Raw genomic sequence first — 124,864 nt, 5'->3', positions numbered from 1 at the left:
TCCTGAAAGTCACGCCGGCTGCCCGCTGTGATCTCCACAGCCGGCGGCATGCGTCACCTGTCCTGGCTGTCACCGGTAACCCTGGGACGTCTCCACGGTGACAGCCTCATTATAGTGATAACTCTGCGGGCTCCAAACATTCCCTTTATGTTCCTCGTGATGTTACGCCGTGCGCTGTTCTCAGTGATGACTGGGGGCTGCAGAGAGAAAGAGGGGAGGGAGAGGGGGAGGGGGGGGGGATACTTCTGCAAACTTTTAACTCCTGGAGGCTGGGAGATATTTCCTCCACGTGGAGCGATACGACCTGCGGGCCAAAAGACAGGGAGAGGAAACCACAGCAGCTTCAGCTCATAAGCTCCTGTGGTTTATCACTATGTGGCTGATGTTTATCTAATACAGCGTGCTCTCCAGCGTCTCACACCTGCAGCACACAGGTCATACAGTGGGATGTATGCATGCTAGTAATAAAGTTTAAAAACAGTTATTTAACTTAAAGATAACTTTGTTGTCGATTCACACAACAGTAGCAGGATGCAGAGGTCATAAGACTAAGGGCGATCTGTACCGTTCACAAGCACGCTTCACGCTCAAAGTCCAGTGCTCCAATGGTTGTGTCATTTCTGTATCTGACTAACATGATTCAAAATAAGCCACAAAGTCAGTAAAGCTGCAATCATGTTGTAGTTCAACTGCTCACTCATGGCTATTGACTGGAAGCCCAGGAGGTCTTGTCCCGGCAGCAGAAGCCGGGCTCTCGAGTAGACGGAGCTCCCCCAACCTACAGCAAAGTGATCGGGCACTACTACCACCCAACATCCCTGACGCCCTGACACCACTATCAGACTGTGTCGTCATCTTTCATGCACAGCCTGCTCCGACCTCCACCTCAGTGGCAAGGAAGTGTGGACAACAGGAACGTGAGGAATACAAAGGAGAAATCCTTCCTGCAGATTATCCCATCTCCCCCTCTCCCATTTTGCTTTTGTATCATAACAATGAGTGTGGTCTTCTACCTGCTCTTTTTTAAACATCTTGAGATAACATTTGTTTTGTTTTGGCGCCATACATATAATGATTGATTGAAGCATAATGCACATGTGCAAAACCTCTCCCGTTTTCAGAGGAGCTGCATAACGCCAGTTCACATGATGATGCAGACATTTTTCTAAAGTTTGCACTCTGGAACCTGTTGTCAAAACATTGCATTTTTAAGGCACCCAAAACATTGTTGTCATGTAAACAAAGAGCCAAAACACAAAGCAAACACAGACTAAATCAGTAAATATTTCAAAGATGACTGTGTGGCCTTAATCGCTAGCTTTTTGTCTTCAATACTAAATATTTTAATTTTGTATTCTATGGTGCTAAAGGTCATTGTTACATGTTAGTTACAGGTCACTACCACCGTCTGCTAAATGGTTATATTTGTGTTTTATTAGATTGAATGTGTCCACCTGTTATTGCAGATACAACCAGGATCTAATCACGAGTCTGACAGTGAGAATTCTCATTTAACTGAATATGAAAAAAGTAGGCAGAAATTCATTTGACTGTGTCATTAAATCTGTTCCATATTTCAGCTTTTTAATTATATTTCCGAGTCGTCTCAGCCCTGGTGACAATATTAGCCCTCTGGAAACACCATGACCCGAATGACTGAGAATCTGATGAGCTGAAGGTCTTTGAAAGGGACCGACTGAATATTACATTTTATTTAATATAGATAAACTCTGAAAAGACACAGATCTTGTTTTATTATTAACTTTTAAAAATTGTTCTTCAAAGAGGAATGAATTCTGCATTTGTTAGAGACTATATTCAGTTGTGGATGAATACATTTAGTGCAGTAGTTTGTGAGTGTGTTTGCAACAGGATGGCCTTCATAAGATTGAGTCAAAACTAAGTAAACTGCAATGTCATGGTCATACATAGACGTGACCTTTGCCTTTCCCTACGTTAAAACTTTGAGGTTCTAACTAAAGTCCCCAAACGTGGCTCTGCTTTTTCTTTTAAAGCCACCAAAGAAAGGAATAGTCTCCCAACTAATCGGAAACTTTGCTAACACTTTCTCCCATGAAGTGAAAAAAAAAAGATTTTGAGGAACCATTCTTGTCAGCATTAATTTGTCATCTTGACAACTATTCTACAACTCAGGGAAACATGTACATAATGTAATGTGAAGTCACATATTATCCAGAATACACTTCATCATGTTCCTCTAACTCTAACATGTGTCTCTAGTCTGTCTACAAACCCCCCAATGATGAGAAAAGTCCATCCTCTCCGTCTTTTACCTGCTCCACTTTTCAGAAAATGTGTGCTCAAACAGGCCGTTTGGAGATTTTCCCTTCATGACATCACAAAGGGCAGTAGCCCCTCCCCCACGTGGGTGACACTCCCACAGCTAGGTGTTTGTTCTGCCCTCTGAGTCTGCCTTCTCACTGTAAACAATAAGAAATGGAGCGAGAAAGCCAGAGTACACCCAAGCTCTTCCCAAGAGCGGCGTGGTCAGACACAGCTCATTTACATATTTAAAGGTACAGACACAGAAACAGCCTGTTCTGAGCAGGGCTGAAATAGAGGGGTTTATAGGCATGCTAAAAATCTAATGTTTGTGTGCGCATGGGTATATCAGAAATATAGAAACAGAGCGTCAGGGTATAAACAGCATGCTGCGTCACTCACAGGCAGTTAGGACACTCCAATAGGAAACAATAGAATCAGGCTGATTTTGTCATTGACCCTCGCTCGTGTTGCATGCTGTTAGGACAAGCTGTTACGATCAACCTAGGCAACATTTGAGTTGATGCAACCGTGTGCTGAAGTGTAATAGATTATATCATTGAGTGTTTTTATAGTTCTCGTGCAACAATGAAGCTCTAAGGCACAAAGAAGTAAGTGCTGTTTTAGTTTGTGAAGCACTTAAATGTGCTCTTTGAATAAACGTTATACACACAAAACAGATCATAAATGTTTGTCGGATTTGGCTTTTTATCCTCTGACACTTCTTCACTTGAAATGATCTCATTGTAAATGTAAGATCCATTTATTCTGCCTATCTGCCTTACGCAACACGTACCATTTAAAGCACATTTCATCCAAAGCGGCACAAGTATGATAAATGAACATAGATTGTCAGCGTCCGTGGCCTCAGAGGGAATAAAAGCTGAACTCTTCAGAGCAGCTCTCCACCATCTGAACTGACTAAAATAAGCTCAATAAGCCTGAGCAGAAGATAAAATCACCCTCTAAGCTCATCTTTTTTTCCCTCTACCTCTGCAGAGCTCCAGGAAGGTTATATTAAGAGATTGGGATCTTCCAGCCGCCATCACCTTGCATAGCAGCAGTGCATCTTTCATCCAGTCTATCCAGGTACTTTCCATCCATATGGCTCAAATTAAATGCACTAATATCATCTTCTGGACTGCTTATTTGGTTACTTGAGGTGAAATGGAGCAGTGTGAGTTTTTTTACGCCCTCATACCGGCTGATATACGAGTCAGTCATTGTCAGAGAAGCTCTCCTTTTACTGGCTCCCTGTCCTTGAAATTTATAGCTCCTCTCAAATCTGTTCACACTCCAGTGCTCATGGCCGGACGCTGGGACACACTCGCTGTGTGTTTATGGCACCGCGTTGTTCGTCAGGGTCAAAGTGTCCGTCTCACTTGACTGACATCTGTTTGAGCCAATAATTAATGGCTCGGTAATTGATGTGCTCGTCATATTGGCGAGGAGATTTCAGAGAGGTCAGGTCAGTCTGTAATGCATGCTAATGCTAACAGGAGGTCACCAAACAACCTCTGCAGTATAGAGAAATACTATATTAAAGGTCACATATTATCCTCCTTATCAGCCAGTTTAAATAAGTCTCAGAGCTCCTAAAACATGTCTGAGGCTTCTTGTTCTAAATCCACTCTGATCCTGTATTTGATCATGTCTATAAACCCCTCTATTTCAGCCCTGCTCAGAACAGGCTGTTTCTGTGTCTGTACCTTTAAATGTAAATGAGCTGTGTCTGACCACGCCCCCTCTCTGGAAGGGTTTGGGTGTCCCGGTCTTTCTTGTTCCATGTCCTATTGTTTACGGTGAGAAGGCAGACTCAGAGGGCAGAACAAACACCTAGCTGTGGGAGTGTCACCCACCTGGGGGAGGGGTTACTGCCCTTTGTGATGTCATGAAGGGAAAATCTCCAAACGGCCTGTTTGAGCACACATTTTCTGAAAAGTGGAGCAGACAAAAGACAGAGAGGATGGACTTTTGTAGACAGACTAGGGACACATATTAGTGTTAGAAAAACATGGTGAAGAGTATTTATCACAATATGTGACCTTTACGTTTTTTGTGTCTTTTGAAACAGTAAAAACAATTTTTGTGAAGTAATTCAGGTTTCCGTTTCTGTTCCTTTTTATTTGGCTTTTTTCATGAATGTACTTTTCAAGGACTCAAAGCTGTGAAAAACATTTGCTTCAATTATTATTTATCTGTTCCTGTTTGAGTGTTCACTCAGCAAATCCAACAACACAGCTGGTGTTTGATTGCATAGTGTCTGATGAAAAAATGACAAATGGTCTTGAGCTTGTATCGTTCTTTTCTAGTCTTCTGACTACTCAAAGCACTTTTACACCACAGGTCACACCGACACATTCACACACTGATGGCAGAGGCTGCTATGTAAAGTGACCATCAGAAGTAAATAACCTGGGGATCGAACCCCCAACCTTCTTGTTGAGAGATGAACAACCCTACAAACTGAGCCACAGCCGCGCTGAAATAATCATTCATAAATATAGGCTGTGCATAAATGATTAATTTCTTAAAGACGAGTAAGGTCTTCCATCTGCTTTTTGTAAAGCGTCTCGAGATAGCATTTGTTATGAATTGGCGCTATGTAAATAATGATTAATTTAAAGTCCAAGTCGAGTTGTAAGTCCTCAAATTTCATCAATTTGTGTCTGCCTTGAGTCCAACTAACGTGACTCGAATCCACACCTCTGAAATAAAACACACACAAACCCTCTAAGCAGCGTCCGTCAGAACCAATCACGTCATCACATCGTGCTGGCTGGAGGGAAAAGTGCTAATATTCCAAATAACTGGGCAATAAATCGTACATTAGGCTTTAAACTTGACTTAAGGCTTACAGGAATACTTCACTGACTTCTTCAGAAATACATTTATTTGCTTTCTAGATTAAGTGTGTTTCATTTAGGCCTCAGGCTAAAGCTAGCAACCCCTTTTTTGCAAGTTAAACTGACAAGATGAATTTAAAATCTTGGGAGGTTGTAGTACAGGCAGATTTAGAGGCTTCCGGACAGGAAAGCTAACTGTTTCCTTATGTTTCCAGTCTTTGTGCTAAACTAAGTTAAGCTAACCAACTGCAGACTGTAGTCTTACTTTTAATAGACGGACCTGACTGCTGTGATTATTCTTATTTAACTGAGAAATATTTTATGGACTGAAAAGAAAATCTGTATCTAAGTGAGATCAGCAATTTAATTGAGAGATTATTTTCCGTGTCGGCTGCTAACTGTGAGTCACAACAACAGGAGAAGGCTGTCTATATTCATGAGCGCTGCGGTAACACAGCTGTCAGACAAGTCCTCGAAATCTTTGTGGGTTGACTCCTACTGTTCGTGTATGCGTGTTCTTAGCAGAATCCTGAGATTTTCAAGAGCTAAACGCAGACGTGTGTCTGACAGTGAGACACTTCACTGTGGTGCGTTATTAAACTCCATCATGCTGAAGCAGAGATCAGTCCCTGCTGTGTTTCAGCCTTGTTTCTTTCAAAAACCGTTTGGGTAAATGGAGACACAGCGCTATTTAAATCCGCTGACTTTACTGTTAAGAGGCCAGCATGCTTGACGCAGAATACAAAGTAAATAATGACCATATTATTTTACTTTTTACCAGAGAAGATTGAGTTATTCTGACCATTTTCTGTCCAGGCTTCTGGGAAAATAAAACTCACTGTCCACCTCAGCTGCATTTCTGGAAGTTGGGGGAATGCTAAGCTAGCAGTGAAGTGGAGTTGAACTAGAGTACGCATGAGCCTGTCACAGTTCTAAAAAACCTCACAAAGGGCAGTAGCCCCTCCCCCAGGTGGGTGACACTCCCACAGCTAGGTGTTTGTTCTGCCCTCTGAGTCTGCCTTCTCACCGTAAACACTAGGACATGGAACGAGAAAGACCGAGTACACCCGAGCCCTTCCAGAGAGGGGGCGTGGTCAGACACAGCTCATTTACATTTAAAGGTACAGACACAGAAACAGCCTGTTCTGAGCAGGGCTGAAATAGAGGGGTTTATAGGCTTGATCAAATACAGGATCAGAGTGGATTTAGAAGAAGAAACTTCAGACATATGTTTTAGGGAGCTCTGAGACTTATTTAGACTGGTTGAAGAGGAGGAAAATATGTGACCTTTAAGTGAACCCTTGTCCTACAAAGTTTTCACTCTTAAACTTTTTGAACAACCGCCCGGTGTTGTTCTAAATCATTCTGTTTATCTAAAGTGTTCACAACATTAAGAGTATTCCTGTTAACTGCACAAATAAGGACCTCTTTCTTCTTGATACATCTTTTTTTAAATGGTTCGATGTGTGGGTGAGTGTGGATAAGTAGATTTGTAGGTGTGCATGTTTTATGCATTCCTCTCTGAGTACACTGTAGGTGCTTTAAGTGTCTCCTATAAGGCTTCAACCTTTTGCTCCAAAACTATTTTAAGGCTTTCTGTGAGTCACTTTAAAAAATTGCCAAGTTTAAAGCAACCGGTGAGGAAACCTTTCAGTGACTCTCCATCTGCATGCCTCCCCTCTCGTTAAACCTTTATCTTCCATTACAGCAGTCTAAAAGCCTTCTGTAAAAACACACAGGACACTAAATCCAGGGAACTTTTAATGCAGGTGTTCAGCCAAGTTCACAAACGACACCATGTTTCAAAAAGATGGCTGCCCGCAAGCGAGGCTTTTTGTAAACCGTGAACGTCCGGATGGAGTAAAAACGTCGGAGCCTTAATGGACTGGAATGTTAATTGAGGCATTTATCATGATGTCGAATCAAAGCTTTTACACGGACATGGCAACAGGGGCTGCCCGGACCGGCCTGGACCTGTCCCGGCCCCTGCCAAGAGTCCTGAGGGCATCGTCAGTGCAGCTCATGTCGAGTATCTGTTTCAACATCCTGCCTGAGTGCTGCGGCCTTCAGGGGGTTTCTCCTCTCCACCCGTTGCAAATGAAAAAAAAAGAAAAACAACTCGATATGACTAATGAAAAGGGAAGAGCTTCTCTCTTGTTACAGTGACAGAGAGGCACGGGATGATGAATCTGACAGGAACTTGGCTCTCTCACACACACACACACACACACACACACACACACACACACACACACACACACACACACACACACACACACACACACACACACACACACACACACGCACACACACACACAGAATCAAACATTGCCTAGCAGGTAGCCTGCACATAAATCACCACCCTGTAGAGAAGAGATCAAGGGTGGGGTGCAGAAATGAAGACCACATGGAGGTGAATTTACAGCATCTGGAAACTTCAGTCCACCAGCCTTTTAAATGTGTAGAGTAGACTCCTGTAAACACAATAGCAAACATTAGAAAAAAGTTTGAATTGGCCCCAAAAATCCCATATCAGTCAGGCCTTGCTCGCAAGCATGGTTAAATGTGCTCGGAGAGCGTAGGGGCCTCGCTCATCATATGCAGCGAGGCCCCTATGAGGTAATAACATCACTCCCCCTCCCACAAGCTCGAGCTGAATTCTCCAGAGAATATCCTGCTGCGGTCTCACATCAGCTCACTCAGACTTGCTGTGGAAAAAACATTAGGGGTCTTTAAGGAGTAATTCCCGGTGAAGTCCGAGTGAAAAATCTGTCTTTTTGTGTTCACATGTGCAGCTCCTCCGGCAAATAGTTTTTCAGGAATTTTCTGTAAGTGTGAAAGCCCTATGAAATGACTCACACCTTATGTTTAGGACGACACTACGCTGATCGTCAGCTCGGTAGCTGTCAATCAAAACGTGAGTCATTAGAAAGGATCTTAAATTATTTTTATTTTTTTGGGGGCATTTTTGTGCCTTTAATAGAGAGATAGGACAGTGGATAGAGTTGGAAATTAGGGAGAAAGAGAGAAGGGAATGACATGCGGGAAAGGAGCCACAGGTTGGATTCGAACCTGGGCCGCCCGCTTGGAGAACCATAGCCTCCATACATGGGGCGCGCGCTCTAACCACTATTCCCAAATAAGCTGTTTTTAATCCAGGTTTTGTGATTGTGACAAATGTTTGTTTTCACTCAGATCTTAGTGGATACTGAGACTCTAAACTTTGATATCATAAAAGCCTTTTTACCCTTCAGAGCCAGATACTCACGAGGCTTTGAAGCTCAGTGCCATTAAAAGATCCTGCTGTAAATCTGTTGAACAATTAACTCACTTTTTACACAGTGTTGGGAATGTCGTCTATCCCTTTGTTGAAGTAAAAAAAAGTTATCTCTGGCCAAGTATTTCCAAAACAGATGTCTACACGCTGTCTCTATGTTACCGCCTGTTTGTGAGTTCACTTCAGGGCTCGTAAGGCCGCTGACAGTCATAAATAACCGTGTCAGACTGTGGTGTTTTTTTTAATTTCTAAAGGTTAACATTGTTCTTTTTGTGCGTCAGCGTATGTTAATGTATCTAAGACAAGGCTTTCTTTATCACGGGCGCTGAACGTGCCACATAATTATGACTCCAGATCCGTGACAACAAGGCCGGCTGGAAAAGAATCCTTTCGACGTCTCGGGCTCGTAATGAGCTGTGTGTTTTGCTTACGGCTTCATCAGGCCTGCATGTAATGACACACAGGTTTTGCCCATTAAAAACTAATGAAATGAAAAAGATTGTTTTGCACCAGTGCAGTGTGTTCCTGGCTTCTTAAACTATAAATGTGATAATAATGAGGCCTTTTTTTTTTCTTCTTCTTCTAAAGTTCAGCGGCACGTCTGGACCCGCACGATCCTTCAGTTGATACCTAGGTCACATCTGCCAATTAAAACGTGAGAATTGTATTCATGTCAGCTCTCTGCCCGTCATGTTGGATGAAAACACTTTGTAAGTTTTAGCACATTAGTCCGACTGAACTGCTGATTCATTTCAGGTCTTCATTTAGACTGACTTCGTGTTCATCATGTTGTCTTTGGGAGGGTTAATGTTGTTTTGTTCTGACCAATCAGATATCATTTCCCCTTCAACGGAGCAGCTGCAGCGGCGGTTGCTTGGAACAGTTAATGTTTTTTCGAGTTGATTAAACAAGACGATTTAAAAGTCGTTATCTCTGTTACTTGAACCAAGGCAGCCTCTCTGCACTCTTTTTTATTGCTAACTTTTAGAAATGTTGAACATGTCCAATCCATCCAATCATATCAATCAGGAGAGACTTAATTAAGAGTTTAATTAACAGTTAAAGAAAAGATAAACATGCAATGTCTTTGGGGATTAGACTCCTTCAGGATGACTTCATGCATCAGGATAGGATACCCCCCCCCCCCCCCCCCCCCCCCATCTGGTCTAGACCCTGGTGGTGGTGTAGAAGAATGCAGGATGTGATGAGGAGTGGCTGACTCAGCACAGGCTGTTTCTGTGTCTGTACCTTTAAATGTAAATGAGCTGTGTCTGACCACACCCCCTCTCTGGAAGGGCTTGGATGTAATCGGGCTTTCTCGCTCCATGTCCTATTGTTTACGGTCAGAAGGCAGACTCAGAGGGCAGAACAAACACCTAGCTGTGGGAGTGTCACCCACCTGGGGGAGGGGCTACTGCCCTTTGTGATGTCATGAAGGGAACATCTCCAAACAGCCTGTTTGAGCACACATTTTCAGAAAAGTGGAGCAGGTAAAAGACGGCGAGGATGGACTTTTCTCATCATTGGGGGGGTTTGTAGACAGACTAGAGACACATAGAGTTAGAGAAACACGGTGAAGTGGATTTTGCATCATATGAGAACTTTAACTTTTATTGACCAAACTACATAAAATAAGAAAGATTCAGTTTGAGAGCTGAGACCGGGCAATTTTTCATTAAATGCAGTAAATGCACTTTGATCATAACATGAAAAAAAGAAAAGAAGGAGTTTTAGTCCATTGCGTTTTTATCTCTCAGCTGGACTTAAGTCCTTCTGTCAGACTTCATCTGTTTTTAAATGAAGAGCTCAGACAGAAACATCAAAGATTTATATTCCTCTGTAAAACCAAAGAGACAGAGGGCTAAAGGGTTATATATCTCTCAACTATTCCCATTAAAGCCACAAACTTTCTCCTCTTTAATCATCATGCTATTTGTTTTCTTCGTTGCTCTTTGAAACGTTTAATTTACAACACTGAGGATATTTTATAAACAGATGCTTAAAAACCTGCTGACTGGCTCGATATGTGATATTAATATATTAGTGAAATAATGTCAGCCGACTGATTATAATGAACATTAATAAAAGTTTTGTAAAGAAGAAAGTATTCTCGTGGAGTTGGCGGGGTCGGGGTTGGGCTATTGATATTAGATTCAGTTTTATGAGCCCTGCTCAGAACAGGCTGTTTCTGTGTCTGTAGCTTTAAAAGTAAATGAGCTGTGTCTGACCACGCCCCCTCTCTGGAAGGTCTTGGGTGGCTTGGGCTTTCTCGCTCCATGTCCTATTATTTACGGTGAGAAGGCTGTCTCAGAGGGCCAATAGTGTATGTCTGCAGCCCTGGATGCTCTTGCCCGATGGCCCTTTGAGCTTCTAATTTTCAAAATAAAGCTCCGTAAATCCTGCAATTGAATTGTCACATGCTTATGCATATACATTCAAGACTAAATAAAAAATAAGCAATTTCGGCATTCTTGTTTGCTGTATATTTTTGTCTTCTGACTGAATGTTGATTGATGAATCTCTTAAAGTGCATGATATAAAACCTTGAAGTCAGTTTTTTCATTGTGATTGACTTCAAACATGTTTTAGCTGAGGTTCACGCTCTCAGTGTTCGTCTGGTCATCAATCTGAGCCGAATAATGAGATTTTCTCCTCACTGTCTCACGCTCTCAGGCTGCTCTACATTCCAGTTCTCGCTTGGTTGGACGTCCAGCTGTTCCTTCAGCGTCTCCTCTCTTTCACAGTGAAGGAGTCAGGCCGTGTGTTCCTGCTGATATCTCTCCTCAGCAGCAGATAGATCGACTCCGCATCCCACTTACATATGTTTGTGATCACTGCTCCGGTGAGATTGAAGGGAAGAGAGATGATGACCAGAGATTCACCTCACCGAGCGGCTGTGTTGTCTTTGGATGTCCATCGGGGTCTCTCGCTGGAAAGAAGCTCCCTCATCTGGTTGGACGTCCATCTTTCATGCGTCGGGGAGTTTCGGGGGGTAGATGTGCTAGAAAAAGAGGGCTGGCTGAATAAGCTTCAGGGTTCATGGAAAAGTTCACAGGCTGAACAACTGAGTTTAATATGTACCGTATGAGTTACGGCGTTGTGGTGGATTGGGGTCCCTCCAGAATGTCAGCGTTAAGGCGCTCAGGGCAGCTTTCTGTCAGTGATGTTATTTCCTGGATGGAGGGAAGCCATCGAGGCTTTAAGATGTCAGACATCATGGATGTATTTATGGTGTGTGCGTGTGCATGCATGCATCAGGGTCTGTGATTTATTCTTGTTCTTTTCTGAAAGTTGATGTTCGGGCTGATGTTTGTCTGCCACGTGTACGACTTTTATCAAACCTCTGCTTGTATTTACAGAGATATACTGGATCCACTGTCCGATTTATTACAACAGAAACAGATTAATGGCTGCACAGAAACGAATATCTCATGAATGTATCAATCAGCTTTACATGGGATGTGTCTCTAGTTCCAGAGACTGATCCCAAAGTGGTAAAAAAAAAAAGACATGATTTAAATATTTGCATGGAACAAAATGTTCCATGGTTTGACATAAACAGAGCGAGAGATATAATATTAACCTTATGAAGTGCAAGGCTGTTTTCGCACCTTGACTGTCTGGCTCGGTCGAAACAAACTGTTCGTGCGGTTTGTTTGCGTTGGTGTGAAAGTTGTCACTCAGACTCTGGTGAGGACCAAACAAACCGTACCAAAACCGCTTGAGAAGGTCGGTCTTTGTCCCTTTTTTCTAGTTCATAACTGGTTCATAACTTTCTGATGTGAATTGTCCGCAAGTTAACTCTAGCTAACTGCTGCAATAAAAATGAACTACTGTGAGGACGCTCACTCTTTGTGCTCAGTGAGATTGGTGACAGAATCAACTCACTGCAGTCAGGTGTGTGTGACTGATTGGCTTTGATTAGGACTAGGTGTGAGGAGCTTATATATACTCTGCATCTCCAATGCTGACTCATTATCTCACCTGCAGAGGTAGTGCGAGGTTCTCCCTGTGGTTCCGCTTGTAGTGTGTGTAACGCTGCATAAACACAAACAACACCATCCTGTGTCATTTGCTCTCTACTGCCCGTCTCTGTCAGAGAGTAATTTAAGGTGCTGGGTTGTTTTGTTTCTACTCCAGGCTTTTGTGTTAACTGCTCAGACCTCTTTGGCAAACTTTGTTTTCTGGATCTCCTGGACATTTTAGTTTATCAGTCAGCTGCTCTGTGATGTGGATTATTTCCTCATTTTCTGTTAATTATTTATTTAAGGTAGCTTGTTTTTGCTTTATACAATTTCTTTGTCTTTCCTCTGTCCAATCTATCGCTTGTGATTTTTGTGGACATCCTTCTGGGATAACTTTAATAACACCCCTGGGTCCGCACCTGCGTCCCACTCCCCCCGGCCTCTTGACAACTACATGTAGTCTGAGCTTCAGTTGTTCGTTCTGAATTCAAATGTTTTGCTCTGCATGTTTTTTTTTCCCTTATAAGGTAAAAAACAGAGGAAGATTTTCTTCAGAAGCATCTTCTGACATTAACTTTCATGTCCTGCTGGTAGTCCTCAAAGTGCAAAGATGCACTCTTTGATGTCTTCTTGATGTTTCACACAGCACATATCGCCACAACAACATGTGATATTACCCACTGAGCTACAAAGACTACCGTCGTTAACAAATTAGGACTCTTTTTTTATTTGAAATTGTTCATCTTTTACACACTGACAGATAATATACACAAGCCTTTGTGGTCCCTCCGGCCCCCAGACATGAATGTGTGTGCTGGATATCGACTAGAATTGATGTAGAGCTCGCTCTCTCTCACTCACTCACTCACACACACTCATAGACAAGCACACACACACACACACGCACACATGCAGAAGAACACACCTGCACACATAGATATGCAAGGACAAATACAAAAAACACACATTACGACACGTACGCTAACAATCTAACACAGTCTAGCCATCTAATGTAGACATCAACAGAGGCGGGGCTTAAAGTGCAAACAGGAAACAGAGGAGGGCCTTTTCTCTCTCGCTCGTACGATCAGTAACAGCCTTTGAATCCGGAGCTACAGTAATCCTCCACTAAAGCAATGATGTTATCGCCGCGCTGAAAAGCATATCCGTACTGCTCTTTTGCTCAAACTGTGCCTTGCATCATGACGTTATGACACTGCATAGTTCACGGGGTTAGTCTTTTATATTATTGCGGTACAATGTAGGTCCAGGTCCAGGTTCAAGGTCCAGGTTCAGGGTCCAGGTATGAGCTGCAGAATGGAGACGTTAGCCCAAAGTTTTCAGTGGAAGAAGAGAAATAAATCCAGAGTTTATAGCTTTTGAATGAAGGATAATCCGTACAGAGGAGTGAGAGATGATCACAGTATGTTCAGGATCCCGGGTGGATGCATAAAATAGAGTTGTACCGATACCAATCCAGGTACCCAGACTTTAGTGTAAGCCCGTCGGTACCCGTCTGATACCTGTACTTTTATTGGTGGAAAAACCTTTGCTAGCTTTGACCAGTCTGTGTACCAATACTGCGCCACAGGAACAAGTTCTAAAACCAGGAAGTAAGTTAGCATTTTAGCGCCATGGGGTCGTTTGCCTGAAATTCAATGTTTTGTTTTTTTTAATGGGTTGGTGGGTAGATTCCTGAAATAAAGTCTGTGGTTAACACAAGCACAAGAGATGTTGGCGTTTTGATGGATGACATTAAACACATTAGTGAATACCCCTACTTGTGAATTTGAAAGGTTTTATGTGTCCTTTAAAATGCGGTTGCTAACAAGTGGCTAAATAAAACGACAGTGCGGTTGTCTGGGACATTTAACGTCATCACCCCGGACACATCTCTCACTTGTCCGCCTTACAGTCTCTAGTCGTGTTTCACCGTCCTCTTTAAATTTTAAATCAATAAATATAAATGAATCAGCCTACGGTTTCGCTAGCTAGTTAGCTTGTGGGAGACATCCTGAGGCATAGTTGTGGTGACGCTATAAGATTATCTGTCGGAACCAAACGCAAAAGCAGAATAAACATTTGTTTGCCACGGATCTTATTTTCTGCAGTGATCCAAAAATCTGATGCTAAACTCCCGTAGACCTCATGGCAATGCTAACTTCTGGGGTTGGCCTAAAAAAACATGTCATTTTGTTTCCTCTCTGTATGGGCGGCGCAAAAGCCACCTGGAAGTGAAGCCAATATATTTAGAGCTCCCCCTGCTGGCTGACTGGCTGCAGTACGGATCATGAATTTTCCTCCTCCATGTTAACAGATGGGACATGGGTTACACTATAAAAATTTGGATTGCTATTTTGTGTGAAATGATTTTAATTTTTTGAAGGGATTGTAAATCATATGATTGGATTGGTGAGTTGTTGCATCCACAGATACCCTATAGAGCATCTAAGTTGACATCAGAAGATTGGTATCGGTATTGGAACAGTTCTAACATTAAGGAGCACACACGCTGACATGACTCCTTGTCCTGGTCGGGGTTAAGTTTCTGGGTTTCTGATCCTGGACAGGAGGCGGTCCCTCGGGTCAATAAGGGGCAAAGAGGACCTGTGGGTGAGAGGTCCTGACAGGCCCGGGGGCAGGGCGGAGCAAAGCAGCAGAGAGGGTCTGAGTCTGGAAGAGGGCGGTGCTGGGGACGTGGTTAGTGGCATGGTTCGTGCGGAGGGAGAATGAGTTGCCAATGGCTGCTGCGGCGGCGGCTGCAACCGCTGCCAGGTGAGCGGGGATGATCTGAGGAGTCAGAGGCTGAACCTGACGATCCTTTCCCAGGGTTAACTTTATCTGTGAAAGGAAAGCAGAGTACAGTCAGTACAGGCGCTCGGGTGAACATGATGCAACAAAGCACAATATTCTTATAAAATAACAGATGAACAAAACATTCCACAATCACAATCTGTGAGAAAAATAAACATGTCCCTCTCAAAACCTCTTTTTAGTTGGTTTTGGACATGCGTTAAGACCTTCTGAGCACCAGTGTCTTGTTTTTAAATAGTTTCCAATGAGTAGAGAGCGTTTGCAGCAGGAGGTGGCCGTCCAATGAAAATGTGCAGCGACCAGCGCTTTTTTTCTGAGTGCTCAGCTTTTTTGTGCGGCCGCTCAGAGTGCTCAAGTTGAAAATCTTTTCAGAAAGGCGCTGTTGACGTCACCAGCGCTCTTTTCCAAATGTTTGATATTCCCTTTCGTTTTGCTGCCTACAGATCGTGTCTTGTACCAGCATCATCTCTGCTTCGTGTCTGATAAGGTCAAAACAATCTAAAATAAAGAAACATACAATAAAAAGAAACGGAGCAGTGTCGTTCAAACAGCGGTCATTGTAGACAGACTGTTGTCATAGAGACAGGACGGACGCTCAGTGCTTTTATTCTCAGCTCACAAACACTTCCTTCCAACGCTCCTGAGCTCACAACCAGCGCTTTTCTACCCGGACAAACCTCACACGGGGCATAAGGGACTAAAAGTTTGATTTGGACTCTTAAGCAATATCACACCAGAGATACTGAGATAATCACAGCACTGCTGATATCCTCTATCACCCTAGACCTTGAGTTTAAAAGTACTTTTATACTGAGGGAGGCAGCAAGCAGAAATATTGGTGAAAAGTAAAAATGAACCACAGATTATTTTAACTCTATCAACTCAACTAGTTTCACAATATAACTGAAAGTAGACTGTTGCTAAGCAACCCAAACATTCTATTCTACTGCACTCTGTTGGTGTCCATGGTTACCACAGAGCAGCTACTCTGTGGCATGAACTTCTACTTTTATGTTAAAAGAATTAAATGTTATCATGAAACCAGTGAAAGTAGATTATTTTTGTGATTCTGAAGTTTGAGAAGGATGGAAGAAAAACTCCTGTCAGCTGTAAATGTGAATAAAAAGTGTTCGGAGCTCCTGGCTGAGGAGGAGAGTGACGCACTGTGAAAAGTCGCAGTGATGTTGTTCGTCACTCATGGAATGCCTTGGTCCTCTTGACCAATCAGATTGCTTGATCGGATCTAGCTGTTTTATAATTGGGCGTCTGTATGTTCTCACTGTGCTGTCTTTTATGTACGGCGATATCTGGAGATAAAATAATGGTTTAATAATTAATGAATGAAAAAGTGTCCTTTTGTTGTTTGACTCTTTATTAAACCAAATAAGTCATCTGAAGAAAAACTTTGAGTCTTCGATTCTTTCTGACAGTTCTCTTCTCTTCGTCATTATGGTTCATCTGTTTCCGAGTCATGTTTTACCAGACTGCTCCTGTGGGAATCCCGATCTAACAGCGGCAACATGGCGGTGTCACAAACAGGACTTAACTTGTAAATCAGAATAATTACAAAGGAAACATGAATAAACGGAGAACACATCGGCTGAGGACACTTCTGCTGCAGTCTGCAGGAACACACAGAGAGCTTTACAGGAGATCAAACAGGTGCCAGAAATCAGACACTAATTACTGAAAGTGCTCCAGATGGTCTGCCAAAAAAAAAAAACGGAGCATCTATGTGAAACTGCAGAAGACATGTCAACCCGTTCTGCATGATAAATAAGGATTGCTTGATCAACTTAGCGATGAGTTGGACACTTGCTTTTTGGGAAAGAATTCATTGCACTGCTGAAATCGTCCTGAACACAAAACTTAAAACAGTCTACCTTCTCAGATCCAAACAAATCCAGAGCATTCAGGACCAGAATCTAAAGTTAGAAGGAGGACATACTGGCTGCTGCGTTGTTGTCAGAGAAGCCAGCACTTCAACATAGCATGTTTCCTTAATGTCTGATCATATAGTAAGGTCACTTTATCATCTCACTCACTACACATGTTACTGATTTCTCCTTTAAACTTGCATGTCCAACCATTAGATCCAGAATGCTTTTTTTTGTCAATAGTGCATCTGTTGGTATGAATGCCGGGGTGAGCCCTAGTTTTGTAGATAAAATTGGATGACAGCTTTTTAAAGTGGTGATGGCGTTAGTTTTTAGTGAAAGAAATAAAGACTCCCTGAACCCAGACCTCTTTCATACCTTTCAAAAGCTGCCATTTTTTGTTGCTATGCTCCAGTAGTTTTCTTTCTTGCACATGAAAGGTCAATATTTTTTTTTTTATTGGCTCTGGATTTATTGTTTTACAAGAAAAGAAAAGAGTAAAGTTCTGAAAGGAACCACAAGAAGAAAGGACGGACGGACATAACACAGCGCAGTCTCATCAATCAAGATCTATTTTTCATCCGTCAAAACTGCATCTGTTGGTATGTTTACAAGGGTGAGTCCTTTGATTGGAAGTAAAATAAGAGTAACTGGCTTCAAGGCTGGTTTTTTGTGAGAAGAACAAAGGAATGAAAAAGGAACCAAGAAAGAATAGTGTCATGATTTGGTCTGTTTTAGTTTTGTTTTTCAGAGTTTAGATGATCTTGTTTTAGTTCTCTTTCTTCCCTGGTGTGTTGTCTAGTTTAGTCTTTAGTGTTTTGTGAGTTATTTTGTAACTTGGTATCCTAGTGTTTCTTTATGTTCTAGTGTGTTTTGTTACATTCTTGAGTTCTGTGTCTTCAGTGTTTCATGATTTAGTTTGTAGTTTGTCCTCAGTGTGTTTCCCTCCAGTGTGATTGCCCTGATTGTCTTCACCTGTGTCGTTAGTCTCACCTGTGTCTGATTACCCCATGTCTGTTTAGTCTCTGTGTTTCTTCCCTTCTGTGTCAGATCATTGTTGTTAGGTGTCAGTGTCAGCTGTCAGAGATTCCCCATGTTGGTTCCTGTGTCAGATTATTTCCCTGTGACTACTCGTGGCTCTCTGTGGTTTTTGACTTTGTGATTTTGAAGTAAGTTTTTGTTTGTCCGTTGGCCTTTTTGTTTAATGCACTTGGGTCCATGACAAATAGAAGGACCACAGAAAGGTCTCTCAAACACAGAACTTTGACGTTTGAGTTTAGTGTTTCATCTACGGCGGCATATTGCATTCATATGGGCAAACAAACATTCTGCCTGGTTTCTTGTGATTACGAGATAAATATCACATTATAAAGACTCAAAATATAATAGGAGGATTCATGAATTTTGCATTGCAGCAGGCAGAGGTGGGAGGAAGATCAAAAGTCAACGATGACGAGGCGTCATTGGTTTGATTGTGTTTTATTTCCATCTTGCTTTTCAGGCTTTGGGAAATATTAGCGTCTTTGAGTAATCACCAGGTGGACACGGGCTCTTCAGGGGTTACTTTTTAGCAAGAAGGAGAAGAAAAGGAAAAAATTAAGACAGGAATAATGGACGGACATCAGAAAGCTGTCTACAAATAGAAAAATCCCTGAAACCAGCCTTTCTTTAAATATATCTGCCAAATACGACTTTTTTTCCGGGATGTGTGAAGAGGTGATTCTTTTCTTGGTTGTAAAAAATATAAAGAGAGACTGTGAGGTTAGTTTTTTGGAAGAAAAGAGAAGACAATGAATGAAAGAAACGTCAAGTCTGCTTTGTTTGTTTGTTTGTTTGGTTTGTTTGTGTTGGCGGTGGTGAGTTTTATTTGTCTCCTGAAAAATGAAGAGCGGCCTTGAGAGGGAGTGTGGAGTTTTTGATTAAATAAAAAGAATGAAGGAAAGGAAGAAACCCCGGACAGACAAAATGGAGGGAAAAAAAGCAGCCTAATGGGGTGAAAAGGTCGCCAGAGTTATCCGGATTAATCTTCTGTATCAGTAATGGAAAAGCTACGCTCTCACAGCGGCAGGATGGCAGCCGCTGTCATGGGTTATCAATCACTGACTCAGGCATCGCAACCCTATGGGAAGCATTCTTTACTCTCCGCTCATCAAAGACGCTCCTCTCCGTTAACTCAGTCAATGATGGGTTTCACAAAAAGTCATTTCCCCCACACTGGTAAACCCCCACGCTGCGTCTCGCCGAACACTGGGTGTGATGAACGAGGTCTTCAGAGAGACGGGAAGTCGGGCTTATCTTTCCAACATTGAAGCAGCACGGCTCCTTCATGCTTCCTACCGATCCTGTGCCGTTAGACACACGGGGAAAAAAACAAAACGGAATGCTTTAACATCCTGCGGGGGAGACGGCGCCTCAGGGTCACCGCATATGACAGTGAGACAGTGAGAACTGGAGCATTAAAGACCCCCTCTGTTAAGAACGATTTTTAACCCTTTTCAGTTGACCATGTGGCGATTTTCATGAGAAAAACTGTAGCCAAGGCAGAACATTTCTGCTAAGTATCAGTCAAAATATGGATTTAGGGCCTGTCTCCACAGATGACCTTTTTTGTGCTGGCAGCGCCCATTTTCAATCCAAAACCTAGGTAGTTTAGCGTTTAGCGTCCTGAGTGATAAAACGCACTTGGCTGCAGCGGATTTGTCTCTACTCTCTCAGCGCTCTGAGTTGAAAACAGTTCAACTTTTGGAACAGCGCAGCACTCGTCAATGTCTCTTCTCCCTCGCCGACCAACCAAAATCAAGAAGGGGCGGGACTTCTGATATTAGCTTACAAATATGGTGGAGGAGGCGCTAGTCTGACTCGTCTTGTCGAGGGGAACAATTTCCAGAGTAGAGCTGCTGCTAATGCTAGGAGATGTGTCGTATACATGTTGTGTTTTCTTGGTGATATTTCCTTGAATAACAGCAAATATTAACACAGAGTAGTTTAAAACAGTGGTTCTCAACTGGAGGGTTGGGACCCAAAAGTGGGTCGCAGGGTTGTTTTCAATGTGTCGCAGAAGTGTGCCAAAAAAAAAAAACCTTTACACTTTTCTTGATTTATTTTTCGGCTTTTTGTGTCTTTAATGGAGAGATGGGACATTGGATAGAGTTGGAAATCAGGGAGAGAGAGAGTGGGGAATAACATGCGGGAAAGGAGCCACAGGCTGGATTTGAACCCGGGCCGCCCGCTTGGAGGACCACAGCCTCCGTACATGGGGCTTGCACACTAACCACTTCCCCACCAGTGCCCCACGTTTAAACTTTAAAATAGTTTTTTTTTTTTTTTCTGTGCTCTGTCATGTTTTGTACCGTCTGAGATCCAAACTGCACTATTTTTCATAAAACAAATCTCATCGGTTGAAAAATATTCAAAACTTGGGTTGCAAATTTATTTTAAGGAGTTGGTGGTGGGTCAACTTGTCTGAACTGACTTGAAGAAAACCAGACACTGAGGTATGCTAAACACTCACAAACTGACATTCATAATTACCTATAGGATGAAACCTTAGGAAGAAGTTTGCCTCCAGCGCGCCGCATCAGAACAGCATTGACATAAGCATTTTTCTCTTTTTAATTCAGAGTTCTTTTGAATTAATTCACACTGCTCCCTTCAACAGACTTTTAATAAAAGCCAGGTAACAGGTGAGCCAGTTATGAAAGTTGACATTTTATTAAACTAGCTGCCCTCAGGTGATGAATGTGCTTTATCAAAGAACAAACATGAACTCTTTAGGAGAGGCGTGCAGGAAATTCACCTGTAACAAAAGAAACATTAACATACCAAATACCTGCACGAGGTTTTGTGCAACAATCTCTCTGCTGTTAACAGAGCAAGAGTGAACTGTACATGTTAGGCTTTGGCCCAGAACCTACAAGCTGTACAAACAGGAAGTGTCTGGACTGCGATAATGACGATAAATAGAGTCTCAGATATCAAACAATGACAGTGTCCCGTGGGTGCATGCGTGTGTCTGCTAGCGGGCTAATAGAAGTGAGTCAGTGTGATTGTTGTGTCGACAGCAGACTGTAGCTGCTGATAAGGTGACTCACCGGCTGCTTGCTCTGGCCTTTCTGTGGTTTGCTGTAGGGGCTGTATTTGGGTTTGGCTGGTTTACCTGCTGCTCGGTCTTTATGACGCCGGCTGCTGATGTGCTGAAAGGGAGACAAAGAACAGGCATCAGACAGGGGAGCATTTCTATGTTGAAAATGATACCTGTTGTCTATAGTTAGGCGCGTAGCTGACATGATTGACAGGTGGGCGTGATGTAACGGTTTGTCAAGAGGCTTAAAACCCGCCTCAGCTCCAGCTCTCAGCCTGTCGTTAGGTTGACTAAAAGTTAGGCTGAGACAGGATTTCCAGCATGGCGGCGGCTGCTGCCGGCTATTGACATTTCTAATTGAGTGTTTTGTTTGTGTGTAGTCAATATAACTTTGGTACGCTGCTGTCATTTAAAAAATAATAATATTTTTTGTAGACTGCATTGTTATATTTTTGTATTTCACAGAGAGGAGATGTTCAGCAATCACCATCAACACAATACAATTTAAATAATTTGTGTGTGTGTGTGTCCACAAACTTCATGTAAAGTCAGGGCCCCAGGTGGGTCGCCCCTGTAAAATAAAAAGTCTGGACACGCCCCTGCTGTTGGTGTGTCCTTGGGTAAACTTTGGCTACCAAGGTGAAAAAGGAAAGACTGAAAACGTTTGAGTGAAAGTCTCCCACTGTTTGTCTAAATGTGTTAGAGTCGATGAGAAAGAGGTCGACTGCTGCTCTTATTTACGTGCACAGCTATCCGCCGTGTTTATGATGATGGCTGAAATCGTTTTAAATAGCCGGAGCATGCTGGGTAACCGTGGCAACCACACAAGAGAAAGACAATGCAGAAGTGTACAATACATGACTGTTTTTCTACCTCCAGCAGCAGCGAACAAACACATCAATCAGCGAAACACATTTTGTGGGTGTCGATGAAATCAAAGCAGTTTACCTTCCAAAGAAGTACAAATGTTCTCAGATGATCCTGCTGATTTTAAGACTTAAGATGTGTGGCTGTAGGGAGTGAATGTGGGGCTACAGGAGATAACAGGGCTGTTACGTAACATATCTACTGGGGATATCCACATAGAATACATAGACTAAAAGCCAGCAGGGGTCCCAGGCATTATTTGATCCAATATACTGACAGATGACAGAAATAATAATAGTTTTTGGTATCAGACATGCTGGTTTGTTGGACCAGGCTGTTTTGTCCACAAACACATTGGCAGGAGTCGGCTGTATGCAGTAAAAAGCGTCGGTATGGAGAGCAAAAGCAGCAGAACACTCACAACATTTAATGACGATTTGGCTTATATGTATAAACAGAAATCTCCCTGTAAGTGCAGCTGACATCGGGTAAAGATGTTGGCTGAATCTTGATTTCCTCCTTAAACCCCCTGAGCCCTTAAAGACTTAAATGACGTCACTTGAGAAGTGATTGAGTGCATGAGGCTGCCAGGGCTTTGACATTTTTGCTAAATAGCCCCTTAAACGTTGGTCGCAATCATAGCCAATCGAGTGGTCAGTCACAGCACATGCTGACCAGGGGCCACCGGCAGAACATGCCCCCTGCTGCTGGGGTTCTTTGAATCTGCGGTATAATAACCTGCTGCTTTATACTGCTTCATATACTGCTCTGTAGACGAGCTATTCCTGCAGAAATTGTCATGTTGCTTTGAATTACAAGTAAATGCATGCTACCTCAAACTCAGGCTAAGTGGCATTTCAGGGTAGAAAGGTCATCAAATACGGAGGCTGGAAACCTGACTAAAGGGAGAAGAAGATGGTGGTCCAAAAAATATACACCTCCCCTCTCAAGGAGATAAGTGTTACTGCTGCAGAGGTTCCATTGTGACCTAAACCACCCAGGGTGAAAATGGCGGCGCGGAAGGATACAGGATGGAAAACCGAACGACACTGCAGCACCTCAAGCTAAATCCTTGATGTTAAGAGGAGAGCTATGGACAAGTGGATCCAAACAAACAAGTTAAACGCTCAAAATCTGGACTGACACGAGCACAAACAGTCTTTAACCTCAAGCACATAAATAATTCAGTGGATTTCTAGCTGTGTCTAAACTCCTTGCAGCGGATTTTAAAAAATGACTCCTTTCCTCTGGTGTTCAAGCTGTAACTATTATTTGTCACGCTGGATTCTTTTTCAGAGAGAATCAGAAAAAGTCCCCGCATGAAAAATTCATACAAAGCCCATCTATTTCCAGTAAGAGAGCTCAAGGTTAGCTCACACAAAACCCCGACAGAATGATCAGCAGCAACAAGAGAAGAAGAGGAAGTAGATTTGTGGAGCGGCCCTGAAGCTACAACCCAAACACAGGTTCCCAGGCGGACTTTAGAAGCCAAGCCCCGGTGAGGAAAATATCACACAGAGATCAGATTATCGTCAGATATTCTTAGTAACCTGATTTCCATCCCATCACATCAACTAGAAACCCCTTTTCTTGTTTGGAGAGGGGGGATTAGGAGAAGCTGATTGGGATTTATTTCTGCAGGAGAAACCTAATTTCTTGGCTGTGTACAAGGCGCGCTAGAACAGATTTCTTCTGAGTTTTTGCAGGAGTGCATCTGCATGACAAAGGCTTTTCAAAGCTTCTGTCTGACAGCAGCAGCGGCGACAGATGAAAGGAAAGATCATTACTATTAGCGGTGCATCTTTGAATCAAGGAACAACAATCTGAAGCGCAAGTAAAAGTCAAATGTGACACTGAAGTAAATGAGTCTGAATAAGCAGACGCATGCACACATTACATTTTGTGCTTTCTCCTTCCACAGGTCCTCGGTGTGTTATCACTGTAAGCGTGTTCAAAGATAACGTATTCCTGCTGCAGCTTCACATGCTATGATGAAATTCGAACAAACCACCCTTGTTTCAAAGATAAGCTCCAGCAGGGAGCGAGGGAGGAATCTGGTTGCCAAGCAGCCACAGGTAAAAGGTTTCACAGGTTGTTTCAGTGCATGTCAGTGCGTTTGTCAGGATTTTCTCCCAGCAACTAATACAGTGTCATGTGTGCATGCAAACTTAGTGAAACGCTACATAGTGGAGTCAATAATAGGAATTAAAGCTCTACACTGCAAAAACTAAAATCTTAGCAAGTGTGTTTGACTTTATCTCGAGTCAAAGATATCCAATAACGCTAAATTTATTCCACATTCACATGACAAGTCGTATTTCAAGATATTACAAGAGGAAAATATTTTTTTAGGGTGAGTGACAGCACTTCCTGCTGATTGTTTGTTTCCCTTAAACAATGTTTTGTACATGTTTGTTTTTTTCTTGAGTGAAACCATCCCTCTCCAACCGGGGGGGGAGGAAACATCATTGCCCACTCAGGGAACTTTTCACAAAGGCGCTCTTGCTCCGTGTCTGAACGGGAAATAAACAATCGCAAATATAAAACATACAGTAAAAAGTAACAGAGCAGTGTTGGTCATACTGCGGCTGTTTGTCAACAGACTGTTGTCATAGAGACAGGACGGCTGTGCACAAACACAGCCAGAGCTTTTCTGCCTGGAAAGAAACCGCTAGGTGGACACGGGGTCTAAAACACCCCTCTTGATCGGAATGGGCTGGCTGGATCTGAACAGCAAGATTCAAAAAACGTTATTGTCTATCACATAGCGACAGAAAATGACCTTTGGTTAGAGGCTCAAATAAAACATTCACACCCATTAGACTCACATCAAATCATACCAGAAGTTCCATAAATAGGTAAAGCACATTAAAAAGTAGTGTTCATAGAGCCTTGTTTAAATTGTAGTATGAATAAAAAAGGTTTTTTATGTTGTCTTTTAAGCCAATGGTACTCTGAAGTGGCTGCCAGAGGGGAACAGAACTGAAGGACTAAAAGCTGCTCTGTGTTTGGATTTTTAAGATGACATTTCAAAGTCTATGTCTTCTCACCTGTTTTAGCTGCGTCTCCGAGTTGACATGCACGTCACACGTCTCACAGTAAAACGTTTTGTTCTGCAGGCCCGTCGCTGACTTGGTGGGTGTCACCAGTTTGCTCTTGACTCCGGGCCGGGGGAAAGACTTGATGGAGCCCACGCCCGTCCTGGCCTCCAGCATCGTCTTGTGCTTCGTTCCTGCGGGTTCAAACGGGAAGCACAGCCGTCAGAACGTGAATTTTAACCTCACCGATTCTGCCTGGAGGAAAGGTTGAGATCAGAGGTCTGTCAGGGCTGTTATCTCTCTTCTCATCAGAGAAATATGAGGGTGAAAGGGTCGCCTCATTCTTGGTGAATTTATGAGTTTAACCACAGTGTTGTCTGTGTAAAGTGAAGGGGAGGATTTCAAATTGTACTGCTGCTGGACTTTTGACTCAGGCCTCCAAAGAAAACCGTCCTAACAGAGAAGATTTATTATGAAACTCTGTCTTTAGTTTGAAAGCCTAAAACCATGTCAGAAAAGGTTCAAACTGTAAAAAGCTAAAAAGACTTTTGGTCTCTCAAAGTTGTTCTCCGTGCAAATGTTTGAACTATTAGAAGTGACTGCTACTCGTGAAGAGGTTTTTTGGACTTAATCTCGACGCTTTAATCAGCTGGAGTGTGAAGCAGAGATTTTTTTAAAATATCTTAACTGCTCTGAGTCCTCCAGCTTTCACTGCCTCATCTCTGCCATCTCTAAACCTAAATCGATGCACAGAGCTGACCAAAGTCCAGCTCCTATTCACCACTATATAGACTCCTTCAGGCTCTGTGATTGTTGACCTCAGCTTCAGAGCGCTTCTCACAGTGCTCATTGTTGCTAGGTTACAAAAGTTAACTTCCTCTGCTCTCGGTTGTTACCTTTAGATCAGTGTGCTTTATATTTGATTTTAATACAGAAAATAAAATAGAATAGAAAGCCTTTAGTGTCATTATACAATTGTACAACAAAATTTTAAAAGCTTAAAGGGGACATATTGTGAAAGATCCACTCTTACAGTGTTTTTGGGTAACCTGAGTGTCTACTTTTTTCAACTGAGAGCGCTGTGAGTGCAGCGACATTGAGGGGGTTTTAGGGCTCATCGACTGAGGGCTGAAAAAACGCTGAACTACACTGGTTGTGTATTGACAATGGGTGCTGCCAGTGCAATGGAAAAACCCCCACCTTAAATGGAAACCGGTCTTAATGGAGGCAGATTTGTGTCAGTACAGTCAGACGAAATTTTCTTGAATTTGAGACAAAAATGAGAATATGAGAGAATTAAAAGTCACTGAAGCACAAAGCCGACATAGAGAGCAAAAGTCTGACGAGTAATAAAGAGGCAGAAAGAGCTGCGAACAAAAGAACTCTTTTGTATTTATGACTCATTCAGAGCTCTTGGTTTGTTATATCCAGCAGGTGCTTTTCTTTGAATAGTCATTGAAAGTCTTTGCACGACTGTCAGTGAGTGAACCCAAAGACAGAAAATTCCTTCATTGTAAGGAAACGTTTTATGTGCTATAGCCGCTCAAAGGGAGTGCAGAAAACACATTCCCCGACCCACATTTACCTTTTGATATAATGAACTTTACCTTGTCTAGCTCCATTATCCGTTTTTTATAGCTAACCCCCTGGCTTTCTTTGATTACTCTCGCTGTATCTCCTCTTATTAACAATGAGGGGTCTCCATCAATGGGTTTCTCAGAATTTAAACTACTTTAATTCTTACGTAAGGGCAAAATGGTCTGCTTGGTTTGGTTTTGGTTAAGATAAGATTAGAAATCCTCTACCCTCAGGGTTTGGAAAAACATCACGTCCAGGGTTAACACAACAGCTTCACCCTCAGGCATCAGTTTAATTCACTACCCTCTTAGTCATTAAGGACAACAATGTCCACTTCCAAAAAATTGCAGCCCTGCTCAAAACTATCAAAGACTGAATAATTATCAGGATTTTAACCCTTCAAATACCAGAATCATGTAATCAAACTGGCAATTAAAGGGTTAAAATCCACAAAATAATTGAATGTTTGGCAGTTTTGAGCAGGTCTGAAGTTGTTTTAAGAGATTTATCTAGAATAAAATAGAAAAAAGTATTCATCTGTACCATTTTCAAAGCAGTTTTTGGGAAGTGGGCATTTTTGTCCTTAATGACTTAAGAGGGTAGTCAATTTTGTTCACAGTGTTCTATTCATCTGTTGGAAAAAATGCAATTTCCATTTGAAAATTTGTCAAGAGAGAGACTTTATTACAAACAATTATGCCCTATGCCAAAAATGATGGCCAGATGAAGAGGAAACATTTACCCAAATGGACAAAAATGTCCATAATGATGCATGAGGGTTAACTCAAACATTTGTCTCAATGTTAAGGTCCACAGCTATAGCATCCTTTCTACTAAGTCTGTAACAGCAGAAGAATGTCTTGTAAACAGTTTTATGTTCATATTGGCAGTGGCTATTCTAGAGTCTGTTGGGGCCCTAGGCTGTGTCTAATGCAAATGTTGAAGGATAGTTATTGTCTCTGTTTAAGACACTGTGGGCCGTGACAAAGCATGAGTATTCGACGGCTTGAGAACAGACTTTCAGAAAAGTCAAACTCCTCTGCCGAATGACCCTAATCACTCTCATGGTGCTTTCACGCTTGGATTGGATTCTGATTTTACTTCCAATTTCTTCAAAAATTTGCATGTGAAGATGTGGTGAGCTGATTTGAGATCCCAGCAGGAAAAGTTCAGGAAAGTGTCACCGCGAGAGATTGTGAGGGGCTGGTGATGTTTAGATCCTCCATTGATATAAAGGCAGAAATTATCATCATAGCGGACTCTACTGATTTGTCCGTCACTCCTCTGTTGTTCTTTTTACATCAGGTCTTGCCTCCTTAAGACGCCCCACCTTCCACTCATGTCCGACCTGGAAAGCCTCCTGCTCTGAGGTGCATGTTTGAACAACAAAACAACTGCATGAAGCTCTGACTGAAGACTCTACATATTGACCCCGGTCTGTCCTTTAACACTTGTAGGACAGAGTCGTTCAGAATCAAAGCCTCTCTCACAATACTAAAAAATACATCAAAACATTTATTTATTTATTTTTAGGCTTGACAGCTGTTGTTGAAGACAGAAAATATAACTCCATGAGGATGACAAAGAAGACTTCAACACTGCTGTTGTGTGATTGTGAAGCTCAGCAGATAACAACCTTCACACAATGACTCGACAACAAAACAGTCTGAACACTCGGGATGGTGTATTGAAAGGGGAAAGAGGATTAAGTCATTTCACACGTAGAAACACAGCAGGGAAAAATCTTTTTTTTTTTCCTATATAAAAAAATGTGTGCGGTAAATGTTTACTCACCGCTGTTGTGAGCCTCCAGCTGAGACGCAGAGTTGACGGCCACTTTGCACAGCGAGCAGTACAGGAGACGTCGAGCTTTCTCCTCCTCCGTTTCCCCGTCCATCTCGGCCTCGGGTTCGGCCTCAGGTTCCGGGTCTCCTTCTGAGGAGGAGTTAGTTGTATCCGGCCCCTCGTCCCCTCCAGCGGCTGAGGTAGTCTCTGGGGCCGACGCCGCTGGGGTGCTCAGGACTGCAGGTGATGGGGCGGCAGGTGTCGGTGTCGGCGTTGGCGTAGTGATGGTGGTCAATGGAGCCAGGGGTGCCAGGGGGGCCAGGGAGGCCAGGGGGGCCAGGGGTGGTGCCAGTCTGAGCACAGGAGAGAGCGGGAGGGGTGTTGCTCCAGAAAGTCCATCTGTACAGAGAAATTACATGATTTGTTTGGAATTATATAAACTATGAAAAATGTTCCATTTATTCCATGTTCAACCACAGACTGTATATTAAGATGGACGGAGAAACAGCCGCCTGAGAGTGAAGCCAAAATATGTAGAGCTCCCCCTGCTGACTGGCTGCAGTATAGGTCATAAACCCCACCTCCTTCATGTTAACAAACAGGACATCGGTCAAACTATAAACTTAAAATACATGTCAAATACATTTTTGTCTTGATGCAAAAAAAAGAGCGAGTGCAAGATCATGATCAACAACTCTGTCGACAAATGCAGCTCCTTGCGCGTTCTCAACCAGATTAGCAGAAAAGGCGAGAGGAAGAGGTAACGATAACTAACCATACAGTCAGTGAACATCGTGTGCAGCCAGTTTCTCTTTGGTCCAAGGACGTGAGCAACTTTGACAAGGACCAATTATGATGGCTAGACGACGACTCTGCGGCTCTTGGTCTGCAGAGGATTCCTGGCCTACAGTCATTAGTACCTAATACTATGATGGTATCAAGTGAGAATTTGTGAACCAGCGACAGCGACATGGGCGGCCAAGCCTTATTGATGAGCGTAAGGAGTGAAGGCTTGCCTGTGTGGTGTGAACAAACAGGAGACCTCCTGGAGCTCAAATTGCTACAAACAAGTTCATTCTGGTTCTGACCGAAAGGTGTCAGGTCACACAGTTCATCCCAGTTTGTTGCATCAGGGGCTGCGTAGCCACAGACTGGTCAGGGTGTCCATGCTGACCCCTGCCCCAGGAGAAGACCTCTACAATGGGCATGTGAGCATCAGGACTGGAGTACAGAGCAATGGAAGAAGGTGGCCAGGAGGAACATGACAACGAGTTCAAGGTGTCGAGATGACCACAGATCTCAATCCAATCAGGCGTCTGTGGGACAAACAAAGTCCGATCCGTGGAGGCTCCTCTTCAAAACTAACGGATCTGCAGTTAACATCTTGGCGCAGCAGACCTCCAGAGGTCAAGTGGAGTCCATGTCTCGTCAGGTCAGGGCCTGACCCGACGAATCGGGGGGGGGGGGGGGGTCTACACACCATGATGTTATGGCTGATCAATGTATGACAACTCTGCAAGAATAATCATAGCGACTGTCAGTACACGAGATTACTTTAACATGTTAGATTTCAAAAAGAAACGTCTGATATTTTTAGCACAAAGACGGCGGCCGATCAATAGATGTGACTCATAATCAAACATTTCAGTGTTTGGAATACAGAGGACTGCCTCCTCATTTCACTGAAATGAAATTTAGCTTCAGCCGCACCGCCTGATCGATGCCAATGTCTCCGAGTTCTCTGCTCTCCGGTGTCACAAAATGAAGACCAGCCAGCCAGCCAGCCAGCCAGCCAGGAGAGCAAATCAATACTGAATTATGTCATGCTATTTTTGTCAGCCATTATATACGCTTCTTATTTATCCCAGCGGAGGTGTCGGAGGTGGGTGCCGCTAAAAAAAAAAGAAAAAAGAACGGCTGCGAGTACAGCGTTAACGTGTTCACTTCTGCAAAAGGTTAACACATAAAAGGTCGGAGCAGCAGCAGGCATGTTTGTTTTTACCTGAGCTGAAAGAGGTGCACATAAAGGGAGAATGATTCGTCAAACCTTTCTCTGTGATCAAGCGGAGGAGTTGAAGCTCGTTTTCTCTGACACTCTGCATGAATGCTTCAGCTTAAACACTTGAAATGTATGTAAATGTATTCATTTAGGGCTTCTTCTGTGTTGGTGGGCAACCAATCCATTAACCTTTTGAAATAGTTCTGAGGCACAGTTTTTACTTTACTTGTTATACTCTGCTCCTACAGTTGACTGACTCCAACTATGAAATCTGTTTGCACTTTTCTGAAACCTGCTGCATGCTCTGAATGCAGATCTTTAGAGTAAAACAGGAGCAGTAGTCACATAAATGCACATGAATATGATATATATGATATGCATAACAACGAAGTAAAGGGGAAGCTATGAGAGGATGTTTTGTGACCAATATGTCAAAGAAATCATGACATTTATCACTCAAAATTTTTTTTTTTTCAACGTGGATGAGAGCAGCATCCAAAAAACACACCACTCTGGGATTTAGTTCAGACAACTGTGCAGACGTCCAGCCTTCTTTATCTTCTAAAAGATGAATCAACAGACTCCACAGGCAGAATCCAAAGACAATACTGGAGCACACAAATCACCGCAATTTATTGAGGTGCAAAGGAGTAACATTTGGTCAAACAGGTGTGTAGGGGCTGAAGATTCCTTCTACTTAATTTATCTTCTGTTTTATTCAGAGACTCCATCCATCAAAATTAAAACACATCACACAGCTGTTCATCACTTCACCATTTAGGCTGCTCGTGTGCAACAGTTTCATGTGCAATATGACTTAAAATTAAGACTAAAGTGCCTCATAAACCCCCACTCTGAAGACATGCGTCACTGATATGACCTGATGCATCTAAAATGCACTCAAGATGGATACGAGGAGACTCAAGAGACAATAAGGCAAATCCTGAAAATACTGGAACCCCACCGAGTGCAACTGAGGCAAATTTTCGTGTGAATGTGATATGCTGCCATACCACCCAACATTTTTCTTCTATTTTCTCCATTCAGGCGGCGGCAAGCAAAGCAGAGCACACCATACATCCTTCTCTCTGAAGCCTCCTCCTGCAGGGAGAGCCTTAAGGCCATATTGTTTTATGTTCCATCTAGAGGTCCTCCATGGGGGTCATGAACATACCTCCACATGGGAATCATCCAGGAAGTATCCTGGTCAGATGCATCAACCGACCCCTTTCAACACCAGAGAGCAGCAGCCGTATTCAGCAGCGTCCTTTTCTCTTACAGAGCTTTTACAGCTTAAGTGCAACGCCGCATCACACAGAGGAGAGAGAGAGAGAGAGAGAGAGAGAGAGAGAGAGAGGCTATGGTCTGGTCTCTTGGGGGAGCTTTGTGAGCCATAGCAGCTTGCATTACAGCCAGACTGATAAATATGAGCTCGTAGATAATAAAAAACAATATATGCCTTTCACACATCTGTGGGTAACAAGTGGATATGTTTTTAAAGAACATATAGAGCAGGATGATTTAACATGTTTAGTTCCAGCTCCAATGTTGACAATACTCTCAGCGTTGTCACAATTTTTTAATGATAGTAAATCTTCTTTATATTTAAGAGGCGGACTTTCTGTCGGGTTTTGGACATGGGTCCTAGAGGCTTTATTCTAGGTGACGAGTTGGTTAAAGGCAGGGTTGGTAATTTTTTAAAGCTAGCATGATTTTGAAAGTAGCATTCCCTCAGTGCTACGTCTGCACCCACCCCCTCCCCTCTGTGCTCCCTCAAAAGCCACGCCCCCTCACTTACATGCACGAGCGCCATTGGTCCAGAAGCAGACCTCAGCTCATCACTTTGAGTGTGGGCTAGTGCACGCAAGGAGGTAGAGAACGAGCAGGGAGACAGGGAGGCGCCTGATTGGTTCATCAGATTGGTACCTCGTGGCAGACATTGATCAAAGTTTTTACAGGCTTACAAACTGCTACAGATGACGGATGTTCTTCATTCCTTTTTCAGAGCACATGAATTATTAATTTCTGTCAGGACCTAAAGACAATTTCAACCAGAATCTTAAAAAGTGTTTCTGGAGAAAATGACCAATGCCACATCATGCACAGAAAAATCCTTACATGTAGTTCAAGCATACTGCAGGGGCTGCATGATTACATTTTTGTAAGGGACATAACTGAGCCATTTGCACCGTCCAATCCTAAAAGCTAAATTGATTGATTGATTGATCAAATGTTGTCTTGTAAAGCCCCCTCCTCTCTTGTGGGAGAGTTAGGACACCTCGGTAGGAAACAATAGAATCAAGCTGATTTTGTCGCTGACGCTTGTTCGCGTCACACGCTCTCAGGACAGGCTGTAACAGGATTGTAGCATTTGCAAGATGAGGAAGCTATCACTGTGAGAATTTTACTGTAAAGATTGAAAGTTGAAAGTAAAGTTTCTCTATGTTGAATTCTGTAACTCTGGCCAACGATCCAACTGGGGCTTCAACAAATTCTCAATATGGTTGAAAAATGTGAGCGAGGACTTTGATACAGAAGGCAATCAAAGTAATCCTGACATCTTTTTTATGACATCTGTAGTCTCCATTTATCGGTTCCTGGCTGCTCCTGAGTCCACACTGCCTCAGGCAAACAGTTTGTTCTTTCGTGTTCTGCTGAAAGGAAACTCTGAATAAATCTTCGTCTTTTCTTTGAGTCATCACCCAAAGCTCATCGCAGTAGGTAAAGGGTTAGGCCACAGATCAGTTATATCAAAAAAGTTTCTCCATAAACTCAGCTCGCTCTTCAGCTTGACAGTCCGGTACAGATTCTGAATATGTGCAGACACAGCTTTAAATCTCCTCCTGTCCATCTCAGGCTGCATCTTAACCCCCACTGCTTGAACTTCGTCTCTCGGGGCGATGACTCACTGTTACAAAACACCAAGAAGACAACCCTTAAGACTTTAAGACAGACGTTTTTTTTTTCATGTGCACAGAGTAAGTTGACCCTTTAAATTACAAGAGCGGGTCAAAGAAAAGAGATTGAGCAGCTGTCTTTCTTTTTTTTTACTCTCTGAGGGCCCGATCACACAGAGACATGTCGCGCTAGGTGCGGCGGCCCCAAAAAACGGCCGAGTAAAAAAACAGCTGAGAGCACCTGTGGACTGGTGAAGAGGGGCAGCGTGTGCATAAGGGCGACTAAATAAAATAAGTGGGAATAAATGGATTTGAACTAAAGTAGAGCTCTCCCTGTTGCTTTACTGCTAGTTGAAGAGGGGGGGGGGGGGGGCGGGGGGGATGTAATAAAAGGCAGAGGTCAATCTTGCCTACTTGATTTGATTGGCTGTTTCGGACAAAAGATGTGTGACTTCACATCTTGAACTGAAAAGTTGAGGATATTTAAACTTTAATGCACACCCAAGAGACTAAAATTATGTTTTTTCCGGTGACGCTTTTCTATCGATGCGTCTCTGTGTAATCGGGCCCTGAGTGTTGCTCCAGCAGCTCTTACTTTTAGCTTCTCTGGGCAGGATCTGGGCATCACACGACCAGGTGACCTTAATCAAACGCTTGTATTGATCACTGTTCCAGAGGATTGAGTGTTCAGCGTGCTGCAGATCTATCTGATTGACCTCTACCTGTGTATCTGTGTGTGCGTTTGAGTCCACGCTGCAGATGCCTGTGAGCTGATGTAAAGAAGAACATCTGGCATGAAAAGGCCATTATTCCCGGCTGTTACACTCGATCCCATGACTGGGACGTTTATTTAAAGTCTGTGGACTCAACTACGAAAAGGAACCAGTGACTTCAGATATTAGTTGTTCCTAATTTATGTTCTGTTTAATTTGAGTTGAAGTTGGATTCGCTGCAGGCGAGAGCCAGAAAATCTGTCCAGTTCTTTCAATTTCCAGACTCTAAACTGCTCGGCTAAGATTTAAAGCCCCACTCCAGTCTTTCTTGGCACTTTTATTATATTCTATATTTTTCAATGTTGATGGGCCAAGCTGTTTGCCAAATATTTTAACTAAATATCATGTTCAAAGACAAAAAGAAATGACGACGTATAACGGCTGTAGACGCTGTACTAGAAGTGATAAATCCTGCAAACTTGTGCAGGCAAACTAACATGACCTGATGTCTGGTACAAGGGAGCCCCACTCAATTGCATGCCAGAGAACATGGCTGGGGCAGGAAGTATTTCTGCGACAGGGAAAAACCATACCGGCGTCTTTATTACATTTTATTTTTATTGGCATCTATAATCCACTCCCCCCCCCCCCCCCCCCCCCCCCCCCCCCCCCCCCCCCCCCCCCCCCCGCCCTCTCCGCTCTGCCAATGAAAGGCGTCTGATCCAACCTTCACAAAGGGCCGTAAGACGCTAACTAGTCTCTTCTCCTCCGTCGCCCTCCGGTGGTGGAACAAACTTCTGAGATGTACGTCGCTTTGGATAAAAGCGTCTGCTAAATGTTGAACATGGAAACTATAGTGATACATGGATAAATATAAAATTTATCACCACATTTTTAAGTGGATTTCTCTGAGTTTGTCCAAAACACAATATTATGAGAGACATAAGTACACCTTTAAATTATCTCACTGAGAGTTCCAGAAGTGCTCTCCTTTGGGTAAAACCTTATTATTGTTCATTTTGACAGCCATCAGTTATAATAAAACTCTAATGTTTTAATAGCTGTCGCTCCTAAGCGTAACTTTACATTTCCACGTCCCATCAAGCCCAACACATTAGCACAAGAACAATAATGAACGTGTGATATATGCCTGACGTGTCTGACCTTGTCACTCCTGATGAATAATGTTTATGCCACGAGCAGAGCTGCAGCGACCTCGATGCTCCCTGCAATTAACGACCGCCTACTCCCGCTCGTCTCTGTGTGCCAGCCGTCAAAACAACCTGGAATCACGCAGATTAACTCTCTGTGATCACCGTGGCGACCAGCAACCTGCCACCACACCTGCTTCTCTGGGCAGCTTCTCAACCTGACGGTCATCAGGACGAGTGTGTTTCCAGGAAAAGAGAACGAGGAGGTTTGCTGTTCTGTGTGAGCTAGCGGGTTGTTTTATCTGTGAGACGTGGTTTAGCAGCTTTTTCTCAACATGAACGAGTTGAAATGAATCAGAATGAGCGTGAAGTTGTTATAAGAGATTTTCTGCCTGACTCGATGTGAGGGATTATTTTCTAAACCCCACAATGTTTTTGCTGCTAAATGTCATCGATTGCTTTTGCTTTTCTCTGCCTCTCATTCATCTACAGCTGGGATGCAAAATGTCCCAAAAACAAGGTTTAGATTGACTCCGTGTTTTGAACAGCATACATCAGCCGTTATGAACTGCTATACATTGAATTTGAACCAGCAGTTTGGGGGGGTAATTTGCTTTGGGTACCATTATTAAGGAATACTTCAACATTTTCTGGCAGTTTGCTTGTTTGCTCTGATGGACCTCGAGTGTGGAAATCAATATCAATTTCATTTGTATGACTTCAGCAAAGAGACAGCCCCAAGATTTGTCTCCCAAACGTAGAACAAAGAGAAAAGTAATAAAAAGTTGGCCTCAAAAAGAGACATAAATACACCTTCCATCAATGAAGTGAGTGATTGTGATTAATCCTAGAAACAGAAGTTGAAAATCTTTGTGTAATCTTACCTAAAGAAACACATAAAAGCTTTTTATTCTGATTTTTTACTTTAAAAGATTATCTAGTTTGTGTTTTTTCTTGCTTTTAAAGGTCACATATTCTCCTCCTTTTCAACCAGTTTAAATAAGTCTCAGTCCCAGTTTAAATAAGTCTCTCTGGAAGGGCTTGGGTGGCTTTGGCTTTCTAGCTCCATGCCCTATTGTTTACGGTGAGAAGGCAGAACAAATAGCTGGAAATAGCTTGACTACCTGTGTCCTCCTGCTTCCTGCCTAATGCTAAGCTAGGCTAACGCAACCATGATATTCCTCCAGAGATAAAAGATGTAAAGATTTAGATCTTTTGATCTAACTCTGAATGATAAAAACAAATATTTGTATTTATTTCTTTGTGTTTTCCGTGTAGCAGTCTGCTTCTTACAAAGCCGTCTGCTGAGGTCGTCCCATGTTAAGTCATGCATGTTTTTGTCCTTGTGTCGAGGTGAACCCATCCACCACGGTGTCATTAATGAGCCATTTGCTGTTGGAAGGGCAGGTGATTAAAGTGTACTTTGGCCGGGCTAGGACGCCGCGCACTCTGGGAAGCCTTTGGTAATCCATATCCCCAGTCAGTGTGACCTAACGGGGCTCTGCGAGGCCCAGTTAAGAACTCAATCCCCTCTCATTAATGGAGGTAATGACTGTGATCAATCTAAAGTTGGTACGGGTGAGCCGGGCCCGACAGCAAAGTCGGAGGAAGGAAAAGACAAAGGAAGAGAGCGAGATTGAGGCCAGGTAAGAGAAAGAGACGGACAAGAACAAAAGAGGAGAGATTACTTCGACAAAGAAAGATGGAAGCAGAAAACGTTACAGTGAAAAGTATAACCAAAGTTTGAGCCAAAACAACAGATGGAAAAAGACAGAATTAAATTTTAAAAAAAGGGAAAGAAAGGCGAGGGATGTGAGAAGGTGAGAGGAAAGATACGCTTAAAAGAGAGTAATTGAGTATGGGACATTATTAAAGGGAGAGAAATCGAGAAGGTGGGAGTGGCAAAGGCAACAAAGACGGAGAAAATCCAATGAAAAGGAGACCAGGACAGGTGCTGCAACCCTTCCAGACAGGACACCGCCTCTTTTCTTTCCCTCCATTCCCCCCCCGCCCCGAGCCTCTCCCGCCTCTCTCCCCTGAGATTTGCTTTGGCGATAGCAGAGAAACGCCGCTCTGAAATCCTTCCACTCTGCTTAGGCTTTCAGGCAATCACACAACCCCCCAGAGATCTGATTACCTTTCTCAATGAAGCTGGATTAAGCTCTTTAATTAAAATGATTGCGCCTTATTATACGCTGTCACAACTTAAAGGACAGAAATCCCTTGTGGCTCTTGAGTTCTGTCAAATTTTATTGGACGTGTGTGATTTATTTTTTTCTATATCTCACTCCCTCTCTTGTCAGTATTCAGAGTGAGTAAATGAGAAAAGAGTCACGCTTGAACATCCTTAGAATAAAAGACTGATAAGGTGGGAAATTTGCATTCACAAATAAGTGTGCATCGACGTCTGCAATCATCTTTTTTATTACGAGGGGGGGGGCGATGCTGTCTTAGATATTTAACAGAAGCAGGAGGTATTGATTTGAATTCACGCTGATTTATCTCCTTCCAATTTCCTCTGAGAGCAAATGATCCGCACCTAATTTCAGTTGGGAAGTTTCTGCGGTTACACATCGGCGTCCAAAATCCCCGCAAATGAGAGCACTTTGCAGAAGCGGTTGCAGGTATGGAGCCAATCTAATCACACCCTCATCAGGTCTGCTGCTTGCTCTGGGTGTAAGGGCTTTTTCCAACCCAGCGCGTACGCACGGAGAATTAGGCACATAGGGTGGATGATGGCGGGATAGGAGGGCGTCTGCAGCCGACGGGGACCCGAGGATGAGGGCTGTTGAGGGAGTAATCCTGAGCTAGCCTCCTGCCTCCCTGCAGCCGCCTCCCATTGTACAGCTGCTGTCAGTGCTGGCATGGCTCCCCTGACAATCTGCTCTTTAATAGCTAATATCAGGGTACATTTCCTCAGGCACTGGACTGGAACTGAGAGATGGCGGGCCGTGCTGTGGGCATTTCTCCCTCTCTCTCTCTCTCTCCCTCTCTTAGCCTTGACTTTCTCTAGCTCTACTCTCTCTGGCCCTGACACACACACACACACACACACACACACACACACACACACACACACACACACACACACACACAAAAAAAACAACACAAGCGCACATGCACAGATCTGACAGGCAGCCGCTGAGTCATCTGGCTAATCTATAGTATCCGCTGCGTCCAGCTGTCCATCCATCACAGAACGCAGACAAGCTCAACAGAAAAGTAAAGAACGAGGAGGGATGCTTGGTGCTTTCAATGAAATCTACCCTGCGATTACACGCTTCCACACTCATTTACAGCGCTTCTTATGTTCTTTGCATATCAACTTAAGTCTCCCTGAGTGGATGGAGTTATGAAATCTGAAGGAACAATTACATTTCACTTCACTTCATTAATTTCTTCCATTGTGTTACGCGAGGAGGAGTCTGCGTCTCACTGTTTCACTCATGCTGACTTTCCAAAAAGACACTGGAAGACACTCGGCACAGACCTTCAGACGAGCTACAAGCGTGACGCGTCCGAGTTCTCAGACTGATCCGTCAGCAGTCGAGTTGCTTTGTGGGTAATGTAAGCGGCAGGTTTTGACAAGGAAGAATAATGTGTAGAATAAAAGAGACCATGTGTCTTTTTCTGCTGCATCAATTTTTATCTCTCTTTGTTAAACTGCCAACAATCATGTAGGAGACCAAAGCTAAAATAAAGCTTATCTCAGAGGTTTGTTGCAGACTTTTCAGCACCTGTACCTTTAAAGGAAGAATGTGCAACATTTTACACATTAATATATCAGAAATCAAGAATATCTACTGTAAAAGTCTCTCCGAGTCATGACTGTCTACAATGAGTGAGAAGCTCGATTCCCGCTGGCTGTGTTGTTGTCAGAGCCGTGTTTACGTGGACGGGACAGCCGGCTCCTCCCTTTGTGTATAAAAGCTGTTTTAGTCAAGAACTAGAGAGAAGAAGAACATACTCACTGATTATTTGGATGTAACGTAAGTCTCTTTAGATCATTAGGTCATTCTGTGTAAATTAACATGCAATATGTAGCTATGAGCTAATTAAAGAGCGCTAACATTAGCATGCTAACACAACAATGCAGGCCACAGGCAAATGCAGCTCGAGCAAAGGACAATTTTGTCCACAGCTTGGGCTTGACTGTGTATGAATGGGATTAGTTAGTTTTGATGGTCACTTTACGTAGAAACCTCTGTCATCAGTGTGTGAATGTGTAGGTGTGACCTGCGGTGTAAAAGATCTTTGAGTAGTCAGAAGATTAGAAAAGAACGATACAAGCTCAAGTCCATTTACCATTTACATACAGAATAGAATAGAATAGATGTTTATTGCCATTTTCAAAAGGTACAGGACAGTACAGGTACATTGGAATTTTGTGTCAGCTTCTACAAAAAAGTTAAAATTATATATAAAATAGAATAGCATTATAAGAAAAAAAGTACAAAAAAAAAAGTTGTAGTAACAGCTAAGTAAATTAAAATAAACTGTACATATATACAAAGGCTATACAGGAGCTGGTGATCGAACACCCAAGCTTCCAGTTCAGAGACCGACACGTCCACTGAGCCACAGTGCGACCACTTCCATCACAAACTTGACTGTACTGGCAAAAAGTCACAGCTGAAGTCGCATCTCTTCCCGATGGCATTCAATTCGAGCTGACCTAGATTTATTTCAGAATGTGTAATGAATGTCCAGCAAATCTAATTATTCTGTTTATGGTTTCTCCGCTCCGATTTGTTTTGTATTCTGTATGCGGCACTTTCTGAATGATTGTGCTGGTGGATGCTCTTGAAATGAAATCTGCCACAGACCAAACACTGACTCTACATGAAATAATCAGGCCTATTGTTGCTGGATCGGCTCCTACAGACAAAACCAGGTGTGTTTCAAAGACAAAAACGTACACCTTTCATTTTTCCCAGCATGACCTTGGGGTGTTTTGGACAAAAATGATCACAGAACAAATATGTTCTTTTTCTCTGGTAACATTAAGAGCAGAACAAACTCATTGACAGCCCACTCTTCAAGAGGAAACATTCCTCTTCCTTCCTGTTGTTTTTCTCCCGCTCTCACTGCCGCCATTACTCTTCCCTGAACTCGTCTTTTCATTACAGCGAGTTCGGTGCCGCTGATATACCATCAAATACTTCAGGCTTGCAGATAATGCAGCATTTACCCGCCTCGACAATTAATTCTTCTGACATCTGAGGACATTAATATTCATTACCCGGCGCCACTCGTGACGGACCGCCGCCCCCTCACGCTGAAGATACGATATCGAGATGGTGTCGAAATACGCCGTGGTGTGTGTGTGTTTTTTTTTAAGGGCACTGAAATGATTAATTGTCATTTGTCTGTTTGGTTATGATGGTGTGCTGTTCAAGGTCTCTGAGGTCTCTGCCTGTGTGAAATGTGTTTACAGTTCTGCGTGTTTGTGTTGGGCGAGTGTGTTTAATGTCAGCGCTGTGCAGAGTCCATCACAGACAACCCAGAACAGAGAAGGAGGAGGTCTTAATACCTTCTTCATGGTTTCAAGCTCAACTTTTACATTTATTTTTGGAGGATGTATGTATAAATAAAAATGCGCATGTAAAACTTAAAGGTCCAATCCGTCAGAAATGACCTTACCATCCTTGTTTGGACCAGAGAAGGTAGGCGGTTTTAAAGCCCCCCCACACGGCTGTTTTGGACGCCCCTCGGTTTGCCAGATGTGAGAGCAGTTATCAGGTCAAACCAACAGGTGTTGCAGCGATGGAAGCGGGCAAGAGAAGTGGTTCAGATAGAAGTGATTGTACCGGACCTAAAAAGCCTCTGCATGTTTCTAATAAGCTCCACGAGCAGAAACGTGCTCAAACTAGGATCAATATTGGAGATGCTTTTGAAAAATGGAGAGAGGTAAGAACACAGAAAGGTTTACAGACCGATGCAGAGCTGGATAAACACTGAAGCTTCAGTGTCCACCACATGGTGACCTGCATGGGCATCGACTCTAGAGAGGAGGGGGCGGGGGGAGACACCTCTCTACAATGTTCTGAATCTGGACTGCAGTACCAACTTTATTTTACTTTTAGATTACACCTTGTTTTGGTTCCCACTGTTGGACTTATTTCATCATTTTATTTCATCATTTTATTGCATCAGCTATGTGGCTGTCTGTTTCCTTTAGTCAGAATTCGCAGGCAGCCAATCACATAAAGGATGACAAGTTGAATTATGAAATGAAAGGTCAATATGAAATGTGTCTTGTTGAATAAAAATGGACAGGCAGGAATGGCCTGCAGTCATGTTTTAATAAGCAGGATGAAATAACATGTCAAAATAATGAATCTCGTTTTTCAGCATTTATTCAATTAATTCTCGAACATGAATTAAACTTTCTGTATTTATTTGATATTCTCATGCTGAACTCTTTGGCTCTCAGTACGAGGATTAACGAATACATGACCCTGGATGCAAGATAACTCATTAAGATATTAGGAAAATTAAAATCAATCTAAATCAAATTTCCTTTCATAAGTTACAAAAAACCGAGCTGTATGCTGTGTTCTTTCCTGTTCATTAGTTTTCTATTGATATTCACCAAACATAAAAAGGGTATTGTGAAGTGCCTTTCCTTCAGAGTGCAATTAACTAAATGGTTATTGAACTCAGGATGCTCAAGGTTCCCCACAGCTCATATCCTTGATCAAGTTCTGATTCAAGAGTCTGATTCAATCATGACCATTTTTGTCTTTATATCAAAGTGTATCAGTGCTTCGTATACAGTAGTTTGACCTATTCATGACATCAACAAAACAGAGGAGAACAAACAGAAAACATAATGAAGCAGATTTATTACTAGCATGGCGATCGTATTGGGCAAATAAAGTGTGTAGATGCAGGATATAAACGTCATCACCCCCCACCACTCGCTTGTAGTACATTTTCCTGATTATTCGCCGGCTGCATTCTCACGTCAGCTCGTCCCAATCTCATCCTGAAATTTACTTTGGGGGGCTAGCAGGAAAAAGTCGGAGTGAAAAATTAGCCTTCTTGCGTTCACACATGCAGCTCGCTCCGAGTTTTTGCACCATAGCTGTTAAAGAGGACACACTGCAAGCGCGGATTAGCTCAGTGGAAGCTCGAGTGCAAATTGCTCCACTTAACGGTTTGACTTTTGTGTGGCAGGTTAGTAACTCTGTGGGATGTGAGACCAAACGCTGCCAGGTGTGAAGCTCTTAAAATAACATAAAGAGAAGCATGTGGCCCACATGAGGGTAAATATACATCATTAAGTGCTCGTTTTCTCGCCTACTTTTGAACTCATCAGAAGAATACGGTGAACATTTATGAGCTGAAATCACTGAACCTGACAATTGGCTTTTTATAAAACATGATAGGAACACTTAGTTGTTTTTTTTTCTGAGCCATAAAGTAAGACGTTTTCACCTGAAGCGACCTTTAAACTAAGACCGTGAAGAGGTCGGACTGCACAAATGGGTCACGGCACATGATGAGCTTCAGAAAATGTGCTCTTCATTTAAATACTTGTGGAACATTGTGTTGAGTTGAAATTAATCCCAGAGCGCGACGTGTTCTCAATGTGTTTCCAATTCCTCCTCCATTGTTGCAGTTAAAGGGGAAGACTTTCATTGGGCCAATTCATGACATAATTACAGGCGGCTTAGAGAGCATTACAGCGGAGGGGAGGCAGGGAACGAGGCAGAGTCCCTGCACAGCAGATAAAATCATTAAAAAATTATCCGCAGCTGCTTCCCGTCTCTGCTGGAAGTTGCAATAAGTTTGTGTTTACTTTCCTCAACATGTTTTTAAGCAGAAGGTCCACAGAGGATAAGGATCTGTAACGGCAGACACCTGCACAAGATGACGGGATTTGGAGAGCCACCTGTTTGCAACGAGATGGATATCAACACAGCAAAGGGGTAATTAAAAATGGTATAAAAAGGAAAACGCAAAGTACATATTCCCATAACAGGGAAGGAGGCGTGATGTCAGGAGCAAACGGTTGTAGAAGTTGCAACATTTTCACAAACTGCTTCAAACAAACAAGTTTAAAAAGAAAAACGTTGTGTGAAGAAAAGAAGGACGGATGAAAAGGGAAATATTACAGCCTTCCTTCCCCGAGAACTGTGCGGCTCTTTGTGGTGTCAGTGAAAGTGGCTTGTACAAATTGCAACCCACTCAGAAAGTCTCTCACTAAAAGCATTCACAAAGCTGCCCTCCGTTTTTTTTTTTTTTTTTGCAAACAACACAAAAACTGACAAAAGTAGTTGTTCAAGGAAAAAAGTAGGAGCTTGACAAGACTTCTCTGTGAGTCCGGAGAAGTTTTTTTTGAGGAGGTCGAAATCTGACAGCAACACTTGAAACGTAGAAAGAAAAACTTTATCTTGAGAAAAAAAAAAAGTTTCAGTTTGTGGCCTTGGTGATCATAATTCATCGTGTTATGACCCAGTCTACGGCTGCGGATCGATGCATTTTTGGTCTCAGAAGAAAGTTTGTTTCTAATACAACAAGTTTTGATGCCTTGGCAGAAATTGGAGAGCCCACAGCGTCATGGTCTCGGTTTTGCCTCCTCCTCATTCCTTGTGTTTCTGTGTATTTCCAATGTGTTCCCTCCCCTGTGTGTGTTTTTGTTTCTGTTTGTGTCTGGGCATGGCACTCAATCACACTCCTGCTGCTCACCTGTAACCCATGAACTCATCAAGCATCAAGCTCCTGCAGTATATATACCTGGCTCCACTCTGATTGTTCAGTTCACCTCGTGGTACATCTTATTCTAAAGTTTTGGATCGCATGTTTTTTTTTTACCTCCCCATCTAACTTTGGCTCTCCCTGTCTCACCTTGAAAAGCCTACAATTCTGACAGGATTGAACAACTTTGGAAGGTTAGCTTCAATCATTGAATTGGTTTAATTATAAGACAGAGCGCTGAAGTAAAAAAAAAAGTACTAACATCGATGCTTCAGTCTAATACTTGGGCTTAACAAGTACGGACCACAGAAGCAGTGTTGAATTTAAAAGGCTGTGATAATTCTTTGATTCTCCCTTTTTCTACCTGCAAAACAACTCTGCTACTATTGAAAGTAGAACGAGTTGGCATGGCAATCTTAAAGGTGTAATATGAAGAATTTTAAACAATTTTTTTTTTTTACATTAATTAACCACACCTATAAGTATATTCCTCATTCCTCTAATGTCTGACTGATCTGTTTGTCCTGCAGAGATCTCCCAACTCGACAAATTTAATAAGTGAGCTCTAAGTTGGCAGACAGACATTCTATGAGCGGCCAACACATGGTTTGATATAATCAACTGTGAGCCCGTCCAACTCCTGAAGTGATTTCATGTTGTGTTCAGCAAATCTAAAAAAGCCCAAAAAAGGGGGGGGCAGTTGTTGGGTCCAACGTGCACGCTGAGCGGAGGAGAAGCAGCTATGTAAAGAGAACAACAAAGAGTGTGCGTTTGGGAATGTGCAGCACGAAGGGAAAAACACAAACCTTTCCTGTCCGTGCCGTTGGGGATCTGCGAGGTGTTGATGCCCTTGGCGATCTCCTGGTTGGCGGTGTCCTTGGTGACCGCTGAGCCTTTGAGCTTACTCTTCGGAGCGTCCAGGGCTTTTAGCTTCTTGGCATGTTTGGTCCCCTTGTAGTGGGCCAAGGCCTGGCTCTGAAAGGAGAACAAATAAAAGGCTCGATTTAACGCTGGGAAAAGCAGCTAAACAAGCCGAGCGCCGGATGAAAGAAAATATGAAAACTAAAGGAACACGGTCAGAGTCAATGAAGCAGACGAAACACAATTAGCAAGGGACGGTTGATACACATTGTAGGCCAGCAGAAAAGTGCCATCCTTTGACTGTGGTTTTGCCACTTCGGAGAAAAAAAATTGATCCCTCCGAAATGAAAAACACTCAGATGATTGGTTTTCAAAGTAGTTCAAATCCTCTATTTTCTGGATTTGTGGAGAGAATAAACCCCCAAATCAGCTTTTCCATTTCATCCAAATGCTTTTAAATGAGTGAACTCAGCATTTTGGAGTTCAGAATTATTCCTTCTTCCAAAGAGGTTTGCAAATTTGCCCACTTATCAATCTTTTTCTCTTGTTTCCAGGCCCTGAATAGCTGAGCAGATTTCAAGTTTCCCCAGCAATTCAAACCGTAAAAGGTTGATTATGAAATGACCACGCCGTGTGAATATGAAGCCCCTTTCTTTATTAACAAATATAAAACCAGGATGGCAGTGATGGAGAATCACCCGTGAAGTGTTATTTGAGGGACGGCGGATTTGCTTTAGAGTCTGAACACGTAGGGCCACCAGGATTCACCTTCACAGCAGATTCAGCCCGGCGCACAGAAGTGGGACATATGCAAAGACTTTGAGCTGTCCTTGTTTACCTCTGCAGACTTCTCTGCACACCTCGCCTGTGGCGGGGGGGAAGGTATCAGGAGAGATGCGATTGCCTCTTGGAATAAATAAGTGCACCAAACACGCATCGCCCCCTAGGAAATTTGTAAGCCTCTTTATTTATGGGTCGCAGAGGGGGTATTCACTAAACACTGCTGGGACAAAGAGACCATTCTGTGCATTAACACGACCAAAAATAGACCCTGTTCTGTTCTCTTTCTGTTATTAGCGGCGATAGAGGCTAAATATAATTTATGATTGTATTTTAGGACAGTTGTCGATCTGTTCTGTGCATAAGAATATATTTTTCTGACAACTTTATAATTTCTTAACACACTTAATTTACTCAATCAATCTTTATGTGATGATACGACAGTTTTTGAAGCGACAGGAGCCGTTTAGAATGAAGTCATACAGCGGCCCACTTCCTGGTTTGAGCACTGTTTGGGCACGCTACCCGAGTATGGTACGTTTGTGTTCACACTGATAAAATTAACCGGACTTAGGGGTCAAGGGCATATATGTTTTTAAGAAGAGCGCTTCATAGACTATTTGACGTTTTGTTTTTTCCTGTCACATGTTCATGTCCCACTGAAAACAGCTCCGCAGCCCACTTTTGGTTCCCGACCCACCAGTTCAAAAACCACTGGCTTACTGGCCAATGCTGATATTCATTCTTTCTTTCGTTCTTTCTTTCTTAATCCTCTGTTTGTATCTTTAATTTGATCTTCTTTTTGGGCTTCATTTTCTGATTTAATAATTTATTTTGCTGTAATCTTATGTGTAGCTTTTCCAGACACAGGGGAGCCATATGGATTTAAGCGATACCGCTAATATTTCTCATGTCAACAAAACAATTTCCCAGCCCGAACACTTTCCATATTAATTGATTGAACCCAAATATCTCATGAAGTTCTGTAAGCTCTGCTCAGACTCAGCCAATAAAGAATCATTAAGTGGGCTTCTTTTTGCTTACTGAACACATTTAAAGCTGCTGTGATGAGCTTTTAACTGGTAATGAAACAGACTCAAATTAATAATGATGCATCTGTATGACCCGCAAAAGCAAACGAGACTACTAGCGAGAAGATTGATTGTTTCTTTATTGTTATTTTTGACGCCTGTAACTGCTGCCGCGGGGGTAGGTGGCAGATGAAGTGATTAACTGCATGCTGCTTAATGGAATGTTTTATTATGTTCAGAGGAAGAGTTTCTTGCTGAGTAATAAGTTCAACTATTAAGAGTAAGCAGGAAGGGACTTGCTGTAGCCCTTCCTCATGGCTAAATTAGCAACGAGGTAACATGTACAGCTTTGACCACAGGGGGCGCCAAAATCAACACATAAATGTATATGCTCAGCCAGGACAAGCTTACATGACACCATGAATTAAAACCTTCCAGGATCAGAGAGCGGAGTATGTCTCTTCTTTGTCGTTGGACAGAAAAAGAAAGCAGAAGGGAGGTAAACACTCATTAAACAGAATATCTTGTCTTCTTTTCCCAGCTTTTGAGATAAAAAGTTTTTGCACATCTGTCCACCCCAATATTTCAGGGTTTTTTGAGTCTCTTTGAGCCCGCCTGAAGGACCACAGCCTCTGCACATGGGGCGAGCGCACCAACCACTGCAGCACCGTCGCCCCAATAATTAATGTTTTTGACGAGCTATTTCATGCTGAATATTCTCGAGTTTATCAGTCTCATTCTAAACAAACACCTGTACTTCGGTAAACTGGTTAAAGAGTTTGTTGACTTGGCAGAGATCGGATTGTTTTTGTTCTTTAATGATGAACTTGAAGGCTTTTTGTTTGGGAAACATGCCCCTTAAATTTACATAATTTATTTACAGCATTGATTTTGCACCTAAAAGACTCAGACAAGTTAATAAAACAAGACAAGACAAGAGGTTTCATTATACGAGGAGAATAAAGTTACCAAAATTCATGGTTCATTTGCTTTTTCTGGCAAAGGTTGTGAAATTGCTTTGGTGCCCTGAATGTTTTTTCCTTTCATTTTTGAACCTTTTTTTTGGATGAGGTGTCCCTTTCTCAAATACTGCACATCTTGTTTTTGCATGAAACTATTCATTCTGACCTCACATTCATCACTCTCCGGGTACCACAGACATAACTTATTCCTTCTGTCACAGGGCTCAGGTGATACGGATGGTTGTTTAATGTGACTACGCCAATAACTCATCTTTCATTAGAAGCAATGAAGTGGAAGAATGACCTGAACTCCAAAGTCTGACACATGCATGATTAAAAGTGGGGAGGAAATCATTTGTTTTCCCTCCAGGTGATCTGTGAAGGGGAAAAGACATCAAACTAACCAGAGACAGGAGGTGTTTGGGGGATTTAGGGAGGCTGTCTGGAAACCAAAAGGTCACAGTTTGAATCTCACTCTATGCATCAACGGACAGAGAACTTAAAAAAGTATGCCATACTCCCATTGTCCACACAGCCTATCTAATCAATCAACTTCTTACTTTGTGTGCACCACATTTTCTGCCAAAGTTACCCCATCAGTTTGGGGGGGAAATGGAAAATCAGTTTGTGGTTGCTCGTTCTAAATTGGTGGGGATTTAATCTTGCAGCAGAAGTGTATATGTGTGTGATATAATTCTTAAACTTACATAGTAATCATAATTATGTCCAGCAATGGTTACAGCTACTAAATTAGGCTATTTAATTTGAATATTGTCCTTGTCCCAGCATACATGCACCAAAGGAGAATCGATATCGCCGCCCATCGAAGCATTGTAATCGTATATTTAACTTTATTGTTTATGTGAGGCTGTTTAACTTGTTGTTGTTGTAAATGTATTCTTGTGTCTTTTATATTGATTGTAAGTATGGCTGCCAGTTGTTTGCACAGAAACTTTATCCGTTCTTCTGCCTGTCTTGGGTTTTTTCTCCTGGTTAAATAATAAAAAACACATTATACCAAGTTACATGAGTTACAAGAAGAAATGTCATCCTGTTACTCTAAGCAGTACAGTTTCTTGCTGGTTGAACATATCCACCTTAAATTTGCTCTGAAAACTCTTGAGACCTTTTTCTTGCTTTGTAGTGAAATCTACAAAGTTTCCTTAAAGGGCGTGTCTGTGGCAGGGGAACCAATTTCAGTTTCAACACCATATCTGGTTACAACTGGATTTTGTATTTTATCCAATCCTTACCAGATTTACTTGTAAGGATCAGGGATGACGAGAAGGAGGTTGGGTTACGAAAACTACCAAATGTATTTCTACATTTATTAGTTCATCTGTACACTACATTAATACGATCTCGCTAAATTAAGCTGATGGATGCTAGTTGGGCTTTGTATAAGTTTTCACCTTTTCTCCAAACCATTTGATATCCAGTCAAAACATTTTGAATAACTAACTGCTGCTGTGTTTGGGAAGTTCACACTATTTGTGTACAAGTAACAAATACTAAGTCACACCTTGGATGCCAGTATTTCACAGTTTCTGGATGACAGTGAAACTGCGTTATGGCGCTCTGGTGTAATCTCAATGAGTAAAGGTCTAAGAAGAAGTTCAGAGGGGCAGGCTTTCATTGTGTTGTGCTATCAACAAGGTGATCCCTACCCCCCTACCCACCTCCCCCCATGGGTTGAATTCCCGCCCACTGTGATAGGAACATTCATTTATTAAGGCAGTAGCTCCTGGAGGCCTCATTCGACTTGAAGCGGGGAAGGGAGGACAACCATGTCGGCCATCAAGATCATCAAATACCTGCTCTTCTTCTTTTTATTCTTCCTCGCTGGCATTGCGGTCCTCACTCTGTTCGGCTACGTCAGGGGCGCCACAGGGCAAACTACCAGATCACTGACGACCTCCTCCCCGCAGTCGACCTCTTGATATGCGTTGGCGTTGTGATTATGTTTTTTGGCTTCTTCGGCTCTTACGGAGCCATCCATGACAGCAGTTGTCTGCTGTCTTTGTTCTTTGTTGGTCTGCTCACAATGTTCCTCATGCTGGTGGCTGTGGTAGCGTTGGGAGCCTTTGCGAGAACTACGGAAGCCCAGGAGGCGGTGGAGGAACACGTGCAGCAGTTTATCCCGCTGGGTGCCCAGCCTGAGGTCATCCAGAAGTCGTTCCAGGAAGTGGAGAGGAAAGGGTTCTGCTGTGGTATGTTTGTCGGACATCTCGACTGGGGAAATTCATCGCCGGTGCCAGAGTCCTGTAACTGCAAAGACACGACCAGAAACTGCACGGTTTTGGAGGGACGCGAGATCTATGTATGGTGTACGTGATGACGTGGATGGACAGACTGTCAGTCTCCGTCATTGGGGTGGCGTCTGGGTGTGGTGCCTTGATGATCCTTGGAATGGTTTTCTCTTTAGCGTTGATTTGTCACAACAAGTTTGGAAAGACGTGTCATATGAACTATTGGTCACACATCATGATGTTTACTGGTTTCAACTGAAGGACAGATCTTGTTTATTTTTTTGGCTTTTTTGTTGAACATTGACTCTTGTACATTAGGAAAAACTTACCATTTTGTGTGGTTTGTAGGTTGGAAGAATGACCTGAAATAAAATATATTTTAACAATGAAATCAACCATCTGCTGAGTCTATCTTTGAATTGAAATGTTTGAGATCAATTAGTTTAAAGATGCTCATACACACACATCTTCACTGTTGTTGGGATATAACACCTTTAGATAATTTTTGCCAGGGTCCATCATCCTGTTTTCCTTGGTTTATATTTGAGTATTTTAGGTTCTAATAACCTTTGAATATTGTGTGGCATTCCTCTTTAAAATATATTTTAGGAACTGTATCTCTGCTTAGAGCTTCAGAGCAGTGAGTTTGTCATCGAGGCCGTCACAGTATTAAAAAATACCCCCAAAGAAGGAGCACAAAGCAGTGGTGGTTTTACTAAATGTAACCCAACAAGAAAGCTTCACATTTCTCAGGGTCTTTCCCCTAGTAATTGTTTGGATTTGCATTGTGTAGGAATGGATTTGTTTTGGATCAGGTAGAGAAACATTTTAACAGTCATTTGCAGATCTGTTCAAATGGTTTACAAATCCATGTGCACAGAATTATAAACTGTTGGAACACATTTGCAAACAGCTTTTTGTTATTTATGTCCCTGAGCCTTCAAGGACACAGTAGTTTTAAAATATGCACATTAGGGAAAAGTTTCCGAAGTTATTCACACTTGTCCCTCACAACGTGAAGTTTTCCCTTTTGGACAGGAGGAGGGTCTCAGGAGTCACATGAAAGGGATACTTTAGGTATAATTTTTACAAGATATAAAAGACAGCAGGCAATTTCAAGTTGCATTCGCCTTTATATCACTGCTTTTTTTAAAATTGGTCATATCCACAGTTTCAACCAAAGAGCGGAGAGGAGCATGCTGGTGAGCAGGAAGAGGAATCAGCTGCTTCTAAATGTGCAATGAGCACACCAGTTGCTCACTTGATGTTATAGAAATGTAAACACATCGGCCTGCTTGACAGTGGTGAACTTTCCTTATTATTTCCTGCTGCACTAACCTGACTTCATGCCGACATTTTATTGGGAGGTTAGCAGGAAAAGGTAATGTAGAAAATTCTTTAAAATATCCTAAATCTTTTCAGGGTGAGCTGCATGTGTGAAAACAACATCTCATTAATATTCAGTGTAGCTATTTGATGCTAAAGCTTGGTCTCAGAGGACAGGAGGTCAAAGTGTTTTGAGAATGTGTTTTCATCTGTTCACTTTAAAACATCAGTCACAGAACATTTAACTCACACAATCAATCAGACGAAGCGGCACAGACGCCTCCTGTGATACCTGATCTGCTCATCCCCAGACCCTGACTCTCTGGGACTAAAGGCTCCAAACAAAGACGGGTGATTCTTTGTTGTGAGCTGGGAATCGTTTCCCGGGGTCTTTACCTCTCCACGGGAATGTGGGTGGATGGGCGAGGTTGTGCACGTCAGTCGTGATGATTAAATTAACGACTAGGACCAACGACCCTTTTAACTGCTGAGGTGAAACCCCCCCAAAAATCTGCATCCCTGTGGGCTTTGATTCACCTTTCTGAATGGGTAACAAGCTCTCTCCCTCTGAACCCAGCATCTTTGTGAAAATATTTACTCCACTACTTGGTATATACTCTGTGTATGTAGGTCATAAAGATTTATGACTGTCTAAAAATGGAGCATTAAATCATAACCAGAAATAAAAACCTCTCCAATGCCAAAGATAAGGAGCACAGCTTCCACAAACAAACGGTGTACCCTCCATTACAATAAATCTGGGCTGTTCATCTAGAAATTTGAACCTTTTCGTGTTTGAATATGAAAATAAAGCACATTCTTGGATGCCTTATGATAGCAAGAGTCAAACAATCGTTCTGCTTTTTCTCTGTTCTGTCTAAACCTGACCACAAACAGTCTGTGTTTCAAGACAGACATTTGTCATAGACTTTAAATCGAGTTCATCTATTATAAAGCCAACAGATGGTCGAGAATTGTATTGACCAGGGTTATATCTCTCATCACTGACTGTCTGAGCTCCGCTCTGTCTGACTCTCTGCAGACTGTTAACGTCTCTCCGGCTCGTTAAACGGTTTCTTGTGTCGCTATCCGAGATGGAAACTTAACTGTGCAAACTATGCAGATAAGTTAACTGTTGCTCACGCCGTGTCGGTTTGGAAAAATATCAGAACAGTTGTATATAACCGGGATAGAGTTGTTTTTGCGGACTTTACTTTTAAGTTTCATTTTCACCGCTGCCGGGCAAAAGTGTCGGAGCATAAACTGCAGCATGGTAGAATAAACACATAAGCCCGGTTCTACAATCTCCCTGCTTTGGCAGATCGTCAGCACGTTAAAATCCTTCACGATCTAAGATTGTTATATCGGCCACCACTACGCACCACTGTCCTATCTCTCCAATAAAGGCACAAAAAGCCCAAAAATAAATCTTTAAAAAACACCAGACCATACTCATTATTATCTGCAGTTTACAGTTTGCAATCAATGTACATGCAATGAAACAGCTTCATTTAAGATTATGTTTTTCTCAGCTCACTTATCACATGTTGAGTATTTATCTCTGAGGAACTTATATCTATAGATGCAAAACAAAAGATGTGGCGTTCAATGTCTACTTTGAAATTACACTGGAAATTGTCTTTGTGTATTGGGATATAAATGTATAAATGTCTCAACTTGAATTGTCTGAAACATTAAATGTTATGGAATAATTTTGGTTGGTAAAAGATTGTAAGTAAGACCTTGTTATGGAAACCATGGATGATAAGATAATTCTACAAATTACAGTGGAATAAAGTACAGAGTGACATTAAAGCTATCACAGTAAAGAACGTCAACATTGGTTCAATTGCTTGAAGAAATGTATGTGAGCCAATAAATTCATGTACATTTCAAACTGTTTCTTACAAAAAGGATTCATAACCCAAAAATACATGATGATCAAAAGTTTAATAAAAATCAAAATTCAAATCTACAAACCATACAAAAGAGAAGAAATATTTCCAAATATACAAGCGTCCATGTTCAGTAAAGATGTTAAATACAACCATGACCATCAGTCCATCAGCCTGTAAACGTCATGGCGTGTGACAAAGAGTTCAAATGCTGATGCTGCTCTTCCCAAAATGTTTCTTACAAATCAGCACCGAAGAGAAAACCATTCCAAGGATCATCAAAGCACCGAGTCCAAACGCAACCCCAATGACTGAGACCGACACTCTGTCCATCCACGTCATCACGTACACCATGCACGGCATGGAGTAGATCTCGCGTCCGTCCAACACCGTGCAGTTTCTGGTCGTGTCTTTGCAGTTACAGGACTCTGGCACCAGAGATGAATTTCCCCAGTCGAGATGTCCAACAAACATACCACAGCAGAAGTCGTTCCTCTCCATGTCCTGGAACGACTTCTGGATGTCCTCCGTCTGTGCACTCAGCGGGATAAACTGCTGCACGTGTTCCTCCACCGCCTCCTGGGCTTCCGTAGTTCTCGCAAAGGCTCCCAACGCTACCACAGCCACCAGCATGAGGAACATTTTAAACAGACCGACGAAGAACAAGACTAGCAGGCAGCGGCTCTCCACGATCGATCCATAGCAGCCGAGGAAGCCAAAAATAAGAATCACCGCGCTGATGTAAATCAGGAGGTTGACCGCGGGGAGCAGCTCGTCTGTGATCTGGTAGTCTGCCCTGTGGTTCCTGGCGTAGATGGAGAAAGTGAGGACCAAGAAACCAGCGAGGAAAAAGAAAAAGTTAAAGGTGAAGAGCAGGTATTTGATGACCTTGCTGGCACCCATGTTTGTCCTCTTCTGCACAGCTGGAAGCTAAGAAAGGAGAATGTCTGAGCCCCCCCGAGAGCTCCTGCTTAAATATTAAAAGGTTCCTCAAAGAGGGGGCGGGAACTTCACTATTTGGGGGGGTGGGGGTAAGTAGGTGAGATATCACCTTGTTGAAAGCCCAGAACAATGAAAACTGACCTGAAGGGGTCTCTTATGGCCCCCGACTGAAACTGTGGGAAAGCACGGAGGGAAAAAGCAGAAACTTACGGGCTTGTTGTTTCTTTAACCCTAAAGACACTTCTGTGATGGACTTTTTTAAAACTCTGTGTGGACCCTTTCCTGTTTCCAAGTGTTAATATTGCATTTTGTGTCTCTTGATCATGTTTGAAGATATCGGTCACACGCTGCACTGTCTGCTCTGGAACTCAATACAAACTTGTTTTAAGCATCAATGCACACTCAAAGAAATGTTTACCCTCGATATAGGACACAAACTATTCATCTTAATCCCCATATTCAATCTCATGGCACATGACACCCTGGCATCTTGTGTGGCAAATCTGAGTGTTTTTATCTGCAAAGTTTTCATCTTTAAAAAAAAAAAAGTGTAAAGCAGCGGCGATGGAGCTTGTGATGGACATCCCGGCTGTTTTTAGAGATTTGCATCATCACATGGTCATCTGTTCATTTTTTCCACAAGTGAAAGTGTTCATAGTGTATATGCCTAGTATTATTTTATTTCTATTGTAGTTTTCTTCCTTTGTCTAATTAATTCATTTGAGTTTTTTGCTATTTTTTGCTTATTATATTTCTGTTTTTTGAGCTGTTGTAACAACAAAATTTCCCCCAATGGGGAATGAATAAAGTTTTATCTTATCATTTGACTCAACTTTTTGCAATGTGTTTTTATCACCACTAATCAGCACAGCCACTAGAAATGTTCTTAGCAACTTCTCTGCTTGGCTTAGAAATATTTTAAACTTACTGTAAACACTTCATATATTAAGCTCTGTTGTGTGTTGGAGCGATTTGGTGCTAGAAATCCCCTCTGAATTAATCTCTCTCTTATCTCATAAAAAGCTTAACATGCAAAGTAAAGGATATAAATCTGAAACAGCATCAGATGTAAACAGGTATTAGTGTGTGTTCCTGTGTTTGTGTGTGTGTGTGTGTGTGTGTGTGTGTGTGTGTTCCTGTTCACCGAGTAGATTACAGACTTTAGTCCACTTTGTGATCTCATCTCGTAAACATGAATGCATCCTGTAACAGCAGCAACATGTTAACATCTTTGAAAACAAATGTCGTTGTTTTTCTTTGTGATCTCAGAAAAACTCTCTGCTCTCCTGCAAGGCAGCTCCAGTTCTCTGCTCTCTAACATCTCTCAGTCTCAAGTTTCACCTCCTGATAAACTGTCGACACAATACATTTACTCTTTTGTGTCGTCGGCTTCTAAATATTTATTTTTGTTTTTTTTGGGCGTTTATTGGAGAGATAGGAAAGTAGATCGCAAATCAGGAAGCGAGAGAGAGTGGGGAATGACATGCGGGAAAGAGCCACAGTTCGGATTCAAACTTCGGCCTTCCGCTTGGAGGACTACAGCCTCCATACATGGGGCTCACGCACTAACCACTGCTCCACCAGCACCCAGGTTCAGCTTTAAAAATTTTTTTTTTTAAAACAGCACAGTACGCGAAGATTGACGGGTAAACACAGGGTCTTAACTCTCTCCTAAGCGTTTAAATTAAAGGATGATGAACAGTAATATACACTGAGATAGATTTCCCTATGTAAAACATAATAAGCTCATCCGGAGTAATCAGCGACACATTGGGTGTCAGCGAAGGATTGATTGCTCTCTTAATGAAAGAGCGATGACATTGCTATTTGGGGATGCTGCTGATTTAACAACATGCAGCACCAGCAGTGATTCTCTTTTTAAATGTTTTGATTGGGTTTTAAGCAGTTTGGAGATTAGGCAATATGAAACCCACCTGGTATCCATCATTGAGATTTAGAAAGCCAGTATTAATCTAATGCATTTCATTAGACTGTATTGTACACTGCACACATGAGCTAATGCCTTTAAAAAATACCCAGTTGTGGTTTTTGTAACACAACCTCCGCCTTGTCATCCAACATCCATATTTGATGCAATATATCAAGACCAAAGGTTAGCACACAACGTTTAAACATAACTTAGCTATCATGAGTGTCAGAAAAATGCCCTAAAAGGAACGATCTGTGAGATATCTACTGAGTGAAATGATAAAGTGTCTATATGATCAGACATTAAAGAGCCCATATTATGCCCTTTTTAGGGTTCATATATTTAATCTATGTACCTACTAAAGTATGTTCACAATAGCTAAAGTTTGAAAAAAGTGTATGTTTTCATGTACTGCCGCTCCATGCACCGGCTCGCTGCTGACTCTCTCTCTCTAAGGCTCTGAAGTGCCCACGTTCAGAGTCCCCATGTGTGCCAAGCGATGGAAGCGGGCAAGAGAACTGGTTCAGATAGAAGTGATTGTACCCGACCTAAAAAGCCTCTGCATGTTTCTAATAAGCTCCACGAGCAGAAACGTGCTCAAACTAGGATCAATATTGGAGATGCTTTTGAGAAATGGAGAGAGGTTAGAACGCAGAAAGGTTTCCGATGCATAGCCTTTGTTGTGTTAACGAACTGCGAAAAAAGCAACAAAAGGTTGCTGTTTTTAATGACATCGTTGTATTTTAAACAGGGCCTTATATCCTGCACCCCATTTATGGAAACATGGAGCAGCCCGGGTTCCACTCTGACCATCGCCATTTCCCTACTCTATCTGCTGTCCCCCTCTACAATAAAGGCATAAACACCTCTCATGAAACTCAAGTAGAGTGCAGTTACTCCAAATTGTACTAAAGTGAAATACTCCTTGGGTTCTCAACGGTGTAGTGAACAGCATGCTAACAGCTTTTTTTTTACATTTACATCTTCAACACCTCAAGACAAACACTCAATGATTCAACACCGTTCCACCACTCATTATGAATTTGAATGGTTCTCAACAAGCAGGTCAATGACGAGGTCCATTGACATGATAACATCTTTTCTTTGTTTTACTTTTGAATGCAAATAGACCAATTGGTCCTTCAGCACATCTCTACGGCCATATATGGGTGTAACCACAGCAAGGCCACAGGAACGGCAGGAACTAGCAACAGTTTGGATTTAAGGCTTATATTTATATCTGTGCATAAGTGCACATATTTACATTTTCAAGAAAATTGCAAATACATAGAATCATTAGCCACTCCATGCTAACTACTTTACTTTGTTTATTAAGACTGAAAACAAAAAAATGGTCTCCAGTATCTGTGAAAATAAAAAAAAATCTGATTTAAGAGTTGCAGCAGACTAATTTAACACACGCACTCCTGTCCCGGAAATTTCTTAGATCTGCGTCTTCACACTTACATGAGGTTTATTCCTGTCAGATGAGGGGTGTGGTGGGTGGGAAGGAGGGCGGGGGGGCGGTGAGTCTCAGGAGGCAGTACATGAAGATTCGACCATGCTGTGGAGGTCTCAGTGTAATGATTACGATGCAATGGCCGACAAAGCAACAGAGACATGCGCTGCCGTGATCGTTTTCGCAGTTGCATCGATGCTACGTGCCATGATACGCATCAACAGCATCAATGAAGAATTTGAAAGGGAGCTACAGGCGAGCAGAAGGGAGTTTGAAGCTGCCTCCCGGTGTGCATGGAGGCTACACTGGATGGGAAAAAGCTGCAACGTTTTGGCTCTGTGTCCAGCAGCAGCAGGGAGAGAAGGAGGCGCGAGACACAGAGTGGGGATCTTTTTTGGGCCGATGTTTTGCAGAACTTTAACGACGTTCAGTGGAAAGAGCAGGTTTTACGTCTGGTGAAAGCCGCTCTAACATATCTATCTAACATATCTAACACGACAGATATCACAAAGGCGAAAGCCAAATGAACCTCGTCGGAGGCTGGCCATTGTTCTTTGGTGGTATGCCAAACCGAGGGACTATCAAAAAATAAGCTGCGTTTTTGGTGAAGGACTGTCCACTGTAAGGGAACTAGTGCGCCAAGTAACGTCTGCTATTAAGGACAGCATGCGCAAGTCTTACATCCGCCTGCCCAGAGGGGAACAGCTCCTGAAGACCCTGGAGGGATTCAAAGAGCGAGGTTATCCCATGTGTGCCGGCGCTATTGGTGGACACCACATTCCTGTTATCGCTCCAAAGGAAGATCCTGTGTCTTATCAGAACCGTCAAGGATGGCATTCCATCATACTGCAAGGAATCGTAGATCACAACAGCTGGTGAGATTTTTTCATAAACAAGGCGAAACATTTTATGATTGTTGCAAAATCTCAACTGCCAAGAGGCCTCCTAGAATGTCCTGGTTATGTATTTATTGACTTATTTATTACTGTTGTCCTTTAAACCGTGCTTTTCATCTGGCCTTTGTGGGTGCCATTGCACAAAGAGACAACACGGGGGCACCAGCATGCCAGCGCTCATCTTTGTCAAGTACTGATCTGACTGTTGTCTGTGATAAACTCTAAGTCTTGAGTTTCTTTTTGTTCAGCTTCACAGATATATACGTCGTGTGGCCTGGACGCGTCCATGGCTCAAGAGTGCTCAGAAACTCTGCTATCTTCCTGGAGGCTGAAAAACCAGATGGCTACCTGTTCTAACGTGAGGTTCGCTGATAAACATGCGCACAGTCGTTGAAATGTGTCCAAGTTTGAACTTATTTTTTTATTTAGGAAATCTCAAAAAAGCAGGTAAAATACCTTACTCTTTGTAATAGTATCTACAAAGACCCAACATTAATAAGCATGAGCACTAAGCAATTTTTAGCAAAGATACAAAATACTACCTAACTACGCTGCTCCCACAATATGCTATCGTTTCACTGTGCTTGTTGACATCCAGGTAGTAGAGCGGGGAGAGCAGGCCCATAAACCGGAGATACAGCCCCAGCTAGTGGCAGGCGGCTGCGTTGCAGTTTGAGCACAACATTTGAATTCATAAAACACACTAGTATTTCTGGTTCTGATTAGCAGGGGTGATGACATATAATATTTAGTCAACAAAAGACGCACATCTCTAGATAAAAGGTCCCTTTCTGTGTCAATGTTTTATTAAAAGTTTAGATTGAACACCCAACTTACTGCCCCTCAGCCTGAGCCCATCTCTTTCTATCGTCCCTCTGATGATATTTGTGCCGTCTCAAAACCTGCGTTGAAACTCATGTTATAATCTAATGTTCGTTCACAGAATTCCATGACTGTCGTTGATGTGGAGGTGCCCGTCCATCTCATCGGAAGCACAGCTTTTCCTCTGAAGAACTGGCTACTGAAAGGGTTCAACCCTCACCGCCACCCGACTCCTGAACAAAACACCTTCAACCATCGTCTGAACTCTGCGCGGATGGTGGTTGGCAACGCCTTTGGACGTTTAAAGGGCCGCTGGAGATGGCTCACTAAGCCCAACGACGTGGACATTTACATCATGCCTGACATTGTTGCTGCCTGCTGCATACTGCACAACGTCTCTGAAACCAACAAAGACAACTTCCTGGCTGACTGCAACGTCGATGATGCTGCTGACCTCCCTCGAGAGCCTAACACAGGGGTCCTTTATGCACGCCAGACAGGAAGTGCTCAACAGATACGTGATGCAGTGATGAGAATTCTGTAATTACTCTACTTGATTTTTACAGTAATTCAAATTTTGCTGCAAAATATCTGTAATAATTCAAGTAATTTGATACAAAACTTAATATTTACAGTATTGTTAAAAGCTACAGAGACACTTTGAATGACACTGTGCTGAAGTAACTAGCAGAAGTAGCTTATGGATGCAGGTGTTACTACACTTCAATGCAAATAAGGTTGAATTGCATGCAAACACAATGTAGATATGTGGCGTACCCTGCTCTGGGTTTGTATGTTTCCCTCTTGTCCTTTGCTAATCACATGCCTGGTTTATAAAAAAAATGCTCTGTGTGAACAACTTGCTCTTGTTTTTTTTTTTGTGTCTTTCTAACTTGTTGTGTGTCGGAGCTTAGTACCATCAGAATCATGCAAACGATCAACAATCTTTGCCTTTATCTAAGGGGCGCCTGTGGCTCAGTTGGTAGAGTCGGTCGTCTCTCAACCAGCGGATTGGGGGTTTGATCCCCAGCTCCTGCAGCAACATGTCCATGGGCAAGACACTTAACACCAAATTGCTCCCGCTGCTTCATCGGCGGTGTATGAATGGATTAATTAATTCTGATGGACTATTTACACACAGCAGCCTCTACCATCAGGGTGTGAATGTGTAGGTGTGACCTGCGCTTTGAGTAGTCATATATATATTTGTCATCAAATATACAAGCTCAAGACCATTTACCATTAAAATACGCTGTTAAACCACTGACACAGAAAAAAACATACTCAAAAAGTGCATTCATAGAATAGCAATGCTGCCTTTTTAATTACATAAAATGTTGTAGTTTGTGACACAAAGAGGAAAACAAGGAGAACCAAGTGTCGGGAGGGACAGTGTCTTCAACTTCATGAGAAGATATAAATTAGCGTCTGTAGTTCTGCATATTGGAGGGGTTATCCTCTATCTTATCTGCAGGGTTATCTACGTTTACTGCTTGTACCTAATCTGCAAGCTGCCTGAGAATATTACATTTGTTGCAATGGAAAAGCTGATCATTTAGCAAGCTAACCGCCGATGTCTGTCACCGGTCTGTCCAACAGAAAGCAGACCAACTCCATAACAACACAAAGTTCACCCTTGTTGTAGAACAGGCTTTATCTGTGCGGCTCACTTTGATCACTATTTTATAGGCTTTGCCGCCTCTGCAATATTTGCTGGTTTGAATTGCGTCATATCACTGAATTGCATCCACTCCTAAACTCAACAGCGCACTGTCATAGGCTGGAGGAAACACACCAGCTCCCCACCCAGAAAGACCCCGAGTCAACCAACACAAACCAAAAGATGAAAATCCAGTTATAGGACTGAGTCTCTGCAGACACAGGCACCACCACTTACAGTATGTATGGAGGCCCTTCAGTGAGGATTGAGCGACATTACTTTTGTATAAATCTGTTTTTTATTCTTTAAGGTAAAAGTTGCTGACTCTGTCTTTAAAGAAAAAACTCCAACACGTAAATATTAAAGCACAGAACAGTTCAGGAGATAATTTCATAATGTGATACATGTACCAAAACAAATGGAGAAAAAAGGTGGGAGCGTTCCCATATTGACACTAAAACAAAAGTTATAAAGCCAACTTCCTGAACAATGTACAAAGAAAGCGAGTGGGCGGGTGAGAGGCCAAACCAGAAATGAAAAAGTGGAAGATGGTTCGAGTGTCAGAAAAGCCACTACCCTGTCCAAAGAACCCAACGTGTAACTCCTAATGCTGCCTTCAGATGATCTCTGTTAGTCCGTCTGATGCATCAAAACCTCACATTCTACCTTTTGTCTGATTCTTATTCAGCACCATTACTGACATGAGAATAAATATGTTTTGTATTTGAGTTGCACTTTTCTGTCCTCTCTCAGCTACAGAGAAAATTAAATCAAATTGAGTACTCCACATCCTCTCAGCTCTCCTCAAAAACCCAACTCACCCAATCAACTTTCTTTTTCATTTGTATTCCTCTGTACTATCATCATTGCAGCATGTTGTGTTGTGTTTAATTGCATACTTTGCATAAAAGCTTAATTCTTTTATTACTCCTGCATTTTGTACTGCAGCGTGTTTTCTGCGGAAAGCAAACCGGTGTCAGTGCAACAATTCAAACGACTTGAGTCTTTAAACCGCCTGACAGAAGCTGCTTTCACCCACGCAATCCTGAAAATATCTCCTGACTTGGCTGTTCACACATGCTCCTCACAGGGAGACTATCTTTGTCAGACGAGAGGGGGGGCGGGACTCCTGAGGTAAGATGCGTAGTAGCAGGTGAAGAAACAGAATCCTCTATGTGATGCTTTAATGAGAATATTTGACCCCTCATGGTCATGAATTCCTTTTGAAAGTTAAATAGCATCTCGTTAAGATACTCTGGTCTTCACTGAGCTGAGGGAAGTTTGTGGTTATAATGTTTCCTTTTGATTGTCGTTCCTCTGTCGTAGTAATATATATATATATATATATCAGGGGTTATCTCTTTCTTTTCTGTGTGTATCTCTTGCAGAAGTATACAAGTAACTTTTGAACTTTCACTCTCTTCAGAAGAAAAACTCACTCACCTGTGAGTTGAACCTCAGCTGGCAGACGCTGCAGGAGACGTGCTTCCTCTTCGCTGTAGGCGGGAGGCCGAGGGTATGATGGAGGACGGCTTTCTGCACCGGGTCCATCTGTAGGACGGAGGCAGAGACACAGAAAGAGGCTAATTAAAAACCGAGCCAAAGCCGACCTGTAATTCAGCTTCACCCCTCCATCGCTCACTGGGCTGTAGAGAGAAAACGGAGTGCCTGCAGCTTTTTAGGAAACAAGCCATCCATCTTCTGCTTCAACCACTGCTCTCTGGCTGCGACATTAACAAAGACACATCAGGAATTAAGTCCCCGGTCTCTTCTTCAAGACACATGCCATCAGTGTGAGAATAAAGGGATCTTAATGTAGAGACATGCAGAATCCCTAACTTGAACATTTTGAGGCAACACTGGCATTATTATTATCATCAGTATATCTTTAGATGAGACTAAAATCAGCGATTGAAGGTCAGTGGATAGAGTCAGAAATCAGAGTCGGGAATAACATGCAAGAAATGAGCCACAGGCCAGACTCGAGCCCAGACCGTCCGCTTGGAGGACCACAGCCTCCACCAGGCCTAGGGTGACCAAAACAGTTTGTTTTTTTTTTTAACCAGAATTTTTCCTGCCAGCGCCTTAGTAAGTTTTCCAAGTTAAGTCAATTATGTTGTGCCTGCTGATATTCAACAGCAATGAACAATTTTGCCAAAAATTCGTTTTTTAAACTGAGTAGAAATGTTTTGAATACTCTTCATGCAAAGGCAGACATGTGATCGTCTTGCATGTGAGACAATGTTTGTATTTGAGAAAAAGAGAGGAAACCTTGCCATAGTTATTGTAAACCCACATCCCGAACAGGTGACTCACATAGAACGTGCCCGTAAAACTCTTCTTCCACATGGCCACCCCTCACCATACATTTCTCCTGCCTGTGCTTGGCTGCACCCCGCTTTGTGTTTTTTTGGTGTGTGTGTGTGTCTCCTTTGTGTGCTGTCAGGGCTTTGGCGAACGCACCAACACATCTGCCTCGCTCACAAAGTGTCTCAATAGGAGCCACTTGGCTTTGGAAGGAGAAAAGGTGTCGGCGCTGTGTGGGAGGATTAATCCACTTTGACAATAGTGCTGCAGAAGGTAGGCACAACAATGTTAGACTGTCACTTTCTCTGGACCCCGTTTGGCTGGAATCAAAGTGATTGTGTGCAGAGACGGGAAAAGTCTGCAGCGATATTCTCCTCCTGTGAGAAAAGTTTGAAACATTATGAAGGTGATCACCTGGAACTGTTTTAATGTAGTTAGAGGGCGGTACATTTCTGTGCGTTCCATTTAGCTCTGATCTCAGAGCTGGTTCAAGTAGTACGTGCCTCTGGTTTGTTAGCAAATACCTGCCGATAAAACACTCTACAGAGAGAACTTGCACGATACTATCACTGTGATTGATTTAATTACACAAGAAGAGGACTAAGCTGCTAATAAACATAAAAGTTACAGCTTAAACCTTACTATTGATGCACGTAGCAGCCATGTTGGATTTTAACTGTAAATACTGAAGTTGCACCGAGATTCAAACTTCGGGGGGGGGGGGGGGGCATTCCTGACTGGTATCTCAGAATTTCCAACCTTCCAGATTCCCCATTAGCCTGATAATCATTGTGTACTATAGCATAGCGCTGGTCAGAGCTAGCAAAATGTCTCTAATTAGTGTTTTCCCATCATGCTTTTTAGAAAGTTATTTTTGGGGCAGCTAGAGAGAGAGACAGGAAGTGTTGGCAGGAGAGAGTGGAGGCCGAGGTCAGATCTGAACCCACAGCTTCTGCAAGGACTTTAGCCTCCAAACATGGTGCGCAAAACAACCGCCAGGCCATCTGGCACCCCTCCCATCGCACTTTTAAAGCTCCTTTTACTAATGTAGGCTAAATGTATCAAGTAAACCTCTGAAATAAAAGTTTAAAAACAAAGAAAATCAGGGATTCTTCAACGCCTCCAACAGGAGGGGCCATTAGCCCAGCTACTGCTAGCTTAGCACTGGTATCAGAGGCGTGCTTGGTGATGTATTTTCTGAGGAAAAATAAAAATTGCCTGTTACTCAATCTTAACAATTGTAAAAAAAAAAAAAAAGGTTGGTTGTGCAGTTTCAAATTAATTCGCAGTTATTTCAGCTCTGACAGTAGGCCGAAAACAAATCCTTCTTGGACTAAACCATTTTAGTTTTATCTTTTATAAAGTTTGAACAGATTTGTATTTTTTTTGTTTCTATACTGCTCCCTCCTGGTTATTAAAGACCATTGTGAGGATATAGGGAGTTAATTTCCCTTCATGTCAGTGAAGTGTTGTGGAGTCAGACAGCCGCTGCTGCTGCAAAAAATACTTTCAACATCGTTTCCTCAGGCAATTTATTTCTGTGAGTATAATTCTTCTTTTGACTTTTAGATGTTAGAGACAAAAGGAGAATGTGTTACTTCAGTTTTTATCTGTATAAAGGTTTTGCATTTAGCTAGTGGCTAACAGTATGACTTTTTGATCTTATCTTTGTTGCAGTTTGACAAACTGTCGGATACTTTAAGAAATGTCAAAACACACAGAGTAAAAAGTTACACCTTGTGCTAATGGAACGATAACTGTGAGCCAGCTGTCTCTCTTTGAATTCAGCCCACTGTAAGGACAGTATAGTTTGTGTGTTGTAGAGAGGTCAGTCTTGTTTCTCGGCTTTCTTTGAAGGTATTTCTGATTTTTATACTGCAACGGGCAAGCGGTACAATGAGGCAAACAATTTTGGACTGGCACAGGAAGCAAAGTAATTGGGTGCAGGTGACAGCAATAGCTGGAACGCTACAGCAGCCCGGCTGGCAGAGACTTAACTGAAAGCCGGTCTCTGTATTTACACTGTGACGGACTGAACGAGGAGCAGCTGGGCAGGCAGGTGACGGGGTCAGGTGATCTCGAGAGGGCGAGCAGAGGGTGAGACAGCGAATGGAAAAATTCCTTAAAAGGCAAAGTGAGCAGAAGGAGGCTGCAGAGAGGAAAGAGGGAGAAACTGTGTTTCGGCTCGCCTCCCGGCAGGTCGGGGTGCCACCAAGAACTTGGACACAAGATCAGCCACCGAGGGACTGAGTGGTTACAGAGGAGAAAAAACTAAAAGTGACTCAGAGAGGTAGAGAGAAAGGGTGATAAAGACGGATAGAGACAAACTACAACTGAAGCTGAGAAATTAAGGACGCTGAAGGGCCTGTGTCCACAAATTGTGCTTTTCATTTTTGTGCTGGCAGTGCCTGTTTACAATTCAAAACCAGTGCAGTTCAGCGTTTTCAGCACAAACGCCCTCAGCACAAGCGTTTTTTTTGTCACTGCGCTCAGTTGAAAACAGTTCAACTTTTGGAACACCGCCGTGCTCGTCACTTCTCCCTCCCCGACCAATCAGGAAAAAGGGGCGCAACTTCTAATATCAGCTAATTAATCCAGTCAGATTATGTGGAATAACATGGCACACCTGAAGACAGGCAACCGCATGAATACACCTCGTCTGCACTCGAATCTGTTTGGATGGACTGAAACATCAAAACAAGATACGAAACATCCTGGTAGTTTTCATACATCTTTCACCTGAGTCTGTATGAATTAATCATTCTCCATAGGTCAATATGTTGTGAAGACATTGAGTTGGAACTGTAGCTTTAAATGGTGCAGTTTTCTGAGGTTGTCCACTGAAGTGTGTCCATTTGGGAAAATTATTACAGTCAGTTTTATAATCAAAATGGTTCTACAATAACATGTTCCTCGCACAGCCAAACAATGGTGGCAATTTTGCTGTCAGTGTATTGAGGGAGTCTCGCATGAATCACTCTGTAGTTATGCTCACAGACAATACTCGGTATCACAGAGGAGTCCTTGGTGGGCGTTCACAGACACTTATGATCCGCTGTGGCACTCCGTTTGAAAAAAGGTTTGGAGGAATGGCATTGTGTTCTGGCTCGGCAGCAGATTTAGTGAAACGTTTCTGACAGGGAAACGTCTCCGCACAGTGTGTTGACACAGAATATGTATAACCCACAGGACGGTGTTGGTTTGAGGGGGATTATGTGTTGTTGTCAGCACACGGGTATGGTCTAGGATCAAACTCACAGAGTGCCAGAGACACTGGGTCTCAGAGTAGCAGTCAGAAAGAATTAAGGGACGTTACAGCAGATAAGAAAAAGAAAGTCTGCTGTTCTAAACTTGGAGCTACATGAATTGAAAATGAATACTAACACTTGATCAAAATCAAACAGAGAATTATCACCTGACTTTCAGAGTTTGGAAGGAGTTTTTGTTAAGCTCATTGTTTCTGTCTTCCTACCTGTAGCTTCATTGTCTTGATTTTGTTTGACTCTCGAGGCCTTTGCAAATCGAGTCAGTCCATTTTTGGATGTGTTTTTCCGATCTGTGAGCAGATTAAAAATGTTCAAACAGACGCTTTGCTGACTGAGTCTGCTGCGTTTATTATTCCATCAATTGAGAAAATTTGCAGTCTGAGACGAAATGTCTGGAACTCATCACGCAGAGAGATCAAGCAGTGAAGATGAGTCGGTGGTACAAAACGTTGTCCGTCCTCTCCTGAAAACAAGACGAGAGCGAGGAGAGTTTCACCTGTCCATAAAGAAGCTGGAGACTTATCCTGATCGCTTCCAGGTGTATTTCAGGATGTCAGTGGTCCAGTTTAATACACAGCTGGAACAACAAATTAAAAAGAAGACCACCAATTTACTCGAAGCAACAGCTGGCTGAGACCTTCACTCAGTACATTTGCTCATTTGCTCTTGTGAAAAAATGCTACCATAGTGCGACACGATTGCAGACGCTATCCGTATCCCTTCTCAAAAAATGCTTGGGATATACATCATGCTGCATAAAAATATAAAAATATACCTTGCAAGTTTTGTGCTCTATTATAGACGAATAGCCTCTATCCAATTATGCTCCCTGTACTGCACAGAGCTGCATGGTATCACATCTCGGTGGGATGCAATTTTTAACAGAGCCCCAGGTCAAAGTCTGGAGCATGTGCAGGGCGCCTTGTCAAGTTTAGAGTATGATTGAGGAGTAAACATGCAAGAGTAACTCGATCCCTAACTACATTATCTAGGTGTGATTTGACTTCCAGTTTTAGTCAGACTAACCGTTAGCTCAACTTTTTCTGACCGCATGTAAACGTACTGACTGATCTCATCAGCTCAGAAGCCAATGGTCTTCAATCTCCTGAGAGCGACTCCTGGTATGTGTTGAAGTTCACTCCCCGCGTGGATGATGACATACATCTTATCTCTGTACTGATCTTGTCCTGCAAATGCCTTAGTAATGCCTTCTGATGAAAAAGCCCATCCTGATACCTTCTAACAGTCAAACATGTCACTCACAATGACTCTTTTCTGTGGAAAATATAAAAGAGGCTGGGCTTGTTTAATCGCCTTGTCTGAGATCGACCTTGTAGCATTTGCAGACTTTAAGATAATAAAGATATGATCAATCGTCTCGCTTGTTAGCTTTTGTATGATATGTAGAGGCGTCAGTATTAATTCCAGTCTGTTTCATAACGAGAACAAAAAAAACTCCACAAAGGAGAGTGTAACTTTTTATGTAAAATATTTATTGACAGAGATAAGATGCTGTAAAAAAACTGATGCATACAGCCGCAATAAAGTGTGTAGGAGTTGTTTTTTAAAGCTCCTGTGAGGAGTCTTAAACTGGTTATGAAACAGACCTAAATTAATACTGTGTACTCTCTATGACCTTTAAAATCAGGCAAGACCAACAGTGATGACATTGATTATTTATTGTAATTTCCAATGCCTTAAACGGCTGCCGAGCATGTGGGGGAATACAGCTTCTTCTGTTTCTTACATTTTCCGCACCAAAGGTTCTTAAAGAGGAATGCATTAACTGTTATAGGACAGAATGATAAGGTTATTTGTCAGGAAACATTGCTTACATATGTATAAAGGCCCTGACACACCAAGGAGATCGTCGGCTGTCTGTCCTAGTTGGACCGTTTGTGAGCGGTCGTCGCCCTCATTCTTGCGGTGTGTCCGGCTTAGTCGGCCTTTTCTTGGCCGATTGGACATGTAGAATCGGCGGACGGTGAGAGGAATCTCTCTGATTGTCTGTTGGGAGGTTTCATTTCTCTCCAGCTCTCGACACAGGTTCAGGAAAGCCCCTTGAGCATGACACTGTAGTATCCATGCGTTTCACCCAGTAGTGTGGTTTCTTCTTATTTGTCTCCTCCGCCTCCTCTTTTCTTTTTCCACTAAAAGACCAAAGACTGACAACGCCAGCGCCATTTTCAACTTTTTATCACATTATTCTCCATTAGTAGACGACCTATAATACGAGTGGTGACCGACAGCGGTGTGAAAATGATCTTCTCGTATCATAACAACGGACTACCGCCGCCTGCTGGCTTGGAGAGTTATTTCCTCTCACAGAACGTACGTGGTGGTTGGCCGTCGGCTGTATTCTTTGTGGTGTGTTTTAGTGCAACTTTTTGGCCAAGACGTGACGTGAGGCGACGCCACAGACGGGCTTTGTCACCACTAGTTCTTTGCCGTCTGCTTGGTGTGTCAGGGCCTTAAGAGAAAAGACTGCTTTTACCATAAGGGGGCGCCAGATCGACACAAACCAAAAGTTCCTCTCAGGAGCGATGCATGTTTATAAACCAAAAGGTTCAACTTTTGTTGGATCAAGGTAAGTGTTACCCAATCAGCTCAGATAGAACCGCTGAGAACCATCGGATGAGCAAAAGACAAGTAGCAAATTGAACATTTTGGCGCACTCAGAAATCAAAGAGTCAAAAATTTCCCTGAGGAGGTCTGTGTAGGTTCTCACTCAGGAGTTAAGGAGACCAAAAAAGAGTGAGAAGGACAGAGAGCTGATTGGACCGAGATCATCCGGGGACCAGAACTCAAAACCAGACAAATGCTTACGTAGCACTGTGTTCAGAGCAAGACTTATTTTATTTCAATGCACGTTAAATAACAGAAGCACCTGCAGGTTCCATCATGTAAATGTGCCAGATTCAGCTAAACAAGCTAATTTCCATCTGCAGCTCCTGGCAGGTTGATGGCGTATAACCATCTGCTGGGTGTGAAATTACCGCTACTGTTTGCCAGCACAATCATCACATCAACTTATGAGGTGTTTACCTTTGTGAATATATATAAGTGGCTTCTATGATGTGGCCAAAAGATGTTATAAAAGCAGCTGCGAGGAACTTTTCGTTTTGTGTCGACTTTGATAGCACCTGTGGCCCTGATTCATCTCCTGCTTCTCTTCAAGTGACTGACGCACAGCTCACTGGGAAACTTTGGAATGGAAAAAGGTGAAGAAAGGCTTTTATATTTTATAAAATTGTGCTATAAATCTGATTATTGGATTATTTGAGTATGACTCTTTCAAAATCACCTGAAAAACCCCAAAAGTAAATTTAAGGTAAAGGAAGAAAAGATCCTTCCAGGCTAGTTTATTCTCTTTATCCAATATGTATACGGCTGTCCCTTTTTATACAAAATTTGAACATTCATTTGAACCAGAGGGAGAAAGTTCACATTCAAACTGCAGTGAGCCGTTCAAATTCAAAATGTACCGCTTATCAGGACATCTAAAGTAGCTTGACAATTTCAACCACTCATTTTGTTTTAAGCAAAGGAGAAATATAGATCCATGCGAGGCCGTGCACTGTAGAGGATGCAAACATGAAAGTTTGACCTCTCACCACGACCATGCCCATTCACGAAAAGTCATGCTGAGCTCAACTTCAAGGTGTGAACAATACACTAAACAAAGTCGGCGATGATCGGATGAAAGCCCAGAGGACAAGTTCGTTTAAATACTAATCCAGACATCATTATTTTTTAAATTCAAATCAAAATGGTGGACTTCCTGTACGTTTTTAATCATGGCCATAATAGACTTTTTTGTATGCCCACCAATTTTCATGCATGTAGGTTAAACGTAGTGGCAGGGCTGATTTAAGGGGGGCGCTGTGGAGCCATTGCACAAAACTACTAAAACTACTATCAAACGTAAATTAGACTTCTGCTTGCATGTTGTGCACATTTTGGGGAGTTTCCGGGCATGTTCAAGTCACCTGAAATGGTATTCATTTGGCTGCAGAATTCTTCAGCCTGAGGGTCCCTATAGGGTCTGAGGTCAGTGCTCGGGCCCTAAATATAATGTTACCACACCCAGGCAAAGGGACAGACAACAGATACAAGTTAAGATACAAGTAAAACAGTGGCTGAAACTGAAGCACATTTCCTCTTAGAATAATTGTTTTACTGTTTAATCTCATTTAGTCTTTTATTTGTATTGAGTTCATAATGTCTGTATTTGTATAGCATTAATGTTTCTGTATTTTCTTTTAGTCTAATAATTCCGCTTTAATCCTAAAAGCCTAGACAGGGACGGGGGTTGCAAATTAGCCAAGGCTAGAAACCTTTATGCATGGCATCTACTTTGTACTTAACATAACATACTGCATGTGTCCCTGTTAAATAAACAGATATTAAAAACAGCTGGGCAGAGATCAGATGGGACCTGACCATCAGTTGGATAGCAGGGAAGGAGAAATGGAGGTCCACGCGAGGCCTTGCACTGTAGTGGATGCAATCTTTAATGTCCCAATCCCAATGTGAAGGACGCATTGGAGTACAATGGTAGTGACGGCCATGTTGTTTATTTTCCTCCTTGAGAGGAAGCATAAATGAGCCTAAATTCTCTTGTTACCTTAGTTCTCCCCTGAGGTTGATGCAGACATAACAGGGAACTGAATTTAAAGAACAAACTCTTTACAAAGTCATGTCCTCTTATGTTCAAACTTTTTGCAAATGTTTGGTTATTCTAAATTCTACAGCTCAAAAGTGCAAAGAGGCAAACATGGAAACCCCGGGCTAAAAACAACCTTTAAAGCTTTAGCAGCATTCAGAGGAGGAATGACCCAGCACACCCACTCAACAGTTGGACGAAAAACTGGGATGCATAATTGTCTTTTACAGGAGAATACATTTACGTAAAGTGTTTGAGAGAAAAAAATGAAACGGTCAAAATATACAGTCAGCCATTTATGAGTACATAATGTCGGGAAGGACGCGTCTGCTGTTGGATACCAGAGTTCATATCACTTTCATATGAACTACATCTGTTCTTGTGTTCTTGTGTAAAGTGATCGCCGTGCTAAACACAAACTGCATTATGCAACACGCTGCACTGAATGTGTGGGCAATGTCAAAGAGGCAGATGCAAATGACGCCTACCTCTTCTACTGAAATGCATGCGATGATTTACAGTGAAGCCTGGCAGAGAGACTCAGCATGACGTTAGCAGAGCGGGGACTCTCCCCTGCCTTCGCCCTGACCCACTTTATAGCCGCAACTGGAGGGAAAGAAAGCGTTATGCAACAAGTCTACCTTTGTACTGTAAATCTCACCCAAGATTTGGGAAGAGAGCAGAGCATGACACATGGAGTTGGCGAGGTCCGTTGGCAGGGGGAAACACACTGCAGCCGAGATCCAGACGCGCTGCAGCCTGCTGGGAAAATGGGGGCCTGAGCTCTGGAAAGCGAACGCCGGTTAAAAACATCTGGGCTACGAGAAAAACGGATGACCTTGTACTGGAAACACGCACAGGGCTTCAAACATGTTATTGCTCTCTCACACTGGTGCAGATGCTGTGAAATGAATGTGAAGTGATGAGGCCACAAGGAGTGACACAATCCCACAAAAGGATCAGGACAGATTAAGTGTGGGTTTGTGGCAGAATCATTTTTCACCGAGAGTAAAGTAATGAGAAGAGGATTGAAAGCTCTGTCTTCATTTGTTCCACTGTGCTATTCTTGGTGGTGTGAATCTAACCTATCCACATTAAGCACTGAGACTACAATACTTCTCAAGCATCTCCCCATAGCATGTTCTCACAAATGCAAAGGCAGGCTGCACCGTAATTGTTCATGCATATGAGCTTGGTGGGTTGCTCTGGATCAGTTGGTAGAATCCGTAGTCTCTCAACAGGAAGGTCAGAGGGTTCGATCCCCAGCTCCCGCAGCCACATGTTCGATGTGACCTTGGGCAAGACACCCAAAAATGGCTCCTGCTTCTTTGTCGGCAGAGTGTGAATGTGTATGACTGGATTAGTAAATACTAATGGACTCGTTACAAAGCAGCCTCTGCCATCAGTGTGCGAATGTGTAAGGTGTGACCTCCAGAGTTAACAGAAGACTAGAAAAGGACTCTACAAGCTCAAGTCAATTTACCATTTACAATGGGACGAATCAACAAAGTCCAAAACTGTGATGACATTTTTTTTTTGCTTTTACACCAATGCTATGAGTTGACATATTCAAAGCGGATTAAGAACATCCTGGCAAACAGAACACACGATAAAGCAGTTTCATTATGGGCACAGACATTGCGCAGATTGCACACTATGCAGTCTATAGACATGCACGGGTCAAAGGTCAAACCTCATCAAAACCTCCTTTTGAGATTTCCTGAATATTCCCTGCTGCGTTCTCGCATCTGCTCCACCCGTCTTCAAACGGACACTTTACTATGAGACTGGAAGGAAGAATTATGGGTGAAGTCGGAGGGAAAAATGTGTCCGTTTACGTCCACTCATGCAGCTCACCCTGAACATGTTAAGGAGTTTTATGCGTCAGTGAAATGACCCATGAAAAATAATCATGCTGCGTCCCAGCAAAAGGTGAATTCTAAGAATGATTGTGATCACCAACAAAATTGGTTTTCTTTGTTGCGCAAGATACTGGCAAAAAAGTGAAGATAAATGTAAGACATATCTGATGAAATAAAAGACAAAAAAACATCTATTTTGATTTCCTGGAAACTTAAAAATTCCCCTGTCATTTAGCAATTTACTTCCTCTCCTCACTCACACACACACACTCTGTTCAGGCCTCATCTGCAGAGAGCAGCTGCAGCGCCTGGGACATGTTATTCCCCGAGCCCGCTCCCATCAGCCACCCACTGAGACACACTCTCCACATGGGCCACGCCCGCCAGGGACAGAGATGTTCTCCGGAGCAAATGGACCGCAACACACATAGAAGCCCCCGTGCAAGCCCAGAGTACAAACACACACACACACAAATCACACACCGTATCACATATGCCCATATTCAGCCTGCAGCAGTGTACAGTGCAGCGAATCCAGTGTGATCTTTCAAATCACTTCCTGAAGCGCTAATATGCCATTTTTCCTCACTTGGTTGACTTCCAGCAGCAACACTTGTCAATCATCCTGATGAGCTGTCTGCCATGAAAACAACCCCTCGCCTGAGGCTGACGTAAACCTAAAGCCACCGCAGACGATCAGGGAGCAGATGGCAAACACAATTTTGATGCCAATCTGCAATTAAAGAAGAAGAAATGTTTGCGGTGCTTCTGACAATGTCCTGTTCTTATAAACAGCCTTAACATCATCACAAAGAAAAACCTGGTTAACATCGGAGGGCTGGAGACGTTAAAGAGCAGGAGCTAATAGCTTATTTACTACTCTGAGAGTAAACACTGTTATACTACAGTTAGATTCCACCAAGCAACCTGATTGTACAAGAGATATTTCAGGAGTGCTGATTTAAAGAACAACATCATGGGACTTCTCACGACATGTATCACTCCGCCTCAGCTAGGTCTTCTGAAACCTGACAGTGCCACGATTTAGGTAAAAGACCTTACTCTTTGTTTTTTTAATATTACAAAACAGCAGGTAAAAAGACCATACTCATTTTTATGTTACAAAAAGACCTTACTTTTTGCTATATTACAAAGACGTGGCTGGTCCTTGGTAACCATGGAGACAAACAAGATAGCAGAGAGCAGGAGAATGTTTAGGTTGCTTAGCAACAGATCAGTTTCAGTTTGATTAATCAAAAAAACCTGTTATTACTTATTACTATTATCTGATTTTAGAACTTTTTATAGAAATAATGTCACAATCTAAGGTCAACATGTAGTACTGAATATCAGCCAGTGTGATTATTTGCGAGTATGATTGAAAAACAGCCGTGCTAATACATACGTTTAACATCACTCACTTTAATTGTATATCTCTTAATGTCTTAAAGAACCAGTTTAAATAAGTCTCAGAGCTCCTCAAAACATGTGTGTGAAGTTTCTTGTTCTAAATCCACTCTGATCCTGTATTTGATCATGCCTATAAACCCCTCTATTTCAGCCCTGCTCAGAACAGGCTGTTTCTGTACCTTTAAATATGTAAATTAGCTGTGTCTGACCACGCCCCCTCTCTGGAAGGGCTCGGGTGTCCCGGTCTTTCTCGCTCCATGTCCTATTGTTTACGGTGAGAAGGCAGACTCAGAGGGTAGAACAAATACCTAACTGTAGGAGTGTCACCCACCTGGGGGAGGGGCTACTGCCCTTTGTGATGTCATGAAGGGAAAATCTCCAAACGGCCTGTTTGAGCACACATTTTCTGAAAAGTGGAGCAGGCAAAAGAACGGAGAGGATGGACTTTTCTCATCATTGGGGGGGTTTGTAGACAAATTTGAGCTGATTCTTCTGAGCAACTTTCTTTACCTTTTGAGGAATGAGGCTCACTTTTTTCAGTAAATACTTTATACTTTATATATTCATCTTCATCTGCCTTGAACACACTTTTCTTCTACAGTTTTCATTTGTCTGACCTTTTATGTTTTCTCCTTTCTTTTTTGCGGTCATTACATATTATGAGAATTTGACCTTAAAGTCTGATCAACAGGCAGCTTTCAAAGGTAGCGGATGAGTGAAATAGTTCATTTAATGTCTCCGTTCTCAAAAGAATACATCAAAGTAAAGTTATTGTAGCAATATAAATAAATCTATGTGTCTCTGCCGTTTGTCTGTGGGTGTCTCCTTTCATTGGCTCTTCTGTTTGCGACGTGCGCCGATGTCTCTCTGTCTGGGGAGACGCCGTCACCGTGTCGACAGCGAGACAGAATAAGCAGGTCATTTTCTGGATGCTATCTGACAGCCCACAGAAGGCCTGTCCATCTCAAAGTTCAGCACGGCGGCCGCCCGCTGACGCTCCCCCACTCAGAGCTGCCGGATAATGTGACAGGTCGAGACAGTGATGAGCAGCAATGGCGGCAGAGACGGGCTGACTTTTGCAGCAGACGACTGATAAAAAGGGACAGAAAACCCGCAGTGAGTGCTGTCTGTTTAAGTTTCACAACGTTCCGCACGCCAGTCGCCTCTGATAAGGGATTGTGTGTGACAGAGAGAGTTAGTGTCACACAAACAGGTTGGCCTTAAAATAAAATAAAAAGTATCAGATAATCAATTCTGTGACATTTTGGTTCAATTCAACTGTCTCAACTCTTTTTTTTTGAGGAGATTACGCTCGCTTTGAAGAAGCAAAAAGTCACATTTTACTGCTGTACGCAGAATAAAAGGACTAAAACTGCAGAGAGCTGACAGATCAATACCTCAATACCAATAAACCACTTCTTACCTCAGTGCTGTAATTTATGGCTTCTTACACATTTTTGGGATGTCTATTCCTTTTAGGAACAAAACAGTCCAGTTAAAGCACTTAACTAAAATCCATCTTTACCTCACAGATGGTTGAATGCTCAAACATGGGATGAACGTAAAGTTAGTTTCTCACTCCAAATTTCCACATAGGCTACTCCGTGTGCGCCGCGGTCCGTCAGCACCCCGCACTACACCGTAGTTCGCTGCCACTCTAGTCAATCATTGTGTTTCCAATGCGAGCGCCGCGGTCCGTCTCCGGAGCGCGCCACTATGCTGCAGGCACGCGTAAAGCTGGACAGAATATGACAACCCGGACAGGAAGTGAGACAAGGAAACACACAAAGCGTCTGGTCGATTTAAAAATAAAACACGATATACCGGCTCTTGATCGTATTTTTAATCACTTGATTAATCAATATGACGTCAAAAACAATTCACAGAATGAACACCAAATCATCCTCAGAAAGACAAAGCAACATGTTGTTTGCACACTTTTTCTCTTTATTCCCGCGTGATCTTGTAGTTCTTCTGTGATGTGTTTACAGCTGATCATGGGCGCAATCTGCTGTGCTCACGCTTCAGAAACGGATCCAGAGGGACCGTAGCGCTAACAGACTGCGGCGCACGGAGTACGTAGGGATTGGGGGGTAACAACAAGGATGATTATTTTCTCTCAGAGAGAATCACTCCCATGATTCCCCTCAACTTCACTCTTCTACTGATTCACAGCCGCCCCACGAACTGATAATACAAAATGATGTTTTAGTACCAGGCTGTAAATATGTTTATTTCTTCTATAAAAATGGGCATTTTAAAACGGGAACCAAAGGGGATTCCTTGTCGTTTGGAATCAACCTCCAGTGGTCACTCGAGGAATTGCACCTTTTTACTCTTCTGTATCGGCTTCACTGTTCAACACATTAGTATGCAGATTTGGTCTTAATGACAAAGACAGAGTACCTGATTTTCTCATAGCTGTTACTGGAAACCTCTAATAAACCAGAAGCAGATCATCGTGTTGTCAAAGACAAACCGTCAACAGTTAAAGTCGTCGCCTTGCAGAGAACCTTGAAAGCTAGAGTTTCTTCACTCTGACACAGCAACATCGGCCAAACCAGTGTTTCATTAACAAAGCATTAAAACAGGTGTGTATTTGGTTGATAAGCCAAACACAATATGGTGGCTTTTCACCCACATAATAACTCAACCCCTGTTCCCATTATGCATGCATATTGTTTATTCATAATTAATGTGGTCAAACAAATTACAGACCATGGAGGTGCAAATGTGTAAATTTGAGAGAAAGAATTCCTGTCGTGTTAAAGCGCTGATTAATTTCCAAGATTTTACAGTCAAAACTAAGCAACCATGGGGGTGTAGACGTCCAGAATATATACACTGATGTCTGCTGCAATACGTCCCCAGAGTTGAGAGTAAAGCGCTGTGAGAAAAAAAATAAAAATGGAAGAGGAGTTAAATCAATTTTGCGCCTGCACTGTGAAAGGGTTGGAACATTTTTTAATTTGATCTCTTTTCTGGAGACTTTATAATGAGGTCTTGCAAAGGTATATGTCAAGCTATACTCTTTAAGTGTGTGGGGCTGCTGGGTGGCACATATATGTACCTGTCCTACAGACGCCTGTGTTATTATCCTCTATATACAACGAGGGCTGTATTTGAAATACGTGTATGAGCGAGGCATGTGGTGTTTATACTGGGTGTTCTCTTCACATGCTCCAAAGGTGCTCAGGAATCTATTCTGTGATGGAGGAAAAGGTATGTAAAATATACATTCATATCTATTAAACACGTGCAGAGCGACAGACTGTCCGGTCGATGAGAATCCACCGCTGAGGTCTAAATGCTGCGTTCACGTCGGCCAGCCTCGCTTACTATTAACTAAAGTGGGATGAATGACCTGTCAGATCTAATCCTCCCACCTATGTGTCTCCCAATTACCTCCGCCGCCTGACCCAGTCCGTTAGTTCATCATCAGCCGAACGTCGTAGATCGTTGCCACCGGGAGGGGGGGAGACTTCAAGAATTAGCAAGTCAAATCCGAAGGGGGCTTTTCATTGGATTATAATGAGGCAGAACAGGCTTCCAGGTGTTCATAGAAAAACACAAGAGCATGGTGATTTAGGAGACGGGGGAGCGAGGAGGGACGAACCAAAGTGTTTCGGGAGGACTATTTCAGGAAGGAAAAAAGTAAGAAGCGAGGGGTCCAGCTGTAAGGTTTGAAAAGTCAAACCTCAGCATTACAGAATTAAAGGCACTGTGTGACACTATCAGACTAGAACCCCATATATTGTGTAATTAAAATATATTGAACACAGGCTGACGGCCAAAACAAGATACTCTGTCTGTCATCCATTGTGCAGAAATGTCATCCCAGCCTAGCCAAAAAAGGTCGGGAACCACTGGTCTAAACTGAGTAAAGTAAATAAAAAGATAAACCAGATGGAATAAAGGTGATCATGAGGTGAAGCGTTTATTGGATTGGGACAGACTTAAGGCCACAGTGACCTTGATCAGTTCAACTTTGAATGTGTAAATGTGTAAATATAAATCCCTCACCCGCTGCCCCATCTACTCATCTACTCTTCCCCCATTCACCGCCAGACAATCTGATGTACTTCAGCGGTAGAGAGATGCTCCTGGCTTCTTCAGTTTGGTTGTTTGTTACTGGATTGTGCTGGAACAGCTCTCTGCTTGTTCTCCTCCAAAACGTGACATTTCCAACCTGCCATGCCACTTTTACTCCGAGCTATCAACTGGAAAAAAAAATCTTCATTTTAGCCACATCTCCAATGTATGGTGCTGCATGTGTTAGGGGCCAATTTGCAAAACCATAACACTTAATAGTTGGTCTAATGGAGGGCTATAGGCCTCCAAAACGTCACATGTGGTGATAAACTTCATTGAATAGCTTCTGTGAGTGCAGACTCGTTAAAAACCATCATACACCCTGATAATGCAGCGGTCAACAGTTACATCTGAAGTACATGTTCTTCATCTTTTGAGACACTACTCTAAAAAGAATACAAAGCTTGGCACATCTTCTTGCACATTTGGATACACCCACCATATGACAGATGCAAAAGGAAAACTGGAAACGTGGTGTAGAAGAGACAATGTTACATGGAAATAAAAATTAAAGCTGTGCCAAGACCCAAAAAGTTTGACTCTCTTGTCAAGTAAGGCCCCTTGTCAATATAGCGTTTTTTTTCTGAGCTGCTATTTTTTCAATATTTTTTCAGTGAGTAGAAAGCAGGCAGCCCCCCCCCGGAGAACAAGCGTAGCGCCCAGCGTATTTCTTTCAAACGTTCCAATTTTTTTTGTGTGGACACTCCAAGCGCTCGAGTTGAACTTCAACTTTTCAGAAAGGCGCTGTTGACGTCACTTCCAAATCTTTTCCAAATGTATGATAGTACCTGCAGGTTTGCCGCCTGCTGATCGTGTCTTGTGCCCACGTCCTCTTTGCTCCGTGTCTGCTCGGGTTAAAACGATCTTAAATCTAAAACATGCAGTAAAAAGAAACGGAGCAGTGTCGGTCATACACCGGCCGTTGTCATAGAGACATGGACATGCAAGCACACAGCCAGAAAAGTTTTGCACTGTTTAGCTTTTTTGTTTGGACATTTTTCTATCTTATATATGCCACCGTTATGAAAGATGGCTCAGACAATACTAGATACTCTATATATATCTGCAGAAACTATAAAAAGCATTTGTGTGCAGTGTGATGGGCATAATGACTTTAACAGACACACACACACACACACACACACACACGAGGACGAGCCGACTGATGGATGGATAGGAAGAAGACAAAAGCAAGAGATTTCATTGTGGAGCGCTTCACTGGATCGGAAAATTCACACTGTCTGTGCTTTGAATGAGATTCATAAAATCTGCTTTCCGTCTTCAAAGGCTTCTTTCATGTCTTATTAGTTTTAAACGAGTTACTAAAGATCTGATTGAACGTCTCAGAGTTTTTTTGGGGGTAAAAAGTCTGTCTCCATTCGTTGGTCTGCTTTGACTTTTGTGTGAAGGTTCTCAGGACACACTCAGGTACCAATATTTAGCTTCTTTTTTTTCTTTTTACTCCATTTCTCTCCACAGACTAATTGGGAGCAAGAACGATGTTTAATCATGTCCCTTTTGCTTATTTGTATGAACTCTTCTAATTATATTTCTTAAAGCCGGGTTGCTTAGTGATGGCGATGAAGGAATACAATTGCAAAATGAGGGGAGAGGGAGATTACAGAGAGAAATTGGCCAAAATGGCCGTGTTTCATTGTAAGGCAGGTCAAACATTGCACTCCATTTTCCTCCACTGTCTGTCTTTGTCTTTGTCGACATGAAAATACTCTTCACCCTACAACACTCAACCTTTTCTTCCCTGCCCCAGACACCACTTCTTCTTCTTCTTCTTCTTCTTCTCCTCCTCTACTTTGCTTTCTCCACATCTCTGTAACCCTGACATTTCTGTGCGCCCTCCCTTTGCACTTCTCTCTCTCTCTCTCAGACACGATGTTTTTCACCAGGTATGAATGTCTCCTCTGGATTTCTCCCATCGCTCTTCACCCCGCTGACCCCTCTTACACCGACGGGCCCCATCAGGATGAAATATTGAACTGGGAGAGCTCCCTAAAGGCATTTGGCAGCCGCTCAGTCTGTCCCCGGTCCAGCTGGGATTAAAGATAAAAATGTAACAGCGTAACTCCCCCTCCCATAACCTTACAGCGTCTCACTCCATATAGCACCCTCACACTTCTCCAAGTGTCAAGCTCGTATGGTGCTAACGCTGAGGCCAATACTACCTCTGAGTCTATTTTAAAGTAGTAATTATTCCTTACACTATCATCTTATGGGCGTCTCGCTGTGGCCTTTTGATGCAAAATAACCGGTCTTTTTCCAGCCAACCATATTGAATAACTCAGAGATGGAGCTCAGCGTAAGTTCAAGCAGGAAGACTTGATATATCTCTTGACTTGATCTATTCTCTCATTTATTCTATTTCTTCATTCTTCTTAGCCACTCCCTCTCAACCTCTTCCTCCGTCTCCCTGCGCTGGTGATCAGCTGATTCGGGGCGTTTTCTCTTTAAGTAATAATCCAACCAGATTCTAACTCACAAAGCATACAGCGCTAATGATACTGAGGCCCAAACCCCCCCGAAAAGTTGCCTAAATGTGGAGAAATGTTGTATGCATCTCTACTCTGCGCTCTCATGCTGACAGAGCTGTTTTTGTCCGATAGAGATGATGAGCTAGGCGAGGAGAGGTAACTCTTTCAAGGTAATTTTGATGCCAGACTTGAACCATGCTATACGAGTTTAACCGTTAAACACGATTCTCAGAGGTGACATTTTTTTCCTGATCACTGAAAAGTTTGTGCACGAAACATACTGTTTACCACTTGTTTTAGTTAACTCCAACTGTGCATGGCTGTTAGCGCCAGTGTTTGTGATTTAGATGGGTTTTTTTAAGATTTATTTTTGGGCTTTTTGTGCCTTTAATGGAGAGATAGGACAGTGGATAGAGTCGGAAATTGGGGAGAGAGAGTGGGGAATGGCATGTGGGAGGGAGGCCACAGGTGGGATGTGAACCCAGGCTGCCTGCTTGAGACGACCATGCATGGGGCACGCGCACTAACCACTGCGCCACCAGCGCCCCATGATTTAGATGCTTTTTGAGATGAGGCTTACTTGCATAGAAATGACTGCACATTAGCTCAGTTGGTGAACTAGTGATGCTGTTTGCTCTGCAGCACAGTTTGGTTCAAGGTGTATTTAACCTCCATTGTGTGTTTTGTTAATTGGACAGTGTCTACGGGGCGGCTGTGGCTCAGTTGGTAGAGTCGGTGGTCGGCAGCTCCTGCAGCCACATGTCCGTTGTGTCCTTGGTTAAGACGTTTGACCCCAAGTTGCTTTGTCAGCGGCGTATGAATGCGTATAAATGAGATTAGTTACTTCTGACGGTCACTTTACATAGCAGCCTCTACCATCAGAGTGTGGATGGGTAGGTGTGACCTGTGCTTTGAGTAGTCAGACTAGAAAAGCGCTATACAAGCTCAAAGCCATTTATTTGACTCATTTGCACAAGTTTAGCAGATGCGAAAGCTGCGCGATCTTTTTGTGAAACAGGCTCATAGGGTATTACAAGGTAAGGCACCGATGTAGGACTCCCAACATGACTCAGGCATTCCAAAAAAAAAAAAAAAAAACTACATCTGAGACCCGTCCACAATCCTTTGGAGTGTCAGCGGATCTGTCAGACTCGATGTAACAAAAATGTAACTGAGAACTATTGAGGTCCGCAAGACAAACGATGTACGATGCTTAATGGAGACAGAGTAGAGTCATTTTTGGTGTGTAATATTTTGTTTTTGATGAGGTTGATGTGCTTAACTAAAATGTATTTGGCTTTCAGCATATCCCTAATAAGCCGAAATAGTGCAACGTCAGGACTTTGTGAGTGTTTTTGCATATAAATCACCATCCGTGCAGTGAAACTCCAGCCGATGCAGTTCGATCGTGTTTTTTTAATACAAATTCCCTCACAGGCTAATTTCTAATCCATCATTCTATCAGACTGCTTGAGCTACACCCACAGGGTGAAGGGGAGTGTCTCGCTCATGACAGGGTTCAATGAAAACTAAGATTAAACGATTTATCTTCTCATAATATTCCAGCATGAATATCAAGCCGGGCTGATACGCTGGTAATGAGAGAGGAGCTCGAGGAGTGTGGCCATCTATTGGATTTCCAAAATCAATGCCCTGGGATAGAAAAATGCATGAGCCACCAGCAGACACCGAGTCTTAACAATGCAACGTGCGCGATGAATCCCCCGTAAATTACAGGCCCTGAAGGGAATCAAGTTTCTAATCCTGCTCCCACTGACGGTGTTCTTCAGCTTCACTTAATGCAGGAAGTTTGCTGAGCAAGCACACTATTTATCAACTCTCCCTGCCCCACTGCTTCTCATTTATTTACTTATACATATTTACACATTATCTGCTACACTCCAGCCTCTTATTGCTAAATGCTAAGGACTAGTGCTGCATCATCGGGGCTTTCCCTGTGGTGAAAACTGCAACACAATCACAGTTTATTGCATGTTGTGCATATGACCAGTTCACTCCACTTCTCTTCTTTGGGGGGGATTCTGATCCAAAATGTCAACCCTTGTTTGAGTTCTTTAAGCACACAGAGGACACATTTATGTGAACTCACATAGAGAAATACTCACTCATGAGAGAATAACACATGAGTGAGGGTGTGTGCTTGGACCTGGAAGCACTGGCACCAAGCTGCTCCAACCCTCATCAAAAATTGGATGTATTTCCTTGGAGTCCTCCGCTCTCGTAAACTCCCAGGTCAACCTTGTCTTCGTGCTAAAAGACACCGTTGAAGTCTCCCTTTGGGGACCAGTGTGCTTTCCATTATGGGAACAATGGTGTTGCAGGTGCAAACTGCCTGAACCCGCGATCCAGATGGTTCTGCTTTGACGATGAAACATGGTGAAGCACCAGGCCAACCCCCGCTGCACGCACACACGGAGCACAGGAGATTACTGAGGGACGGATGTCAGACTGGGAACTCGTTCAGCGCTGGGAAACTCGACTCCACAACTGTCTTTAAGGGTAATAATACTCATTTTGCCATTTTTCTTTGTTGGCAACGTGCAGCTTGTTATAGTTTCTTGATATAAACATTCCTTGGAGGCAGAATCAATCTCTGCCGCCTCAATGGGGAAGGACAAACCACATCTTTTCTGGCTAAGCAACAACAGACGCGGGCCTCCAGTGGCACAGGCTGTAAATGTGTGAGAGAAGGAAGATTAATCTGTGAAGCCAGAACATTTCTTATAACCTTATCGAACGTCATATCTTGATCTTAAAACCCCGCCAAAATGAAACCCAGCCATACCATCCCATAATCATCTACAGCCCCTTTTTATATACTCACTCTTACTCTGCTCGCCATTTTATTTAAAAGGTACAAAGACAGAGTGGAGTTAGTCACAGAGGCGGGTTTGGTTTCTATGTAAATGTGGGCGCTGGCTGGACGATTACACGTCACCCCTCTCTGGCTACAGTAACGACCTAATACTGGTTCAAATCCCACACTTGATGCGGCACTGTGAGAGTGTTTTTAGGTTCAGTGTGGACGTGAAGGCAGCGCTTCTTTATGGTGTTACCACTAACTCTGTGTGTATGACAAAAGATCCCAACCAAGTTGACTTGTGACCCTTGAAAGCATAAAGGGGGCGTGTCCACAGAAAGCGTTTTCAATACAGAACCATTTGTAGTTCAGTGTATAAAAGGCCCTCTGTGTCAGCTGTTTTTAGTCGCTGCCCTCACAGCGCTCTCAGTTGAAAACAGTTCCACTTTTAGAACAGCGTCACGCTCTTCAATGTCACTTCCTCCTTAACGACCAATCAAAATCAGACTTCTGATACCAGCAACAAAGGCGGAAGAGACGCTAATCTGACTCGTCTTTGCAGGGTTGTGTGCAGGAAACTGTGCTGCTGTTGAAGTCAAGAGCACACTAACTGAGACCAAGACAGAGCCGAGACCAGAGTGCTCACCAGAGTGGGATCAAGACCTTTGGACCAAGACTGGTTTCGAGTACTACAACACTGTACCTCTCTTCAGTAAAGGGAGCCTCTTGACCTCTCATCAGATGGGCAGGTTTTTTACTTTTCCATAAAGATTTACCAACTTTGCTGGTGGTGATCCTTTTGCAAGATTGCAGTTTTTAAAATTTTGGCAGCTTTTTTGAGATTTAGTCTTTCAAAGAAAACGCTCTTTAGTTTTTCAGTCATTTTTACCCTATCAAGTTTAATTTAAAGAGGAAGCCTTAAGCTTTAAAAAAAAATCCAATATTAAGATACCATCCAGACCTTAGTCACTCACTGCTTTGCTATGCTATCTTTAGCTCAACGCTCGTGTGAGCATCCTGACCTCAGTCAAACTTTGTCAACATCACGATAAGGTGTTTCACATTTGTGATCATATGAGCAGTAACTTTAAAGGAGTTTTTTTCAGCTGGACATTGTCTTGTTTGCCCGCGGATCTGTTTTAAAATCACGAGTCAAACAATGAGGTGACCGCCTCGATGAATCTCAAAGTCGGCGTTTTGCAGAAATCGAGCGACTCCCTCGCCGTACATGCTCGACTCTTTCCGAGACCTTAAATCTGAAATCCAAAACGCCCTCTGCTGTGTTTTGACCGCTACATACCGACTTGAATTTTCAAATTGAGAAGTATTCTGTTTTAAGATGACCAGATGGGCGGTTAAAGCTGACATATTTTTGTTATCGCCTCAAAGAACCCCACAGCACATGGCAACGCCGTCGAATAAGCAAAAACAGATTGCTTCTGTCTTCCAGTTCTGTCCTACATCCAAGCCTCTGATGTGCACAGAGAGAGAGAGAGAGAGAGAGAGGGAGAGGGAGCTCTGAAACAAATACGTATCGTTCTCATTCAGTTCAAACTCCTGTGATCATTAATTATCACAGTGGTTGACATTTCACAGGATTTAAACACACACACACATACACACACACACACACACACACACACACACACAGAGGAGTGTGCGAGCTGTTAACCCGCCTTCAGTGAACAGTAGTAGCAGGTTATTTCAGACTACAGTATCAGCTCAGATTTTCGCCTGGGAAGCTGGCACTAAGCACCTCCATAAAAAATCATCTTGAGCTCCCCTCTATTATCTCTGCATTCCACCCAAGAGAGAGAGACAGAGAGCGAGAGAGAGAGAGAGAGAGCGAGAACGGCGAGCTGGCTGGCAGATTTCCAGCGAGAGTGAATTATTATCGTGGGAGAACACATCAAGACGAGCTCCGCCAACATAAAGCTTCCACTCAGTTCAGGGGTTAAAAAGCCCCAGAGCTCCAGCGGAAAAAAATGATAAGAGCCGCCGTGCCACACATTAGACAGATATTCACTCCTCTCCTCTGCAGCAGGTGTGAGTCGCTGGAGGCAGGCGGCTGCGTGGCACCGTGGTGGTCCCGCTCGCTCTCTCCCGCTTTGATCATTTCCCCCGCCGTTTTTTTTTTTTTTTTTGTGGGCTCGCATGCTTCCCCCGGGAATACGATTTATAGAGTCCATTAGATGTTTATGGGACATGTGTAAATCAAATGAGAGTCTGCCAAGCAGGCCTGACTCACCCTTTGTTCTCCTCATTATGCCATCGCGCACGGCACGCTTTGAGCAATCATTTGTCATTTGAAAGTCAACAATAAAAACAGAAAACTAAAGCATCGAGAGGAGCTGCTGGTTCTGCAAATATTTTCACCATCATGAATCCTCTCGAGGATCCCAGTCCAAGAGGCAGGAGGGGGGGGGTGGCCTTCTCACTTCGATTCTGCCAATCTACAGCAATTCCTGGCAGTTTTTGGTGTTGACTGTAAATTCCTGTGAAGAGCCGTTAATTCGAACTTTACAGTGAAGATTACTGGCGAAAGTCCCGCTCAATTTCTCGTGAAGGGCCAGCACGCCTCCTGGTTTTAAGATGTCTCACTCGCGATTCTGTCGCGCCATATTCAATGTATTTAAGGAAAGACTTCACAGCGGTCGTCTCTCTCTCTGATTACCCACACCAGCAGAGCCAGTGTCTCCCCCTAGTGTCTCCCCCTGGTGTCTCCCTCTAGTGTCTCCCCCTGGTGTCTCCCTCTAGTGTCTCCCTCTAGTGTCTCCCTCTAGTGTCTCCCTCTGGTGTCTCCCTCTAGTGTCTCCCTCTAGTGTCTCCCCCTGGTGTCTCCCCCTGGTGTCTCCCTCTAGTGTCTCCCCCTGGTGTCTCCCTCTAGTGTCTCCCTCTAGTGTCTCCCCCTGGTGTCTCCCTCTAGTGTCTCCCCCTGGTGTCTCCCTCTAGTGTCTCCCTCTAGTGTCTCCCTCTGGTGTCTCCCCCTGGTGTCTCCCTCTAGTGTCTCCCTCTAGTGTCTCCCTCTAGTGTCTCCCTCTGGTGTCTCCCCCTGGTGTCTCCCTCTAGTGTCTCCCCCTGGTGTCTCCCTCTAGTGTCTCCCTCTAGTGTCTCCCTCTGGTGTCTCCCCCTGGTGTCTCCCTCTAGTGTCTCCCCCTAGTGTCTCCCCCTAGTGTCTCCCTCAGGTGTCTCCCCCTGGTGTCTCCCCCTGGTGTCTCCCTCTGGCACTGCAGCTGTGAGTGACGGCTGGTTTCAGTCATGAGCTTTACGCTTGCCAGACAGATTAGTGGCTCAATCTATTGTTGTGAACATATATTGACATTCAATAATCTATCTTTGGTTTTTATTTAATAGCCAACTGTTGATCTGAACTGTTTCAGCTCTAATATATAAATTAAAAAGGCAATGAGCCACTGTTTCTTATTTGTTAATTTAGTAAAAAGAAAAATAATATTTATCTTGGTGAATATTTTTCTTTGAATTTTTCTACCTGCTGAAAAGCTGACAGAAAAGTTCAAAACTAGACGAGCGAGAATCACACCAACAAAGCTCGAGTCAGTGAGCAGAAAACACGACCTAATCGGACCACAAACAAACCAGAGATGGGATTGGAGGTCAGGCCGGCGTGCTTCGCCTCGTCTGTCCCTTCCCTGATCGTCGCCTCTGTGAAAAGTAACCAGGATTTATACTTCCAGAACAAAAGAACTCCTCTGGCTTCACTGTGTTATCTGCTTTGTCACAGAGCACATTTCCATTTCAGCCATCGATGCTAACATTGACTTAGCGCGGGTGGGTACACATCGCAATGGACTGTGATGCCGTCGTGCGTGCAGACTGAGGCCCATGTGTCACCGCCGCGGCTGCTGCTGCTCTTGCTGCAGGACTACAAAGCAATTTTCCCAGCGTGCAGATCTGTGCACAGAATCGATAAATCACATTCCTGATGACTCTGCAGGGGGAAATGGAGTTTGTATTGTTTCTCCAAGACAAATGCAGGCTACGGGCGAGATAGATCTTATTTTCAGGGCCGGAGAGAGACGACCAAAATACCCACAAACACACACCTCCTTCTCTCGCTCTCTCCCTCTCTCTCTTTACTAATCCACCCCTCCCCCAATTTCACTTTTCTCTTCCATTACACTCTAAAACTCCCCCGTTCCCCTTGAGCTCTCACTGCCTTTTCCCCTCCTTTTCTTCTCAGGTTTGCTCCATTTCTTTCCAGGTGGCGATTTCAATAACTCCTGTCTGATTGAATCAGCGGAAAGTTGCAGAGCAATCCCGAAAGTTCTGCAGAGATCCCGCTCTGTTTCTTTGCAGCAAACAAACCACATGTCATCCTCAGGGTTTCTGCGTGTCAAGAGTTTCAGACGCGGTTAACGTCCAGTCACAGACAGTGTTGAAAGTTTAACTGTTTTAATCAAAGTGTACTGTGACATTTTCCCATCAGCTAAAAGATAACATTTCTCTTAGAGCGCTGGTGGGTCAGTGGTTAGTGTGCGTGCCCTGTGTATGGAGGCTGTAGTCCTCCAAGCCGGCGGCCCGGTTTGAGTCTATCCTGTGGCTCCTTTCCTGCATGCCATTCCCCACTATCTCTCCCTCCAATAAAGCCAAGATAAAACTTCTCCTTAAATGGTCGACAAAATTATTTCACAAAACATTGATAAGCGTTTGCAGTAAAACATGAGGTCATTTAAGCTGCTCCGAATCCAAGTTCTGGTTCTGGAGTGAAACAAAGCAAAACACTGGAGCTTTTCCTTGATGAGGATGAATGTTAGGTTGGACAAAGCCAAAAAATGCTGATTGCAACAGATTTTTTTCCATGACTTCCATGAAGGAGGGTCACTGATGTATTCATCTGCAGGACAAGCTGAGCTGCTGCTGAGAGTTTGATGATCATTGTACAGGATGGAGAATATAAAGGAGATTCGATTGTGCCATTGTAAAACATGTTGCAAGTGAATTGTTTTTTGAGATGCTGCAGATAGATGCGAGCAAAAATAGAAAACGAGTCCGTTGCAGAGACAGGAAGTAGTAGAAAAGAAAAAAGTGCTGACATTTAAGAAAGAGAATGAACCCAATTTGTGCAACTCAATTGTCAGGTTTTGTAATAAATTACAAAATGCTTTTTTTTTAAAACCAGGGGACTCTCAATCAAAATAATAACAAAAGATGATGTAGAGGCTTGTGGGGAATCATGGAATCATGTTTTTTGTACCGGTTTAAAACGTTTATTTCTGCAATCCAAATAGACATATTAACATGGAGTGTGTATAGAACTTGTGGGGCGTTTGGGTCCAGCTTCTAGTGGACAATCGAGGAATTTCAGCATTTAACACTCCTACATTGGCTTCATTTTTCATCAGGTTGGTTGCTGCTTGGTCACCAGATTTTTAAGGTTTGGTTCTAGTAAAAATCAAACAAACATTGATGCCTGTTCTGATACCACAGCAACAAAAAATAAAAGTCCTAGTTCGGAATATTGTCCTGAATATTTGGAGATGTCTTGTTTTTTTATTACTGCTGACAGCTGCAAACAAAACTCCTGCACACTGTCGTCATTGCACAAAAATGTTGGAAATTTTTCCGCACTAAAAATGACATTAAACATGAGTAGAGAGCGAGAGCAGTTTTCTTCACAGCTTTTGTACTTTTACGTCCTGTTGATGATTTGAAAAATGGAGTTAGTATCGTTTAAAAAGGCCGTAGCGAAGTATTGAACATTTTGACAACCTGACCAGAGAGAAGTCCTTTTTTACTAGTTGTGCAACATTTCTGAAAGAGGCCAAAAACCGTACGTCTGCAGATACTGATACTTAGATGATGGACGGGCGGAGGGATCCTAAAAGGACAACACCTGTACCGCCACATGACAGACATAAATTACACATCAATAAAAACAGTCTGTGTTAAATCAATCAGCAGCTCTCGTGTTGTTGTGAGTGAACGAACATGAAAGTTGCTCATAAACCGCTCGACACCTGCTAGTAAAACACGACCGCTAAACGACGACATGTTCCTGAACGTCTCCTCCACCCTGCTCTGAATGTTTTTGTTCTAGAAGCTCCCCTCACACTGGCGCCTCCTCGAAGCCCTTTTCACCGCTCTGTGAGTATCTTATAGCACGTGTAGTAACATGCACGAGGCCTTTTTTTTTTAATGTCCTGAAGCCACATTTTTCTGTAACATTTCATTGTTTTTTAAAGGACCCATCGGGGGGGGGGGGGGCAAGAAAGGGAAGGAGGAGGAGAGAAAATCTGATAACAAACATTTTTCCTTCCCTGCGGCTAAGGACTTCCTGATCGTGTCTGTCAGCCCAGAACAAGATTGTGCAAAAAGGCTTGACATGAGACTTTGGTATTAGTCCCATTTCATGCAGGTGTGGACACACTTTCTCTGCTTTTTAAGTTCAAACACTTCCAATAATGTGATTTTCCCTGGATGAAGTGTGTCCTCATTTCTGCAGCACATTAATGGAACAAATGTCATCATCGTCCATACCATCACTTGAGGTTTTTTTTTTCCTTCTCTGGATGAGGACGTGTAAGTGTTTATTGATCCCTGGAGGCACGTAAACAAGTCTGACCTCACCCAGCAGATCCAAAGTGTGCGCTCTCAGCGGGAAACTCGCTTCAGTTTGATGTTTAACTCTTGAAATGTGCTGCAGCCGATTCCAACAGCTGTTTGCTTTTGTGCACAATTATAAACACAGATCTGCACCTTTAATAAACCGACTGACCGGAGCCACACACAAAAACACATGTGTGCTAAGCGTTATAGCGTGTGTGAAAAAACTAAGTGTGAAATGACCTTAAACTTTCCTTTAAAACCCTCCTGAACCTGTCCTTCACTTTACTCTCATCACCTCATACTCTCATCCTGCTCTGTCTTCTTTACTTCCACTTTTTCTTTCAGCTCTCTCTTTTTAAGCTAATCCAAATAACCTTCTCTGGGTATTCAAGGTATTCACTCCCCACTTAGGAGACAAAGCACACATTTCTACAAGTGTACCTTTATTTCACTCCAATTCTAACTTCCCACAACTCTCCGAGGTTTTCTCTGTTGCACAGATTTGTCATTTCAAGTGGGTTTTTTTTCCCCCCCAGCTCTGTTTCTAAGATTTGTCAAACATTTCTTGTGTGTCACAAAGAAACCCGATCAGACCTCCGCGCTGGCAAACAGGCTCCTCTGTCGCACCCTTGATACCCAACTTGCACCGGTGTTGAAAGTGTTTTTTTTTCTTCCTTAAGGTAGCAAAACAGAACGAGAACATTTGTTTCTAAAGGTTTCAGAGATCAACCCGGCTGCTCCACATTCTGCAGCTGATCAGACGATCAGCAGCTCGGAGGAAAGTTTGAGAGACAAAAAGAGGAAGAAAACGAGTCTGAGAGAGAGGAGCGGAGGTTAGAGAGAGTGAGGAGTTTGTGTGTGTGTGTGTGTGTGTGTGTGTGTGTGTGTGTGTGTGTGTGTGTGTGTGTGTGTGTGTGCAGCAGAGAGCGAGAGGTGATTACTTTGTGTTAATCTAGTATCAGCTTTCCACCACTTGGAGGCCTCCCAGTGTATTACTCATTATCTGCAGACGAGTCTGTTAAATACAGATTAGAAAAAGGGGGACGCGGATTCCTGAACTTTCTCATGAAACTCTCTTCACAGAAACAATCGTTCCTCCCCTGGGTTATCTCGTCTTTTCTCCCTGACGTCCCCTCCCCTCCCTCCTTCATCTGCATGTTTTTCCCTCTCTCTCTTATCCAGCTGTGATCCATATTTCAACTCTCTATCCAGCTTATTTAAATCAAGCTCTCCTTGTAATTCAAAAGAAGACGCTGGAAAAGAAAAAGTCTCAAAAAGGAATAAAAGCCTTTTTTTTTATCTGTTCGAGTGTTCGCTTAGTTTCCGCGGCTCATCATATATTTTTGATGACCGCACTGATTTGAACGGCGCGAGGCCACATATTTCCTCGTGAGTACTTTCTACTCTCAAGGAGAGAAATCAATAGGTAAATAGCGGCGTGCACACGAGTCCTGCTACAGTGAGTGAGCAGCGGCTGAGTGCTCCATTTGCAGGGTAGCGCCCTCGCAGATTGCAAATCCAATAAGGTCTTTGTAGCCACATGCTAACGTTGCATTTCAGAGAGCTGTTTATACCACTTATCAATACTGGAGGAGAGATCAATTCAAGAGTGCGTCTCTGAAATGCATCAGCGCTTTTTAACAAACAGCAAGCTCTTAAAGGTAGAACATACTAAACATTAAAACAGCAGACATCAAATATGTCAGCACTCAATATATGACTTTCTATAAAGAGGGTGAAGTCAAACGCCATCTCGGTTTGTTGTGCTCAGCTCTGTGCTCACACCGGGGCGGCTGTGGGTCAGTGGGTGAGTTGGTCGTCTCTCAGAACCCGGAAGGTCGGGGGTTCGATCCCCAGCTCCTGCAGCACACATGTCTGATGTGTCCTTGGGCAAGACACTTAACCTCAAGTTGGTCCCGCTGCTTCGCCTGTGGCATCCATCCAGTTACATCCATTTACCGCACTTCCTTCAGCTTTTGTATGTGTCACTCAGAGGCTCGAACAGCTCAGCTCTACCACCATGTCGAGGCAGAGAGATGGCGCCGCCGATTCAGGCACTACCGTTACAAGTAGTGCTCACTGATGCGGCCACAATGCAGTATGTATTATGCGAACAAATTCAAGGTCTGCAGTCTGCCAAAATTACCCCGATGTCGTACTGAATCTGAAAAAACTTACAGTACGCATCAGACCAGTCTCCTTCGCGTACTGTTTCCCATAATGCAAAGCGCCAGGCCAGAGATCAGAAGACAGAAATCAACAGGAGAAATAATCCCAATCAGACCAAACCACACAAAGATACCACCAATTATCTTTGTTGATTCTCAAAATCATGGAAATCTAAAATAATAACTTGTGAGCTTTTGTCAGACTGTGAAGTAGCAGGGTTTGCCGTCAGCTGGGCTGTTGTTTGCTTCCTCATTACAACACCAGAAACCAGCTTAACCAGGGGTGGCATGCTGTAGAATAACCACGACTGGCAGTCATACCAGCTACTACGCAGTAAAAGGCATTATGCAGCACATAAGGCATGCTACGATCGATAGTAGTGTGTACAGTAGTAGGTGGTTTAGAAAAAAAGTCACTCTTTAAAGAGGCACAATGTTGGAGTGTCTAAATACTGCTGGTGCAATGTGGAGTGTGTTTTGCAAAACTTCTATAGCTCTGAGAATCTCACACAAAAGACGCCCTATCTCAAAGATGCTTTTATAGCTGCAGTGCCTGTCAAGTAATCGAGTCCTTCAAGGAGACATCGGGCAGAGTTACTGCAGCCAGACAACAAGGATGCCGACCGGTTTCCAACATTTCTCGATGGTAAACTACATGTCCGTGTTTTGTGCAGAAAATAAAAACAGATGTGAATGTTAACAAGGAGATGAGTCGAACTCTGCAGCCAAATTCCTCCCAGAGCAACAACCTGCTCTCTCTCTCTCTCTCTCTCTCTCTCTCTCTCTATCTTTATGAGGTTTGGTCTTAGAGCCCCGAAGGCAGAGCTGCCATTAAATCACCAAGACAGAGCGGAATATGCAAACGATCCAGAGAGTAAGTGCACTATCACAATAACCTAATGTTTTCCATGGATGCTCCTCTGCATTTATGCATGATTAAATGATACGCTTTCAATAACAGGAGTACAACCCAATGGCAGAATATCCACTTTGAACTGTTTGTATAATGTAAAAATTGAATAAATACGTGTTAAATAAAAGTAACTTTTCTGCCACAGAGAGATGCACTCTTCTTAAGTGTCAACACCATTTTCCTCCTCGCTCTCCTTCAAGCGTCTTCTATTAGAGATCTGAAAGCGTCGCTTCAATGAGATGTTTCACGAGGAGATTTCAGAGAAAGCCTTTGATGAAAGAGGAATACATTTATGAAAGGAAAAAAAGGCAGATGACTGAAACGCAAGATGGCGTGAAGCTTGTGACTGTATGCAGCTTACAATGAAAACTATATGGATGCAATGTTGGAACATCGCTACCAGCAGATATCGGCACATCTGCAGATAATATGGCCGGTCTATAAGGGTATTCTCGGTCTGCTTCCACCTTACCAAAGGAGCTACACACTTCAAAAAATTATTGGAACGGGTACAGGTTATGTACATTTCTTGTATAAGTCTATTTTTAATTGCACAGGTTGAAGTTTGATTCATCTAGGGGAATTCTTTAAATCTTTTATTTCTATTTTTATTTTTTGGGTTTATATATATATATGTATGGGGGGCGGGGGGGGTCGGTTTTGTGGTTAGTTTGTAACAAATGTTTCATGTCATGTACGTCTTTGTAACCTGCTACTGGATGCTTTGAATTTCCCTCGGGATCAATAAAGTATCTATCTATCTATCTTGAAGTTACATCCTTCGCTCCCAGGATTTATACCTTTTAACTATCCCTGAAGCTCGTTCTCGATTGCCCCTGCCACACAACTGAACAGGTCAAAAAAAAAAGGTAAAACCACGCCCCTGCAACTTGTATGAAATCCATCGAAGGAGTAAAACATAAGACATGATCAACAGAGGTAAAAATACACAATCTGTATGATTTTCAATATCAGTGCATTTCTAGTGAAAACTGATTAAAATGAACATTTCTCCAAAGATGAGAGACACAGACGTACACACACATCTGGGATTTATAGATGAAAAGCGAGTAATCAGATGTTTCTCAAATTGAAAAACACTGTTATCAGGGTGCTGTTGGAACAGTGGTTAGTGCATGTGCCCCATGTACGGAGGCTTTAGTCCTACAATGGCGGTCCAGGTTTGAATCCGACCTGATGCTCCTTCCCAGCATGTCATTCCCCCGCTCTCTCTCTCTCTCTCTCTGATTTCAGACTCTATCCACTCTCCTATCTCTCCAATAAAGGCAGAAAAAGCCCCAAAATAAATCTTAAAAAACACCAACTCTGTTATCCATCAGATGACCTTCTTGAGGGTGAAATAGCCTGAGATAAAATCACACGACACACCGGACACTCACCGCGCTGAATCCTGGGAAGAGGCGGACGGCCGAAGCTGCGTCCAACGGAAACGGGAGAAACTGCTTCATGCCCAGTGAGGTCTGGACGGCGGGCAGGGTGGGACGCATCAGAGCGGGCAAGAGGCCATTCTGACACGTGTTACCTGTGGGAGGGGAGGGAACAAAAGGCAACGTGTTGAGAATCTTTCAGTTTACATCCGTCTGTGTGTTTGTTTAGTCTGTGTCTCTCCGCAGTGTCATTCAGTCAGCCATTTCAATATTTAGCACCTGAGACACAAAAGAAGCCAAGCAGACATCCTTCACTTCAGGTCCAGTCACTTTGACTGTGCCTGATTTGATTTCAATCGATGTCAGGAGTAAAAGAACTTTTTGTACCGTGTGTTGACTCATCTAATGGGAACGGAAAGAAAATGAATATTTTTGATAATTTGAACGATTAAACCATGGAAGAACCTCCAACTTTATAAATTCTCTGCTTAATTTTCTATCTCAAATTTGGGGAATTTCAAGTCTTCAGCACTTCATTTAAAAAATTCTTACAAAATTATCTCCTCAACATTTATGGACAAGCTATGTCTGAGATTTTAATTCTACAATTCACTTAGCAGAAAAAGCTCTAAAGATGAAATGAGTTTGCTGAAAGCTCTGTGTCAGCAAGCTTTGTGTCAGCAGGCTCGTAGGCTGTGTGTAGAGCAGATTACTTTGAGTGCCCCATTGTGTGTCCCATTAAGTGACCTTCAAATCTTCAAAAGCAACTCTGCGAGCGTATTCCCCTTCTCTTACAGATGATCGTTGGGATCACTTTGAACAGAAGACAGCTTATGATGAGACAGATATTTGGTAATCTGAAGGGAAATGCTGCCAGATTGCTCCATAATCACAGTAAAAATAAGAGTTATTGTGCTTTCACACATGCACAAAACTCCTGACAAAATGTCCTGAAATCCTCCAGGTGAGCTTCATGTGTGAATGCACACGGCCAGTTTATTCACCGCAACTTTACCAGGAATTCTTCCTTCCAGCACCCTTTGTACATTTTCGTGCATGAAGTCCGGGTAAGCTGTTGTGTGAGCAGGTAATATTCAGGAAAACTTCACCACATGCGAAAGGGAGGAAGCAGGTGATGACGTTTATGCATGTGCATATTGAAACTGCGTTGTGCAAAAAAAGTCCTAAAAAAAGTCCTGAAGTTTTCAGGTTGAGCTGCATGTGTGAATGTACCAAAAGACACATTTTACACTCTAACCTGTGTTTCACCTGTCAGCCCCCTAGGATTATTTTTTCCACAGAAAGGCCGAGTGAGGGGCTCAGATGGCCTAGCGGTTAGGTTACGCCCCATGTACGGAGGATACAGTCCTTCAAGCGGGCGCTCCAGGATCAAGTCCAAACTGTGGCTCCTTCTACCGCATGTCCTTCCTCACTCTCTCTCCCTGGTGACCTACTCTATCCACTGTCCTATCCAATAAAGGCAGAAAGACCAAAAAGAAATCTTAAAAAAAAAGAAAGTAAGAGTGAGCGGACCTGAGAAGAGAACAGGAAATAATCAGGAGAATTCACCTTCAGCGAGCGGGAGGGAGTGGTGACGTTTATTCTCTGCGATTGGTGCAGGACCATAGACGGTCTGCACGCGACCCCTACGACCTCTGAGCACCATTAGTTAGATTGAATCCACCTGATTGCTGCTTATTTAAAGACTGCACTCACTCTTTTGACCTTCACATGGGGCGGCAGTTCAGCACTGATGTTCTAAACATCCCATGTGTTGTTTTTTTGTTTCCCTCTTTATTTGAACCCTTTTGAACTGAATGGAAGAAATAAATCTAGAAAACCACAAATAAAGTGTCCTGGCTGGATTCATTCATCCGGACCCGACGCTCATGGTGATAGTTGCCCATGAAACTTTGAACCCTTCTTAACATAAACTTTAGACTTTATTGTCCCCTTGAGGAAACCCAGTTTCACAGCGTCGCTTCTGTCCAAAAGAGGATTCCCATTAAAAAACAGTACATACACAAAACACAAACAATGTCAAACAACAATCAACAGTTTCCACTCTGGCCGGTTCAGCGACGCCTTTTGTTCAGGGCCGCTGTAACAGCAGGGATCAGGCTCTTCCCAAGGCGAGCCCTTCTGCACCTCAGGGAAGGGTGGTGAGGTGAATGTTTAGTGGATGTGTGATGTCCTGTTTGATTTCAGTACCAAAATGTTTTTGTGCAAATGAGACCGTTTTCAAAAGTTTGCCTTCAATTTTTGCTCATTAAAATCAAGAAATTCCCAAAGATTAAGAGCCTAGGACTGCTGTATTTGTTGTTGTGGTATCAAACATAGGTATTGATATGATTTGATTTCTACTTGTGTCATTTCAAAGTTTAAAAATCCTGTATCATGACGGCACATTGCATCAGTCGTCGTTCTCCGTCTGTATGACCTGGCTCGTAGATCTTGTCTGTGACACACTGGGTGCAGTTTCTTAAATTCCTGAGTTTAATTTCTTCTCTTAATCACACTCAGACACAAACAACGCGCGCAGAGAGCCAGTCGTGGAAGCCTTTGACCGTGATGCTGCGATGATGTTTATCTCTGCAAACAGATGTTCTCATTCTGAAACTGTCCCCGCAAACGGCCGATGTGGAATCACTGCAGCCGGTACAGAGCGTCTTGATGAGGTGATTCAACGGCAGCAGAGGTCTGGCCCACACATCTCCAGGAAAAACAGAAAGTAAATACTTCACTTATATTGTCATGTGAGTGCGCCACGCCAGCAGTGCAGCTTCAGAAAACCACCAATTGGAACCAGCGCGGGGACGATTTCAACACGGAGCGATCACACACACACACACACCAAAAAAAAAACAGCGGAGAAAAACTGTCACAGCCTTCCAAAACATTAGGAATTAAAGAAGCCATTTTGCAAAGCTGTAATGAGAACCAGAGGGATGATTTCTTTTATTGCTGCACATTTTTACAACGGTGGAACTGCAGGCCAACGTGGCTCTAGAACGCTGGCACATCCAGGATCAAACCACCGTCTTGGGACAAATAAAACAAAAGGTTTGCCGCGTTTCTGTCCCCGGGCTGTGGTAAGGGGTAAATAAAAAGCAAAAAGTCATAAAGACAAGACGTAAAGAGGGGAAGCCACAGACTACCCCCCCCCCCCCCCCACCCCCTTCTACCGCGCCGTCCTCAGTCTTCTCCCTGCAGTCGCCGGAGCGCTGCCATCTGTTGGAAAAAGAACACATGCCGTCTCTCATGTGGAGACACGTCCCAGTCCCAACTTTAGCAAAGCATGTCCTTCTGCAGAGAGCATCCAACCGTGCCATCGCTCGACATGCAGGCCTGACGTCAGCCTGCAGGCGCGCCGCACCTCGCGCCAAGTCAAATCCACCATTCACAGCCCGACGTGCAAAGTCAAAACAGCCACACACACACACACACACACACACACACACACACACACACACACAGCAGGGCGAGATGAGGAGTGAAGACTTGAAATGTGATTTTCTTTGATAGGGTCGTGTTTGGTTTTCTGGTTTGGAGTGATGGGAGATGAGATCTGACGTGTCACTGCGGCTGAGGTCTGTGAGTTTTCTTTCTCCGTGGCATCACACAGAGATGAGTTCCAGCGCTGAGCAGAGAAAACACAATAAAGTCTCAAAGTTTTTTTTCTACTGACACACTCCACTCCAAGAAGCTAAGGGGAAAATAGAGAAAAACTAAATATTGAAAACACTCAAGTTGACTTTTATTTCAAGTAGGACTGCAACATTCAAAACTTTACGTCTATAAAATGGTGAATGGGCTTGAGCTTAGCTTGAGCTCTGCTTTTTACACCGCAGGTCACACCTACACATTCACACACTGATGACAAAAGATGCAAAGTAAAGCATGATGACAAACAGCACCTCTGATCACGTGTCGGGTTGTGTGGTTTTTAAGTCTGAACCGACTAACAGGCCTGCTGAAACTGACGCCTTTACACCAACAGGGTCAGATAATAAAAAAAAACCTGGAGAAATTAGGATTTTTTATTTTTTTTATCTTGTTAATTCTCACTTGCAGGCATCACATTCTGTGGAACAAAAAATTACAAGGTTCAAATCCGGCAGAAATCTTTTTGAATTTGTGATTATGGACTCTCTCTTTTTTTTTCTTATCCATGAAACGACCATGACCTTTTAACACAGAATTACACGACGGGTTCATGTAACGTGTTAAAATTACTGGGCAGCGAGGGGAAGAGGTTTGCCTTCAGGGTTTTTTCTGCTCCATGAGAGTCCTGCATCGATCAGAATTAGAAACTTACACAACATTTCAGGTTGTTGAAAGTGTGAAACAGTTTGACTTTGTTGTCGATGTATCACGTTCATTTTGATTAATTAATCACAGAAAAAAAAGTAACTCATTTAAAAAAGTAACACAGAGTGATTGCACTCTGATTAACGGTCCAGAGCAGCGTTTTTAGACTAAATACAAAAAAAAGGGCAAAATATTTCTTGGGATTTTATCATTTATCCATCTGAGATGTTAACACAATCCGGGATCGAATAATAAGCATCCTGCCCTCGATCGCTCCTCCCATGCCTGTCCAGAGGCGCTGCTTGTCAATAGGCAAGGCAGAAAACTGCTTGGGGGGCCCAGGCCAGTAGGGCACCACCACAGCAGTGGCTCAAAAGGTGCAAAGTTTGCAACGACAGTAGGAAACCCCCCATCTGACAGCACTCACTCATATAATAGTAAATGATGCTCATCTAGCCCTAACTATCGGGAGAGACGCTTTTATAACATAACTTCCTCTAAAAAAAATGTGATGGTGTCAGATTATTTAGAACATAATGGGGACGATTGCTGTTTGTAGGGGCCCCCTGTACATTTTTTTCCCAGTGGAGATTCTAGAGTCTGTTGGGGCCTAAGGCAAAAAGCAGTTGATGGTCCCTCCAACCAGCGTTCAGCAGGGCAATGAAAGTGAATGCTGACAGATAGGGCCCCAGGAGGTTTCTGACTGTCATTGCAAAATTTGCACATTATGGGTCGCTGCTTTAGTTCAAATTCTGTCAGCCCTTGGGGGCCCCATATTGGTCTACGGCCCTAAGCAGCGCCTCTGCTCGGGCCCCAACAGACTCCAGAATCACCACTGTGCCTGTCTGCCTCTACCTAGAAACACACACACACACACACACACACACACACACACACACACACACACAGAGACGTGCTGAGAAGCGTCCAACCTTTTCCCACCCGGAGTACCACAGCCTCCGCACGCAGGGCGCACGCACTAACCTCTAAGCCACCAGCGCCCCACTAGGTACAAATTTAAACAAATGCGTACTCAGAGTAAATGCACTTGACGGTGTCTAATCTCTACTGGATTTAACCTTTTCCCCCTCAACATTCCTCCCTTTAAGCTCACATTATTCAGGCTCTATCTACTCAAATTGATTTTCTTTTGTCTCGTGTTGTGAAAGAGAACAAAACAATCTCAATCCAGCCAACATGCCCGAACACAAAAGCACATTCCTGCCCGCAGCAGAGGTTAGTGTTTCAACTCCCTGAGGGCCGATCATCTGTCAACACCAGTAACAGAGCAAAATGTAAGACGGAGCAGAGGAGCTGGAGAAAGAGCTCATTGCTGCTCATCTGAACTCTAGACCTGTGAGCATCACAGTGACTTAAAGATGCTCGGGCTATCAGACAAAGAAACAGGCTGTTAGGAGAGCACAGATGGCTTCTCTAATTATCGCTTTGTTTGGAGTGTCAATATTTGACTCCAGTTTGGATGAAAAAATGAAATATTTGAGTTCTGCCGATGGCCTCAAAACTTGACTCCTCGGGGCAGAGTGCAGGGCGGAGGTGAGCCGAGTCTCTCCAGCAGACCCTGTCATCTATTTTGCATGGAGAGTCACTCCGAACTGAAAGGTCAGCAGGTGATAGTCATTAAAATACATTCAGAGAAGTCTGACTGAGTGACCTGAAAGTGAGTTTACAGCTTCGTCTTTAATTATGTTCTGCATTTTTGTCAGCGGTTGCACTTAGATCATAAAAACAAATGTATTCCAAAAGGTCGAAACAAACTATAATTCAAAGTGTAATTATTTGAAGGAGAGGCTTGTTTATAAGTCAGTATTCCCCTCTCGACACAGTCTTCCCAGCACTGATTTGTTTACGTTATGAATGGCGTCTTGTTGCTGAGTGAAACGTCTCACTCCGAGTTTTCTCATGCAGCCGCTGACTGCAAATATGCGACTGTTGAATAGTGAGATTTATAAGGTTGTAAACTGTTTGTCTATGCAAAAAAAAATTGAGCCACAGATTTGGATTTCAGGCCACACAGAACGCTGCAAACAGCGGTTTCATTCTGTCATCAGCTCTCCCAACAGCAAACCAGGAACCAATTTAGAGCAGACACTCCAAAAAAAGTATAAATCATAAATAAGTCTAAAATACCTGCTGCATCATCACTTTTAATTTACAGAGTATTCCATACAGAAGATAATATTCAGGTGATTTAAAAGTGGTATTATCTTGTCCAGATTTGAAACCTTTTACTCCTCGGTAAAAGCACAGCTTAGCAAAAGGTCATTTTAGGTCATTTCTTGTCTCAGAGGTGTAATGTGGGGACAAGTGTTCTTTGTACCGTCTTCTGAGGTAGTAACAGAGAGCAGAGAGAGTGGGACGGGGCACAGTGCTGTGTGTGTGTGTGTGTGTGTGTGTGTGTGTGTGTGTGTGTGTGTGTGCGTGTGTGTGTGTGTGCGTGCGTGTGCATGTTTGGCTGTGTGTGGATGTGGAGCTTTTCTGTGCCGTGCTCTCTTGCGATTCTGCAACGCCTTAAAGATCAATACTACGATAACAAAATATGACATCGTGGCTGGCGGGGAATCATGGGAGATCTCTCTGCTACTAGCTTAGTTACAGCAAAGAGCTGGTGTCCTTATACATTTTCTACGATTAGTTTTGATCTTATCGATATGTATAATGAAGCTTCTCGGCATCTGTCAGCTTGTGGTTCCCTCTCCTCACAGATGCAATGCGCAGCTGTTTTCAGGGAAAAAAAACCAAAGACAAAAAAATCAGTGCCATGTTCATGACACCGAACATCAGACTGGCAGAAGTTGGCAACTAGCTTGTTAACATGTTAACATTTAGCAGCTAAACAAAAAAACACACAGAAGGAGAATGAATGGACTTCAGCTTGTTTGGCGGTTTTCTAGTCTTCTGACTACTCAAAGCAGTAGCAGTGTAAAACTGCACTGAGGGCGTAGGCTGCTTTGTAAAGTGACCATCAGAAGTAACCGATCTCATTCATACGCTGCCAACGAAGCAGCGAGAGCAACTTGGGGTTCGTTCTGTCTCTTTAGTGTGATGTGACTTGATTGGGGATTGTAATGCAAGTGAAATTTCCATGCAAACAGACAATTAAGTAATCTTATCTCATCTTATCTTAAGAGTCTTGCCCGAGGTCACATCAGACATGTTGCTGCAGGAGTTGGTGATTAGACCCCCAACCTTTCGGTTGACAGACGACCGACTCTAGCAGCTGAGCCCCCCCCCCCCCCCCCCCCCCGAATGATTTTGCATTTTTGTTATATCACAAGAATCACAAGTCGGAATTAAAGCTAACGTTGCTCCATGTTTTCTTGAGGAGTGATCTTTTGCTTTCACATTACTCATCAACATTTAAAAGACAAACAATGTGTGTGTGAATTTCAGTTCATGTCAGAGTTCTTTCTTGCAGAACAAAACAACTGAAGCTACGAGGACTTCATCGTGCCAGTTGATATCAACCTGCAGGCGTGCATATTCTAAAAATCCTAATTCCAATTAATCAAATTATCGCAAACCAGTTGACACATTAAACCCGGGGCTTTCTGGAGATGCTCTTTTCCCCGCTCTGCCCAGAAGTGTAACGATGCAGAACCGAGATGTGATCCGACTTCTGGATCTATTTGAATGGGCTCAGAATGGATGGACGTTTTTTTACCCACTGGCCTTTGTTTACCCATTCCCTTTGAGGCTGCGTTTAATGATGCAGCACAGTACAGTAAGAGACGTTATGATCAGCTCATTGGGCAGGATGTGTGTATCTCTACTGTATCATGATGTACTTCTCACTCTGGCTGTCCTCTGCTTTGCCCTTCCTTGAAAGATTCACTGATCTGGGTCCAAGCGTTTTTTACTCCTGCGGCAGCGTGACGGGAGAGGGAGCGAGTAAAAACGTTGTCTGGAGGACGCAGACTGGCATTAATAATTAATCATCTCTCCTCCCCTCCACCGCCCGCCTCCTCTTAGTGTCCTGAACCTGGCTGCTCCGACGATAAGATCTGAGAGGTTCAAAATAAAACCCTTCTTCTCCCTGAGCAAACATAAATCCAATTATTAGATAAATCTGAATCCACTGAAAGTCATTCTTATGCCGATGACGCCCCGGATGTGATTAAGACTTTTGTGGAGTTTTTTTTTTTCCTGATTGTATTCTGCGACCCTTAGCGTGCTCCGAAATCAGCACTTCCCTTCAAGCGGGGAGGATAAAATCATTTCACCCCCATTACTCTGAACAAAGTGACTACAAAAAGGGTAGATTTTGGAACATTCTTATTTTCTCCAACGCTACACTTTGCGCTGATTTTCCAATTAACCTTTTCCAGGATAAGCTCCGTATTCTCATGAAAGCCCATAAATCTCGGCAGCATGTGGCACACTGCGGCGTGCGTTTGGCTGCGAGCTACACAACAACCACACTCCTGCCCCCTCGTCCTCCTCAGATTAGCATACTGTAGCTCTCGCTGCTGTCATGAGTGAGGCCTCGCTAATAAACACAGCTGTCTCTGAATCGGGTCCAACAATCACTTCCCAGTGCGCTCTGTAATCTGAGGTTAACCAAAAAGACGTTTACGTGCTGCTAAACGCTGACCGCAAAGTCAGACACACCGGATGGATTTTTCCACCGGGCCTTTCGACTCAACAACACTAATAGCTTGTATGATTGCAGCACACACTCAAGACCTATTAGCCTGCTGGGTAACGCTTGTTTTACTGCCTGTCTTTGATGCTTTGACAGCTTTTAATGCTCTCTTTTGATCTGTTGATTTTTTTTTTTTTTTCCATCTCGGAGTCTCATTTCAAACGAGGTCAAGACTCTGGCGGTCCTCTTCATGATATGCCTCCTGATATTAATCACTTTAATAGAAAACAGGTTCCAGTTAAATAGCAAGCAAATGCAGAGCTGCTGAACAAACAGTGTTATTAATCTTTTAAGACGTGCCCATCTATTTTCTTCCCGAGCCGCGGTGGACTCGTGCACTCAGGAGTGAATTCATAAATGTTAAAGCGATGCACATCCTGTACGCAAACACTGACCTTTACTCCCTCAGTTCTTTTAGTTTTACACGCCGAGCGCTGGAGATAAGAAGGTTCATAACACTTTGTCTGACAAAAACACAACATTGACTCTGTAACAGGAGCTCACTTATCTACTGTGACATCACCGATTGTTCATCGTTGCTTTAAGTTATTTCAGCCATTTTTTTTCAAATGTTTGCCATCAAAGTGACAATATGTTATCAAAGGGATAAAAGGAATCGGTACATCTTTATCCAGGTGACCTGTCAATCTCATCGAGACAAGCCAAGGTCAGCTCGGACAAGATTTATAAAATACTTCTTTTTTTTAAAGCATCTCTGAGGCGCAGATGGCCTAGCGGTTATGACGTGTGCATCACTCACCGAGGCTATAGTCAAGAGGCCCTTTGCTGCATGTCAAAATTTAAATTGTACGTATTCAGTCGTCTTAAGATGTTTATTTTTTCTACCGAGCTGTGAGACATATTTCCCCTTTGGTAATTAAGATTGAACTTGACAACAGTTAGCCATCAAAGGCAAACTCTTCTTTATGATATTTGAGTCTAAGAATCACCATCATTTACAACATTAATACATGCTTTGTGGGAGAAGATTTTAAACTAGATTGAGGCGATGAACTCAGAAGGGAAAATTGAAAAAAAAAAATTTCCAACTTTTCATAGTTTTGACGATTTTACTTCTGTTCTTTAAGTGTGCAGTCACCCCTGCTTGCCATTAGAATAAGGTATGCTTATTGAATGTACATTAACAAAGAGAACAATGTGAATGCTGAAACTGTTCTTTATGCGTTACATTAACGCCCACATGGACTTTAAATTTATTTTCCTTACATGCACTCTGTGAGTAGGTTACATACACTGTAAGATCTTTTCTCATATTCCACTGCACAGCTCCTACATTTCACCTTTTGTACTTTTTGTGTTTTTTATTTTATTTTTTTATGTTTTACATTTTTAAATTCTATTGTATATATTGTAATAGCTTCTTATACTGTATTATTTAAGTTGTTGCTAGTTCTGCTTTATTTCCTTGTTAATTGTTTAGCACCAATACACCAAGTCAAATTCCTTATATGTGTAAATGTACTTGGCAATAAAACCCGATTCTGATTCTGATTAAACGCATTTCTGCAATTGCTTCTGATACCAAGAGGTTAATTCCACCCCTAATATACAGTCAATTAGAGATGTTCCTGTGTCTCACAGATGGCCTGAGATGTAGACGTTAGCTTGATGCTAACAAGTAATTATAATTACCTTTAACCGGCTAACAGAATTAGCATCATGAGTGTAAATTTAACGTAGGTAATCGTCTATTCTATTTGATCTATACAACACAATATGCACTTTTCCTCAGAGGTAAATATTTGATGTACTGTCTGGAAACAGAATTAGAACTGCTGACTTGCCAGAATGGTCTGTTCTGTTCGGATCGACCTTTATAACCAGTCGATGCTCTGATCCAGTGACACCGCATGGCTCGCTCTTTACGTCTCGTCTCAAGGGAACGTGTCCCTCTGCGGCCGACTTTCTGGTGGTGTGTAAGGCAGTCATGGGCGCAACTTATTTGTACCCCAAAAAGCTCTTGTGTCTTTAATTGAAGGGGAGCAAAATGCACATGTGCAACTTGGAGGCTAATGGCGCAAATTCTCGCCCAGTCCAGAACTGGGTGACCATCGATTTAAGACACGTAGAACGTTTTTAATGTGCATTTTAATTGCAGATTCTACATTTCACTCACCAACTAAAGAATATTTACCTCGCTCGTTCAGAAATGCATCCATATATTTCAAACTCATTTTTGGGGAGTATAGTGAGGCGGCGCCCTTCGACCTTTATCGACCAGCTGATGGTGAGCTGATACAGACTCTGGCGTCAGACTTGAAACAACTCTGCAATCTTTGCAAATAAAACCAAAGAAACCTGCCTGCACTGTTCCCTGATTGAGGCTGACAAGCTTCCTTACGCAAACTTTTGATGATTTTGGGTGAAACGAGGGCAAATTCCAAACTCCTCCAACCAGCTCGCCTTGCATCACCCTCTATTTTCTCGTTACTTTTTCAGAAGCTGCACACCTGACCGTCATCGGCGTTAACATCTCACAGAACTGACGCTGTCTCTGCACCTGACAGCTTATTCATTTATAAGCTCCTAGCACTCAATCCCCCCTCCTCCTCCTCCTCCTCCTCCTCTTCCTCTTCCTCCTCCTCCTCTGTGTATGGCATAACAAGAGAAAATCCTGCTCGCTCCTACAAGCCACGCTCTGTAACTTCAGATCGCTTTAATCCCCGGGATGAAAAAAAAAAAGGTCTTTCATTTAACAAATCACCCCCTCAGAACTCAGGATCCCTGTGTAATTATTCCTCCTGTGTGACAGTAAGCCAGCCGTGAGAGGAGCACTTGACGGGAAGCCGCTCGCACATTAAGTCTTCCTACCAGCCTCCTCCAGAAAGACTAACGGAGGGGGCTTTCTCTAAAATGTATCCAAATATCCTACACAGAATTTCAAGTGGCTTCTCAAAGGCTGGAGATTTGGATTCCCACGGACAGTCAGGAGGTCACACAGACACAGTGAACGGCCAAGCCAGCTGGATGAGCACGAGGAAGGGAGGTTACCTGGGGAGCAGGTTCATTCAACATTTTTAAGGAACAACTTCACGCGTTTATCTTTTCCTTTTCCATTTTTTTTTTTCCATCTTTTGTAGTTTTTCCAGGACGAGTGACATCCGGGCTTGAGCACATTTACATTCAGAAGAAGGGGGAGTGTGATAAAGCACATGCAGTGAACACACACTCACACACACACACACACACACACACACACACACACACACACACACACACACACCACCAGAAACAGGTCTCTTAGGTGTGTAACTTCACGCTCTCTTCTTTTGATGGAAGCCTGAGCTGCTTTGTATGTATCCAGAAGAAGTGAGCAGACGTACATTAAGAGTAAAAAAGAAGAAATCTGAAGGGAGAATTGCTTCCAACAGAATTTTTCTTTTTTAAAAAAGAGAGAGATGTAAACACAAACTCACCAAAGAACATGCTGCTCTCCATCGCTCCTCAGGCTCGGGGGTCTGCTGTATTTCCTCTCTGGTGCCCTGCCAGTGTGTGTGTGTCCATGGACAGCAGCCTGGGCATGTCTCGTACACTCCTCAGGGGTGTGTGTGTGTGTGTGTGTGTTCAATCCCACGGCAGTGTCAGTGGCCAGTCTGCATGCTGCACTCTGCAAGCTGCTGCTGTCTGTCTGTGGACCTCCGTATCTGCCTCTCTCTCTCTCTCTCTACTCGCGCTGGTCCTCCTTCCCTCCCTCCCTCCCTCCTTCCCTCCCTCGCCCGTCTCGTCCCCTCCCCTCCTCTTTAGCTCTTCCCCTCCCTCTGTCTCCCTCCTCCCTTCTTGCCCCCTCCACGCGCTGGATCCCGTCGCTTCTTTCTCTTCTCTCTCTCCGAGGTGTCTATCTACATTTTCCAGCAACAGCCGTCTTCTCCACAAATCTCTCTCCCTCTCTCTCTTCACTCTCCCTGTAGGTGTCTCATCTTTGTTTTATGTGTCAACCAAGCCCCTCTCACTCACTCCCCTCACTCCTTGCTTTCTCCCGTTGTCTCTCTTTTATTTGATCTTATTCCCCTTTCTCTTCTCCGCTCTTTTTTTTTCTGACTCTTCCCTCGACTTCTTCCAGTTCCTTATTTCTCCCTTCCTCTTTCTCTCGCTGTTTGCATTGTGTTTCTTTTTTCTCATTGCCTTCCTTTCTTTGCCTCCTGTGTCTCTTATCAGCCGCTTCCGTTCACATGCATACAAAAAAGTTTTTTTTGTTTTTTTTCCTATGCAGGTTGAAATCAGGTCATGTTAGAAATTAGACTCTCAGGAAATAGAGCATCAAACCTTTGTATTAAAGTCCTCAGCCTGGGCTTTTCAGTCACTCAGGTGTTCAGAAAACGTGTAACAACAACAGAACAGAAAAATGAACTAACTGGATTGAAGGAAATCTTAATCTTCCCTAATCAGTACCTAACTTTAAGGTGCATACGGTGGTGTGGCATGGTTCTATGGAGCTCTAAGCTAAATAGGCCGTAGCTTATCAGGCATAGCTTTCTGTTATTATCACGCACAACTTTGTCTTTTTCACTCTCACTGCTCTTATCAACCTCAGTCGCAGCACAGACAGACATCTGTATCAGGCAGAGCTAAAGGGAGAGTTCACAGCTCACTTATTTCTGCCTGGTTGGAATGCTAATGACGCTACGCATCTGTTCAAAGTGTTATTCCTCAGTTGTGTCCTAAAACGTCATTGACGCTCAGAAAGGTGATTATATGTAAGTGATATAATATCACAGCTGTCTCGTTAGTAGTGTTAAAAAAAACTATTTAAAACATGGCTAAAGACAGAAATAAGCTAACTAGCATGATAGCAAACATCAGTATTCATTTCAGTCTGTTTCATAACCAGTTCAAAAGTCATCCTGAAATCATGGAGGCAGTGCCGAGCAGTGTAGCCAGAGAGTCCAAGCCAAACCAGCCAAACTCAAGGCAGAAGAATACTTTGGAAAATGGAGGAACTTTTTGAGGAAAGATGGTGCGAGTTGGATGGTAATGTATAAACATATAAATGACGTTGCCTAACAGATGGGTGGAGGTCAGACGGGGAGCGAATGTCAGTTGGATCCAAGCGGCAAACCCCCGGTGTTGAAAAGTGAAGCCAATGTGGAAGTGCAAAATCCTGCAGTTCATCGAGTGACCACTAGAGGCTGGCTGCAGAAGCTCAGGAAGTCACATACACACCCATTCAAAAAAGCCTGCTTTGACAGCAGAGATTAACAGCCTGGTTAAAAAAAAAAAAAACACTGGTCTGATTAGCTCATGTCTCGATAGGCACACATTGAACGGGGAGTTCATTTTCTGATAACCGTTTGTCAGGAGCCTTAAAACCCGCCTCAGCTCCAGCTCTCATCCTGTCGTTAGGCTGAGACAGGATTTCCAGCATGGCGACTGCCGCCAATGGGCCTCCAGCGCCCCCAGCGCCCCCTGCAGGAACTGATGGGTAACGTCACTCCGGCAGTGTACAGTAGACAATTGGATCCCAGGGAAGGAGAAGTAGAGGTCTGTGCGTGACAGCGCCCTCTAGTGGATGCATTTTTTTAACATCCATGCCATCGTAAAGAATGCGTGGGAGTGTATGGGCATAGTGACGGATATAAAGGAAGCAGAAATGAGCCTTTAGACTGATACACGTATGCTCTTGGAGGCAACTTTGTTTTTCTGAAAGTGCAAAACATTTTCAGTTCTGCTCTCACAGAGATACTTTCCTGTCCTGAGTCCTGTCTCCAGCACAAACACAAAGACGCTATCATGCTTCTCCAATCACCTACACCCAATTATAAAAACAGGGTTTCTTGTTTATATGAGGTTACAGAAATCAGATTAGTGCCGAAAGGCGACAGTAACATAGTTACTTAAGTGCATGTAAGTGCAATGATTGATTCTTTTTGTTTTTTGTCTCTCTCTCTCTCTCTCGCTCTCCCTCCTCTTCCACACTCTCGTTTCACCCTTTGTTGATGACACTCACTCTTTTGTTTTCTCTCTGATGCTCACTCACACACACACACACACACACACGTTCCCAGGCAGGCTTTTTGTTACACTGCGCTCCCTTCTGTCTTGTTTTTCTCTCACTTACTCACTCTGTCTCTTCCTTGTCATGAATTGTATTTTCTTCGCTCTCTGGCTGGTTGTAATCAGACTCAACAGGAGCTGATATCAGGCTGCTGCTCTGCTCCTGCAGCCATGAGCCAGGGCAGCTGCTGCTCTCTATCTGTAGCCGTCACACTCACACATGATAACCTCCGTCCACGGGCGTCAAACATGCACAAACTACAACTATGCATCTGCTATGCATCACACACACACACACACACACACACACACACACACCACAACATTACAGGATGCAAGCACACACACACATCTAAACACAAAATACTTTATACACATTCATGCATGCCCCCTCCTCTTGTGTTAAGCAAGAAAATATGATGAATTCAGAGGGGAAAATGAGCCTGCATAGAAAAATGTCAACAAGTCACAGCAACAAGATGATCATTCATATATCAAAACATTTCCATCTGCGGGGGCGCCAGTAGCCCAAGGGTTAGCGAGGCATGCCATGCAAGGAGGCTCAAGTCCTCCAAGCAGGCAGCCCGGGTTTGAATCCGACCTGTGGCTCCTTTCCTGCACGTCTTTCCCCTCTCTCTCTCTCTCTCTCTCTCTCTCTCTCGTTTCTGACTCTATCCAATGGTCTATCTCTAAAATAAAGGCAGAAAAAGCCCAAAAATAAACCTTAAAAAAAGTTGATATTTTAATCATGACTACAAATTCATGATTTCATAATCAACACAAACTGAGAGCGTGTCATCACTTCCTCTCCCCACCTGTGTTGGATTTGCTCAGTCTGCAGCAACTGTGCGGTTTTTCAGACGTTTAATGTTTATACCTCATTTTCTTAAATTCTGTCCCTGTGTTTAATCAAATCCGAATCAGATTGCATCAACATGAATCTTCATGTTCAGAAAACGGACTTTTACATCTGTGATAATATGATAGTCCTGTATGTAGTGAGACATTTTGTGCGGGCCGATCCGTATGGTTTAGCAGGGTTTTAGTGCAGAAAATGGAGATGAAGTCGTATGATGGCTGTGTCAGGATATACTTGCATATCGACCGGAGCAAGGCGCAAACCACATTTAGTGCGGGCATGTGGATGATAACCTGCAGGGCGGGATCATCCCTGAAAGTGGTTTGACGAATTGGATACAATCACAACCACAGTGGCAGGATCTTCACCTGGCATCGATGTGCTGTTTTCATCCAGATACAGGCTGCAGGTGTGATTGAGGTCGTTGAGTGGATCATTTAAACATTCAGCTCTTGATTCCAAAGGCACATTCTCCAAGTGATGTGTTTCCATTCGTTGTGTTTTCCAATCCCACTCCTTGAAGTTGGAACTCGAATAATCAGCTTTCCTTAGCTCGATTTAGGTAGAAGACGGGATGTTTATGAAGCACAGAAAACATCTGTGCTTGTTTCCAGAGAAAATCAAAGTGATAACAGTCAGTTCTCCACTTATCGGTCTCGTCTGTGTTCGAGGGCATTTGCAACGCTGTGGGTTTAAGGTGTCGGGCTGTTATTTTGAAGTTCACTTCACATGAATGGCAACTCATCACACCTCCAGTGTTCGAGCCTAGAATAGAGAGTGTGATGATGAAGAAAAAAAAAAAACAAGGAAAAGACGATGGAGTAAAAGGAGGACCTGCAAAGTCGTAATTTCTTTCCTCTACAACCATTTAAATGTCAAACGTTGCCTGAGATATTTTCCTAGTGCTGTTTCTGCTGACGGAGGACTGTATGCATGCATGTTTCTGCACGTGTATGTACATCAGAAGCATATTTGCATCTGTATTTATGTCCAGATGTGTTGTGTTTATTCAACAAGTCCCATGGGTTTAAGCATTATCGTCCATGCGTGTATCAGAGTGTTAATCTCTGTTTTTGTGTGAATGTAATGTTTGGATTGTATTCCCGCATGTGGTTAACAACCACCTGGGTTTTGGCTTGATCTCAAGCACACACACACACACACACACACACACACACACACACACACACACACACACACACACACACATATTGACGCACACACACACACACACTCTGTCTGATTGGCCCACTGTAATGCCGACGGTGAAGGTCAGACAGAATTGACCGCTCCTGAGCTCCGGCCCGCTGGTATCGACTGCGAATGAGATGCTTTCTTGATCAAAGCTATGTCTGCCTGTGCACACAAACCCTCTCTCTCACACACACACACACACACACACACACACACACACACACACACACACACACACACACACACACTCACTAAGATATCCATCCAGACAGACAGCCCTTTGGTGACATCATCAGCCGTGTCCTCACGAGTAAAGAAAATAAATTCTTGAATCAAACATAACAAGTGTTCTCCAGCGCCCTGTGTGATTCGTCTCTGCTATCATCTCCTTCAGGCTCCTCTGCTGCGGCCATTTTGCTCCGCACAGATGTTTTCAATTAATCCTGAATTCCCATTCTCCCTGTCCAACCCCCCCCCCCTCCCCCCGACCCCCGCAGACTCCCCCCAGCAGAGTCCACCTCCAGTAAATAAGTTCATTCTCTGTCTGAAATGGCAGCTCTCCCTTTCTCTTCTCCTTCCTCTTTGTCCCCTCTCCGCCTCCTCCTCTCCTTCTCCCATTCTTTATCCCCGTTCCCCCCATTCTGTCGTCCTCCGCCCTGCACCGGCTATGGCAAATATGTTTTTTAACCTTGACTCGCAGGTGTCCGTGGCAGAATGGGGCATTATTTGTCACCATAAATAGCGGTTAAGCAGCGGCGGCAGCACCGCAGGAAAAGCCCCAGCGCGCCGCATGCGAGTGCAGCCTGGGATACTTCATTAATCTTGCTGTCACTTCCATGACGCTTTTCATTAGTTATAGGGCTATCTGATCAACAGGCAGACTCTCCACTTTTCAAAGCCGTGCACCGGCAGCCGGGGAGACGGGAAGAGGAGCTGGAGGATTGTAAAGAGACACAGAAACGAGAGAAATGAGGCTGTGAGAAAATCAAAGGGAGGCTTCTGATTGTCTTGGCCTGAAGCAAAAATCAGAATCTTGTGTGAGGTCGAGCCATGTGGCGCCACTGAACAACCAGCTGACCCTGTAACAGAAACACAATGTGATGCAGTTTCAGGACGGGGATAATCTCATCAAGGGGACTTTAGTCAATGTGTTTGTTATTTGTTGTAATTTGTTTGGGACATTTGAAAGATCCCCGATCCAGACTTTTATTAAAGCAAGAAAAAACAGTCTGACAGGAGGTTGAAATGAACCGGCCTCGCCGAGACGTTAGCGCAGTTAAACTTGTAATCCTTTAGACTCTTCATCTTCATGGTTGTTGTTGATGTTCCAGCAATAGACTTCCCATTGATTCCCATTCTGTCACAACTCAGAGACTCAAAGACACTGTGCATGCACGTACTGTACAAGATCCAGACAACACAGTAATAACAAACTAACAAACACACAGGTCAGTGCAGCGTTGAGTTCCAGAGGGAGGGGGCAGCTATGGAGAAGGCTTCGTTTACTGTGTCTTCTTTGTTGGATTCATTGGCTGTCTACACTATGCACTATGTTGTGCCGCTGTGATTTTGTGATGCGTAAGGGTACGGTTGGCTGTGGAAACACAAGCAAGATTAGGGTTTACCGTATCAAACTGTACTGAACCAAACCGGACTGCCCGGTGGAAACGGGGCTCCATTTTACATCGAGGACCTCAGTGTTAGAGGAAGAGTGGGCTATATCAAGTCAAGCTGACGTATAAATGAAAAATCCACATTATGTAGTACATTACTCTTGTAGTTTTCTCTCATTGTAATCAGCCTCACTTTTTAACGTTAACTCTCTTTCAGCCGTATCCGACCTGTATCATGTGACTGCCTGTGCACACACCACTTTTCCTCCAGGAGGCTTTCTACCATGATTAACCCCAGACTTGTAAACTATTGGTTGGTGGGTTTTGTTCACAGCCAACAGAGCGTGTTGTAAACAGAGAAGAGGCCATGAGTTGAAAGACATGGCACACAAAAAAAAAAAACTGCAATTGAGACGCATTTTTCCGACTGCGCCGAAACATGAAGAGAGAAAGTTTCTAAAAGCTGAATAATTTCCTCATTTTGTTTTTTTTTAAATCAGAATAGAGCTAATTATGTGAGGCTAAATGTGAGATATCCCAACAGAACGAGCTGTAGAAATGCTCTGCGTCCATGTCTGCTCACTTTTATTTACGTCATTCACATCAGTGGTTCTGGTTCAATTTCTGTAATGCCCCCTCCTTCGAAGAGGAACGATCCCCCCCACGCAATTTTTAATCACATGTTTAAATCAAGCTGAGACCTCCTTTTTTGAAAAATGCAGTTCCTCGAGTGTCCACTAGATGCTGGCTCCAGGAACACCGGAAGTCACATACACACCCATTCAAAAAAGCCTGTTTTTAAATTACAAATTTACATTTTATATTTTTTAACAACGCATCCGTTTTGATAGGAATGATACATGTTATCCACACTAGGCCTGTAGCTGACATGATTGACAGGTTGACAGATTGACCGCCATCGATGGGACTCCAGAGCCCCCTACAGAAACAGACGGGTGACGTCACTCAGGCTTCATATTCACAGTCTATGGATTGGACTTCCATTATTTTGCAGTTGAAAATTTTTTTTGTTATGCTTTTAATTTGTTTGATTTTTAGCCACGATTGACAACTCGTGTGCACCAGATTAGCAGAGTAATGGAGGAACAATGAGAGGAAACTCAACAAAGACTAACACCAGAGTCATTGAACTTTCCATAACCGACACAAGAATCTGTTCTGCTGTGGACTGGCGGGACGTCCCCAGGCCATCCCTAACTGCACAGACTGTGACTCCAAATGTGCAATATGTCAGCGCCTGTCATGATGGTATTTGGCTTCACTTTTGTACTTTAGTGCAAAGGGGAGGAGGAGGAGGAGATGCTCAGTTCATTGCAGTAAATAGTTCATCCCCAGACGGACAATTTCCTGTTCCTCTATTAGGTTAATTTTTAATCTTAAATCCTAAAATCACCATCGCAGAAGTGAACGGAGAGCAAGGTCAGTTTTTTTAGCAGCACGTTTGTATCCAGGTCCAGTTCATGCAGCAGTTATAAGATGAATACTCGTGTGAGCTTGACCGCACATCTTTCATTGGAACCGCCTGTGCAATGCAAGATGTTGTAATCCCCTGTAACACACCACCACGCCTCTCTACGGCAGCGAAACCCGAAATGTCATGACAACACTGAGGCAGGAAAAAAAACAAAACACAAACCTTAAATTTATAAGCTGAGCGTTTTCATTTTTATATGCCTGGGTTCAGGAGCGATTATATAAGTCATTCACGGGGAGAGAAATGTCATAACTGCATAAGTGGAAACCCGACACTAGATGAGAAAGCTGTGGCCCGCCTCGACTGAACCGCACACTCTTCTTAAAGTAGAGTATGACACTGATGACTGATGACCGTGATGGAGGGTTTATGAACTGCACTGCTACATAAAACGGCAACTAAGTCAAATGTGGCTTGTGTGTAACCCATCTAAATGTGCGCCGGCGGTGCTGCGGCCTGCGTCCCTCCCACTAAGCCCTTCTGGGACTGAATCTGGTTTCCCACCATTTCCTCTCCATGTGTTTTACATCACCCGGCGCATAGCGAAACAGACGGGAAGATAGCCGCTCGTACCTGTAGGCTAGAACACTTACTAAACAGAGAAGTTCTCGAGCTCTTATTCAGAAACCTGATCTGCGCCGGCTGAAACAAGTGGCAGTGTTTCGAAACGGACCTGGCATGTCAGAGAAGCTTTCAAGCTGTTTCCAGTTACAGCCGTGAGTCATGCAGACCTGTGTTTGAAATAGTTTTTCTTTTTCACGGGATATCAGCGGCACCATGAGATACAGTCCGACGTTATGAACCTCTTTTTCTTCTTCTCTGAGAGTTTCCAGGTCGGCCTTTTATGGCAGCCTGCAGCAGTTAAAGAATAATATGTCACGTAAAAACCCACTGCAGTAACACTTCCAGTTGGTGTTAGATTGAAAATGGAATAGAAATGGGGTCTCAGGTAATCAGCCTGAAAATGCTGCGCCTGCATACTCGGCAATGCTCGACCGCTCGCCAAACTGTTGATCCGTCTCTCATCCTGGCTTTTCTGTTTTTTTTTTTATGCCTTGGAGTTTCTCAGCAGAGAGGATCAAAGCGTACTCGCAGCACTCTTCAACAGCACACACACACCCCCCCCCCCATTCTTACCCAATGAGGTAATTGAAAACAGATAGTGAACGGCATGGAGAAGTTACAGCACCCAGCGTGGGCACTGTGATTGTTAGCAGGGAGGATCCAGAGCAGGAACAAGAGAGTGAACGCACAGTGATTGAAAAGCAGTTTGAAGGAATTCCAAGGCAGAGCAGTTTGTCTGTGACACATTTTTTCGGGGGCTTTTATGCCTTTATTTGATATTACAGCGAATGGTTTAGGAAAACCAGTGTGTGGAATGACATGTCAAAGGTCGGTTTCAAACCCTGAACCTCCCGCCAGGAGGATGATAGCCTCCATGCATGGGGCTAACCGCTGTAGGCCATCAGTGCCCGGGACGACACTACATTTATTATTGGGCTTTCATGCTTTTATTATTGTAGCTAGGAGAGAGAGAGAGAGAGCGAGAGAGAGAGAGAGAGAGAGAGAGAGAGGGCGAGACAGAGAGAGAGAGAGGCAGAGAGAGAGAGAGAGAGAGAGAGAGAGCGTGAGAGAGAGAGAGAGAGAGAGAGGGTGAGACAGAGAGAGAGAGGGAGAGGGAGAGAGAGACAGATAGAGAAAGGGAGACAGAGAGAGAGAGAGAGAGGGAGAGAGAGAGGCAGAGAGAGAGAGGGAGAGGGAGAGAGAGACAGATAGAGAAAGGGAGACAAAGAGAGAGAGAGAGAGAGATAGAGGGCGAGACAGAGACAGAGAGGGAGAGAGAGAGAGAGAGGGAGAGGGAGAGAGAGAGGCAGAGAGAGAGACAGAGAGAGAGACAGAGAGCGAGAGAGAGTGTGAGAGCGAGAGAGAGGGAGAGGGAGAGAGAGACAGATAGAGAAAGGGAGAGAGAGAGAGAGAGAGAGAGGGCGAGACAGAGAGAGAGAGGGAGAGAGAGAGAGGGAGAGGGAGAGAGAGAGGCAGAGAGAGAGACAGAGAGAGAGACAGAGCGAGAGAGAGAGAGAGAGTGTGAGAGCGAGAGAGAGAGAGAGGGAGAGAGGCAGAGAGAGAGGGAGGGAGAGAGGCAGAGAGGGAGAGAGAGGGAGAGAGGCAGAGAGAGAGAGAGAGAGAGAGGCAGAGAGGGAGAGAGAGGGAGAGAGGCAGAGAGAGAGGGAGGGAGAGAGGCAGAGAGGGAGAGAGAGGGAGAGAGGCAGAGAGAGAGAGGGAGGGCGAGACAGAGAGAGAGAGAGGCAGAGAGAGATGACAAAGTGCTGAAGGTCGGAGTCTAACCCCCGCTTAGAGTGCTATAACCTCTGTCTCTGTACATGTGGTGGGCATTATACCCTCTGGGGTATTCGTACCGCACTATTAATCTGATTTGTTTTCATTTCATTTGGTGTTTTATTTCTTCAATTAACTCGTGCTAAGTCTGTAACTGTGCTGTATGCCATCAGAGCCTCCAAAATGGGGCAGCCTCCGACGGGCTGCTTTGACATAATCGGCCCCTCAAGTGCGCCCTACGACGGCTGCAGCGGGTGTCGGCATGGCCAAAGCTACATCACACCTTCAGACATTAACCCCTTTCTGGACGCTGGATGTTTTTTTTTTCCTTTGGTGCAGTCGAGACATTTCAAACGTGTTTTAAATCGTCTCGTTATGTCGCCAACCGTAAGGACGGGAAGCTCCACGCTGTTACTCTGTAATGAAATCTCATTTTCTACACACATTTCATTTGTTCATTTAATTGTTCAATCATAGAAGGAAGAAAGAGGAAGTGTCCACGGCCTCGAAGCAGAGCTTTTAATGGAGTCAGATTATTGGGAAGACGCTCTGAATGCGAAAAACGAAGGAGGAACGGCCTTCGTTTCATCTCAATGCATTTATCAGACTTTAATTACGCTGAATGTTTTGTAAGTGAATTCTTCATTTAGAGGCCTAATCTTTTCCAGAGACTCCTTACATACACTCTGTGGGTTGCCCTTCCTTGACAAGCTGCTAATCTCTTTAAAAAAAAAAAAATTAGATTAGTCTGACTTTCAAAGGAGAGCTGTCGAGTCCCATGAGCGTCAATGATACGGAGGTTTCTTTTTTCAGCAGAAACACTGACTTCTTTAAGAGTTTCAGTGTTTTTTTTTTATTCAAACATGAAGTTATTATTAGACTTCAGAAATCCCCGTTAGAGGCAGAAATGTATTTTAGCAGGACTGGTGGCAAAGGTATAGACACATTATTTACTCAAGTGGAAGTACAGGTACGTGAAAAAAGGACTGGGAGACGTAGAAGTACTGATTCGACTTCTTTACTGAAGTAGAAATGGGAAAAACACAGAAACTGAAATGTACTTAAAATGTCAAATAAAAAAATTGCCATTTGGAGTATATATCTACCAACTGTTCTGTGCAAAGCTCGCTGAACCTTGCATCATATTTTGTAGATTTTGAAACTTTCATTGTCTTCACGGTAACAGCCTGAAAAAATGAATATTATTGTTTCAAAAGCTTGCAAACTAGTCTCATGGGGGAATGTCTGGTTGGTCTGAATTGGCTCTAACATCATCTGCCATGTTGACTGCTTTGCTTCGATCCATTTGGCTACACGCTCTCCTCTGGTGCTTTTCTGGGTGAGATGCATGTGTGAACACAAACAGCTTAATTGTTTTCCTTGCCACTGTGGTTTTGCTGGGTGTGGTTTTGTAAAGTGTCTTGAGATTCTTTTTCTTCTTTTAGTTGGCGCTATACAAATGAAGATGAATTGATTGATTATGGCAAACAGAAAGCATGATGTAGCAGTTTCAGTCACCCCCGAAAACGTCAGGAAATTTTTTGCAAGGACAAAAACACCGTTAAAGTTGGGAAGGGCATGCAAAACGAAAAGTAAATGTAGGAGGTTGTTACGGCTGTATGTATGGACGGCTGTGGCTCAGAGTTGTCGTCTCTCAACCGCTTCCTGCAGCAACATGTCCGATGTGTCCTTGGGCAAGACAACCCCGAACCGCTCCCGTCGCTTCGTCAGCGGTGTATGACTGTGTATGAATGGATTAGTTACTTCTGATGGTCACTTTACACAGCAGCCTCTACCATCAGTGTGTGAATGTGTCGGTGTGACCTGCAGTGTAAAAGCGCTTTGAGTAATCAGAAGACTAGAAAAAAACTAAAGAAGCTCAAGTCCATTTACCATTTCTGTTCCCTGTACTGTTTGTCCCTTCTCCCCTCCTGTAGTCTCCAGCTCTGCCCAGGTGAAGCCCCTGATCGCTTGACGAGGTTCACCTGGCCTCAGAGCTTAAAAGCCAAGTGCTGAGGTCAGGAGGAGAGATGATAGTTATTGAGTTGATATTTGTTTAATGATTGTGTTTGTCTGTTAATAATAAAGCCCTTGGATTTGTCTTTGGTAAGGTGGTGTGTGATGTGTTTTATTGGTTTAATTAGCTGGTTTGTTTGGCCCCATACAGCCGCCTAAGTAAAACATTGTCAGAACAAAAACACTGATGGAAAGTACATAAGTAATTGCACGTCATTATTTCCCAACCCTTGTTGGCGTTAAAGTTGGCCCATGAATTTAACAATAGTTCAAAAAGCCCAATAACCTTGATCTGAAACATCACAGTGGCCGAGCAGGAAACATCAGGGGAAGTCATGCTCCGGCGATAAAACCAATTCCAGATTTACCCAGCAGGTTGGCTGTTGTGATTCCCACCACCCCTATTTCCCCCTCTCTCTTTTTCAATCTCGCTCTCCCTCTTTCTTTCCACTTTATCTGTCTTTACAGCTTGTAAAGCCGAGCAGCCAGAAAAGAGACGAGTCGAGGTATTGATCTCAGGGGGAGGGAGGATTGCTGCAGTCTAACAAACACAAATTGGTGTCAAAAGCTCATCACTCGACTAAAAGACGAGTTTACCTCAGATAAATGTTTACCAGTGCTCAGAGAAGATCTGACGGGGGGGGGGGGGGGGGGAGACGAGATTAAGCAAAGTGCTTAGACAAAAACGGCATTGAAGTTTAAGGATTATTAAAAGGGAAGCGCTTTCTGAAGTCAACAGAGCTGGTGTTTTGATCTAATCTTGGACCGTTTTACGCCTTCCTTCTTGGTGCTGGGGCTTAATATGAACATGAAAGGCTTTAATAGAGAACTCAGAGAGGCCTTTGGCTATGAAGTCACTCTGGGTAAGGAGAGGAGAGTCAAAACAAGTTCTGCAATATCTGTAAAAACAAGGGAAGTCTGCTGGACTCAGCAATGATGTGATCCGAGACAACAGGCGTCCAAAATTAAATTTGCTCGCCTATGTTTTCGTCGGCCAGCGCCCGTCATGTCCCAAACTACAGCGGTAATTATTAAATCTCCACTCCCAGTTTGACACGAGAGAAGTGTGGTCGAAAAACCTCCTCCGCTGCCAAACTCTACACGCAAAGTTCCCAGTTTTAACAGCGTCTAATTGGAGACTTATGTGTTCCTGACCATCTCCTCTCTCATGCACTCCCCGTTTTAAAAGCCATCGCCGGCACTAAATCAGGAAGAGAGCAACATGTGCAAGAGATGGCAGATATCTAAACATCTGTCCTTACGAGGAACATGGAAAGTAAACTGTGGTTTCTGCAGCGCGGTCTGCTGTTTGTAACCACTGGAGATGCAAACAAGGACGTTGAAACAAGTCGTTACATTAAAGAGTTCTGGATTTGGAGGAGATCTCGGCTGCTGCTGCTGCTTTGAGAGATGAAATATTACTGCTGACTACGTGGCTGATCATCTGACTCTTGTTATATGAAAGCCGAGGAGGTATTAACAGTGGAATGTCATTAGCTACGCACCGGAGACGGCTTTACGAGCGCTCATGGCCGACTGTGTTGTTGGCGTGACATTGTCAAGCCAACCTCGATGACTCAAACATCAAAGTTCACCCAAAAAAAGTCTGCGCTTTATCCCGCTTGATCTCCGGCTGTGACTCTTTTCCCTGTCGTTGTTGTTGTTGGACATCTCACAGTTTAATTAAACCGGCCAGGAATAAGGATGTTTCTGTGGGAATAAATCAGAGCGCTCACTGAGTAATACACGGACCCGTGGCACCTAAAGCCGATCTTGGTGCGGTCGTATCGATTGCAGCACGGTCGGCTCGGCCAAGCGTTCAGAATGTCGGGTCAATGCGGATCTGATTTGCATCAGCGTCTCAGAAAACTGAGTTGGAAGTTTCCCCCCCTGAAATCTCCACATGCACTCTTGGTGTGGCTGCTGAGCGCGTATTAAGGTCAATACAGCGTCCAGAGGAAATGACAGCTGAGACAAACCAAGACTTATGTTTACTCCACTTCAAGTTTGATTGTGTTTCCATCCGAATCGGAGCAGAGTGCTGAAGCAGCAGGAAGATATCAGAAAGTCATCTTGTTTATTTGGTTGCTTGGTTGGTGGCTTGTTTTGTAGTTTCAGTAAACTCTCGCCAAAAGACAGTTTATCCATTTTTTACGTTTTATGGGGAAAAAATGGTTCAGAATGACACACACAATGAAGTCAACGCCTTTAAATCTTTTACACTCCATAAACATCATCATGTCATTATTCAATTTCAATTTGTGCTTGTATTTGTCATTTTATTCCCAATCGTTTTCATTCATTTCTGTCAAGCTGAGATACCAAGAGGAGCCAAGTCTCTATCGGAAATGCTAGAATTGTCATAGTTCTTAAAGGAGGAATATGTAACTCTGACACCTAGTGTTTAAAGTGGGTACTGCAGTCCAAATTCAAGACGTTGGAGAGAGCCGTCCCTCCCGACCCCGCTACTCCCTAGAGTCGATGCTCACGCAGACTTCCATGACACTGAAGCTTCAGTGTTTAGCGAGCTCTGCATCTGCTTTTTAGGACGGGTAGAATCAGTTATATCTGAACCAGTTCTCTTGCTCGCTTCCATCGCATCTGTGTGCAATGAGTGTGGGTTGTTTCGTATCCTTTCACAATTTCCCGAGGTGTACAGAGAACCAGAACCTTTCCTGGGGGGTATGAAGCGTAAACCTGCGTGTCACATAGACTACACCACTGGTTCCACTTTGAAAAAAGATAATAAAGGCCTGCACAGAGGAGGGGTAGAGTTATGTGGAAGTGGCAACCTCCGGCGTTGAATAATGAAGCCAATGCAGAAGTGTAAAATCCTGCAGTTTGTCGGGTGTCTGCTAGAGGCGGAGGCTGAATGTTTTGAAAACTGTAGCTCACCTGATTAACAGGTCGGGGTGATGTAAAGGTTTGTCAGGAGGTTTAAAACCCGCCTCAGCTCCAGCTCTCATCCTGTCGTTAGGTTGACTGAAGGTTAGGCTGAGACAGGATTTCCAGCATGGAGACCGATGGGACTGCAAAGCCCTCTACAGTAACAGATGGGCTAATAATTATACTTTTAAACGTTACACATACATAGGCTGAAATACACATACAAGCACAAACAGGATCCTATAGACATGCACTATTGGAGAGATGCCTGAGCAGTTGGGGGTTTGGTGCCTTACTCAAGGCACTTAAATGGCACGTCTCCAGCTACCAGACCAATTTCCAGACTTGGTCCCCACCGGAGCTTGAACCTCTGACCCTCCAGTTCCCAAGCCAAGTCCCTACAGACTGAGCTACTGCCCCAGTATATACTGCCCTATATATATATCCATACGCCTGATCCCAGCTGATTCTGCTTGTGTAATTGTGTATTAGTTCCATGAACTAGTATTTAAGCTTTGTGTCTGTGAGTCAGTGCTTCTTTCACTTCTCGTTTCCAGGTAAAGCAATAAAAAATAATCCCCCTGAACTCTAATTTCACTCGCCGAATGTGGAAACATGGCTGTTTATTTTCATTAGCAGGAGTAGTATTTGAAACTAATTAGAGGTAGCATTAGTAACACATTGAGAACATCCTCTGCCTCATTAATTATGAAAGAGTAAAGGTTGCCTATAAATTAATGTTGGACACAGACTTGTTTTCTCAGAGTAAGTGTCTCATTTTTCAAACTGTGGAAATCTCATTGCAGAACAAAACCCAGTGGATATTTTCCTCACTAGCGGTGCAGATCCAGGGCTTAAAAAGATCAATTTTCCTATCAAATCCGTCTTCGTTAGTTTTTCAACAAACTGAGAATTTCCTTGACATCAGGAATGCACGGGCCTGAGTAAGCACTTCACTGCCTATACAAGCATGTCATACATCCACTTGCCGTGCTTAAAATGCATTTGTGATCCGATCCAAAATTTTCTTGGCTGGGGCAACAAAGGCTGCCTTTGTAAACCATCTGAGAAAATGTTTGCTGTATTTTCCAGCATCACTGGATTAGTGAGCCGAGAAGAGGAGCAGCAGAAAAATGAAGGCGGCGAGTCGGCACTACAGCGTGCTCGACTTGACGAATCAAACAGACCTCTGCTTAATGAGCCACTCATTTCACTACAAAAGGACTCGAGTAACTGATCTCATCAGCGCATCGAGCTGAGTGGCTGCAGAGCTCATTGTCAGGTGTGTTGTTTTGTTTGCACGCAGCAGCAATCCGTGTTACATCTTGTTGACTGTGGAGGCTAATTACCATACAAAGAGATAGTGTGAAAACAAAACTGTGCAGATAACAGCGCTAAATTATTTTGTAGTAGAAGAGCAGGAAATGTTTTTACTCATGAATAACTGGAAGAAGAAAGAAGGGCTGTTCAGCAAGTTTAAAGGTGTAATATGTAGAATTTTTACACTAAAATTGATTTGTTGAGTACTTACATTACCTCAAACACAAACATTTCCAACAGTTATCAAAGCCAGCGAAATCCTTCATTTTACAGTTTTTTGTGGCAGCGGCCATGACAGAGCCACCATGTTTATCGTTGCCATGGAAACACAGGATGTAACGTCGAAGACCGCTGCATAAGGAAGCGTGAGCTGCTACTGAAAGCTGTCGTACTGTTGCTGTATGTGCTGCTCTGATAAAAAAATATCATGTAAATTAAGTCGTCGGTAAACATATTCTCTTTCTCAGGTCGGTTTCGCTCGGTTCTCTTGACTCGGGTCAACTCAGAGAAAAGCCCATTTTGATCAAGGTCTTCTCACTCAAGTGTATGCGAAGTACAAAATGTAAATATATATATTTATGAGGTTAGCCATACATCATTTAATGAATATCATCTCAACCACTGGAAAGTAAAGATCTACAAAATAAAACTTCAGAAAAATAAACCTCATCTCCATCTTACAGTAGGAAGAGTTGTTTTTGTACCTGTCCTTTAAAACTCTTTCATAATCGTTTAATCTACAAAGTCCTGGATAGTATAGACGAGCTGAAATCTCCAGTTTGTTCTGCGATAAGCGATAGGATGTGTTTTGGCAATATTATGAATCCCAAAAACAGATATGGTCCCGGTCGGCTAATTTCCCACAAATACAGAACACGTTAAGTCATTTATATGAGACAGAATTATAGATATACCAAACACTTGATACCAGGCAGGTTTGCATGTCGGAGGTTGGCTTTGTGTTCTCTTGCCGATGCTGCCTTACACTTGCCATCGCATCCTTTTCTGATTATCACCTTTCCAGCAGGCCGTAATGTTCCTCCACCTCTGTTCATGCTTCGCTGGGAATTCTCCTCGTATACTCCTTTATATTCTCCTCCATAGGGCTTCGATCGTAAATTTAACAGAATGTATAACTCAATAAAAGACATAACCTCGAGGGTTATTTACAGGGAGCTCACAACTACTATCATCCCCGACCATAATGCTCGGAAAGAATGTGCACCTTGTCACAGGATGACACCCAAAGCCCAATAAATCCCGCTGCCTCCACTGCACCATAAGATAAATGGAAAGCTTCTCCACTGGAAGTACCTGCAACCCCCCCTGTCCACCAGCAGTCATTGTCAAGGTTACAGAGAGCGATGCACTTTGGGAGGGATCAGCACTCTTTATTTTCCATCATCGCGGCCCTGAAATCCATACAGCTGGAGTGGAAGATGTCCCGTCTGAAGGAGTGGGGGATAAATGCGGGATTTCCAGATGTCAGCTGAGAAAATCAACATTAACACCTCGCAGGGAT

At 43.3% G+C, this 124,864-nt stretch overlaps 1 protein-coding gene across 1 annotated transcript; it reads right to left on the bottom strand.

Moving 5' to 3' along the window:
* Positions 1 to 13,074: 13,074 nt before the first annotated feature.
* znf385d (zinc finger protein 385D) lies at positions 13,075 to 107,303 on the bottom strand. Its single transcript, XM_061049843.1, has 8 exons — positions 107,048 to 107,303; positions 94,649 to 94,791; positions 62,134 to 62,241; positions 44,684 to 44,852; positions 28,421 to 28,810; positions 25,061 to 25,242; positions 21,154 to 21,255; positions 13,075 to 15,212 (listed from the first exon to the last, which is right to left on the bottom strand). The coding sequence occupies exons 1-8, from the start codon at positions 107,067 to 107,069 to the stop codon at positions 14,958 to 14,960; spliced, it is 1,371 nt and encodes a 456-aa protein (XP_060905826.1). The 5' UTR covers positions 107,070 to 107,303; the 3' UTR covers positions 13,075 to 14,957.
* Between the last annotated feature and the right edge of the window lie 17,561 nt (positions 107,304 to 124,864).

This window comes from Labrus mixtus, chromosome 11 (genome assembly GCF_963584025.1).
Source record: "Labrus mixtus chromosome 11, fLabMix1.1, whole genome shotgun sequence".
Taxonomy (NCBI): domain Eukaryota; kingdom Metazoa; phylum Chordata; class Actinopteri; order Labriformes; family Labridae; genus Labrus; species Labrus mixtus.
The sequence above is the reverse complement of the archived record's forward strand: the minus strand, read 5'-3'. Positions and strand labels throughout refer to the sequence as shown.

Bases quoted from the DNA above. Each gene is read 5' to 3' on its own strand.
- znf385d (XM_061049843.1), bottom strand. From the start codon at position 107,069: ATGGAGAGCAGCATGTTCTTTG. The intron at 28,811-44,683 runs GTTTGTGTTTTT...TTCTCTGTACAG, and splicing joins CAACGGCACGGACAGGAAAG to ATGGACTTTCTGGAGCAACA. The intron at 21,256-25,060 runs GTGAGAAGACAT...TCTCCCTTTCAG, and splicing joins CGGAGACGCAGCTAAAACAG to CACATCAGCAGCCGGCGTCA.